Genomic DNA, 121,896 nt, shown 5'->3' with positions numbered 1-121,896 from the left:
CTCTGCGCAGCCATCCAGAGTGAAAAACAGCCTTCTTCCCTGAGGGCTGTTGTGCAACTGAACAATATCACCACGCCCCTTGTATGAACATTGATTTCTCCAACTTCCAGTAATTACCTCCCCCTCCCTTCCCCTATCCCTATTTCACTCTGCCCCCCCCCAGCTGCCTACTACCTCCCTCATGGTTCCGCCTCCTTCTACTACACTATTCCTTCTTCACCTTTCCTACCTATCCCCTCCCTGCTTTCCCTCCCCCCCCGCCTTTGTCTTTTCCCTTACTGGTTTTTCACCTGGAACCTACCAGCCTTCTCCTTCCCACCTTCCCCCCACCTTCTTTATAGGGCCTCTGCCCCTTCCCTCTACGGTCCTGACGAAGGGTTCTGGCCCAAAATGTTGACTGATCATTTCCACGGATTCTGCTCAACCTGCTGAGTTCCTCCAGCGTATTGTGAGTGATGTCACCACGCCCACCCATAGTCCATAGGCACTATGGGTAATCTACGTGCAATACATGGTATGTGCAATATTTGGGTTTAAATGAGGCAGCTGCCTTCCTTTGATTTCAGAGCTTTTTTTTAAAACCTCAGCTTTAATTCTCAATGCTATTTTATATTTAATCATTGTATTTTATAACAGGCAAATGCAGCACTTGAAGGGACAGCCACTGTTTCTTTTAATTTTAATTGTTTTTAATTCATTTGTAATTTAGTTGTCATTCTAAATAATCCAAAACATTATTTTAAATGTAGTTATTTTGTTTTTAGTCATTGAATTGCAACTATGATGCTTTGTACTGAATGGAGTAATTTGTCAGCGACGACAATAAAGTTCTCTCTCTCTCTCTCTTTCCCTCTCTCTCTATTTATTTTTTTCTTCTCAGAAAACCTCTGAAAGGTTCACTCAGATTTTGAGGTAGTATTTCTCTGTTCAAAAACTATGCTGACTATGTAATCAGTCCATGCCTCTCCTATGATCATAAATCCTATCCCTCAGATTTTTTTCCAGTAGTTTTCCTACTACTGATTACAGCTTACTGGCCTGTAATTTCTTGGCTTATTACCACAGCCCTTTTAGAATGTGGGAATATTAGCTACCGTACAGTCTTGCAGCTGATTGTTATTGTGCCGCCAACATTTACTCAGTAACAACGAAGCAAAAATTAGGACATATAAAGGCATACAACAAAGTAAAAATTAATGGGAGATAGAGGATTAATAAGTTTTTAAAAACCTACAGAGAGCAACTATAAAAATCATTAGAAAGGAAAAGATGAAACATGAAAGCAAGCTAGCAAACAATATCAAAGAGGATAGTAAAAGTTTTTACAAGTATGTTAAAAATAAAAGAGAAATGAGTGGATACAGGACCACTAGGAAATGAGGCAGGACAAATAATAACGGGGGACAAGGAGATGACTGATGAACTAAATGAGTATTTTGTATCACTGTGGAAGACACAAGCAGTATGCCAGATGTGGTAGTGTGTGAAGGAAGAGAAGTGGGTGCAGTTACTATTACAAGAGAGAAGGTGCTCAAAAAGCTGAAAGACCTAAAGGTACACAAGTCACCTGGTCCAGATGAGCTGCACCCTAGGGTTCTGAAAGAGGTAGTGTTCGAGACTGTGGTGGCATTAGAAATGATCTTTCAAAAATCATTGGATTCTGGCATGTTGCCAGAGGACTGGAAAATTGCAAATGTCACTCCACTCTTTAAGAAAGGAGGAAGGCAGCAGAAAAGAAATTATAGACCAGTTAACCTGACTTCAGTGGTTGGGAAGATGTTAGAGTCAATTGTTAAGGATGAGGTGATGGAGTACTTGGTGACACAGGACGAGATAGTACAAAGTCAGCATGGTTTCCTTCAGAGAAAATCCTGCCTCATGGACCCGTTGGAATTTTTTGAGGAGGTTTCAAGTAGGATAGATAAAGGGGAGTCAGTGGGTTTTGTATATTTTTTACTTTCCGAAGGCCTTTGACAAGGTGCCACACATGAGGCTGCTTACCAAGTTAAGAGCCCATGGTATTACAGGAAAGTTACTAACATGGTTAGAGCATTAGCTGATTGGTAGGAGGCAGTGAGTGGGAATAAAAGGATCCTTTTCTGGTTGGCTGTCAGTGACTAGTGGTGTTCCGCAGGGGTCAGTGTTGGGACCACTTCTTTACGCTGTATATAAGTGATTTAGAAGATGGAATAGATGGCTTTGTTGCCAAGTTTTCAGGTGATACAAAGATTGGTGGAGGGGCAGGTAGTGTTGAGGAAACAGGCAGGATACAGAAGGACTTAGATCAAGAGAATGTGCAAGGAAGTGGCAAATGAAATACAATGTTGGAAAATGCATGGTCATGCACTTTGGTAGTAGAAATAAGTGTGCGGACTATTTTCTAAATGGGGAGAAAATCCAAAAACCTGAGGTTCAAAGGGACTTGGGAGTCCTCGTGCAGAGATTGATAGGTTCTTGATTTGACATGGCATCAAAGGTTACCGGGAAAAGGCCGGGAACTGGGGTTGAGGAGGAGAAGAAAAAAAGATCCGCCGTGATTGAATGGCGGAGCAGATTAGATGGGCCAGATGACCTAATTCTGCTCCTACGTCTTATGGAAACAAATGAATCCTTGCAAACTCATTTCACGCTGACTGAAGTTATTACATTTTAAAATGCTCCACTAAAGGCATTTGGAAAAAACTGTTCAATAATCAGTGCCTTCTTTGACGACTCTGCAGAATAAAAGCCCCCAGAATTGCATTTTAGCGTATGGAGAAACAAGCAGAAGCAAGGAAAGTCAGCAACAATCAAAAGGTAGCTCGCTGCTGCAGCCACAACCTTGTAGCGATTTGTCCTGGGAGCGAGGGCGTCCGGATCCGGTTTACTGAGACACCACAGTGCGGAGCGATCATTTCCTGAATGTCAGGCGGTCTTAATGAGTGAGATTCGGCGAGTGGACCGGGGGGTGGTCCCGGGAAAAGCCCTGGCCAGGGACTGAGTCTCCGGTCGTCAGTCGGAAGGTAGTTGTTGGTGATCTGTGATACGAACTGCTTCACTGCGGGCGAGATCGTGCGCGGAAGAAGGTAAATGACATTGCCTGGGCCTAGCAGTTGCTTGTTTCATGGCATTTGATCCTCTCGCAGTTCGACAACGGTGGTTGCGATTGATTTTGTAGCTAGCAGTTTAGCAGTTGGACTCAGAGCTACAAAATGAAACTTCCTCGGCAAGCTGCTGTAAGTTCAGAGACATCAAGGGCACCTTAACCTTTCAGTAACATGACCCCTCACCCCCCCACCCCCCGAGAGAGTTTATACAGAGTTTCGCAGCACCTCAGAATGCATTAGGGTGGTTCAGATCCACAGTGTTTTTTGAAATACGATGGTTGTTCTTCAGAAAGGAACATTGAAAAGTTAGGAAGTCCCTAAATAGTGCCTCACGCGCACAGTAAACAGCAATAATAGAGGTGGCAGTCCGAGGAAATTTAATTGTCTTCCAAATGTTCTTCAGTGCAAATGCAAAGCAGGAAACTGCCGTATGAGATATTAGAACTCACGGGATGGAAGATATTGGAGGCTTCCAAGGAAAATGGTAAAACGGGACCCTCACCCACCCAGAACATGCCCTCTTATTATTGCTATCGGGGAGGAGATACAGGAACCCGAAGACGCACACTCAACGTTTTAGGGACAGTTTCTTCTCCTCGGCCATTATATTTCTGAACGGTTCATGAACCAACCAAAATATTTTGCTTTTTTTTCGCTTTTTGTATATTTTTCTTTGTAAATGATAGTAAATTTCTATGTATTGCTCTCTACTGCTGCCCCAAAACAACGAATTTCTCGACATATATCAGTGATGATGAATCAGATTCTGAATGCATTCAGGATCAGAAAGTTCAGGAGAGCGAATATGAGCGAATTCACTATTTCTGATATTCAGAAGCGGTTAAACTGCTAACCTGCTTATTCAAAATTCCTGATGGCTTGGCATCTGACTCACTGGGTTCTCTTCCCATGCTCCCCGGGAACTCATCTGATTCACTTTTATATGTATTATACTAGCATTTTACTAATTATTAACTAACATCAAAACAAAATAGCAAATTAAATGTGTAGCTGTATTAATAGGAGCAATATCGAATACTGCAGAAAATCTGTGTGGCACCACCAGCATGTCAGATAATTGAAGTTTTACTGTACTTCCAAGGAGCTAACCCAGCTCTAAAATAAAATGTTGGACCCATTCCAGGTGTTTGACATTTCCAATTCAAGTAATGGTAATAGATGTGTCAGGATATAAAATAGCCTCAAGTTCGTAACATTAAAAGTTCAGACCAGAGGTACCATTAAAGATATCAGGGAGGAAGATGAGGTACTGTCATTGACGCTTGAGTAGTGCCTGTTTAGAAATATTTTCAAAGGTCAAAGGTGCAACTGCTAGAGGGTGAGAGATTGTTGAATTGACAAGGCAGTGAAACTTGCAGGTGTGAACTGCTGAGATATTCACTAAAACAGTCTCTTAATCTTATTCAACCAACACACACACAAAATGCTGGTGGAATGCAGCAGGCCAGGCAGCATCTATAGGAAGAGGTACAGTCGACGTTTCGGGCTGGGACCCTTCATCAGGCCTAACTGATCTTAACCTTATTGTATAGTTACAGGTTATCATCAGGTACACAGGTCAACAGGTTATCGGTAATCTACAAAGAAGATTATAGTGCAAATTCAAAGCAGCTAGTCCAAGATTTGTTTCAGTAAAGTAAGTTTGTCCATCCTAAATTGTCTTCTATTCTTGTGAGTAATCAGTACAGGAAGCATTTAATGCACACTGTTTTCTGAATATGAGGTAAGTGGGCAGTTGATGGTCAGTCCTAAAGCAGGCCTGAACCCGAAATGTTGACAATCCTTTTTGCTTCCCCATATGTTGCTGGACCTGCTGAGTTCCTCCAGTTACGGCATGGACAGTCTTTAGCATCTTCAATTGACAGTCTAGGAACATCATGAAGAGGTTAATTCTGCCTCTGCTCTGTACTCAACTAACATTTTCCTGAAGAAATCACTGAACAATAATTATCTGCAAATCAGAATATTGTTCCTGTACCTCTTGCTGATTCCAAAGACATTTGAAGCTGATAGTTGTGTCTTTACTGTCTAAAACAGGGGTTCCCAACCTTTTTTATGCTGTGGACCATTAAGCAAGGGGTTCATGGACCCAGGTTGGGAACCCCTGGTTGAAAAGATGTGAAATCGCCTTGGGATATCTGATAGCATACGTAATAGAATAGCAGGTAAAGGATTTGGAGATGATCTGAAGAGGCCTGTGATGTTGCTGGATTTCTTTTTGTTAGAGTTGAGGTACAAGCACATCCTTTCTCAAGATTTTATACGTATTTGAGGACTTATACAAAAAGCAACACACAACCGCTCGTTGAGATCTTTTTATGGATTGTTTTTTATGGATTCTATTTGTAAAGATTGTATCTGTATGTCTCCAAAATTGATCATTATTTTTGAAAACTACTGGTGCACATTGATAAGAAGAATGGGAGACATTGTTTCTAGAATGCTGCTGTGGTATCCCTAGTACTTCAAAAGAAATATCTTCAGTATTAGGCTGCCCTTACATTAGTAGTATGGTGCTGGTTATACACTTTTGTTAATATGCCTCCAGCACCCAACAATATACTGTTTCTGAGCCCCAGGAAGGTTATATCAGATCCTTTACAGTTTCAGCTGTGAAATCTTTCAGCAGCTGTCACCTCCCATTTATTGTCTTACTTTATCATGTTTGTACACAATAGGAGGAAATCGAGATTTCATTTGCTTTGAAATTTCCTCCTGGGAATCTTGATAATCTTTCAAGTATTTCTTCATGGTGTTCTTGTTTTTATCTGTCAGCAGAAATGAAGACTGGATTCTGGTTTCAGGTTGCTAGGAGGCACCTGTTGAACTGGCAAAACTACAATTATCAACAAAGCATATCACCACTCCCAGAGATGAAGCATCAGAGATTAACAAGTAGTCTGTGCTGTTTAGGTAGAGATTCAGAAGTCTGGCAGACCTGGATTAAACCTAATGTGGTGTTACTACCTTGCACAAGACATCACTCAGTCTTCAGAAATTTTGTACACAATGTAGGACTTCCATCTAAAAGGCCATCAGCCATCATCCCAAGCCAACCCTCCTTCAGAGACTTTTCTCACTGCACCAGATGGAGGCCTGCTTATATCTTTTCAACAAAACTTTTTATTGCTAAAGAAACCACTGACCTACATAATGACTTCCACACTACTTCTCGGGTCTTAGCCTTGCCGATCCCTTTGTTTTTGATTCTGCTGAAGCCCCTCAAGAAAGTTGCAGCCATGTTTCTTGGCAGGTAAGTTGGTGGATGTGTAAGCATCTGAGGGGATAGAGTTCATGCTGAACCCAAGCATAATATGGTATTTTAAACACAGAAGTACATGGCAGGAGAAAGTGTTTCTCTTGACAATATCGCTTTATGGAAAGGTCAGATTGGAGTTAAAAGATGAATGCTAGTCTATTTTTTTTCATAGTGCATTTTGTTACAATGACGTGGTTCGAGATTCTAAATACGGCTCAAAGCACAGACTACTGGGGATTATCTATCAGTACAACGAGTTAATTGCAGAATGTGAAACTGGGAACACTGAGCTTACCTGCAGTTGTGAAGAAAGCTAGAATTGCAGGGGAGAGTATGCATTGTTACATACCCCGTAACTGGGTTGCCAAACCAGCAGAAATGGATCACTCAGTTGGAGTCTGGAGTACTAGAACTAAGAAAGTTTTATTAAAGAAACAAGCAACACAGTAATCGAAAGGATAATAAATGCAACAGTTCAGCAATGATAAACACACAGGTGCACAGAATTAAGATAACAGCATCAATCAAGCTCTATCGTTGTCTAGGGGTAAATGACCAATTTCAAAGTGACACAAAAGTCCAGTTCGATTTAGTTCAGTTTGCAGTAATCATTGCCATGGCGATGGACAACGTGGGGGGAGGGAGAGAGAGAATGAGAACAACTGATCATTCAGAACGGCTTCACTCACAGACCGGCGATATTGCTCACAAGCAGCTTTCGGGCGGGTCCTTTGTGATGTCACCTGAGGTCACCGACTGTGACCCCTCCTCCAGATGCGGTCGATCCTCTGCAGTGAACCCGGCACCCAAGCGAGGGTGGACACACACCGGGTTCCCGCTGATCGTACCTTTCCACCCTGTGCGTTTAAGGTCCGGTACTTCCCACCGACTCGTGAGAGGCGCACCGCTTCCAGGGTCTCGTTACCTCGGGTGTCGTGTGTGTCCTGCCTTAGCGAACCTGTCCCTTTTTATCCCCCTGCTGGGGTATCGCCTGTCCATCACTTCAAACAGTTCAGCGTTCAAAGGGGGAGCCGCTCCAGACAGCTCTCTCTCCCATCCCTTCATTACACATCTCCAGATGCTGCTTCATTGTTCCTTATCTCTCCTTCCCCTGAGGACAGGTGGCAGACCAACTGCTGAGGCCACTGATGCTAGCCCAGGCCAGCAAACATCTTAATTTATATGTATTCTCGTCACAGTATAAACGTGGGAGTTTTGTTAAATTGGATATGTCCTTTCATGTTAGGTGAAGTCAAGATAGCTTTGGATAGTACAGGGGAAAGTAAGTAAAATGTAAGGAGAGTAGACATACTGTCTTGGGAAAAGAGATTTTAATTTGACTTCCTAGATGTTTTCGTATGGGGTGATTGATTTCAAATTGATTTGGGATATCACATTCAAACCACAATAGAAATGTGAGTGGACAGTTTGGAAATGGTGGATAATAAACTTCAGAAATCTTTCCAAAATATGTACATGAAGAAACAGTTGGTTGTATTTTAAGATGTAGAATATTTGTAGAAGGAATAAAAGCATAGACTATTTTCTAAACAGGGAGAGAATGCAAAAATCAAGTGCAACAGGACTTCAGACACCTCATGCAGAGTTCCCTAAAGGTTAACTTGTAGGCTAAGAATCAAGATTCAAGACTCACTTATGATCAGAAATTGTATGAATTATACAACCTTGAGACTTGCTTGCTGCTCTGGCACTCTGGTTCCCATCCCCCGCATCTCTAGTTTAACCTCCACTGTGCGGTATAACAAACCTCCCCACTAGGATATTAGATCTCCTCCAATGATCCAAAAACCTTATGCCCTGTTTTGATATGCCTTCCCTTCCACACCAACTCCTTAGCCATGCAATAAACTTTATAATCTTCCTAGTTCTAGCCTCACTAGCACATGGCATGCGTAGTAATCCTGAGATCACAACCCTGGAGGTCCTGCCCTTTACCTTAGCACCTAACTCCCTGAACTCCCTATGCAGAACCTCGTCACTCACCCTACCCATGTCACTGGTACCTACATGGACCATGAATTCTGGCTGTACGCCCTCCCACTTAAGAATAATGAAGACTTGAGTCGAGGTATCCTGGACCCTGGTACCCAGGAGGCAACATACCATTCGGGAATCTCGTTCTCGCCCACAGAACTTTCTGCCTGTTCCCCTAACTAAGGAATCCCCGACCACCACAGCATGCTTCTCCTCCCTTCCCTTCTGAGTCATAGAGCCAGACTCAGTGCCAGAGACTGCGACTGCCCTCCATTAGGTCATCCTCCCTAATGGTATCCAAAGTGACATACCTGTTGTTGAGGGGGATGGCCACGGGGGTGCTCTGTACTGGCTCCTTCAACCCTTTCCCCTTCCTGACTTTCACCTAAGTTGTCTGCGTCGTGCACCCTGAGTGAAGCTACCTCTCTATATGTCCTATCTATCACCCCCTCAGCCTTCCGAATGATCTGGAGTTCATCAAGTTCCAGCTCCAAATCCATAATGCAGTAGTCATGGGGGATTTCAATATGCAAGTAGATAAGAAAAATCAGGTTGGTGCTGGCTTCCAAGGGGGTAAGTTCTAGAGTGCGTATGAGATGGCATTTTAGAGCAGCTCGTGGTTGAGCCCACGAGAAAATCAGCTATTCTGGATTGAATGTTGTAATGAACCGTAATTGATTATAGAGCTTAAGGTAAAATAACCCTTAGGGGAAATATGATTGAGTTCCCCCTGAAATTTGAGGAGAAGCTAAAGTCAGATGTATCCATATAACAGTAGAGTAAAGGGAATGACAGAGGCATGAGAGAGGAATTGGCTAGAGTTGATTGGAAAAGTACACTGGCAGGGTTAACAGCAGAGCAGCAATGGCTAGAATTTCTGGAAGCAATTCAGAAGGCACAGTATAAATACATCTAAAGAAGAAGTGGAAAGAAAAGGAAATTGCCTTTTAAACTCATGAGAGAGCATAGGCCATCAACTTTTTTTGCTGTTGATGTTTCTGTAGTAGGCAATTTCTTTTTTATGAGGTCGAGTTGCTAGCTCGATGCTCAACCCAGCATGGATGGAAAGCGTGCCTGGGTTTGAACTTGGGAGCCTTCACACCGAAGTCCGGCGCTGATGCCACTACACCACCAGCCAGCCTAAAGAAGTATTCTCAAGGAAAGATGACACAACCATGGCTAACAGGAGAAGTCAAAGTCGACATAAAAGCAAAGACAGAGCATATAATGAAGCAAAAATTAGTGGGAAGTTAGAGGATTGGGAAGTTTCTTAAAAACCAACAGAAAGCAACTAAAAAAGTCATTCAGAAAGTAAAGGTGGAATAAGCTAGCCAACAATATTAAAGAGGATACCAGAAGTTTCTTCAGATACATGAAGTGTAAAAGAGAGGCGAGAATGGATATTGGACCACGGGAAAACAATGCTGGAGAGGTAGTAATGGGGGACAAGGAAATGGCAGTTGAATTGAATAAATATTTGGCATCAGTCTTCACTGTGGAAGACACTAGCAGTATAGTGCAAGTTCTAGGTGTCGGGAGTCACAAAGTGTGTGAACTTACCTTTACTAGAGAGAAGGTTCTTTGGAAACTGAAAGGTCTGAAGGTAGTTAAGTCACCTGGACTGGATGGTATATACACAGAGTTCTGAAGGAGGTGGCTAAAGAGATTGTGGAGGCATTAATATTGAATCTTCAAGAATCACTAGATTCTGGAATAGTTCTGGTAACTGAAAAATTGCAAATGTTACTCCATTCTTCAAGAAGGGAGAGAGACAGAAGAAAAGAAACTATGGGCCAGTTAGTCATTGATACTCATTGTTGGGAAGATGTTGGAATTGATTATTATGGATGAGGTCTAAGGGTATATGGAGGCACATGATAAAATAGGCCATAGACAGTGAGGGAAAATCTTGCCTGACAAATCTGCTAAAACTTTTTGAAGACATATTAAGCAGGATAGATAAAGGAGAATCAGCTGATGTTGTGTACTTGGATTTTCAGAAGGTGCTACACATGAGACTACTTAACAAATTACGAGCCCATGATATTATAGGACAGATATTAGCATGTGGCTGATTGGCAGGAGGAAAAAAGTGGGAATAAAGGGAGCCATTTCTGTTTGGCTGCCATTGACTAGTGGCGTTTCACATTTGTCTGTGGTGGGACCAGTTCTTTTTGTGTTACATGTCAATAATTTGGATAATGGAATTGACAGCTTTATTGCAAAGTTTGCAAATGATATGAAGATAGGTAGAGGTGCAGGCAGTTTTGAGGAAGTAGAGAGGTTACAGAGGAACTTAGATTAGGAGAACAGGCAAAGAAGTGGCAGATGGAATACAGTGTCGGGAATTATTTGACAATACACTTTGACAGAAGAAATGAAAGGGTATACTATTTTTTAAGTGGAGAGAAAATACAAAAAACTGAGGTGCAAAGGGACTTAGGAGTCCTTGTGTAGGATTTCCCAAGTTAATTTGCAGGTTGATCCTGTGGTGAGGAACGCAAATGCAATGTTAGCATTCATTTCAAGAGGATTAGAATGTAAAACCAAGTACGTAATGCTGAGACTTTCTAAAGCACTTGTGAGGCCTCACATGGAGTATTGTGAGCAGTTTTGGGTCCCTTATCTTAGAAAGGATATGCTGAAACTGGAGAGGGTTCAAAGAAGGTTCACAAAAATTATTCCAGGATTAGATGGCTTGTCGTATGAAGAGCGTCTGATGACTCTGGGGCTGTATTCACTGGAATTCAGAAGAATGAGGGATGACCTCATTGAAACCTATTGAACTGTGAAAGGCCTTGATAGGGTTGATGTGGAGAGGATGTTTCGTATGGTGTGAGAGTCTAAGACCAGAGGACACAGCGTCAGAATAGAGGGGCATCTATTTAGAACCGAGATGAGGAATTTCTTTAGTCAGAGAGTGGTAAATCTGTGGAATTCTTTGCTACAGGCTGCTGTGGAGGGTAAGTCTTTATGTATATTTAAGGCAGAGGTTGATAGATTCTTGATTGGTCAGGGCACGAAGGGATACGGGGAGAAGGCAGGAGATTAAGGCTAAGAGGAAAGTTGGAGTACCCATGATAAAATGGTGGAGCAGACTTGCTGGGCCAAATGGCCTAACTCTGCTCCTTTGTCTTATGGTCTATGGTCTTAATTTTAGAAAAGGAATGACTGAGGAAGCAGGTGAGAAAGTGGACAATGAAATTGAACTTAGGAAAAAAGCTCTGCTGGCTAGGACTTCATTATTCTTAAAATCCCACACTTACTAGATAGCACCTGAAATCATGTGGTTTTCAATACATTATATGTAGTTTTAATTATAAAGAATTTATTAAGTGAATATGTGGAGTTGTTGGAAACACAAATAATCAATTATGAGAAAATTGCATGAGTTGCTCAAGTTTTCCTATTTCACTGGTAATTCATAACATACTCAAAGTTTCAATGAGTAGCAACATTGCACTTGTAACAAATAATTGTACTGTCCTAATTAATAAATAACTGCAGCAAATAGTCAAAAAGTCAGACATCATCTGTAGAAAGAGAAACAGTTAATGTTTCATTTTCAATTCTGACAGGTGTCTGCAACTTGAAAAGTTAACTTAGTATCTCTTTCCACAGATACCTCCTGACTTGCTGAATATTTCCAGCAATTTCTATTTTTATTACAGATTGACAGAATCTGCACCTATTTTTGTTTCTCCCATTTTTCAGGTAACTGAATTTCATCAAGATGCAAAAGGAAGCATATGTGCTGAGGAGGAACTAATCAAACAGGACCCTTGTTTGCTTTTTGATTCTGTACAGCGAGAGCTCAGGGAAATCGGCATCAAATTCCCTGTATGTGTCCACATACTTGGCGATAATAAAGGATTCTGATTCTGATTAAGGAATATAAAGAAGCCAGGCAAGACCTCAAGAAGGGAATTGGGAGAGCCAGAAGAAGCCCTTGGCAAGCAGAATTAAAGGGATTCCCAAGGCATTGAATGCAATCATGAAGAGCAAGAGGATAATTAGGGAGCGGGTAGGACCATGCAACGATAAGGATGGAAATGTGCTTGGGAGCAGAGGATGTGGGCGATGTACTAAATGAGTACTTTGCATCAGTAGTTACCAAAAAGAAGGACATAGAGTATAGTGATAATCAATGTGGAGCATATCAATATGCTTTAGCGTTTTGCAATAAAGAAAGATGATGTATTGGATCTAAGAACATTAGGTGGGTAAGCCCCCAGGGCTGGATGGGGGTATACACTAGATTACAGAGAGAGGCAATAGATGAGATTGCCAGCCTCGACCAATATCTTTGCAATCTCTCTAGCTCCAGGCTAGTCCAGAAGGACTGGTGAGTAACTAATGTCGTTCTTTTGTTCAAAAGTGGAAATAGGGATTAGACCAGTGAGCCTCACGTCAGTAGTAGGAAAGCTGTTGGAGAGGATTTTTATGGATAGGATTTATGAGCATTTGTAAATGCACAGCTTTGCATGAGGCAGGTCATGCCTTTCTAATTTGATTGAGTTTTTTTGAGGAGGTGACAGTGGTGATAGATGAGGATAGAGCAGTAATTTTTGTAAGGCTTTTGACAATGTCCCTTATAGTAGGCTCATCCAGAAGATTAAGGTGCATGGGATCTACAGTGACTTGGCCATTTGTAATCAGAATTGGTTGTCCATAGAGGATAGAGGGTAGTGGTTAATAGGACATTCTAGCTGGGGGTCTGTGACTAGCATCAGACTGGTACTGGGACCTCTGCTGTTTGTGGAATGTATAAATTATATAAATGCAAACATAGATGCGTGGGTTAGCAAGTTTGCAGATGATACAAAAATTGGTGGCATTGTGGATTATGTAGCAGATTACCAAAGGATACATTGAGTTATGGATCAGTTGCAGATGTAGTCAGAGAAATGGCAGATGGAGTTTAGTCCGAGCAGTTGTGGGGTGTTGCGGTTTGGGAGTGAAGGGTAGGTGCACAGTGATTGCAGGACCCTTCACAGCATTAATGTACAGAGGGATCTTGGTTCACATCTATAGCTCCCTGAAAGTCATTACACGTTGAAAGAAGGTGCATGGCATACTTCCCTTTATTAGGCAAGGCATTGTTCTAGAATCAAGAAGTTACAGCTTTATAATTGTCTGATTAGGCTGTGTTTGGAATGTTGCATTCAGCTCTGCTGCCTCATTATGGGAAGGAGATAGAGGCTATGGAGAGGATTCAGAAGAAGTCTACGAGGATGCTTCCTGGATTAGTGGAAAGTGTGGATAAACCAGTATTGTTGCCTCTGGAGATGCAAAAGCTTAGAGACCTGATAGAAGTTTATTAAATTATGAGAGACATAGATAAAGCCAACAGGTGTACTATGTGTTGAAAACCCCTGAGCTACATGACATCCTGCTCATGTTTTCTCTCTAGTTTCATAGGAATGATAAAATTAGAAATAAAATATTTCAATGGTTGTGTCTGATAACTTCAGCGTGAATAAGGTGATTTTCAGTATGCATCATCATCTAGCAGAAACAGTGTCTTGTCAAACAACAGGAAGCCTCTCAACCCCAAGCCTATTCCTTCTCGCTATCCATAACAATCAGATTTTCTGTGAAGGCAGATGCAAGGCATTCATTTACAATTTTACTTATTTTTCACCTCTCCATGCTATGTAAATTTAGTCTACATTCGGCCATTTGTCCTTTTGTGATCTTTATTTCTTTTATTTATTCAGAAATCATCCTGGAGTTTGCTATGATTCTGTTTGCAAATTTTTAAAATGCAATTAAAACTGAAAATGCTGAAAATACTTGGAAGGTCAGAAAGCGTCTTTCTCACAGGAAACAGTTAACATGTCGATTGATAGTCACAAGATCCCTACAGTACGTGAAGGTGATGAATGTGGAGAGAGTTGAGTAGAAGCTGAAGAGTAGTGATACATTACTGGTACATCTATCCTCACCACCAGTGGTGTCTGCATGTGGGGCTGCCAGAAGAAAGCAATATCTATTTTCTAAGGTGCCCACAATCCAGACCATGGCATCTTCTTGCAGTGATGCTACAACAAGCAAGTTTTCATTGCACTTGTACACACACGTACATGAGCATGTGGCAACGAGCTCCACAACTGACAACAAAAAACAGTGCTAAACTACAAAGTATGAAACACAATAGTTGCTGTCACCTGAAAAAAAATACTGCATATATCTAGCAGGTTTTGGCAGCAACTATTGAGAGAAGGAAACAGTTAAGATTACAGTTTGATAACCTTTCATGAGAATTATTTATGTATATCTTCCTTTGCCTTGGTGAATGTTTTATTTCACTCCTGTATTTTCTGGAGATATTCCTAGAGTTTGAGCTTCCCTGAGATGATAGGACTCTCCTGATGGAGGCATGAGACAAACCTGAATATTGAAAAGAATCTGCTTTGTTGTATAATTTTGGTCTCATGTCAGTGATTCAGATGGAATTTTGTGATATAAGCATGCAAAAAGAAACTTTTTTATTTCTTTGAGGTGTTTTGCTTTATTGCTGGTATATATTTGAATTAATGACTCTTGATTTGCTTTAGTTTTCATCACTATTTTGCTCTAAAGTTACCCTTAGATTTTACTTTTTTTATTGTTAAATCATGAGATAATTGCCAGATCATTCACTTCAGATGGGTAGTTTAAACTGCCAGCTTCCAATTTTTATTAAATTTTACACTCGAGTAGGGCTGTGATAAGTCTTTATGTGAGAAAGTTTGAGTCCAAAAGTAAAACTGCCAACATGAAACTAAAGCACATGGAAGTCTGTCAGCTGGACTGCAATTGGGAACGACTATAGAAGTCTAGGTAAGGAATTTCAAAACTCAATGCAATGAATCCCCTCTGATCCACAGTCATAATAAAATTGTTTTGTATTTTTCTCAGGAGTATTCGGAAATGGTGGAATGAACTTCCAAGTGAACAACAGGAGCTGCTCAAGGATAGGGTGAAAAAGAATAAGTGGAGAATTTTGTTTGGCCTGTGTGGCATGTCAGGGGTGATTGGATTGTATTTCTTGACCCACCTGGACAAGAGTCCAATTACAGGACGCCGTCGCCTACTGGTGTTCAGCAAACGACAATACCTGAAGCTGGCTGAATTTGAGTATCAGTCGGTAAGCTTGCCTCCTATGTTTAACCAAAGCCCTGTGGCTTCTTGCTGACCCATTTTGGGAATATTGTCAGATCAAAGAATGTATTTTGTCATTTTGTTCAATTTTTAATGTCAGTTTTTATGATCCAAGAATATAGCTTTCAAAAAGTATATTGAAATTGGTACTGAGCTGTGCATTCCATTGAAATGTTCTGTGTGTTTGCTGGTGACTGTGACTCACATTTGTATCACTTCCTTGTGCTTTCAGTAGACGGAGCTCTTTCTGAATTCCTGTCATGCATCTGGTTGTGACTGGAAATTCAAGTTTCCTGCCACTAATGGCATGCCATGCCACCTGACCTCTCCTCCACTGTGATGTCAGTTTTATCTTGTGTACAGAGTGTTTTCAAATTTCTGACTCCCACTTTTAATTGTTTCTGTTTCATTCATACTCCTGGCATCCAGAGACAGAAATCGGGAGGTCCCCACCTCCACTCTTGTGGCTCCCACTGTAATTTCTCCTTTTATATTATGCTCCAACATAGTTATTCCCCCATGGTTGCTTGGGGCCAATTTATGTAAGTGCCCCTGAATTTCAAACTCATCTGTTCAATCTCCTTTTTGCATTTTTAGTAATAACAGCAAAAGAAAATTCTTGCCTCTTTTAAAAGTTGACATCTTTGATGCCTGTGATCATCTCAGTAAGTGTTTCTGTCTCTGGACAATGAACCAGCTCAGACACTGAACCCCACTGTCCACCAGTAAATCAGTGAATTGGACTTGCAGTGTTCCACATTAACAATGTCCAGCAGGGTTTTGCGATCACACAAAAACAAACTAGATGCTGTTAGACTGCACACCGCCTTCGTGCACCGACTTCTCTGATTCCTCTCTGGTGCAGGCGGCAGTACGATCCGCACTGAATCCAGCTCCTTCAGTTTCACTGCCAATGAACAACTCTGTGATGGGGTAACCTGCAGTACTTCAACTTCTTAATGTCCAGCAAGGTCTTGTGATCATAAAAATACATTAGAAAATGACAATAATAACTTTGGTTGACCCCATAAATCGAACGCACTGCTATCTAACTAGAATCTGATCTTGTGCCAAGTCCAGAACCTATATACTGATTCCAAGATCATCAAATGACTTTTATTCTATTCCAACTTCAAACAACTTTGTAGTACATGACTTGCTTTAAGAGTCCACAGTGCATTTCTTTAATTAACCTGTATTTTTTATGGTGAGCATTAATTTTATACTGTTTTATAGTCTTGAGAAGATTACTTTCTGCAATACAAGCATAATCCAAGGTAGGAACTCTTTTGCACAGCTTCAAAAAATAAGACTGTTGTTGGAAAAGGGCTTAACCATGGACAGCAGCATTGAGCTCATTTCTGTGCCTGTCAGGAAATTTGTTTCTTTTCTCAGTGGGATTTTTTTGTTGCATACAAATCCCAAGTACCTTTCTCAGCAGTGTAATAATGTGCATTATTGGTGACCTGTGTGATTTTCAACTACATTTAGCTAACCAGCATTCACTTGAATATGAGCTTTCAAAGTGCTATCACTAAATCTGCGTCCTTTGTCCCTGCTGAGACCTGTAACCAACCTTTGGCATTAAATATAACTTAATACATGTATCTTGACTGCTCTGACCATGGAGATGAACGTCACAGGCATTTTTCTGCTTTGTTGCTTCAAGATAATTCCCTGGCAGCTGATGCTGATTTATTCCACATCTCAGAAGGAGCTCACTGTCACATTAGGGAGATTACCCCAACTTCACACTCGAGGAGCGGAGATTTCATCCACTTTTCTCGAGGTCACAGAAATAGGCAGATTTCCCCGATGCTTAGTCTTTGGAGATGGAACTGATCCTTGGGAACTGATAGACTCCTGCAAACAATCTGCCTATAGTCCTGGAGGGATTCTCGTCTCCCTTGAACACAAAGAATCTGCCTTTTATGTTTTTGTTTGTCTCTAGGTCCCTCTGATCCCTGGAAGCACTTTCCCACTCCCATCTTTGCAGAATCCATAGTTAGAGAGCAGCATTCCACTGCAGTCGAATATTATGCCTATTTGAAAACTGGCCGTAGAGATTGCACATGTGAGGCTAAATGCGAGGACTGCAAGAGCTTGCAATGGATCCACTGAAACAGACGATGTTCAATCTGATTTCCCTCACTGTTCAAAATGCCTGCCTCATCCACCCCCTTTGAACTTCACCAGATGTTTAGTATACTGTCTACACTTTACATAATTGATCCATCAACTATTTCAGTACTTTGTCATTCTTTTTATGCTGGACCTATGTGAAGACTGTCATTCATTTCGAGTTGCGTATATTTCAATGCAAGGGGGATTGTAGGAGCTTATGGCATGGACCTGCACGTAGAATTATGACATTGTAGTCGTTAGTGTGACTTGATTGCCGGAGGGGTAGGACTGGCAGCTCAGTGTTCCAGGGCTTCATTGTTTTAGACATGATAGAGAGGGAGGGATCAAAGGGGTAGGGGTGGCAATACTAGTTAGAGAAAACGTCACAGAGGTGCTCTGACAGGACAGATTAGAGAGCTCATTTTTTGAGGCTTTATGTGTGGATTTGAGGAATAAGAAATGAATTGCCACTTTAGTTGGATTATAGTATAGACAACCCAAAAGTCTGGGATTTAGAGGAGCAAATTTGTAGAGAGATCACAGGCTATTGCATGAATATAATGTTATCATATTTGGTGATTTTAACTTTCCTCATGTTGACTGGGATTCCCATACTGTAGAAGGGCTGGATGGGGTAGGGATTGTCAAACGTGCTGAGGAAAGTATCTTTAATAGAGGTCCCAGCCAGGGGGAGCGCAATACCAGGTCTGCTGTGACAGAATGAGACAGGGTAAGTGACAGAAGATTGTGTAGAGGAACACTTGCATCTAGAGTTCATAGTTTCTGTATGTAATGGATTCACTGGCCTTCGATTAATTATCCATTTGGGCTGATGGATGCTGATTCAAAAGCAGTGATATTTGATCATTTTGCCTTTTTGACTTAAAAAAATTTTAATCTAGGCAAGATGCCACGGGCAGATTTGACGCTAGCCCGAAAAATTACCTGGCGTTTGTGCTGGTTTTGTTCATTTACAGGCAATGGACTAAAACAGCACAATGTATACTGGAAGAATTCTGCCGTCGATAGCTATGAACTAATACACAGTTTTACGAACTAATGCACACCTTTTTAACCATCTCCATGAAACTTTGGCTAATTAGGGCAGCTGCTTAATTGGGCCAAAATGTGCTGGTCCTGATGTGTCCCAATTAACCAGAATCCATTGTGATCATGGAGAAGGATAGGTCTGGTCCTTGCGTTGAAATTCTAAATTAGAGAAAAGACAGTTTTGATGGTATCCAAAGGGATCTGTCGAATGTGGATTGGAACAGGTTTTTTTCTGGCAAAGGTGTACTTGGTAAGTGGGAGTCCTTCATAAGTGAAATTTTGAGAGTACAGAGTTTGTACGTTCCTGTCAGAGTAGAAGGTAAAGATAACAGGTTTAAGAAACTGGTTTTTGTTGGATATTGAGGCTTGGTTAAGAAGAAGAAGGCACATAGCAGGTGTAAGATTATAAGAAATGAAAGAGAACACTTAGGAAGAAAATCAAGAGGGCTAAAAGAAGGTGTGAGGTTGCTCTAGCAGACAAGATGAAGGAGAATCCCAAGAGCTTCTACAGATATTAAGAGCAAAAGGGCAAAATTGGTCCTCTTGAAGATCAAAGTGGCCATCTATACATGGAGCAAAAAGAGATGGGGAGATGCATTTTTTGCATCTGTATTTACCCAAGAGATGGACACAGTCTATAGATGTGAGGCCAAGCAGTAGTGAGATCATGGACTGTATACAGATTTCAGAGGAGGTGGTGTTTGCTGTCTTGAGGCAAATGAGGGGGGATAAATTCCTAGAGCCTGACTTGTGTTCCCTTGGACCTTTTGGGAGGCTAGTGGAAAAATTTCAGGGACCCTAGCAGAGATATTTAAAATACCCTGAGCAACAGGTGAAGTGCCAGAGGATTGGATGATCGTTAATTTTGTTCGATTGTTTAAGAAAGTCTCTAAAAATACGCTCTAAACGATAGTGAGCCTGTCATCAGCTGTGGGCAAGTAATTGGAAAATGTTCTAAGGGGCCAGATATATAAATATTTGGATCGACAGGGGCTGATTAAGGGTAGTCAACATGGTAGGTCATATATAACCAAACTTGTATATCTTTTCAAGGAAGTTAACAGGAAAATTTATGAAGGCAAGGCGGTAGATGATGTCTATATGGATGTCATCAAGGCCTTTGACAAGGTCTTGCATGGGGCGTTATTCAAGAGGGTTCAGCCACTTGCCACTCAGGATGGGGTAGTAAATTGGATTAGACCTTGACTTCATGGGAGAGTGCTCATAACAAATGATCTCACCTGGTCCCTCAAAGCCCACCTCTTTTGTCAAGACAGTGCAGCTGCAGCTCTACTTCTTGAGGAGAGTGAGGCTTCTCCCTTCCTCGTTCTAACCAATTTTTACAGGAGCACCATTGAGAGTGTCCTGACCAGCTGCATCACCATCTGGTATAGGAATTGCAAAGCATTGGACTGCAAGTCCCCGCAAAGGATTGCGAGAACTGCTGAGAGGATTATTGGGGTTTCTCTTGCACCCATCAGAGATACTTGTTTGGAGCACTGCGCGCGCATAGCCCTTAGCATTGTCAATGATCCCTGCCATCTGTCCAGCAATCTCTTTGACTCCCTACCATCAGGCAGGAGGTACCACAGTGTTAGGACAAGAACTGTTAGGATGGGAAGCAGCTTCTTCCCCCGGGATGTAAGGCTACTGAACTTACTGCCACCACTTGGGTCTCATCACGTATGAAGCGCCTGTATTGTTATACTGTTTAGTTTTAAATTTGTGTCATAAATGTACATTATTATTTGTTGATTTGTTTGGGGTAATATTACTTTATGAGTTGCACGTGTGAGTTATATGTACTGTGTTGTGCACCTTGATTCCGGGGAATGTTGTTTCGTTTGGAGGTACAAATGTATATGGTTGAATGACAATACACTGAACTTGAACTTGAAATACAAGAAACAAGAATAGGGTTTAACCTCTGAGAAAGGATTTATCGGTGTTCTTAAATTGGAGAATTACTTAAAGTCCGTATCAATTCAGGGTGCAGCAGCTATTTTCATAATTGAAAGTTTAAGGCAACAAAAAATACCTGCAATATTTGAAAATGGCAATGATTAATCCTTGCATTGGAAAAATGTGTATACATTTTAAGTGCATTTTAAATGCATCTTCCATTCACTGACTGAGAAGCCATAAATTTCCCTTTTGTTTTTGCTGTAGGCTATTGTTTAAATAAGAAAAAGTCTTTCCCATGTTCTAAAGGTGAAATCACTCCACAAAGCACTTACGATTATATATTATTTACCAGAAATGACTTGCTGCGTAATGGAGTGATGACCCCAAACTCAAAAATAACAGCTTGTCTGTCAAGTTGTGAGTGCAATATGAATGCATTAAGCTTTGTACGAAGCACCAGTAAAGTTTCACACAATTTTCTTTCAAGTTACATTATATAAAAAGTGAAAGGAAATTTACCAAAAAATGGTGCGATAACAACAAAACTTTAGTAGCTGTGGAATTTCTTTAAACCATCCAAAGTTTTGAAAGTTTTCTTCACTAAACCAAAAGCACAAGTACCCAGGATATTTCAACATTTGTGCCTGATCGCCTTGTGCCTGGTCTACAATTCAGAAAGGGCATGGCTGATCCTGACCACATTTCCCTGCAGTAATATGCTTTCCTTCATTTCAAAACTCTTTCAATCGATGTCTCAAAATATACTTAGCGACTGAGCCTCTGTAGTCCATTTGAATAAAGAATTCCTGATTTTACTGTCAGTGAAGAAATTTATGCATGCCTCTGCCGAGTGGCTTTACCCTTATTTTCAGGCTGTAACCCATGGTTTCAGATTTCCCAGCCTGGGGAAACATCATCCTGGCATTTAAACAGTTAAACCCTATGAGAAATTTGTATGTTTCTGTGAGATCACCTCCCCTTGTTCTGAACGCAAGAGACCAAAGGCCATGTCTGCTTAATGTTTCTTCATATGACAGATCTGCCATCACTTACATTGGAATACTTCTCCCGTGTGTATTCTTCTTTGGGTAGAGAGACTAGGATTGTACACAGTATTGCAGATGTGCTCTCACCTGGGTTGTATATAATTGCAGTCAGACTTCTGTATTTTGTATTGAAGTCCTCTTGTAATAAATATCTGCATACCACTGTCCTCCTAATTGCTTGCTGATTCTGCACACTAACTTTCAAAGATTTGTCTACAAGGACATTCAGGATCCTCTACACACCAACACCTTTCAAACTCTTGAATTTTAAAAAATGCTGTGTTGCAATTGAAGTAGGAAAGATTGCAAAGGCATGAAACAGTAAGTGGTTGTTTTTAAAATGAGAGGAATTAAATAGTAATAATCAAAGTAAGTGATGACTGTGTTCTTTGCAGATGATTCTTTTGAAAATTATCTTCACAAATTATACTTGCCTTCTGTAATTGATACATTGAGGAAAATATGCATTGATCCTGAATCATTTGCTTTGCATATTTGCGTAAGTGTATAAATTGAACCCAGTGTCATCTGCAGTATTAACTCAATATTTCATTCAAAAATATTAAATAATGCAGTGGGCATTATTACAATTACCTCTTTTTGTTACATGGATTAGTGATGCTGCTAAGTCCAGACAGACTGAACAGATGTAAGGGAAGTCTAGTATTGCACACTGACGTGCTATCACAGACTGCTATTTATACGATAAGAAGTGTTACTTTGCAATTCTGTAATTAGGAGATTGAAGAAGAGAAGATAAGCATTTAGTGTACAGATAGATAATGAGGTTTTGAAAGCAGAGAGGGTGTTTTAGTGAAGGATGGAGAGCCTGTGGACAAATGCTCAATGATCCAAAGAGTGTATGGACTGACTGCATGGATGACATGGTCAAGTTTAGACAACAAGGAAATCCACAAAATTGGGTTCCAATGGTGCGAGTGAGAGAGCTGAGATCTGGGATTGTATTTCTGAATATAACTGTGCTGTTGGTGAAAGCTGTCAAAGGGAGAGTCCCTTCAAGCCTGTTTCACATCTTCAGGTATCCGGCTTATGGTGGCAGCGTTACAGCTCAGGGCTGGGTGATCAAACAGGCTTGAGGATGGCAAAACAAGACACTCAGCAAATCCTTTTGATTATCTCTTGATCTTCTTTGAAGTGAATTGTTAAATGTACTTTATCATGCATGAGGATACTGGAATGCTATTTATGATTAGTGCCTCTTTTTCCACAGGTGCTGGAAAAGTATAAGGATAAATTTTTGCCTAATGATGATCCAATCTATAAGGCCATTCAGTTTGTTTTCAACCAGTTAATTGAGAGAAACAAAGATATACCAGGTGTTTCTGAGACCAAGTGGATTATTAACGTTGTGGAAGATCCAGAGATAAATGCCTTTGTCTTGCCTGTAAGAAACAATTCCTGATAAATTTCAAACTTAATATATAGAATTGTTAATGTAGTATATATATCTATTCTAAAGACCATATAATCAAAATTATGGCAACTAATTTTCTTATAAATTCAGCTTTACAGGTGTAAAATAATTTCTCCGCTATACCCTTTTGTAACCTTCATGTTAGTTTTATCCTACAGTTAATATATAATTGTATTTAATAGTGAAAAGTTTTCATTTCACATTTAATTTGATTCAGAATCACCACAATTCTATATTTGATGCTGTATTCTGCACAAACAATGAAATACCATGTAGCATTTATAAAAGCTTTACCTAAATGTCAGGATGAATTTAAAAATTTACAGCTGAGTTGTGGATAAGGCGGACAAAATAGTGGATAAATAATATTTAATTTTTATTATTTATAGTGATTTGCACAAGTTATTCAAGAATTATTTTCATATTATATAAACTTGGAAAGCGTGCATTTTTGTTCCCTCCTCCTCATCAGTAATGTAAATAATTGAGGTTGAGACTTGATTCCCGGGCTACTTCACATTGCATCTGTCTAGCCTGAAATGATCCATTTGTTACAATTCTCTCTTTTCTTTGTGACAGCCAGTTTTCAGACATCCCACCCTGCAAAAACTCATTTCAGGGAGGTAGCACCATCAATTTGCGGGAGGCTCCGGGAGAGGTGGGATGTCTGCAATAGAGTAGCTCCTTAGCAGCTAGCCAGCTGGTTTAAATAACCTTAGCTATTGCTAATGAACGAATAACACCTGTTAAACTCACCTCAACATGTCTTTTACAGTCCTAACCCACCATGGGCGATAGAAAAGTCACTGTTGCAAACAGTGCAACGAGCAACACTGTCATTATTTTTGACCCCTATTAGGCAGGGGTACACTTTAGTGTAGTCTGGGGTGACGTACATTTTATATTTTTTTTGGAACACTCTCCCATGGCGCGCTCTCTCTCTCACTCTCGTCTCGCTCTCTCTCACTCTCGTCTCTCGCGCTCGCTCTCTCTCACTCTCATGGTCTCTCTCGCTCTCGTGGTCTCTCTCACGCTTGCTCGCTCTCAGAAAAATTGACTTCTGGGACATTGTATACAATTTGCGGCCATTGGGGAGCCACTATTAATATGCGGGAGACTCCCGGAACTTCCAGGAGAGGTGGAATGTCTGAGTTTTCAATCCATGTTAATACACTCTTCCAAGAACTTGGGCTTTTAATTTTTGTTTCAAGTTCTTGTGTGGCACCTTGTCAAATGTCTTTTGGAAACATAAGTATATTACATCTCCAGGCTCCTCTCCACCAACTCTCCATGTCTTATTCACCAAGAATTCGAGCAAATCTTTCAAATATAATGGAGACACAAGGAACTGCAGATGCTAGAAATCTGGAGCAACGCGCAAAGCATCTGGAGGACCTCAGCAGGTTAGGCAGCACCTATGGAGGGAAATAGACAGCTGAGGTTTCAGAAACATCGACTGTCCATTTTCCTTCATAGATGCTGCTTGACCTGCTGAATTCCTCCAGTTTCTTTCTGTGTTTGTCAAACCTAATTTGCCTTTCATAAAATCCTGTGTATTACAACTGATTGCTTTTAGCTTCCCTAAATGATTAACCATTTTCTCTTGGTTATTGATCCAGAATCTTGTCTACAGTAGATCTTAAACAAACTGCCTGTCCCCCATGTGGGAGTTGTTGATGAACAGCAAGCTCCCTCGAAACAATTGCATAAATTTCAACATTTAAATATAACCAGTTAATTTTATTTCTAACTGTACAAAAATAGCAAACTGTCTATAGTTTGTAATGTAACACTATGTAATGTGTTGTTGGAGTCCTGACAGAGTAATTCATTTACTTTATGCTGTCAAATAAAATGCTGAGAGACTAGTTCAACATTAGGTTGATTCGTGAGCATTTGGTGCTTGCTTATTCTGATTTAGCATCTCAGCAGATGATATAGGCTATCCTAATGTCTGTTTCTCCTGGCACAGAATGGGCAGGTGTTTGTTTTAACTGGGTTGCTGAAAGCTGTGGCAGACACTGATCAACTGGCATGTATTCTTGGTCATGAGATGGCTCATTGCCTTCTGGCACATGGGGTGAGTGTAGCTTCTATATATTTGGTGGCTTGGATAGAGAAAGTCCTTGGATTTAAAGTAATAAACCATTTACAAAGTAATTCACATTTTAGAGACAATGCAGTAACTGTTTTGGTGTTAGAATGGGACAACTTGGTTCAAAGTTCAAAGTAAATTCATTATCAAAACTGGTTTCACATCACTAGGATGTACAAGAGGACTGGATTTAGGTTTTGTTTATTGGTCAAACCTGTTACCATCTGGGAAAGCAATGAACAATTATTGCCGTTAGAGGCTTCAAAATTAGATTTAAATCAATATTGAGTGATGTTTTTACACCCAAAGCAGAAAATGTTAGAATTGCTCAGCAGGTCAGGCAGCATTCGAGGGGGAAGAAGAGGGAGTTGATTTTTCAAGCTGAGGACCATTTGACAGCACTCAAAAAGTAAGTCACAAGGGTGAAGTAAACCAAGGGAATGCTTGTGATAGGTGAAGATCAAGTTGTCCAGGTAATTGTTTTAAAAATAGACAATTCGAGTCAAAGAGGAAGAAGAATGCAGCAAATTAAAATGAAAATGTGCAACTGTATCCATAGAGAGGAACAACAGGTTGTTTACCAAAAATTGTTAAATTCATCATTGAGCCATGAAGAATGAAACATACCCAGATCAAAAGCGAAGTGCTTTTCCAAAGAAACTAAAAACAGGGAGGTGGGGATGGGGTGAAGAATTCAAGTGGTTAGTGATTGGAAATTTACAATTGTCCCTGAGGATGGAATGGAGGTGGTTGGATTAGTGGTCACCTAATTTCTGTCTGCCTTCTACATACACATTGTGAGCACTGACTGCCATATACAAAATTGGAAGTCCAAGTGAATTGCTACTTCACGTACAAGGACTCTTCAGGTCCCTGGGTGGAAGGAAAGAGGCAGAAGTCAGGTGTTGTCTGCTGTGGTTGAATGGGAAAGTGGGGAGCATAGGTGGGATTGTAAGAATGAGCCAGGGAATTGAAGGAACAGCCACTTCAAAATGCTGAAAGGCGAGAAGAGAGGAAAATATGTTTAGTGGTGGAATATTCTTCAAAGTGGTGGAAAATACAGAGAATGATTCATTGTGGGTGGAAATTGAGGACTAAGGAAGCTCTATCTGTGTTCCTATTGGGGTGGGTGAAAATTAGAACAGAAGTGTGGGAAATAGATATGGTTAGGAGCACTAACAACTATGGTGAAAGGGAAGTCACAGCTGACAGGAAAGAAGACATATCAAAGCAGTAGTATGGAAAGTCTCATCAGAGTAGATTGAACTGAGATGAGAGACTGGGGTTCTTACAGAAAGTACTGAGAGGAATCATTGTTAATTTAGCAGTGGGAGTTTGTTGGTTTTGATAGATATTATTTTTGGGCTACCCTGTGAGATGAAGAAGACAAGGAGGAAGGAAGAGTTAAATGCTGACCATGTCAAAGTAAGAGCAGGATGAAAATTGGCAGCAGAAGTAATGAACGTTTTCAGTTCTGTGCATGTTTAAGAAACAGCATCAACAATATACACAATATAATGGAAGAAGATTTGAGGAAAGGGGTCTGAATAGGATCAATTAAAAAAAAAGTTATGGATATCCTGCAGAGACAACTCTGCTCAAGTCTTGAATGATTATAGTTTCCCATGGCAACAACTTTGATTTGGGTGAAGTGAGTGGAGTTGAAGTAAATATTAATGCAAAAGTGAGCTCAGTCAGGTGAAGGAGGGTGGTGGAGGGGATTAAGGTAAAAGAGGGGGTGGTGGAGAGGAGGCAGTGGAAGAGATTCAGGTGAAGAAGGAGGGTGGAGGGGATTCAGGTGAAGGAGGGTGGAGGGAATTCGGGTGAAGGAAGGGGTGGAGGGGATTTGGGTGGAGGAGGGTAGTGGTGGAGGGGATTCAGGTGAAGGAGGGTGGAGGGGATTCAGGTGAGGGTGGAGGGTGGTGGTGCGTATTCAGGTGAATGAGGAGGGTGGTGGTGGTGGAGAGGATTGGTAGGGTCTTTGTTCAAGGAGATTATGAAAGGTTCTCAGATCATCCTAGTTTGGGATTGAGGTTTTGAGGGATTGTTTGCCCATTGTGAAAATGAACTGTCTGGGACTATAAGTCATCAACAGGCAGAGAACATCAGAGGTGCCACAGATGTAAATGATTAAGGAACTGGAATGGGGAGATAAATGGATCAAAATGGGAAGAAATAAGCTCTATTGGGCCACATCAGGTTAAAACATTGGATCTGCCAACATCTACTTGTGCATTTTATTAGGTTGTGTCATATTGGTAGCTCTTTACATTAGAAGATGTATGTTGGTTTTAGAAGAATTTGCTAGATTAATTTTATGGTTGAAGAACTTCATTTGCATAGATAGACTGTTGTTGGTGTCCCTATCCCAGACCCTTCCACACCTTCGGACCCATCAAGCTCTGAAGACGACCCTCTCCGCCATGAGGAGGTATTTGGTGTCCCTATCGCAGACCCTCCCACACCTTCGGGACACTTTCTTCGCCGTCTGTAATGGTCCTACCCGTTATTTCATCTTCCGTCGGATCCATGCCTGCGATCGCCATTTTTTTGACTTTGTCATGTTAGGCAAGGATTGCAAGATCTTCCATCTGCAGACCCCAGAGCCTGCTGGCCCGGTTGCTAGCAGGCATGAACTTCAGATTGCAGCCTCTGCCATTGATCTCGCTGGCTGCAACACCTCAGGGCATATTCAAAACCCGGACTCCAGCAACGACCTTGGACACCTTCAAAGCGATTGCGCAACCACCAACTGCGACTCTAGCCTTGAACTCCAGACCGGGTCTTTATGTGCTGCTGTTGTGACTCCTGTCTCCCCTTCCCCCACCACTACTCCGCAACCCCGTCTCCTTCAGATCCCATCGTCAGCTCCTGGGTACTCAGAGGCTCCATCTTCCTCTCACCCCAACCCTCCCCTCTCCATTGACACCCCCAGCCTCCCGCCTCTGATCCCAGCTCTCAAGATTCGAACCTTGAACTCCAGGCCGGGTCTTTATGTGCTGCTGTTGTGACTCCCGTCTCCCCTTCCCCCACCACCACTCTGCAACCCCGTCTTCCTCAGATCCCACCGTCAGCTCCTAGGCCCTCAGAGGCTCCATCTTCCTCTCACCCCAACCCTCCCCTCTCCACTGACACCCCCAGCTTCCCCCCTCTGATCCCAGCTCTCATCCGTGCCGGGTCTTTACCATCCCCTCCGACCTTCAGCTGTCTGAGGCAGGACACTCTGTCCTCAGTAAGGGCCTCACCTTTGTCCCCCTTTGCCCACACCTCAGCGAGTTCCGCATTCGCCATGACGCGGAACTGTTCTTCCGCCGTCTCCGAGCCTACTTCTTCGGCAAGGACTCTTCCACCCCCACTGATGACCCCTTCTCCTGTCTTCAACCCTCCTCCTCTTCATGAACACCCCGCACTGGTCTTCTGCCTGCCCTGGATCTCTTTATTGAGAACTGCCGACGGGACATCGACCGTCTTGACTTCACCGCACCTTGTTCCCATTCCAACCTCACTCCTTCTGAACGCTCTGCTCTCCACTCCCTCTGCACTAATCCTAACCTTACTATAAAACCGGCCGATAGGGGGGGTGCTGTTGTAGTCTGGCGCACTGATCTCTACCTTGCCGAGGCACAGCAACAGCTCGCGGATACCTCCTCTTATTTACCCCTCAATCGTGACCCCACTAAGGAGCACCAGGCCATTGTCTCCCACACCATTACCAACTTTATCCGCTCAGGGGATCTCCCATCCACTGCTATCAACCTTATAGTTCCCACACCTCGCACTTCCCATTTCTACCTTCTACCCAAGATCCACAAACCAGCCTGTCCTGGCTGACCTATTGTCTCAGCTTGCTCCTGCCCCACCGAACTCGTTTCTGCATACCTCGACACTGTTTTATCCCCCCTTGTTCAATCCCTTCCTACCTATGTAAACTTTTCGATGATTTTAAGTTCCCTTGCCCCACCACTTTATTTTCACCATGGATGTCCAGTCCCTATATACTTCCATTGCCCATCAGGAAGGTCTCAAAGCTCTCCGCTTCTTTTTGGATTCCAGACCTAATCAGTTCCCCTCTACCACCACTCTGCTCCGTCTAGCGGAATTAGTCCTTACTCTTAATTATTTCTCCTTTGGCTCCTCCCACTTCCTCCAAACTAAAGGTGTAGCCATGGGCACCCGTATGGGTCCTAGCTATGCCTGCCTTTTTGTTGGCTTTGTGGAACAATAACAATCTATGTTCTGAACCCATTCTGGTATCTGTCCCCCACTTTTCCTTCACTGCATCGACGACTGCATTGGCGCTGCTTCCTGCTGAGCTCATTGACTTTATTAACTTTGCCTCCAACTTTCACCCTGCCCTCAAGTTTACCTGGTCCATTTCTGATACCCCCCTCCCCTTTCTAGATCTTTCTGTCTCTGTCTCTGGAGACAGCTTATCTACTGATGTCTACTATAAGGCTACAGACTCTCGCAGCTATCTGGACTATTCCTCTTCTCACCCTGTCTCTTGCAAAAATGCCATCCCCTTCTCGCAATTCCTCCATCTCCGCCGCATCTGCTCTCAGGATGAGGCTTTTCATTCCAGGACGAGGGAGATGTCCTCCTTTTTTTTAAAGAAAGGGGCTTCCCTTCCTCCACCATCAACTCTGCTCTCAAATGCATCTCCCCCATTTCATGCACATCTGCTCTCACTCCATCCTCCCACCACCCCGCTAGGAATAGGGTTCCCCTGGTCCTCACCTACCACCCCACCAGCCTCCGGGTCGAACATATTATTCTCCGTAACTTCCGCCACCTCCAACGGGATCCCACCACTAAGCACATCTTTCCCTTCCCCCCCTCCCCGGCTTTCAGCAGGGATCGCTCCCTACGCGACTCCCTTGTCCATTCGTCTCCCCCATCCCTCCCCACTGATCTCCCTCCTGGCACTTATCTTTGTAAGCAGAACAAGTGCTACACATGCCCTTACACTCCTCCCTTACCACCATTCAGGGCCCCAGACAGTCCTTCCAGGTGAGGCGACACTTCACCTGTGAGTTGGCTGGGGTGATATACTGCGTCCGGTGCTCCCGATGTGGCCTTCTATATATTAGCAAGACCCGACGCAGACTGGGAGATCGTTTTGCTGAACACCTATGCTCTGGTCGCCAGAGAAAGCAGGATCTCCCAGTGGCCACATATTTTAATTCCACATCCCATTCCCATTCTGACATGTCTATCCACGGCCTCCTCTACTGTAAAGATGAAGCCACATTCAGGTTGGAGGAACAACACCTTGTATTCCGTCTGGGTAGCCTCCAACCTGATGGCATGAACATTGACTTCTCTAACTTCCGCTAATGCCCCACCTCCCCCTCGTACCCCATCTGTTATTTATATACACACATTCTTTCTCTCACTCTCCTTTTTCTCCCTCTGTCCCTCTGACTATACCCCTTGCCCATCCTCTGGATTTTTCCCCCCCCTCCCTCTTTTCCTTCTCCCTGGGCCTCCTGTCCCATGATACTCCCATATCCCTTTTGCCAATCATCTGTCCAGCTCTTGGCTCCATTCCTCCCCCTCCTGTTTTCTCCTATCATTTTGGATCTCCCCCTCCCCCTCCCACTTTCAAATCTCTTACTAGCTCTTCTTTCAGTTAGTCCTGATGAAGGGTCTCGGCCTGAAACGTCGACTGTACCTCTTCCTAGAGATGCTGCCTGGCCTGCTGCGTTCACCAGTAACTTTGATGTGTGTTGACTGTTGAAGGGGTGGTTTCCTTGGACATAATCAGCTGAGTGGGGACCTGATGGGTATTTAAAATCATGAAGGCTTCGTCAAGAGGAATGTTAATAATTGTCACACATACATGATGAACGTTATTTTGCATGCCAAACATACAGGTCTATCTCATCAGTGCATTGAAGTCATACAACGAGAAGAATAAAGTGATGCACTTACTCACTGTTATTCTACTGATAAAGTGATACTTCCTCTGTAAATCGATCACAGAGAGAGTGAAGACCATAAGATATAGGAGCAGAATTAGGCCATTAGGCCCATCGAGTATGCTCCACCATTTCATCATGGCTGATCCATTTTACCTCTCAGCCCCAATCTCCTGTCTTCTCCCCATATCCCTTCATGCCCTATATGGTGCAACGCCATAAGAAAGTAGATGATGTGTTCGATGGTCCATTTTATCATATTAGAGAGCTGTTTAGTAGTGTTATAACAATGGGATGGAAGCCATCCTTGAGCTTGGTGTTTTCTGCTATTTGTATCTTCTGCCCAATGGGAGGAGGAGAGAAGAGAGAAAGAGATCGTGTTTGGTTTATTGATGCAGGGTGAGGTGTAGACAGAGTCCTTGGAAGGGAGGGTGGTTTCTGTGATGTGCTGAGCTGTGTTCACAACTCTAGCAGATCAGTTGTCACACCGTGCTGCCTCTGTCCATGTAGTTGGACCAGGACAGACTATTGCTGAGATTCACTGTTGGGAATTTGAGGTGCTCAGCCTCTAGACCTCAGCGCCATTGATGTTAACGGGAGGCTGTGCACCAACCCCTTCCTGTAGTAAATGACCAAACCTTTCTGTTACAGATATTCAAGAAATGGGCTGATGTGTGACAAGTCCTTAGTTGTTCAGTAGTTTATTTTAATTCTGCTTGTTAACCAGACATTTTATAGCCATCTGAGATTTAATTTTTGATTATGAAACAACATTACTTGATGCAGTAATACATTGGAATAAAGACAAATGCAGTACAAATAAATGTAATTTAATTTTTTTAATGGCTTATTAGATTAATTTATATCAGAAAGGAAATGGGTTGGTGTCAGTAGACCGTGGATAATTGGAGTATAACTGAGGGGGATTTCATTACACAGGTGGGAGTGTGGGAGGATTATTTCGATGTTTCTAAGCATTTCTGTAGTGAATGAGCACTAACTCGCCTATTGTTGCAGGCAGAACATGCAAGTATTATTCAACTCCTTGACTTCGTGTCCCTCGTATTTCTGACGCTTACTTGGGCTGTGTTCCCACGGGATAGCCTTGCTCTTCTGGGGCAGTGGATCCAAGGCAAGCTAATTCAGGTGAGACTACTTCCAAAACTTTTGCATATTAGTTCTGAACTAACCTTAGGACGTGGAGCAGGTTACTCAGCCCTTCTAGTCTGCTTCATCATTCAGGAAGATCAAAGCTGATCCAGTACATTTTCAATAACCTTCCATCCCCTTCCTTATAAAGAACCTTACTACTCGTTGAAAGCCGCTGTTTAAGGAAGACAGCTCCAAAGGCTCAAGATGTTCTGAAGGAAACAAAATTCATTTCATTTCTGTCTTTATGTTAAGCAGCGACTCCTTCCATGAGAGGAAACAATCTCTGCGTCAGTCTTTATTTATTGTGATTTATTGTTGGACATCGGTAGTGTAGAACACTGCAAGCCAGGTTCGCTGGTTCATTGACAAGACTGATGGTGGGGGAGCTGCGTTGCCTCGATTGTGGCAAGAACTAGCCCTAGGCTGTGGGGTCGCTTGTTGTAGTCGCCCAGGAGAGGAGACTCCGAGGTGGAGTGGGGTTGAGTCCTCCTGGAATCCGTTCTGAGTTGGGTGCCGCTCTCCAGTGCTTGCTCCATGCTCTTGGTGAAAGAACAAGCTGGACATTCAGGGACTTGGCCTATATTTTATTTTCTTTGTGACTCTGTTTTTCTGAAATTGTAACTATATGTGCTATGTGCAGTATACTGTATGCTGTTTTGCACCTTGGCCCTGTAGGATCGCTTTTCATTTGGCTACATTCATGTACGGTTGAATAATTGAAATTGAACTTGACTTTGATCTAGTCAAGATCACTTAGATGTTTCAAGTTCTTTCTCGCTGTCCTGAACCAGCAGGCGTAAGCCTTGTCTAATCTTTCCTCATTAGATACTCTTCCCTTTGGAGGAATCAGTCTAGCAAGCCTTCTCAGAATTGGCTATCAACTCATTAATATACTTGAGTGAATGGACTGATATTATACACAGATATGGCATGTCATGTTCTATATAACTGAAGTACAACTTCCCAACTTTTATGTTTACTTCTCTTAACAATAATACTATTAGCTTTCCAAATTACTTTTAGCACCAACATAACTGCCTTTTATGAATCGTGTACCAGGACACCCGGAACTCCTGATTCTAAGAGTTCTGCAGTTGTTGTTCATTCAGATAATTTGCTTTTTTATGGTTTCTGCCATAATAGACAATTTTACAATTCCTTCACCATCAACGCTGCCCTCAACTGCATCTCTTGCATTTCATGCACGTCTGCTCTTACCCCCATCCACCCTCCACCCTACCAGGGATAGGGTTCCTCTTGTCCTTACCTACCACCACACCAGCTTCCGCATCCAGCACATAATTCTCCAAAACTTCTGCCACCCCCAATTGGATCCGCCCACCAAACACATCTTTCCCTCCCCACCACTTTCCACTTTACACAGGGATTGCTCCCTACAGGACTCCCTTGTCCATTCATCCCTCCCCACTGATCTCCCTCGTGGCGCCTATCCTTGCAAGAGGAACAAGTGCTACAGCTCCTCCCTCACTACCATTCAGGGCCCCAAACAGTCCTTCCAGGTGAGGCAACACTTCAGCTGTGCATCATATACTGTGTTCAGAGCTCCTGGGTGTGACCTGCTGTATATCGGTGAGACGCAGGCGTAGATTGAGAGACTGCTTCACCAAGCATCTATGCTCCATCTGCCGGAACAGGCAGGGTCTCCCAGTGACCACCTATTTTAATTCCACTTCCCATTCCCATTCCGATATGTCCATTCATGGCCTCCTCCACTGTCCTGATAAGGACACACTTAGATTGGAGGAACAACACACTCTATTCTGATTGGATGAACATTGATTTCTCAAACTTCCAGTAATGTGTCCCTACTCCACCATTTCCCATCCCCTTTTCCCTCTCTCATATTATCTCCTTGCGTGCCCACTTTTTTTCTTTCTTCCATGGCCTTTTGTCTCTTTCACCAATCAACTTCCTAGCTCTTTGCTTCATCCCTCCCGCTCCAAGTTTCTCCCATCGCCTGGCATTTCTCTCTCCCCTGCCCCCACCTTTCAAATCTACTTCTCAGCTTTTTTTCTCCAGTCCTGCCGAAGGGTGTTGGCCTGAAATGTGGACTGTACTTTTCTACAGATGCTGCCTGGCCTGCTGAGTTGCTCCAGCATTTTGTGTGTGTTGCTCGGGTTTCCAGCATCTACAGATTTTCTCATTTGTAATTTTACAGTTATCACAGTATACTACTTTTGCCAGATTGCTGCCCAGTCATTTAATCTTCCTTCCTTCCTTCCTTGCGCCCTTAACTCCTGGTGGAGTCGTCGGGGCGCCGTCATGACAAGCTTTGCACCAGTCTGTTCCATCTGTCGCGGTTGTGTGCCAGAGCCTGGGTCACCGCAAATGTTTTCCCTGTCCATTCTTTAATGTTGTCCATCCATCTTTTCCTCTGTCTACCTCTCCTTATTTTCCCCTCCACAGTTCCTTGTAGAACGGTCTTTGAAAGGCCACTGGATCTTGTTACGTGGCCATACCATCTCAGCTTTCTTTTCTTCACTGTTGTGAGAAGGTCTTCATGGGAGCCAATGTGGTGCTGGATGGTCTTGTAACCTGCTGGTTTGTGATGTGGTCCAAGGATGAGATGCCCAAGATGTTGTGATAGCATCTCATATCCAATGCCTGTATCTTCCTCTGTAGCTCTGCTGTGAGGGTCCATGTCTCACATGCGTACAGGAAGATGGAGAATACCAACGCACGCAGGAGTCTGGTCTTGTACTTCATGGTGATGTTGCTGTCCCTCCATATTGTCCTGAGTTTGGATAGTGCAGTCATTGTCTGTGCGGTTCTTGCCAGCACTTCTGGTCTTGATCCTTCATCAGTGATGATTGCCCCCAGGTATTTGAACTGCTGCACTGTCTCAAGTTTCTGACCATGGACTGAGATGTCTGTTGTTATGGCACTGTTGGCATTTGCCATGAGCTTGGTTTTCTTGGCACTTATTTCCATTATACCAAGCTCATTTAATCTATATCCCTGTAAACCTTATTGTGTCCTGTCAGAACTTGCGTAACTGTCTTTGTGTCACCAACAAACTCAGCAATCATACCCCTGGTGCCTTCCTCCAGGTTGTTAATATAAATGGTAAAAAGCTGAGGTCCCAGTACTTGTCACACTTACCAATTAAAGAAAGATCAACTTATCCCTACTTTCAATTTGTTTTAGCATCCAACCTTTTGTGCATACCCATCTGAGTTTTGTTGCAGCATCTTATCAAATGCCTTCTGGAATTCTGAGTTCTCCTTCATCCACCTAAAGATACTTCTTAAAAGGATTCCATCTAATTAATCCCTCTTTTGTCTTTGCCTCATTATTAATTCTTCTAAGTGCCTTGCAATAATGTCTTTAAAGCAATGCCTAACATTGTGTCCACAACATATGATAAGCCAACTTATGCAATTTTCTTCCAAGCCTGCTCTGAGATCAGAAAATGGTAGAGAGCAGGAGTAATGATACAGAACAGTAATGACACTGGACTGATGAAAATCAATTTGATCAAATGTGGCTTACCTTTTTATATCGTTCCTATCTCACTCCAAGGAATTAACTCATGTTGGACTCCGATTCCCGGAGTTCCCTAGCCACTCATTTATCTTCTGTAGAAAGTGAGTTGAATGAAATCACCTTTTTCTGTTTCCCTTCCTCTTCGGAACAGTTGTGTTATTGCCATTGTAACAACCCTTCTTCTCTTCATATTGATATAAGCTAACCTAGTACAGATCTGAAATCAATATGACTAGTTCATTAGTGGGGTGATACATTTCATCACTGCCATGTTGGGAGTATTGTGTTATCTTAAAGTGTTACAGAATAGTTATGTATTTTAATAAAAACTGGTGAGATGTTTTAGTAGTCATGCGGAAACCAATTTAATATTTTCCAGAATAGAATAGTCCAGCTGTGAACCATGTTTTCAATGGAACACAGTTAAAGAGCAGGATGTGATATATTTTTCTAACATTTTAATAATGGTTTAAAGTGTACTTTTAGTTTTTCCTACCAGATGTCCAGTTCTACCCCCTTCTAATTTCACTGTCACACACTGTTGTTATTGGGACTGATTCCGATGTTTGCCCTGCATCTTGAATCAGAATCAGAATCAGGTTTATTATCACCAGCATGTGACGTGAAATTTGTTAACTTAGCAGCAGCAGTTCAATGCAATACATAATATAGAAGAAGAAAGAGAAAAAATAATAATAAATAAATTACCATATATGTGTATTGAATAGATTAAAAATCATGCAAAATCAGAAATAATATTTATTTAAAAAAGGTGAGGTAGTGTTCATGGATTCAATGTCCATTTAGGAATCGGATGGCAGAGGGGAAGAAGCTGTTCCTGAATCGCTGAGTGTGTGTCTTCAGGCTTCTGTAGCTCCTACCTGATGGTAACAGTGAGAAAAGGGCATGCCCTGGGTGCTGGAGGTCCTCAGTATGGACACTGCCTTTCTGAGACACCACTCCCTGAAGATGTTCTAGATACTTTGTAGGCTAGTACCCAAGATGAAGCTGACTAAATTTATAACCCTCTGCAGCTTCTTTGGGTCCTGTGCAATGCCCTCACCCCCCATACCAGACAGTGATGCAGCTTGTCAGAATGGTCTCCACGGTACATCTGTAGAAGTTTTTGCAACACACACAAAATGCTGGAGGAACTCAGGAGGCCAGGCAGCATCTATGGAAGAAAGTACAGCTGACCCTTCGGTAGGACTGGAGAAAAGGCTGAGGAGTAGATTTGAAAGGTGGGGAGATGGGAGAGAGTACTACCAGATCATAGATGAAACTTGGAGGGGAAGGGATGAAACTAAGAGCTAGAAAGTTGATTGGTGAACGAGACAGAAGGCCAAGCAAGAAAGAAAAAAAGGGAGGGGGAAAGAGCACTACAGGGAGGCGATAAGCGGGCATGAGACAGGGAAAAGGGGATTGGAAATGGTGAAGGGGGGAGGGGCAGGTATTACCGGATGTTTGAGAAATCAATCTTCTTGCCATCAGGTTGGAGGCTACCCAAATGAAATATAAGATGTTGTTCCTCCAACCTAAGTGTGGTTTTACCTCGTCAGTGGAGGAGGCCATGGATGGATATATCAGAATGGGAATAGGAAATGGAACTAAAATGGGTGGCCACTGGGAGATCCCACTTGTTCTGGCGGACGGAGCTTAGATGCTTGGCAAAACAGTCTCTCAATCCACATTTGGTCTCACTGACATACAAGAGCCCACACTGGGAGCACTGACCCCAACAGATTCACAGGTGAAGTGTCACCTCACCTGGACGGACTGTTTGGGGCCTTGAATGGTCATGAGGGAGGAGGTGTAGGGGCAGGTGTAGCACTTGTTCCACTTGCAAGGATAAGTGCCAGGAGGGAGATCAGTTGGAAGGGATGAATGGGCAAGGCAATCACATAGGGACTGATCCCTGCAGAAGGGGTGGGGGGGAGGGAAAGAAGTGTTTGGTGGTGGGATCCATTTGGAGGTGGTGGAAGTTTCAGAGGATTATGTGCTGGATGCAGAGGCTGGTGGAGTGGTAGGTGAGGATATGACGAACCCTATCCCTGGTAGTGTGGTGGGAGGATGGGGTAAGAGCAGATGTGCATGAAATAGAAGAGATGCGGTTGAGGGCAGCGTTGATGGTGGAGGAAGGGAAGCCCCTTTCTTTGAAAAAGGAGGACATCTTCTTCATTCTAGAATAAAAAACCTCATTCTGAGAGCAGATGCGGCAGAGACGGAGGAATTGAGAGAAGGGAATGGAGTTTTTACTAGTGGCAGGGTGGGATGAGGTATAGTCAAGGAAGCTGTGAAAGTCTGTTGTTTTATAATAGACATTGGTGGATAAGCTGTCTCCGGAGATAGAGACAGACCGAGGAAGTGAAGGGAAGTGTCGGAAAAGGACCAGGTGAATTTGAAGGCAGGGTGGAAGTTGGAGGCAAAGTAGATGAAATTGATGAGTTCAGCACGGGTGCAGGAAGCTTTTTGAGTTGTTTTTGTTGACATACCGAATCTCTTCAAGCTCATAATGAAATATAGTCGTTGTCTTACCTTCTTTATAGCTGCATTGCTACATTGGGACCAGGTTAGGTCCTCAGAGATCTTGACATTTAGGAACTTGAAACTACTCACTCTCTCCACTTCTGATCCCTCTGTGAGGATTGGTATGTGTTCCTTCATCTTACCCTTCCTGAAGTCCACAATCAGCTCTTCCGTCTTACTGACATTAAGTGCCAGGTTGTTGCTGTGACACCAGTCCAGTAGTTGGCATATCTCACTCCTGTACGCCCTCTCGTCTCCATCTGAGATTCTACCAACAATGGTAGTATCATCACCAAATTTATAGATGGTATTTGAGCTATGCCTAGCCACACAGTCATGGGTATAGAGAGAGTAGAGCAGTGGGCTAAGCACACACCCCTGAGGTGCACCAGTGTTTATCGTCAGCATGGAGGAGATGTTATCACCAATCCACACAGATTGTGGACTTCTGGTTTGGAAGTCAAGGATCCAGTTACAGAGGGAGGTACAGAGGTCCAGGTTATGTAACTTATCAATCAGGATTGTGGGAATGATGGTGTTAAATGCGGAGCTATAGTCGATGAACAGCATCCTAACATAGGTGTTTGTGTTGTCCAGGTGGTCTAAAGCCATGTGGAGAGCCATTGAAATTGTGTCTGCTGTTGACCAATTGTGGCAATAGGCAGATTGCAATGGGTCCAGGTCCTTGCTGAGGCAGGAGTTCAGTCTAGTCATGACCAACCTCTCAAAGCATTTCATCACTGTCGATGTGAGTGCTACTGGACGATAGTCATTAAGGCAGCTCACGTTATTTTTCATAAGCACTGGTAAATTTATTGCCTTTTTTGAAGCAAGTGGGAACTTGCGCCCATAACAGTGAGAGGTTAAAAGTGTCCTTGAATACTCCCGCCAGTTGATTGGCACAAATTTTCAGAGCCTTACCAGGTACTCTGTCAGGGCCTTCTGCCTCACAAGAGTTCACTGTCTTTAAAGACAGCCTAACATCGTCCTCTGAGATCACGGGGTCACCAGGTGCAGCAGGGATCTTCACAACTGTAGTTATATTCTCCCTTTCAAAGTGGGCATAGAAGCTGTACTCAGTATACCGTTTGAAAATGTTTCTGTACAAAGCTTTTGTTATTGAAACTGTTGGTAAGTTTGAGATAAAACTTTTAATAACCTCTTCACTTTTAACCTTAAAGCTTTGAAATCATACTTTTAAATGAGTTCTGCATTCCAACATGATACTCACCACTTTTACATATCAGGTTATTTTTGAGTTGTCATTATCAGTGGAGGGCTTGGAGACTTTGGAAGATGCTGAGGGCTGTGTGGATGCCAGATGGGTATAAGACAGCGGGTGAGGAGAGTTCAGGCAATGCCAGCTACTACACAGACTGAATAACGAGGAAGATGAGACAGGGGAAGTACGAGGATCTGAGTCAAAGTGCCCTCATCTCATTTGTGGCTTTGGTTTGGACTGTTTCGCCGTCTGAGGCAGACAGGGCTAACTAGAAGAATTTAACACTGGTGAGATAGCTGGAGCTCCAGCCAATCCAGAACCACTGGTGGCAGTCACTTGTAAATAAATAAAACATGGCACTGTGACTGGGGTTAGATAGACGAACAGCTCTGTAATAGCGACATAAGACACTTTTTTAGCTTCATTGTAGATTGAAACATACAAACCCCTTCTGCTAGACTGTTCACCATTTCCCAGCTGATAGGGTCCCAAAAAAACACAAAAATCTAAAAAAAAATGCAAGCCAAGTGAACAAGACAGATCCGGGAGGAAAAGAACAACAGACATGGGTATGACAACACTGGATTAAAAAAAAGTTAATGAACTATGTAGATAGTTCAAGTCTGTGGAACTTAAATAGTGGAACTCTTGAGATAAGTACAGCTTCTGTGTGAAGGTTCTTCTGAACCCTCCCATAATGTTATGTTCTACTCAGACCATGGAAACTAATGCCAGTTACATGTTCAAAAGATGCTTAATTTGGTGGGCCTAGTAAATTGCACCCTCAAGTTAGTGTGTAGTAATTTAATTGATACATTTGCTCTAAGGGTTAGTTAGCTCTTTGTGATGTGTAGAAAATGCACCTGCAGTAGCTATTACTATTTATGGTTTTTACATAACATTTCCTACTGGAGTCCAATTCTGCAATGTGATGTTTCATTTCCTGCTTTTACCTGAATTTGAATGATAAATCAGAGTGGCAGCAGTTTAAATGGAGGATCTGCTTTAATTAAATTGAAGCCTAATGAGAAAAAATAGTATCATTACTCCATACCCTGATGTAATATTTATCTTATATACCTAATTATTGTGAAAAAGCAAAGCACTCTTTATAATAGAAATCTGGAACATTAGCTGCTTAGTGTTACTTTGCACTAGGATGTTTGAGAGTTTAGATCTCATTGTGATGAGATACTGACTCTAATTTATGGAATTTCAATGTTAATATACCAGAAAATATTTTCTGAAAGCATACTTAGAGCTAAAGGGAGTTGGAAATTATCATGTAGTATTGCTCTACCTGTTTTATTAATATGGATCAGACTTGAAGCATAATATTATCAGTTCTTTTTATTAATAATATATTTATTACTTGCAGTACATGTTTGATAGACCCTACAGTCGAAAACTGGAGATTGAAGCTGATGAGATTGGACTACAACTTGCTGCTAGGGTAAAGTGTCTTCCACAAAATTTTGTACCTTGGTTTGTAAATGTTTATTGAATTATACAAAAAAATTATTTTATGACCAATTACGGGTAATATTTCAGAATCAGGTTTATTGTCACCGGCATGTGTTATGAAATTTGTTAACTTTGCAGCAGCATTTCAATGCAATACATAATATAGAAGTAGAAGAAGAAAAAAATAATAATAGTAAACAAATAATTAAATCAATTACAATATACGTATATTGAATAGATTAAAAGTCATACAAAAAACAAATAATATATTTAAAAACTGTGCGCGAGTTCAATGTCCATTTAGAAATCAGATGGCAGAGGGGAAGAAGCTGTTCCTGAATCGCTGAGTGTGTGTCTTCAGGCTTCTGTACCTTCTACCTGATGGCAACAGTGAGAAAAGGCTATGCTTTGGGTGCTATAGGTCCTTAATGGATGCTGCCTTTCTGAGACACCGCTCCTTGAAGATGTCCTGGGTACTTTGTAGGCTAGTACCCAAGAAGGAGCTGACTATATTTACAACCCTCTGCAGCTTCTTTCGGTCCTGTGCAGTAGACCCCACATACAACACAATGATGCAGCCTGTCAGAATGCTGTCCACGGTACATCTGTAGAAGTTTTTGAGTGTACTTGTTGACATACCAAATCTCTTCAAACTCCTAATGAAGTATAGTCCCTGTCTTGCCTTCTTTATAACCGCATCAATATGTTGGGACCAGGTTAGGTTCTCAGAGATCTTGACACCCAGGAACTTGAAACTGCTCACTCTCTACACTTCTGATCCCTCTATGAAGATTGGTATGTGTTCCTTGGTCTTACCCTAATATAACCAAGAATTTCTCTAATCATATATTTTACAGAAAAATTGGTACATAATATGCTTTAAATAGATACTAAGAAGTAATTGCTGATCACAGAGCTTTCTGCATTGGAGAATTTTGACTGCTGGAAGTAGAACAATGCTAAGGCTGGGTGTGTATAACATGCAGTCTCCCTTCAGTCTCCTGAGACTAATATACATCTTTTATTGAACAAGCACTGTAAATTTGTAGAGGTGAAAAAACAATCTGAGATAAAACTGCAAATATTTGAACTACAGAAAGTCAGTCAATACTTGAAAGAGAAAGGTAGTTCAACATTTCAGACGGGACACTGCTCAGCTGTATCCAAGAAGGCCACTGAATGAATTTTTTCTAATTTTAAATTTAGAACTTGAGAACTGCTGAGGGAATTTGTGTCAGCTGGTATTGTACCCAATTCCCCCATCTTTCATGTGTGACCTCTCTTGAATCTAGGCCTGCATAGATGTGAGAGCCAGCAGTGTATATTGGCAGCAGCTGGAATTGATGAAGATTGTTTCTGGTACATTTCAAATTCCTGAATGGTTTTCTACGCATCCATCAAATGAACGTCGAGTTCAACACCTGGACAACCTGATTCCAAAGGTAAATAGGAACTCGCGTTACTCAGAAAAACGGAAAACCCACATGTTAATTAGTTCCGTGAGGATAACTTTGATGAATAGCCATACTGTGTAATTGTTCTGTCTAATAATTAACTTGGAGAGGCCCGAATGAGTGACCAAAGAGACTCAGTTTTCCAAGATAAGCTCTATCTCTCTCCATACATTACATAACTCCTGGAAGTGGAGCTTTTTTACCTGACTGAGCTAGGATGAAACTCAGATGTTCCTTCAACTTTCAAACATACATCTTCTGTTAAAGATTTCTTTAAAAAGCAACAAACAAAACAGCTTTTTGCCTGTTTTATCCCTTTAAAACATGAATATTGGAAAATAAGTAATTTGATTATTCCTAGATAATACTTGAGAATTGATAATGACCTTGTTTGAAGGGTTTATGCCTTGGTGAGGATTCTTCTTTGTGGTTAGTTGGAGGAGCTACGGCAGAGTCGGGGTCAGCGTGACGCTGTTACAGCTCGGAGTGTTCCAGAGTTCAGAGTTCAATTCTGGCATCCTCTGTTGGGAGTCTCTGTACGTCCTCCCCATGGAATGCATGTGTTTTCTCTGGGTGCTCCAGTTCCCTCCCACAGTCCAAAGGTGTAACGGGCAGGTTAATTGGTCATTGTAAACTGTCCCATGGTTAGGTTAGGGTAAAATCGGGGTTGTGGGGTTGCTGGCGTGGTGCGGCTCAAAGGGGCTGAAGGGCCGACTCTGTGCTGTATCACTGATGCTTGCTGCTGCTTGTGTTGCGGTCTTTGCCTAGAATTGTGATACGGGATCAGGTGAATGCTGGTAGCTGGTAGCATGGGACCGTGATGAGCGAGCACTGTTTCATTATCTCATTTAGGAAGCAGTATTCCAGATCAGGTTGGATCAGGCCATTGTCACTCATTATCCAATTTAACTTCATACATTCCATCCTTGCATTTAGAAAGTGTTTTTGCTTTATTTCATTTGTAGTTGAAAAGCTGAATGTGCAGTTTTTTAGGAACAGTCTCCCGTAACACAAAAGATTCTGCAGGTGTCAGATTTCTTGAGCTGCACAGACAAAATGCAAGAGAGAACTCGGCAAGTGATGCTGTCTGACCTGTTGACTTTCTTCACTGTTTTGTAAGGTGTGCAGTACCTGCTGAGGAGTTGTGACAGGGAGAAATGAGCTAGTGGCAGGAGCATGAGCGCTCAGTCTGAACAGTCATTGCCCAACCCCTCTGTGACACAAGAGTCCATACATCTTTGTTGTCTGGTTCCTGCTGCAAGCTGATAGGTCTGCTTCATTTTCTGACAAGTTATCGAGAGAATTATTCATTTAGTTGTTTGCTTTATTCATTTATTTACTTGCTATTTATTTAGAGATACAGCGCAGAATCGGCCCTTCTGTCCCTTCAAGCCCTGTCACCCAGCAACTCCCAACTTAACCCTGGCCTAATCATGGGACAATTAACCTACTAACCAGTATGTCTTTAGACTGAGGGAGGAAACTGGAGCACCCCGAAAAAACCCACATATTCCACGTGGACGACATACAGATTCCTTACCAGTTACTTCAGAATTGAACTACAAACTCTGATGCCCCCAAGCTGTAGTAGTGCTGTGCTAAGCACTTCAGTACTGTGGCGTCCATAATCCTCAATTTTGGAAGGAAGGTCATTGAGGAAGTAACAGAATTGGTTGGGCCAAGGGCATCCCAAGACTTGTATTATTAACCTTCACCAATGGCAGCATTCTTCCTTTATGACTGCAACATTTGTGGTGCTTCTCCTTAATGCCTGTTGATTTTTATATTCCCTGTCAAATACTGAGCAACACACACAAAATGTTGGAGGGATTCAGCAGGTCAGGCAGCATCCATAGAGAGGAGTAAACAGTCTTTGTTTTGGGCAGAGACCTTTCTTCAGGACGGAGAGAGAAATAAAAGGTGGGGAGAAGAGAAGGAGGCTAGCTGGAAGGTGATTGGTGAAGTCAGGTGGGTGGGAAAGGTCTAGGGCTGGAGATGAAAGAATCTGATAGGAGAGGAAAATGGACCACAGGAGAAAGAGAAGGAGTTGGGGTTCCTCAAATGCTGCTTTGACGTTAAGGGCAGTCGCTCCCACCATGCCTGAGGAATTTAGCTCTTTGGTTATGTTTGCACCAGAGCAGTGATGAGGTGTGGAGCTGAGTGGTCCTGGCAGAACTCATAACCCGGATTGGTGATCAGATTATTGGTGAATTGGTGCCACACGACACACGTTGGTGATATTTGCCATCATTGATGATTGACAGTAAACCAGTCGGACACACATTATTTGGGCTGGAATTATTCTGCTGTTTATGCCAAGGCAGATGCCAGTCTTGTAACTGTACTTGAAAAGTTCTGACGAGGGGCACAGATAAATCTGGAGCCAGAGCTTCAGTACCACAGCTGTTGTTTAGTCTGGTAGATTTTACTGCATTGTCAGTGTTGTCAGCCACTTCCTGATGTAATACAGAGTGAATTATATTGAATGAAGACTTGTTTCTGTGACGGTGAAGATTTCAGGAGGAAGCTGAGATAGATCCCCTACTGACTGAACAGAGTTGTGATTGCTTCAGTTTTGTCACAGGCACTCACACACTGGACCTCATGTAGTTCAAAAATTTGAGCCAATTGATTTCAGATCTCTGCTGCCTAGGGTTGTATCTGAGGGAGCTTCTAAATATAACATGAAAGGTGTAACAATATATGCCAGCTGCCCAGGATACCGATTTGTGCCGGTGATAAAAATGACTTAAAATAGTTAAAATTTTATGAGTTCATAGAACAATCGCAGTACCATTCTGAAAGCATCAAGGCGCCTGAAGTACTGGTAGTGTGATTTGCAACAGAAAATGTGAACTAATTCAGCTGAACAGCTGAAGGTTTTAGTTGACAGGTCATGGGCTCACAGATAAAAGGGGAATTTAATTTGGAGATATTGCCACACAAATGGGAATTAAGGATAATGGCGCACACTGAACGCGGGGAAACAAGAGTTAGCATGAGGCCAGCATGAAGGTGAAACTGTCAGAGTAAGGATGGGGTTAGAAATGATAGTTCATCTACTGGCAGAGTAGTGTGCCTGGAAGCCGGCGCCTGTTATTTCCACGTATTAATGAGGCAGATGATTCTGACTGTTCTACATAGATTTTTTTTTACTTTGACAGCACCATATGGTGAGAAAGTACTTCTGAAAATGTTCATAATCGGCCTGTAAACACGATCTACCTGGAATGCACAGGCAACGTGATAAGCTAGGGAAGTTTTGTTCATTAGTGACAGGAAGATGATTAACCGCTTAAGAAGTATGGTGCAGGTGGAACAGATTACAGAGTATCTGGCATTTACTGTTAAGGGCTGAATTTCTAACTTTAAAAATCAGGTGACTTAATCAATAATTTAAAACCCTCCAGGAGAGTTGCTGAATATTTCATACCCATTGAGCTGTCTCAGGGATGGGAGGATGCTCCCTTGGAATCCTAGGAGATAAATAAGGATGCTGGGACATGAATAGTACAAGCTTGTAAAGTTGGCATGTCAGTATTACAGTGCGATAAAGGTGAAAGATTTGTGAGACAGCTATTTTTAAATACCGGTTAAGAGACCTTCAGCAATGTAGATGAAAAATTCTGGGATTCTGCACAAATCACAAAAGTACTCACGGAAAGCTTCTGGATGAAATATTTCATCTGTGCCTGGATGATGATAGTGGGCCTTTCTTTCGTGTTTCAGGAGGAAACATTAGTCATTGAGCAGTACAGCATAGGCAAACCCTTCAACACACTGAGATCATACTGACCATCAACCACCCATTTCTTTCATCCTCTTCTCATTCTCTCCGGATTCTACCACTCACTCTCACACTCATAACACTTTACAGTAGTCAATTAACCTCATAACCTCCCTTCTTTGGGATGTGGAAGTAAACAGGCTCATACAGAGGAAACCTATGTTGTCACAGAAGAACATGCAAACTCCACACAGACAGTACCCGAGGTCAGGATTGAAACTGTGTTTTTGGTGCTTTGAGGCAGAGGCTTTACTGTGCTACTGAAGTTCAGCATCAGGTTTATTATCACTGTCTTATATGACATAGGATTTATTATTTTGATGCAGCAGTACAATACAAAGATATAAAATTACTATAAATTGCAAAGCAAATAAATAGTTCAAAGATAAAGGAATAATGAGATGGTGTTTACGGACCATTCAGAAATCTGAAGGCAGAGAGGAAGAAACCACTTCTAAATCGTTGACTGTGGCTCTTCAGGTTCTGTAGCACCTCCCCAGTGGTAGTAACAAGAAGAGCACATGTCCTCGATGGTGAGGGTCCTTAGTGATGGATGATGTCTTCTTGAGGCTCTGCCTCTTGAAGTGTCCTCAGTGATGGGAAGATTTGTGCCTCAGTGATGTAACTGGCTGAGTCCACATCCCTTCGTAGCCTCTTACAATCCTGTGTATAGGAACCTCCATGCCTGGCTGTGAGGCTAAAAGTGAGAATGCTCTTCACATTACATCTATAGAAATTTGCAAGAAGTCTTTGGTGACATACCACATCTCCTCAAACTACACTGGCATGCCTTCTTCATGATTGCATCAGTGTGTTGGCTTCAGGAACTTGAAACTGCTCACCCTGTTAATCGGCCATGATCAAATGGTAGAGCAGACTCGATAAGCCGAATGGCCTAATTCTGCCAGGTCTTATGGTTTAAAATCAAACCAGAAGTTTGCTTGATTCCACTATTGTCTCATCTTCTGACTTCCCAAAGTCTGGCAAAGTACACTCAGGAATACAATGATTTCTCACTTCCTCACTGTATCCACCGCTGACCATTCAATGAGAACTGATGTCTGTTCTCCTGACTTTTCCTTCTAAAATCCACCATCAATTCTTTGGCCTTTCTGACACTGAATGTGAGAGAGACATAGAGTTGTAGATACTTTAAACTTTTTTTTTTGTTATTTTCATGAAATTTGGACTTTGCTGGCAAGATCGTTACTTAATAAATGTAACTTATAGCCCTTGAGAAAGGTAGATGAAATTCTTCAACAAAACACAAGTCCTTATAGTGTTTTCTCTGCAAACAAGTTTCAGGATTTTGAGCTAGATATAACGAAGAAGCAGTTACATCTTTCCATTATTTAGGTGTCATTTCCACTCATTTTCTTTCTGGATGCAACAGATTTGGGAGGCATGAGCAAAGATTGTGGCAAAGAGAGATGAAGTGCATCTTTTTTCTATGTTACATGCTCCAGGCATGTGCACGCTCATGTAGGTAATGAACGTGTAAAGTGGTAAACAGGGTCCAGTGATATAAATTGCTTTGCTCTATGTAGCAGAACTCTACTTATTCTGAAAATTGAAGACATTGTATCCCTGAGTGTACTTTGCAGACTTTGGCAAGTCAGTAGATGAGTCGTTAATGCAAGTAGCCCAACTTCTGGTTTGATTGGAGACCATAAAACATAACAGAATTAGACTCATTCAGCTCATTGCATCTGCTCCACCATGGCTGATTAATATTCCCCCTCAACATCAGTCTCTGGCCTTCTCCCTGTAAACCTCTGACACACTTACTAATCAAGAACCTACTAACCTCTGAGTCAAATACACCCAAAATGGCTTCACAGCCACCTGTAGCAACAAATTATATAGGTGCACCACCCTCTAGCTAAAGAAATTCCTTCTCATCTCTGTTCTGGAGACATTCTTTTATTCTGAGTCTGTGCCCTCTGGTCCTAGACTTTACAACAATTGGAAGTGTCTTCTGGAAGTCCATTCTATCTCTGCATTTTAGTGATCAGCAGGTTTCATTGAGATCCCCCTTATTCTTCTAAATTCTAGTGACTACAGGCCCAGAGTCATCAAACATTCCTCATATGTTAACCCTTTCATTCCCAGGATCATTCTCATTATGTCTCCAATGCCAGGCAGCACACCCTTGTGTGTGTGCGGCTGGCCCACTTATATTGTGTGTGGGGAGAAGTGGGTGTGGATGATGGAGATTGTATATCATGTGTATATCTGGACAGTTCAGCACCTGGACTGACTTACTGTGTCAGCCCATGGCATCGTCGAAGTTTCTGACCCAAGGTCCAAAAAGGACGGAACTCAGGAGGTCACTAATGAGTTTGGTGGAGGGCCAGCTCAGGTCCAAATGATGAAGAATGAAGACTAGCATCCTACAGAATAATTTTGTGTGGTTACAGATCCAAGCTGGCCCGAGTCAGAAAGTGGGAGACGCAGCTCCTGAACTATAATAAAACCTAGAAAGAGAGTGGAGGGTGAATTCAGCCTTCATTCCAGTAGACTAGCTCTTGTCCAATGCAGTTAAAAGTGCCTCACACTCTCAGGGCAGAGTGCTGTGTGATGATCTGACGCAGCACAGGACCAGCACAAAGCACTGAATGAAGTGATGGTGGCAGCAGCACATCGGTGCCTCAGTTTGAAATGGGTGCGGTGTGGCCTGCCATTCAGCTGACAGCAGCTTGATTTGTGGAGCAGGTTGGTACTACTCTGGTTCAGAAATGCCATACCCCCTGGCCAGCGTACAAAGCTAATGGTGGACTTGAGAAGGATTGAGAACATCAGACCCGGAGAAGGCCTCATAGTGAATACCCAGGCTTTGTGAATGAACCGCGAGCCTTTCCTTTGTTCAGTGTGATATGTTACATTGCACTGTAACAAAATAGAATTAGTTGAGCTCCACTTAGATGTTTTAAACTAAATTCATTTTTGAAAATTCACGTTCCAAGTTTCTCTTGCTGTTGTTATCAGATACTTTAACGTTAATGAGTTTGGTGCTCCAGATGTGCTGTACAACTGCTGAACATTGTATGTAATTTGTTACCTTGTTTCGTACCTTTTAAGCACCTACATTTATTATCCTTGGGATGACCTTACTCCTTTAAGCTCAGCAGGTAGTGTCAGCTGTGTCCTTGCTCACACGAGTATTTTCTGGGGGGTGGGGAGAGAAGTCAGAATTCCATTGACGAGCCCATGAATGATTTATTTAACAGGCAAGCAGCCCTACTGTGAGCTCCTGTTCCCATTCTTTGAAAATATGACACAAAAGAGATTAAAAAATGCTCATTTATGGTCATTTCTGCCATAAAGGACTAGTTGCTCCTTCAAGGTGAAAGTCAGGCTTGGATTAGTTTATTGGCCAGATTATCAAGGGGGAAAATACTGAATGCCAAAGAAACATTGTGGTATATTATTTCATCATGAGTTAGGTCACGTTACCTGATGACCTTAAAGGAGTGAAATCATCACAAGTTTATTGAACACAGGAATTAGTTCAATGATAATATGATTTGATTAGAGATGTAGTTTTATTTTATGGTCTAAAATAGTATAGCTTAATGGTTTGTAGCTGGGTACAGCTCTCTAGCTGGGGCATTAAACTAGAGGGTAGAAAAAGCAACCGAGGGCAGATTAGGTGTCAATTTCAGCTTAAAAGGGGGTTATTTACAATGTGAGTAATGATATGATTTGATATTGTTAATGTACTCCCAGTACTGGACATAAAACTTGCTTATGGGAGTGGTAACTGACCATATAGAGAAGACAAAAGTTTGGTAAAATGTGGTTTATAATATGGAGAATGTGGAAATGATTGTGAAAATTAGGATATACTGAGGTAAATTGAAATGGATTGCTCTTAACTCTTGATATGGGCATTAAAAATGGGATAAAGTGGAGAATGGCTATAAATAGCTCACTAAAGTGGAACATTACACATTCTCTATGAAATGGAAATGTGTTTATTCTGCCTTCCCATATAGGTAAGTGAGTGCTCTTACTTTAGTGTGTGAACAGAAAAGAAGTGGCACACAAACCCATCAATTCTAAAAGCTACGTATCTGATAAATGAAGTAATGTGCTTTGTTGCAGAAAGTGGAAGTGAAATTTGACCTCTGGCCAGAACAGGCAGCAGAATGATGGCACTACCCTGTGCACATCAGAGCATGCCAACCACAACTGGAGCCAAATACGATTCATTGTCATGAAGCAGGTGGCCAAACGGGTGACACTTTGTAGCTCACTTAGTTCGAGTCTGTGGCCCTTGAATTTAAGGAGGTTTTCGTGTATTTCAAAGATGTGCATACCATCTTTATTTTCAGAAACATTAAATATTATGTGAGGGAGATAATTCTGGTAGCTTTGCAAACACTGTCTTGAGCAAAAGCAGATTACCCAGTCATTAAAAGGCAACAAAAAAATTCTAAACATGTGAAATAAAAACAAAACTATCGGAAAATTTCAGCAGGTTAGGTAAAATGTGAATAGAGAAAAAGCTGTTTTTCCAGGTTAATAACTTTTCATCAGTACACAAAGTTCAACCATGTCAACTGTTTCCAGCATTCTCAACTTCCAGCTGCTGATTACCTTATCACTGTCTATACGTCTTTGCTACATGTCACTTTATTGAATTTTGTATCTATATTGAATAAACTCCCTTTGTGATAGGTTTTATATGGCTGGAAGATTCATTGTGCAGGGATTTAAGGGATGCAATTTCCAACAAGAATGTGGCAAATAGATTTTATAAAATAATAGAATAGGTATAAGAGGGGTTATAGGGAAAAGGTGAGTGTAGGAGCCAGTCGAATCATTGAGAATTTAAGATGGCGTTGCTGAAGCACGGTGAAGACTTGCTGGCAGCAAACAAACCTATTAACTACTTTATTAATCACAGTTTTTCTCGACAATGATCACTACAACCAATAGCCTGTAATTTCCCTTTCTGGAGTTGAGCTTTCGAACTGCTTGTATGACCTGGCAGTTTTGCAGTATGAACTGAGCAAATCCAGGGCAAAAATCAAAAAGGGCCACTTTTCAACATAATTGTATAAGGGCTAAAAGTGTTGTAAAAGCAAGCCTGAAGGCTTTGTGTGTCAATGCTAGGAGCATTCGTAACAAGGTGGATGAATTAAAAGTGCAGATTGTTATTAATGAATATGATATAGTTGGGATCACAGAGACATGACTCCAGGGTGACCAAGGATGGGAGCTCAACATTCAGGGACATTCAATATTCAGGAGGGATAGACATGAAAGAAAAGGAGGTGGGGTAGTGTTGCTGGTTAGAGAGGAGATTAATGCAATAGAAAGGAAGGACATTAGCCAGGAGGATGTAGAATCGATATGGGTAGAGCTGCATAACACTAAGGGGCAGAAAACGCTGGTGGGAGTTGTGTACAGGCCACCTAACAGTTGTTGTGAGTTTGGGGATGGCATTAAACAGGAAATTAGAAATGCGTGCAATAAAGGAACAGCAGTTATAATGGGTGACTTCAATCTACATATAGATTGGGTGAACCAAATTGGTAAGGGTGCTGAGGAAGAGAATTTCTTGGAATGTATGCGGGATAGTTTTCTGAACCAACATGTCGAGGAACCAACTAGAGAGCAGGCCATTCTAGACTGGGTATGGAGCAATGAGGAAGGGTTAGTTAGCAATCTTGTCGTGCGAGGCCCCTTTGGTAAGAGTGACCATAATATGGTGGAATTCTTCATTAAGATGGAGAGTGACATAGTTAATTCAGAAACAAAGGCTCTGAACTTAAAGAGGGGTAACTTTGAAGGTATGAGACATGAATTAGCTAAGATAGACTGGCAAATGATACTTAAAGGATTGATGGTGGATATGCAATGGCAAGCATTTAAAGATCGCATGGATGAACTACAATTGTTCATCCCAGTTTGGCAAAAGAATAAACCAGGGAAGGTAGTGCACCCGTGGCTGACAAGGGAAATTAGGGATAGTATCAATTCCAAAGAAGAAGCATACAAATTAGCCAGAAAAAGCGGCACACCTGAGGACTGGGAGAAATTCAGAGTCCAGCAGAGGAGGACAAAGAGTTTAATTAGGAAAGGGAAAACAGATTATGAGAGAAAGCTAGCAGGGAACATAAAAACTGACTGTAAAAGCTTTTATAGATATGTGTAAAAAAAAAATTGGTTAAGACAAATGTAGGTCCCTTACAGTCAGAAACAGGTGAATTGATCATGGGGAACAAGGACACGACAAACCAATTGAATAACTACTTTGGTTTTGTCTTCACTAAGGAGGACATAAATAATCTTCCGGAAATAGTAGGGGACAGAGGGTCCAGTGAGATGGAGGAACTGAGGGAAATACATGTTAGTAGGGAAGTGGTGGTAGGTAAATTGAAGGGATTAAAGACAGATAAATCCCCAGGGCCAGATGGCCTGCATCCCAGAGTGCTTAAGGAAGTAGCTCAAGAAATAGTGGATGCATTAGTGATAATTTTTCAAAACTCTTTAGATTATGGATTAGTTCCTGAGGATTGGAGGGTGGCTAATGTAACCCCACTTTTTAAAAAAGGAGGGAGAGAGAAACCGGGGAATTATAGACCGGTTAGCCTAACGTCGGTGGTGGGGAAACTGCTGGAGTCAGTTATCAAAGATGTGATAACAGCACATTTGGAAAGCGGTGAAATCATCGGACAAAGTCAGCATGGATTTGTGAAAGGAAAATCATGTCTGACGAATCTCATAGAATTTTTTGAGGATGTAACTAGTAGAGTGGATAGGGGAGAACCAGCGGATGTGGTATATTTGGATTTTCAAAAGGCTTTTGACAAGGTCCCACACAGGAGAATAGTGTGCAGACTTAAAGCACACGGTATTGGGGGTATGGTATTGATGTGGATAGAGAATTGGTTGGCAGACAGGAAGCAAAGAGTGGGAATAAACAGGACCTTTTCAGAATGGCAGGCAGTGACTAGTGGGGTACTGCAAGGCTCAGTGCTTGGACCCCAGTTATTTACAATATATATTAATGACTTAGATGAGGGAATTAAATGCAGCATCTCCAAGTTTGCAGATGACATGAAGCTGGGCAGCAGTGTTAGCTGTGAGGAGGATGCAGGGTGACTTGGATAGGTTAGGTGAGTGGGCAAATTCATGGCAGATGCAAATTAATGTGGATAAATGTGAGGTTATCCACTTTGGTGGCAAGAACAGGAAAATAGATTATTATCTGAATGGTGGCCAATTAGGAAAATGGGAGGTGCAACGAGACCTGGGTGTCATTGTACACCAGTCATTGAAAATGGGCATGCAGGTACAGCAGGCAGTGAAAAAGGCGAATGGTATGCTGGCATTCATAGCAAGAGGATTGGAGTACAGGAGCAGGGAGGTACTACTGCAGTTGTACAAGGGCTTGGTGAGACCACACCTGGAGTATTGTGTGCAGTTTTGGTCCCCTAATCTGAGGAAAGACATTCTTGCCATAGAGAGAGTACAAAGAAGGTTCACCAGATTGATTCCTGGGATGGCAGGACTTTCATATGATGAAAGACTGGATCGACTAGGCTGATACTCTCTGGAATTTAGAAGATTGAGGGGGGATCTGATTGAAACGTATAAAATTCTAAAGGGATTGGACAGGCTAGATGCAGGAATATTGTTCCCAATGTTGGGGAAGTCCAGAACGAGGGGTCACAGTTTGAGGATAAATGGGAAGCCTTTTAGGACTGAGATGAAGAAAAACTTCTTCACGCAGAGAGTGGTGAATCTGTGGAATTCTCGGCCACAGGAAACAGTTGAGGCCAGTTCATTGGCTATATTTAAGAGGGAGTTTGATCTGGCCCTTGTGGCTAAAGGGATCAGGTGGTATGGAGAGAAGGCAGGTACAGGGTTCTGAGTTGGATGATCAGCCATGATCATACTGAATGGCGGTGCAGGCTCAAAGGGCCGAATGGCCTACTTCTGCACCTATTTTCTATGTTTCTAAGTCTTGAAGCTGCAGGATGGTTGCAGCATGGCACGTACAGGGTGCCCAGGCCCGAGAGTGAGGAATGAGCCAATGTTTGGCCATTCCTGGAGTGGACTTGAAACTGGTTCAAACCGGTAGATCTGCTGTGTGGCGAGCTGAGGCAGGGCCCCTGCTAAGAGGAAGGAATGAGCCAATGTTTAACTGATCTAAGTGCCGGGCCAGATTGGAAAGGTCAAGTAAAGGCCGAATCGAGGTGGCCAAGAGGGTATTGAAGTGTCAGGGTCCGGGTCTAAGAATGAGCAACGAGCTAAGGTTTAGTTGATAGAATGCTGGGCCATATTGGAAAAGTCAGGGTGTTGGGGCTGGAGGTGAGGGACAGGCAGGTGTTCAGCTTGCTGCTCCGTGAGGTTTACGCGACTCTGCTCTGAACTGAGACTGTGCTCTACAACTAACGGGCTCCTGGATCTGCTGTGACTTGCTTCATGGCCAGGACTGGTTTTGTAGCTGTGAACTCACTTTTGTGAACTTTAATTCTGGATGTTATTTGCTTACTTTTTATTGCTTGCATGATTTTGTTCTTATTTTACACATTGGGTGTTTGATGGTCTTTTTTAATGGGTTCTATTGGGTTTCTTTGTTTTGTGGCTATCTATAAGGAAACAAATTTCAAAGTTATATACAGTGTACATATTTTGAAAATAAATGTATTTTGAACTTTGAGAGTTTTGTGCACATTAGTATAGCCTGCTGTTATCTGTAGAATCATAAAAACTAGAGGACAAACTTGTTGTTGAATTGTTAACAAAGCACATAATTTAAATGAACAATGGAAGCACAAGGAACCAAAAGTTGTTAAGGACCTTTATGAGTACATCCAACTTTAAGTTCACTGAATTTAAACTTACCTTTGACTAATTTTTTATTGCAATCAATCTTTTAACACATTGCTGAATGACTCAAGGCACTAAATGCTTCCAACATTCTCCAAGTTTTAATACTGATTCTTGCAGTATCTGCGAAAATATTTGTATTATTAAAGTATTTAATTTTTCTTATTTTTCCAGGTTTAATATAATAGTGCACTAATTTCAATCAAGCATGCGTGCATACACACACACACACACTCACTCTCTCTCTATCTCCCTATCTCTCTCTCTCTCTATCTCTCCCTAGATCCTGGTTAATTGGGACACATTGGAACCAGTATATTTTGCCCCAATTTGACAAAGTTTCAATTTCAAGTTCAAGTACAAGTTTAACTGTTATTCAGCCATACATGAATACCCTTGAATAAAGTCAATCAAAACAGTATTACTCCAGGGCCAAATTGCGAAACACAGTACAGTACTAACAGTCACACACAACACAAGGCACATATAACACATATAAGATATCAGTAAAGTACAGTCACACAAAAAAGTATAGTCCAAGACCCTGAGTGCATGAAATAGTTAAAAGGAAACAAAAATATAAACTACCATTTAACTGAATAAAACAATTATGTATTTAAATGAAATTCAGAGCAAGTTAGAATATTAGCAATACCTCTATGGTACTATTAAACAGTATTAGTTTCTAACAGTTATTGATGGAGGTATTCATCTGCTGTGTTCTTTTGATTGAGTGTAATTGAATAAAATCAGAGGATACATCTAATGCAGATAATGGACTGCCTTCATACAATATTTGAGATGATTTCATCCTCCAAATATTCATTTTCATTGTAACATTCAAGGTGACTACCGATAGCTTCATTATTCTTAACTTTCCGTTTCTGGCATCTCCAAGCCTGAATGCTTGAAACTGCGGTGAGCAAGCAGTTTTGAATTGTCTTAATGATTATTTCTCACCAATAATCAGTGACAAAAATCACTGCTTTTTGAACATAAACACGTGCAACTGATGCTATTTAAAAACTGATCACTGTAAACACGGAGTAGTGTCTACTGCCCATGCAAATGCACACAACTGATGCTAGTTAGAAACTGTTTGGCAACAGTCTCCTGTCACAACTAAATGGCGTGGGATCCCAGCTATTTTCTCAATTTAGTTTTTGTTCTTTATGAGTTGTCCCAAATAAACAGACATTAAGGTTGAAACTGATTCTCATAACTAACAAAAAAAAAATCCTTTTTCACAGACAAACTTTTACTATCTACAAAGCAAAATCTGACTTCCCATATCAAAAATAAGGAGAATCAAGATGAACTGCTGATGCTTCTTTTTTGTAACCATTTGAGTAAGCTTTATAAATAGTATGAAATATCTCCATTACCATCTTATCTCTGCAACTAATAGTGTATTTATTTATTGAGATACTGCGTGGAATCGGCCCTGCTGGCCCCTTCAAACCACGCCGCCCAGCAATCCCTGATTTAACCCTAGCCTAATCATGGGACATTTACAATGACAATTAACCTATTAACCAGTGCATCTTTGGACTGTGGGAGGAAACCAGAACACCCGGAGGAAACCCACGTGGTCACGGGGAGGATGTACAAATTCCTTGCAGGCTGCGGCGGGAATTGAACCGGGGTCGCTGGTGTTGTAGAGCGTTTTGCTGACCACTGTGCTACTGTGCCACCCTATAATAAACACTACAATGAGCAAATTAGGCTGAAAACTATCCATCAGCTTGTTTAAAATAATAAAAAATACATTAAAATAAAGATATATTTTAGTAAGATTGTAGTGATTAATTTGATTCTATAAAAACTCCTGAACCTTTATGCAGTTCTTCCACCTACTTAAGCAAGTTGGGCTATGCGTAGTGAAAATGTTGTGGATTTAGAAGGACTTCGGATTATTTAATTCCTCTCGCCAACGATAACCTACCATATAATTCCCTGTAATATGTTTGTCAATATTTGGAAGTTTGTAATCTTCTATACCTCTAATTTAAATATTGATTGCAAAGAAAATAAAATTGTGAAATTAGTCATAAATCATTTGACATTTTCTATTTTCATGCTACACTTAATACTAATTCAAAAGCATACTGTGCTCTTTATACAATCCAATTTACTTACACAATTCTCCTTCGGTCCAGGTCGAAAATATTAAGATTTCCTTTTGGCAAGTGTTATCTTCGAAATGAATTCTGCAACTTTAGCTTCTGCCAGGTAGTGCCAGAACGAGAGTGCTAGTTGTCTTTTTTTTTTGTATCACTACAATAAAGTAATGCTCCAACAGTGTATGACTGACTGCCCTCCCCTATCATAAAAAACAGCCGAGACTGATATTAGTTTGTCTGTGAAACTTGTTAAGCAATCCATATAAATAGAGTTCATACATCACACACCTTGTTGATAAGGGTATTTAAATAATAGGGTTCCATTCGTCTCTGACAAATGTTTTAGAAGAATAGCATGAGACCTGTTAAAATTTGTTGTCTGAGATTGAGAATTTCTGGTATCAGTGAATGTACAACTCTGTCAGGAAAGTGATGAGGCTGGGTGAGGTGTTCTGATGGCTATTGATCTACAGAATAATGTGGGAGTGTGGCGTAAGTGAAACAGCAGCATGTGCGTTGGTGAGTTTTAAAACCCTGTTGCAGCATCCTGCCATCTTAAACAGCATCATTATCAATGTATGAAAAATAGCATTTGACAACACAACATTTCAGTTTTGACATTTGCCTTTCTCTGCTGAACTGAGCAAGAGAAAGACTCTTGGAAGTTCGAAATGTGCTGACAGTATGATTTAACCACATTGCTTTAATCACGTTCCAGACACCGTAAATCACTGTCAGCATAATTAGGACACAATTATTTCTACTGATTTCCATAATAATATGGTATCTTGTTGATTGATTGGCACCCATAGAACAGATTTTTTTCAGTGCAGATCTAATTTGCATTTGTTTAGTTGGTTCATAGCCAACACATTTAGTCTGATTTCACTAAAAAATCTATTTGATGCTTGAGGTGTTCATGGGAAGAGGCAGACGCTGGAGAACAGCTAGGGGAAAGGTGGTGAGGGAAGGTAGTTATGTTATGTTGAAGCCTTCTTCCTCAAAAGCAGAACCTCCCAAAATTATGCATAATTAACTTATTTTGATGGATGACCAGGGAAGTTCTTTCCATTGGCTTGGAAATCAATGATAAACAGTTAACTAATTAAAATTCACACCGAGACCACAAAAATGAAAGGTTATGCCAAATGTTGTCTTCTGCCAAAAGATTGGAATATAGAATGCTTTTCAGCTCAAAAAAACAAGTCAACAAAAGGGAGGGAGAGGGCAAGGCACAGCGGTTTGTGGCTACCTTAATAGAGTGCTGATACTATGGGTTTAAGTGCCCCCTTATGCTTTAGAGTAGATTTCATATGTATCGTATTTACTTATAACATGGGAGGCCATTAGGCCCATCAACTCTATACCAGTTCTGAGAAATTCCATCAAACATTTCTCTTTTGTGGCAGACTGTGTACAGACTGCACCTGAGGCCAGAGGTGAATCTGGGCTACTTAAGCTAAGAGGCAGAAGTGCCACTGTGCTACAGATGTGACATTATATGTTGTGGTAGTTACCTACAGAAGCCTTGGCTGCAATTGACCTTTGATGTATCGGTGTCCTGGCACAGTCATGGCAGGAATGTGTACATTGCTGGCTAAGTTCATGTCCATTTCAAGATTCTCCTGACCTTAGAGTTTTCCTGGCTCAATAATTGTGCTTCAATGTGGTGTTACTGACAGGATCTATAAAATTGTAGGCACCTTCTTACTTTCATTTCTTTTAAAGCCACTTGTATGAAAACTTGGAAGGAATCAGTAATGGCTCAACCCAGTGCATGATTGTGGGGTGGACTGGACATCTAAAACATCAAAGTGGTTGGTGGAATATCAACATTAGAACAGCTTGTATGATATCATCTTCAATCTGTTAAACAAATGATCAGTGCTACGAGAATTGGGGCAACAGCTGCTGAAGGTGTTATTTTTATGCCAAGTCTGATGGGACAGCGGGAAACAAGCAGCAAACACCACTGTTAGGAACTTGGATTTCATTCTTCTTTTTTTTTTAAATTTTATTTTTATTTGGATAAGGAATTCACAATTATCATGTACTTTTTTCACACATATAACCTTTTCCATTTTTTTATATGTATAAAACTACAATTATTTATACGTTCTTAAGTACACATTGAGATGATATAAAAGCAAAATAAACATTTAAATAGATAATTATGTACTGTGGTAAATCTAACCTATTAGGCTAAGTAATGAAATTAGTTGTTAAGAAAAATGGTAATAACAGTTTCCATACAACCCTTCTGCACCATTTCCACTGGTCCAAAATGTTGCATACAAGCCTATATACCAACCATTGTAGGTGTTTATATCCCAATTTGTTCGTGCTTGTTCCTGCCCCCAGACATAATTATCCAATCCCTATGTACTTATTTCCTTAATTTTTTCATTTTTTTTTTATCCCTTTCCCAAATCTTTCCCTTTACTTGTGTTAATTCTCTATTTTCCAAAAAAAAACAACAAACATTTAGACTAGGGGTGCTTACGTTAGCAATATTACTGTGTTGATGAGAAGAGCAATACAAATCATTAGGAGAGTCATCTAAAGTCTGCTCGCATTGGGGTTATATATTCAATCCATTTATTCCAGATTTGATAAAATGTTTCTTTTTGAGTTCTCAGGGAGTAAGTCAACTTTTCCATTTTAAATATTTCCAAGATAATTTCATACCAATCTTCTAATGTAGGTGGTATTGGATTTAGCCATTTTCTAGTGATTAATTTCTTACTTGCCGCTAAGAGGGCCTGCAGCAACTTTATATCTTCCTTCTGTTCAAGGAACAATACATGCCCCAAGTAGAGCGTCTCAAAGTTCAGAGGTATCTGGGACCTAAGTACCTTAACTAATGTTCTATGAATACCTTCCCAAAATAGACTTAATTTAGGGCAATCCCAGAAAATATGAAAATGATTTGCCTCCTTGGAGCCGCACCTTCTCCAACACATCACATTTGTATCTTTATATTTTTCCTGATATGGGGTTTTGAAGTATCTTATAATGTTTTTCCAACAATGTTCTCTCCAAGTCAAAGAATTAGTTGAGGACCATTGAAAGCTGCAGCTTTTCCCCCAAGCCTCCTCTGAAAGTACCAACCCCGCTTCTTTCTCCCACTTCTCTTTAATATACAGTGTATTTACATTTTTAGCATGGGAGAGTGCATTATATAGGCGAGAAACTGATTTACTAGGTATTGAACTGCAAGCCGAATTCAGAATCTTGAAAAATTCTAATTCTACTGTTGATAGGTCTGTATATCTACAACTCTGGTTAACATAGTTTCGTATTTGAAGGTACCTAAAAAAGTCATTATGTTCTAGGCCATGTTTGTCCTGCAGGATTTGGAAACTTTGTAATACTCTTTTATCTATAAATGAGAGGTAGGTTGTAAGACCTTTCTTTATCCATAGCTCAAATCTTTTATCTCCTCTGTTGGGAAGGAATTCGGTATCATATGCACACCATCTAAAGAGTTTTAGCATGTTATTAATTCCACATGCATTAACCACCTTCTGCCATACTTTTAATGTAAGATTTATCCAAGCATTATTAAATTTTTCCAACTGGGCCATCAATCCTTTGTCAGCTATTGAGGCCTGAAGAGGAAAACTGTCAACTAATCCAAATTCTATTTCCTTCCATCTAGCCTTATATTCCCTATTACACCAATATAACAGAGGGGTTATCTGTGAGGCATAAAAATAATTTCTCAGGCAAGGAAGAACCATACCTCCTCTTTCCTTCCCTAACTGTAAGGTGTTATATCGAATTCTAGGTTTCCTTCCTTGCCAAATGAAGCAGGAAATCCATTTGTCCCATTCCCTGAATTGATTATCATCCACCTCCACTGGTAAAGTACGGAAAAGATATAATAACCGAGGAAGAATATTCATTTTTATAGTACTTATCCTTGAATTTAAACTTAAAAAGGGGATAAGATTCCATCTATGCATATCTGCTTTTATCTCTGAGATTAATGGCCCATAATTTACCTGTGACAGTGTTGAAAGATCCTTCGGCAGGGTTATTCCTAAATATTTTAATGATTTAGCTTCCCACTTAAGATCGTATGTATCCTGCAATTTTTTGGATGGTGTATAATTTAGGGACATAACCTGCGTTTTCTTTACATTTATTTTATAACCTGATATTTTCCCAAAGTCATCCAACAGTGTAAACAATCCTATAAATGATTTTTCTGGTTCACTCAGATAGACCAAAACATCATCTGCGAATAACGCCACTTTCTGTTCAATCCCTGCCACCTTGATACCTTTTACGATTTCGCTCTGTCTTATTAGTTGGGCAAGTGGTTCAATATATAGCGCAAAAAGGAGAGGAGAAATTGGGCATCCCTGTCTAGTGCCTCTCTCTAAAATGAAGGAGTCAGAGAGGTCCCCATTTATCTTAATTCGGGCTGTAGGGCTGTCATATGGAGTCTGAATTACTTTAATAAACCTTTCTTGAAAGCCGAATCTTCCTAACCCTCTGTATAGGAATGCCCAACTAACCGAATCAAAAGCTTTCTCAGTGTCCAATCCTACTACCATTGTCTCTGTCTCGTTCTTATTAACCTGTTCTAATATGTGCAGAGTTCTCCTTATGTTGTCCTGTGTTTGTCTTTGTTGAATAAATCCAGTCTGGTCTAAATGGATTAGGCCAGGTAAAAGCTTTTCTAATCTGCGCGCTAATATAGATGTAAATAGTTTGTAATCTAAATTAAGAACACTAATTGGCCGATAATTGCCACATTCTAGTTTATCTTTACCCTCTTTAGGAATAACTGAAATAATCGCTTCTCTCCAGGAAGGTGGAGTTTCTCCTCTCTGCAAGATCCAATTAAAGGTGTTAAGTAGTAATGGGGCTAACTGTGTCTTCAGGGACTTGTACCACTCTGAGGTAAACCCATCAGAACCCGGGGACTTTCCAGCCTTTAACCTAGAGATGGCCACGTTCAGTTCTTTGACAGTTACTGGTTCTAATAAACTTTCATTTTGTAAATCTGTAAGTTTAGGTAGATCTAAAAAATTCAATACACTGTCTATATAGGGCTCATTGGGGGCCCGGGGGTTGGTTGGGAGTACAGCTCTCGATAATATGTTTCAAAACTCTCTTGAATTTTCCCTATTGTACTCTCCACAAGCTTTGTCTTTGGATTCTTTATTTTATGAATTGTATTGTCTGCTTGTTGTTTTCGTAATTTATATGCTAATAATCTAGCTGATTTACCTCCTACTTCATAATTCTTTTGTCTCAGGTAAAGAAAATTTCTTTGAGTTTCCAACGTATAAATATCATCAATTTCAGTTTGCAATTTCCTAATTTCCTGTTTTCGATTTGAATTACTTTTGTTGCTATCTACAACTTGAAGTTGTTTTAATTTTCCTTGAAGGTCTGCTAATTTTTGTGCATTGATTTTTTTCATGTGAGTAGTAATGGAAATAATTTTCCCTCTCAGTACAGCTTTCAATGTATCCCATAAAATCACTGGTGATGTTTCTCCCGTGTCATTAGGGTCTAGATATTCTTTGATTTCTCCCCTTAATCTCTCCATTACTTTTGGGTTATTAAGTATATGTGAGTTTAGCCTCCATAGTGTTTTCCTCATTTTCCTTTCCAGGATTAGAGACATAGAGACTGGTCTATGATCCGACAGAGCAATTGTTGCAATATTACAGTTTTTTATCCTGAGTCTATCTGTATTAAAGATAAAGAAATAGTCTATCCTTGAATAGGCTGAATGAGGGAAAGAGTAATATGTATAATCTTTACTAGTAGGGTGTAATTCCCTCCAGACATCTATAATTCCCAACTCCTCCATCAATGAATTCACTTTCCGAGTCAGAGGTTTATTCTGAGTAACTATTCTTGAAGAATCTAATATAGGATTTAATCTAATATTAAAATCCCCTCCACAAATTACTACCTCTCGAGAACTGACCATTAGGTCAAAAATGTGTCTATAAAATGACCATTCACTACCTGGAGGAGCATAAACATTCAGCAATGTTATTTCTGTACCTTCTATTCTTCCTGTGATTTTTACAAACCGTCCTTCTTTGTCTCTAGTCTCTGAAATATGTTCATAATTAAGAGTACTTGATATTAAAGTAGCTACCCCTCTTTTGTGACTCAATTTATATGATGAATAAAATACATGCTTAAAGCCCATTCTTTTTAATTTTCCATGTTCAGATTGGCTCATATGTGTTTGCTGGAGGAAAGCTATTTGTGCCCTCTCTTTTTTCAATTTAGACATAATCTTATTTCTTTTAATTGGATTCAAAACCCCATTAACATTATAGGAAATTATTTTTACCAATTCAGTTTGCATTTTTCTCTAGTAGAAAAAAAGCACTCTCCTTTTCTAACCAAACAGTAAGCAATCCCTTCTCAACAGTAAACCAAGACATATAACCACACCCTAGACATTTCTGAACGTATAACATTTGAAAATTTTTCCCGACTTCCCACAGTGAGGCCTGAGCACTGACCCGCCTCAGTTCAGAGGGATAACCTCTATCTTCACCCTGTGTTAGAGGGCCCTCAGCAGTTTGAATAATCATAGAGAATTTTCTCCTATTTATGTCTCGACTATATTGCTATCATTCAAGTTATTCCGCCTAGTTTATTTTCAGTTACCAGTTTTCATTTTACTTTTAAGTCCGATTTACTCTTTTCAGTCATTTCTCTTAATTAATCTGTATTCTCTGTACATTCGCGTCTGAATATTTGTAGCTTTTCCTTGTAGTTTGACACTCTGGTTCGAGTGGAGCGTCCTCGCCCCACTAACTGCCACGACTTCTGCCGAATCCTCTCCAGTAGCGACTCTGGTTGGGTGATAACTTTAATAGGTAGTCCCCGGTCCGCCAGGTCCGACGTTGCCTCCTCCACCGTAGCGTAAGTTTTTGTCCCTTCGTCGTAAAAGACTCTCAGCCGAGCTGGATACAGGGTCTGGAATCTGATGTTGTTTTCCTTCAGGACTCTCCGTGTTTCCGTATATTCCTTCCGTCTGGCAAGAATCCCCGGTGCGTAGTCGTGGTCTAAACTGATTTTGCAGTTGTTCCACATGAAACCTTTCTTTTGCCATGCTCTTTTAAGCACCTCTTCCTTCGTTCTGTAACTAAGAAATCTGATCAGAATCGATCTGGGCTGGACGCCTGCCGGAGGCTGTGGTGCCAACGCGCGGTGACCCCTTTCTATCTGTAGGTCTTTTGCGGCCGGCATATCAAGGTTTTATCTAAGCAGCTTCTCCACGAAGGGAATCATCAATCCGGGTTTACCTTCGGTTCCTTCGGGAACTCCGTAGATCCTCACATTTTCCCTTCTCGAGCGGCCTTCTTGATCTGTTAGTTTCCACTGGAGTTGGTCTTGTAGCTTCAGCATTTCTGCTATCACTTCCTCGGCGTTTTGTAGCTTCTCTTCAATTCCAACAATCCTCGCTTCGGCTTCATCTATCCGCGAGTTAGTTTTTGCTATTTCTCCTTTAATATCTTCCAGCTGTTTGCTGTTATCTTGTCGGAACTCGCGAATCTCTCCGAGAATCAAAGACAGAGTCACCGATTCCCCCTCATTATCTCCGTCCTTGCTTGCCGTGGGGGAGCTAGGCCCGTCGCCTTGCTGCATCTCTTTATGCTTATCAGCCTTCGAAGCGGACTTTTTATTCTTGTTCTTAGACATCATCCTTGCCCCTTTTATTAATATAGTTATGCAATATTAAGTATTTGTCTAAATTCGATTTTGGGGCAGTTTACCTTCTTTTTTGTCGAGAGACCTTTTCCTTACGCCGCCATTCCCTTGATGACCCGGAAGTCCCTCCCGGATTTCATTCTTATTTCCAGGAACCGATCTACTGCTCAGTCAGGGAGCCCGCAAAGGATTGCCCACTGAGTCCAAGCAAACTGTCAATATGATAGTAATATTTGTAAGAGTTCTCAGAGTAACACCTGCATGTCGGGAGGGAAAATGGTCACATGTTCAGTAAAGCCCACAGTAAACATTTACAATATAGGAAGTTGGTCCATGAAAAACTGCATTAAAAATGGAGTCGAAACATTGGCTCGCATTAACCACTGACAGCACGTCTTTGAATAGAAAGGATTTCCCACTTCCCTTTTTTGTAGCTTGGTTTCCCTACAGCACTCCAAAGCAATAGACAGATTAAAAAGGCAAAAAAATAATTAGGTGGAAATAAATGGGGATGTGAAGAGAAAATATGATTAGTATGTGTTTTGTAAAATGGATGAATGAAGGAATGCCAGGACCCAGTGGGGAATCTTTTGGGGCGCCCTAATTGGGCAGTAAAGCTAAATGGAATGCTGATATCATTTGATGCCTGTTTGGTGCTTATTGAAACACAAAGAATTGCCTAACTCTGAAAGAAAAGGTAGAAGTTTAATTAGAGTAGAAATTAGGATATAAACTGAAAGAACTGTCTTGTGGTCAAGTTGGTGATTGTCTTAGACCAACCATTTAACACCTCTGGATCGAACTTGTCATGGATGGAGAATCAGATGTAGACAGAGGATGCTGCATCTTTTCATAAGGTGATACCTAAATACTGCTTTTTCGTTGTTGCAGGCTATCAAACTACGGGACGAGTGTGGGTGCACTTCATTGCCGAGCATAGACCCACGATTAGTTTTCAAGCTTAGTATGGAGGAAGTGATGAAGCGCTTGAAGAAATGGGAAGAACCGACGTGCACAGATTCTGGAATTGAACCGATGTGCACAGTTTCTGGAGCTGAACATCCACCTCAGCAGCAAGAGATCGGCCCAGTTGTAATGCAGAGGATACCTGCAGTAATTACACTACAAGCACTCCAAAGCACAGCAGACTCTCAGAAATAAACATATTGAACTGTATTTGGTACCGTGCAAATTAGCAATTTGTGTTTTTAATTTAACTGGACAGTGGGAAACAGAAATAGTATGAGATGCAGTTGTCTCTAAAGAGATATTTCTGTATTTTCCTAAATTTTGGCGGCGCTTCCAGTTGTTCAGTGATTATTTCTTTAATTAGGTATGGTTTCATTTTGTTCCAAACAAATAAGTTGGGAAGTCTGTTACAAGGAACAATCCAGTTTGCAACAGTCCCCAGTGGAATGTTAATTTGTAATTATGTTCCTTGGAGTCCCTGTTGCACAAAAATTTACCTTGGCAGCAGCAGCTCTCTAGTTGGTGAATCCTGTTTGAGGTAGCATAAGTAGTAGGAGCAGGAGTAGGTCATCTGGCCCGTCGAGCCTGCTCCGCCATTCAATAAGATCATGGCTGATCTGGCCATGGACTCGTCTCCACCTACCTGTCTTTTCCCCATAATCCTTAATTTGCCTACTATGCAAAAATCTATCCAACATTGTCTTAAATATATTTACTGAGGTAGCCTCCACCGCTTCATTAGGCAGAGAATTCCACAGATTCAGCACCGTCTGGGAAAAGCAGTTCCTCTTCATCTCTGTCCTAAATCTACTTCCCTGAATCTTGAGGCTATATTTCCTAGTTCTAGTCTCACCTATCAGTGGAAACAACTTTACTGCCTCCATCTTATCTACCTCTTTTCATAATTTTATATGTTTCTTTAAGAATTCTCATTCTTCTGAATTCCAGTGAGTACAGGTCCAGGTGAATCAATCTCTCCTCATAGTCTAACCCCATCATCTCTAGAATCAACCTGGTGAACCTCCTCTGCACTGCCTCCAAAGTCAATATATCCTTCCTCAAGTAAGAAGACCAGAACTACAGGCAGTACTCCAGGTGCAGCCTCACCAGTACCCTGTACAGTTACAGCATAACCTCCCTGATCTTAAATTCAATCCCTCTAGCAATGAAGGCCAACATCCCATTTGCCTTCTTGATAGCCTGCTGCACCTGCAAACCAACCTTTTGTGATTCATGGCTAATTGAATACAGTGAGATATGAGTGATTTGTTAAGCAAAGTATGTGAATTGAAAGGTAAAATAATCTATTTAGGAAAAGCAAGTGATTGGGGCGAAGGGGAGGATAACAAGTGAAGGGGATGGCGCGGAACACGGCAATTTAGCCTTGAGCAGAAAAGCTGCAAGAGAATTAATATCACCAGGAACATGTGAGACTGGTATTGACAGCCATTGTTGTAATCAAATGTAGGTAGAAACTGCTAACATGTACTTGAAATTTGCAGTGATTTTGTTTTTTAACTCTGGTATTGTATTACTTTTAGAATTTAATTTCTCTTATCCCATCCTGATACTTAGGTGGAAGGTTTCTCTGTTAATGGGGAAACAGCTTTTGATTTTCTTCAGCATTGTAATCCATGAGAATCTCTCAGTCCCATTCTAAGTGCAGGGCTAATAATTCCTTCACTCGGTAGGGAACTAGATAATGTGTATAAAATAGGTTTTATTAATTACAGTGCATTTGATGAAATTTGTATGCATAAAATTATTTTTATGAATAATCAGTCTCTTCCATTTTTATACACATCATACAGGCCTTGTACATTCAAAGAAACACAAGTTGTTTAAGTAATATATTTAGAGCATGTGCCAACCCTGCATTGAAAAAGATTTCAGCAATGTGAAATTGCATATTTCATGCTGCAAAATCACCAATACGTTGGTTATTTTCCAGTTCATACCTGATCAGTCTACCTTTAGATTTGATTGATAACTCACTGATGTAGTTGTTTCAGTATTTTCATTGAAAATAAATCCTGATGTACCAAGAAAGTGTTTTTTTTTTGTTTGTGTGGCATTGTGGCACTGCTGGCAGATCTGTTGCAGCAACCCATATATGATCCAGAACTCTGGTGCTGTCTGCGTGGAGTTTGCATGTACTCGCTGTGTCTGCATGGGTTTCTCCTGGTGCTCCAGTTTCCTTTTGCATCACAGAGGCATGCTGTTGACAGGTTATCTGGCCACTGTAGAGCGCCCATATTGTATAGACGAATGATAGAATCTGAAGAGAATTGATGAGCAAGTGTGGAGAATAAGTTACACCGAAAATGGGTCAATGGCATTGCTCTGTAAACTGGCATAGACTTGATGGGCTGAAAGATGTCCTTCTATATCTTAAGGAAATGTGGAAATGGTAAACTTGTTAAGTAGTATTATTAGTTACCAGTTCTATTTTCAGACACAAGTGTACAGGATTTGTGGGGTAGGATTACTTAGGATTGGAGTCTAAAGTTATGAACCTAAACAATTAAATCCAATGTAGTGTGAATATTTTTCAAGAGTGCCTCTGTCCAATTATTGTGTAGTGGGAGTGTGAGGTAGAAACACGCATCAGAAATTGTTCTTAGCCCATATTTTATGGCATGTCCAGAGATTCCATTTATGAATTTGTGTTAATTTTCATTCTACCTGATTTATGTTTTACTCCCATTGCTGTTTCATAGTTGCCATGAGGTCCCACAGATAGTACTAACTCTTGGAACATTTAAAGTAGCTACTGCAGCAGCATTTAAACACCAAGTTATTGATTTATATTTTACCCTGGCTGTCTTCGACCTACGTGTGTTCCTTGGCTTCTTCTAAGCATCTGAGCTATAGCTTCTAGGATTTAGCAGACCTTTTCTATCATGTTCTTATTGGCTATTGATAATAACTACCAGTTATAATGCAAATGCTCCACAGCAATAATAATATAAGTATTGCCATTATTATTATGTGTATACATAACAATGATATAAAATGCAGCTACAATTAACAATCATATTAAAGATGGTCCAAAGAAACTATAACAAAGGATTCATGCAGTTTCTTTCTCCCAATTACATCCGAGCCTCCTAGCCTCTTCCAGATTTTGCACACAGTCACCAAAATCCAGACAAGAGGTGAGGTAGAACTGCCAATGCGATTAGGGCAGATTTCAGCTGAGAAACTGTAATAAAACAAGTAGGACAGGGAAATAAATGACTAGCAACATAACTGGCCCAAGGAGGGTATACTCTTATCAGATGCAAACCGGTTTGATATACCATTTAATTGTTTTGAAATTGTTTTTTGTGGATGTCCACTGTAAAAATATGGGTGCTGTTGATGAAATAACTGAATACTAAAGATATTTTTAATTGTTTCAGAATTTTCTTTCAATTGAATTTCATCAATTTTCACATTGTCCTCTGCATCACACTTTGCTCAAAAATAAGGCCGTCAGAATTTCAAGCAACACACACAAAAAATGCTGGTGAACGCAGCAGGCCAGGCAGCATCTATAGGAAGACGTACAGTTGACATTTCGGGCCGAGACCCTTCGTCAGGACGAATTTCCAGCATCTGCAAATTTCCTCGTGTCTCAGGATTTCAGATCTGATTGTAGATTTTGCATATCATTGCAAGTTTATGGAACCTGCAACTCCATCTGGCTAAAACTTACAACATTTATCTACTGTGACCATGTAGCTTTGTCACTCCCCTCAACTCTTACACCACTTTCTTCCAGTAATTTCCTTGAACTGTTGAAACTTCAGCTGGACCAAGTTTAGCTGCAAATGCACTGAAGGTAATGCAGAGAACTGAAAGGAGCTTCATTTTAAAATTAATTTCTGCTGGAGGATAATTTTCTAAAAAGCTTGGGACCAAATTACCATTGACAATATTTTAGAACCCACACAATCAAAACATAAATGCCAATTGTACTCACTAGAACCAATAGTGAGGCAGGATGTCTTTTTTTGGCTTTTTGAAAACTAAAAGCAGTAGATACTGGAAATGCAAAACAATTTTGTATACCATGGGAGACTGGATTCCAGTCACCAGGGTTGGGAGCAGGGTGGGTTTCTTTACCTTAGAAAACGGTTAAAAGTATGCCCGCAATTAGAGTCAGAGCAGGAAAAATTATTTTAAAAAGGAAAAGGCAAGGGATTATGTATGCAATATTCATAACAGGATGAATTAATGGGTCAAATAGAACTGTATCTGCATTTAATAGCCACTACAGAGGCATGGTTGCTACACTATCATATGTTCCTGAGAGCTTAGCAAAATTGAAAAAGAAGAAAGGATGCTGTAACAGGAAAGAAAGTGATGAAAGCAATAGAAAAGAAGGATATATAGTAATAATATACAATGTAGTGAATTATAGAGTGGCACTGAGCTGTGATGCTCATTGAGATCTTGCCAAAGACAGTTGGTTTTTTTGGTTACAAGGATTGTTTTGAGGACAGCCAGGGGAGTTAGAGGATCAGGTTAGGGTTTAGGAGGAGTTGGAGGTCAGGGACAGTAGCCAGTGGTCAGAGTCTAGGTCTCAGTAGTGGAAGGGCTGAAATTGCCGGGGGGTAGAGTTGGCTGCTGCTGAGGATGAAGATCAGCGATTCTTGTGGTCAAGGACCATTGTTGGCAGGCTCCAAGGATGAGGACTGGTGAACTCCAGGTTGGTCATTCCCAGGCTTGGAGGTCCGTGCACGTCCAGAGTTTGAGGCTCCGAAGTCAAAGTCCTGTGATTGCCAAGTTCTGGGTCAATATCGGAGGTTGAAGACCAAAGTTTGAAAGTCCAAACATTGAAGCCCTGTGTCAAAAAAATCGGAAGCACGATATCTGCAAGCCTGCAAATCTGGCCAGGGACTGGAGATTGAAGGCCCAATGTCTGACAGTCTGGATTGTTGTCATTTTGTTGCTTGTGCTGTTCTGTTGAACATTGTGGGCCTGCTATGTTGGCATCAGGATGTGTGATGACACTTGCAGGCTACCCCAGCACATCCTTGGGTTGTGTTGGCTGCCAACGTAAACAGTGCATTTTACTGTAGGTTTTTTTACTGAAGGGCCGAATGGCCTACTCCTGCACCTATTTTCTATGTTTCTATGTTTTGATGTACATATGATGAATAGATGGATCTAAATCTGAAATGTTTCCCCCCAGTCTTAAGACTTACAACCTTTTTGTGAATGCACGAAAGTCTCATGGCTCCTGCATATCAAACTCTAAAGATTACCACTTTAATCTTGTGATATAAATATTAAATCTAAACATAAGCACTCACCTAATCTATGATCAAATGTTATAGAAGGCCTGATGGGAAATATGTATATTTTGTAAGCGTATTATTCATATTACACAATTGTAAAATGGCCCACCCATGACTTAAAACTCCTGTGCAATTCTAAATATTAGAGGCATGTGTATAATTTAGTTAACACAATAACTGCTACTTAGAATGATAGTAACCCTTAGATAATTAATTTGTCTTTATTTTCATTAATATTAGATATCAAATTATTTCATAATCATGTAAAGTCTGAAGACAGGCTTCATTCAGTGGATTAGATATGTACAGTGATATTTAACCCTCTGATTGGCATTGTGCTATCATTGAAATGAAATTAGACTTAAAAACTACCACCAAGTTGAAAATGAGAACAGATGGAGAAGTCTCAGCTCCCCTCCATGTTTACAAAATGTTTACGAAATCATATATGAAAAAAGAACACTTGTGTCTGCCTTTTGCAGAAGGTTGAATTTAACTTCCTCCGAGTGAGGCAATGCGGTTACCAACATGGGACAAAAATTGTGGCTCACTTGCCCACCAATTACGTGAAAGAAAAGCGCATGGCGAGTTCCAGCTGTTGACACCTCTGCAGGGGATGATGTGACAGATCTAATAGAGATCAGTGACAAAACCTGCAAGCCTGAAATGAGACCTTTGAATGCAACATATGAAAGCTTTGATGCTGAAGGGAACACTTGGATTTTAAGAGAATTAAAAATCAGCCTAATCTGCCTTCAGCACAGGCACTTCAAGTACATTTTCATGATCTTCCTTTAACTGAGAAGCTATGAGCTGAAGCTAATCTGCTCAGAGGCACAGTGACAAAGATTGCTGAGTTAGGGCTGTGGCATATTGGTCTACTGTTTTTTTAATGTTCTGGGATGGAAATGGCTGTGCTGTATAAAAGTTGCTGAAGTGATAAAATGATAAAAATGAATCAGGGTAAAGTAGCCCATTGGGAGAAGACCTTTGTTTGAGTTCTGGCTTCAAAGCTACTGCAATGGTTATTGCATGATTGTATTAAGCCTTATATTAATGTACTTCAGATAAATTTCAGGAGAAATATAAATGTGGTTTAGATTGCAAAATTTGTTTCATATAGCAGCAATGTTGCCACTAAAATTGAATTCATCTGTTGTAATTGGGAGTTCGTTCAGAAACGTAAAGCAGAAGAATGCCATCTGATGCCATGAAAAAGGGTGAGAGCATCAGGTCATCAAAATTAGAGTCACAGAGCACAGAAGCAGCCCCCTCAACCCACCGTGTCTGTGCTGGCAATCCTACGCCTATCTGTACTCATCCCAGTTTCCAGCACTTGACCCAGAAACTTTTCTGCTTCGGCATTTCAAACATTTATTTAAATACCTTTTATTTTAATGTTATGAAATTGCTTGTCTCCATTGCCACAGGCAGTTCATTCCAGATTTCAATCATCCTTGGGGTGTAAGATTTCTTTTCCCTTGCCTCAAACCTTTACCTTTGTTTATACCCTATCTGAATACCTCATAATACACACATGTCCATCCAGTCACCCATAGAACTTCAAACAGTGCAGCACAGGAACAACCCTTTGAGCCCACATTGACTGTGTCAACCATGATGTCAACTGAAACTAATCTCACCTACCTATACGTGATCCACATCCCCAATGCCCCCCCCACCCACCCCACACACACCCTATGAACTGTATGTGTTTGCCTGAATTCTTCATAAATGCCACTATCATGTCTATTCCTACCACCATCCTGGTAGTACTTTCCACGCACTTGCTACTGTGTAAAAAAAAACACTTCACCCCACACATCCTCTTGAACTTTTCCCCCCTCACCTTAAAGCAACGCCTTCAGTATTTGACATTTCTACCCTGGGACCAAGATTATCTATCCTGTCTATGACTCTGATAATTTTATAAACTTCTATCCTCTGACACTCCAAAGAAAAAAATCCACTCTCTTTATAGCTAATAATCTCTAATCCAGGCAACATCCTGGTGAACCTTCTCTGATCATTCCCAAAGCAGCCATATCCTTCCTGTAATGTAAACAGAACTAAACACAATACAAAACGTAACTTTCTGACTTTCATACTCAACACCATTACCAATGAAGGCAAGTATTCCATTCACCTTTTTACCAACCAATCAAACCAATACTCTTTTTCCACCAGCTCCGTCTTTGAGCCTACTTCTTCGGCAAGGACTCTCCCACCCCCACCAAGGACCCCTTCTCCCATCTTCAACCCTCCTCCTCTTCATGGACACCCTGCTCTGGTCTTATGCCTGCTCTGGATCTCTTTATTGCGAACTGCCGACGGGACATCAACCGGCTCGACTTCACCGCACCTTGTTCCCATTCCAACCTCACTCCTTCCAAACGCTGTGCTCTCCACTCCCTCCGCACTAATCCTAACCTTACTATAAAACCCAACAATAAGGGGGGTGCTGTTGTAGTCTGGTGTACTGACCTCTACCTTGCCGAGGCACAGCGTCAACTCACGGATACCTCCTCTTAGTGACCCCTCGATCATGACCCCGCTAAGGAGCACCAGGTCCTTGTCTCCCATACTATCACCAACTTTATCCGCTCAGGGGATCTCACAGCCACTGCTACCAACTTTATAGTTCCCACACCTCGCACTTCCCGTTTCTACCTCCTACCCAAGATCCACAAACCCGCCTGTCCAGGTAGACCCATTGTCTCAGCTTGCTCCTGCCCCACCGAATTCGTTTCTGTATACCTCAACACTGTTTTATCCCCCCTTGTTCAATCCCTTCCTACCTATGTTTATGACACTTCTCACGCTTTGAAATTTTTCGATGATTTTAAGTTCCCTGGCCCCCATTGCTTTATTTTCACCATGGATGTCCAGTCACTATATACTTCCATCCCTCATCAGGAAGATCTCAAAGCTCTCCACTTCTTTTTGGATTCTAAACCTAACCAGTTCCCCTCTACCACCACTCTGCTCCGTCTAGCGGAATTAGTCCTTACTCTTAATAATTTCTCCTTTGGCTCCTCCCACTTCCTCCAAACTAAGGTGTAGCCATAGGCACCCGTATGGGTTCCAGCTATGCCTGCCTTTTTGTTGACTTTGTGGAACAATTTATGTTCCAAAACTATACTGGTAACTGTCCCCCACTTTTCCTTCACTACATCGACAACTGCATTGGTGCTGCTTCCTGCACTCATGCTGAGCTCATTGACTTCATTAACTTTGCCTCCAACTTTCACCCTGCCCTCAAGTTTACCTGGTCCATTTCCAACACCTCCGTCCCCTTTCTAGATCTTTCTGTCTCCATCTCTGGAGACAGCTTATCTACTGATGTCTACTATAAGCCTACGGACCCTCACAGCTATCTGGACTATTCCTCTTCTCACCCTGTCTCTTGCAAAAATGCCATCCCCTTCTCGCAATTCCTCCATCTCCACCGCATTTGCTCTCAGGATGAGGTTTTTCATTCCAGGACGAAGGAGATGTCCTCCTTTTTTATAGAAAGGGGCTTCCCTTCCTCCACCATCAACTCTGCTCTCAAACGCATCTCTCCTATTTCACGCAGATCTGCTCTCACCCCATCCTCCTGGCACCCCACTAGGAATAGGGTTCCCCTTGTCCTCACCTACTACTCCATCAGCCTCCGGGTTCAACATATAATTCTCCGTAACTTCCGCCACCTCCAATGGGATCCCACCACCAAGCACATCTTTCCCTCCCACCCCCTCTGCTTTCCGCAGGGATCATTCCCTACGCGACTCCCTTGTCCATTCCTCCCCCCATCCCTCCCCACTGATCTCCCTCCAGGCACTTATCCTTGTAAGCGGAACAAGTGCTCCACATGCCCTTACACTTCCTCCCTTACCACCATTCAGGGCCCCAGACAGTCCTTCCAGGTGAGGCGACACTTCACCTGTGAGTCGGCTGGGGTGATATACTGTGTCCGGTGCTCCCGATGTGGCCTTCTATATATTGGCGAGACCCGACGCAGACTGGGAGACCATTTCACTGAACACCTATGCTCTGTCCACCAGAAAAAGCAGGATCTCCCAGTGGCCACACATTTTAATTCCACATCCCATTCCCATTCTGAGATGTCTATCCACGGCCTCCTCTACTGTCAAGATGAAGCCGCACTCAGGTTGGAGGAACAACACCTTATATTCTGTCTGGGTAGCCTCCAACCTGATGGCATGAACATTGACTTCCCTAACTTCCGTTAGTGCCCCACCTACCCCTCGTACCCCATCCGTTATTTATTTATTTATTATATATATATATTCTTTTTCTCTCCTTTTTCTCCCTCTGTCCCTCTCACTATACTCCTTGCCCATCCTCTGGTCTTCTCCCCTCCCCCTTTCCTTCTCCCTGGGCCTCCTGTCCCATGATCCTCTCATATCCCTTTTGCCAATCAACTGTCCAGCTCTTGGCTCCATCCCTCCCCCTCCTGTCTTCTCCTATCATTTTGGATCTCCCCCTCCCCCTCCCACTTTCAAATCTCTTACTAGCTCTCCCTTCAGTTAGTCCTGACGAAGGGTCTCGGCCCGAAACGTCGACTGTACCTCCTCCTATAGATGCTGCCTGGCCTGCTGTGTTTACCAGCAACTTTTATGTGTGTTGCTTGAAACCAATACTACTCTTGCCACTTTTCGAAAGTAATGGACTTGGACCCCAAGATGTACATTATAATTCTTAATGGTCCTGCTATTTACTATGGACCTTCCCCTATATTTGCCATTGCAAAGTGCAGCATCTCACCTGTGCCAGGTTAAAGACTATCTGCCATTTTTCCATCTCACCTGTGCCAGGTTAAAGACTATCTGCCATTGTTCCATCCGCAACAGATCGATATCCTGTTTATCCTTCTCCATTTCAAATAACAATGACAGACTATTCCATACCATTCCATCCCAGGCAAAATCCCAATGAGCCTCTTCTGCAACCTCTCCAGTGCAATCACATCCTTCCTATTGTCTGATGACCAAAGCAGCACACAATACTCCAGCTGTAGTCTAACTTATATTTTAAATTGTTGTACCAGAACCCCCTTGCTCTTGTATTCCATGTCCTGGCTAGTAAAAGCAAACGTCGTGTATGCCTCCCTAAATATCTTACCTGCCTGTGTTCTGCATTCAGGATTTCATGGCCACAAACACAAAGGTTGCCTGCTACCTCAGTGTTCCCAAGGTCCATATCATTTAGTGTGTTTATTCTATCCTTATAAATCCTTCCAAAATGCAACATTTGCATTTTTGAAGATGAAGTTTCATGTGCTACTTTTTCACTCCTCTTACCAACTTACCAATATTCCTCCGTAGCCAGTGGCTCCTTTTCTCACCATCAGCGACACTGCTAATCTGTGACTCAGTGCCATCTGTGAACTTACTGACCACAACTCCCATTAAATCCAGTATACAGTAGACTAACATATAGTAAGGGTGCCACCTCTGTTCCCCTGGTGCACCAAAGATCACTGGCTTTGCCTCCTGCCGCCAATCCCTCTGATGTTGAAGTTGCAACGTGGTAGCTGTTCCATCTTGAGGTCTCTAGGGTCTGCTGTCTCCCCATGCCCTTTACAACTACAATGAGCCAATTAATACTGATGCAGAAGTCTTGACATGCATATTACAACATAGGAGGAAGCCATTTGGCCCTTCTGGTCTACAGCAGGTCACAGGAGAACAACCCATTGAATCCCATTCCCTCACTACTTATTTCTCTGCAGTCTTGCAACTTTACACTCCCTCGCCTGCCCACGTCCCTCTTGTTTCCTTTGCCACTTCTCTACACAATGGAGTCATTTACAATAGTCAATTATTCTGACAACATGATGTCTGAGTTTGGGAGGAAAGCAGAACAGCCACAGGAATATAGAACATAGAACAGTACAACACAGAGTGGGCCCTTTGGCCTACAAGATTATGCTGACCTACTCCAATCTAGCCTCACGCCCCTACAGTCCCATAACCCTTCATTTCCTTTCACCTATGTGTCTATCTAAGAGTCTCATCCATTACCCTTGGCAATGCGTTCCAATCACTGTGTTTAAAAAAACCTATCTCCCTATACTTTCTTCCACTCACTTTAAAAGGATGTCCTCTGGTATTGGCCATTGCCGCACTGGGGAAAAGGCTCTGGTTGTCCACTCTGTTATTCCTCTTATAATTTTGTACACTTTTCGCAAGTTGCCTATTCACTTCAAAGAGAAAAGGCCTAGTTATCGCAACTTTTCTTCATAAGGATGCTTGAAATTCTCTGATGTGCAGGCTATCACAGGGAGAACATACAAAACTCAGCACTGACAGCACCTGCATCAGGATTGATCCCTACCACTGCAGCTGTGGCCATGTGCCATCTCGGCCGCCCTTCATTCAACAATCCCTACTTTTAAAGTAAAACCCCGCTCTCACCCGAATAGCTTTCTCTTCGACCCAACACCTTCTACTCCTGGCTCAACAAACATGCCAATATGTTGAAGTAATAACTTGGAGAGATCCATTTCAGATCTTGTTTTGTGCAATGTGGAATGATTAATTGATGACTTGTTGTAAAAGGACTTCAAGGATAGAGTGACCACAATATTATAGAATTCTTACATGAAATTCTAAAGTGAAATTGCAATCTGAAGCAAGGATCTTAAACCTAAACAAAGGAATCTAAAGCCCCAAGGTGAGTGCTGGTTAGAGAAAATACAAGGTCTAACAGATCAGTAGTGGCTACACATAAACAACGGCTGTCAACGGAAATAAAAGATATTAAAAAGGAGCAAGACCCTTAACAGTGTTGATGAGCAGAGGGACCATAGCTCCCTGAAAGTGGCTACGCACTTTGATAGAGTGGTTAAGAAGCATGTGGTATGCTTGCCTTTATTAATTGAGGCGTTGAGTTCAAAAGTCAGGGAGTTACGTTGCAACTTTATAAGACTCGAGTTTGGCCTCAACTGGAGTATTGGATACAGTTCTGGTCACCCCATTGTAGGAAGGTTTTCAAGGCTTTGGAGAGGATGCAGAAGAGATTTACCAGGATACTGTATGGATTAGAGGGCATGTGCTATAGCAAGAGGTTGGAGAGTCTTGGGGTGTTTTTTCTGGAGCAGTGGAAGCTGAGGGAAGATCTGATAGAGGTTTATAAGATTGTAAGATGCATAGATAGAGTATATGGACAGTACCTTTTCCCAGGGTTGAAATGTGCCAATAAGAGAGGGCATGGCTTTCAGGTGAGAGGGGGTAAGTTTAAAGGAGATGTGAGGGGCAAGTTTTTTTTATACTGGAGAGTGATGTTTGCTTGGCATGTGAAGCCCAAGGTGGTGGCATAGGCAGGTACGATAGGACCTTTTAAAAGAGTTTTAGATAGGCACGTGAATAAGAGAAAAAATGGAAGGATATGGACACTCAAAAATAGGAAGGGCACACTCACCCTGATGGGATTGTACTACAGACCACAAAATAGCCAGCAGGACATTGAGGAACAGATATGCAGGCAGATTAAGGAAAGGTGTAAAAACACCTTTGAGTTGATGTGATGGGGGGCAGCAACTTCCCGAATATAAACTGAAATCTTCTGAGTACAAGAGGTTTAGATGGGGCAGTATTCGTTAGGTGCATCCATTTTTTAAAAATCAACAACAGGAGGAGCTGTACTGGACCTGGTGTTAGGTAATGAACCTCGCCATGTGACCAAACATTGTGGGTGAATATTTAGGAGACAGTGAGCACAACTCCTCAGGTCTTAAGGTACCTACAGAAAGGGTAGGTATGGATATTGCGGAAGAGTATTAATTTGGAGCAGAGCAAATTACAAAAGCGTTAGGCGAGAACTCGAGAAAGTTAATTAGGAACAGCTGTTTTTCAGCAAGTCCACATCCAGCATGTGAAGGGTGTTGAAAGACCAACTGCACAAAATACAGGACAGGTATGTTCCAGTCAGGAGGAAGGGCAAGGATGGCAAAGTTGGAGAACTTCGGATGTTGAGGTGATGAATTTAGTTCAGAAGAAAAAGGTAGTTAGGAAGCTAGAATCAAACATTCTAGGGAGCATGAGGTGAAAAGCTGAGAGGTGATAAATGGAAAAGGCAAAGGGCTGGAGAAGAAGGAATCTGATAGGAGAGGAGATTGGATAATGGGAGAAAGGTAAGGAGGAGGTGATAGGCAGGTAAGGAGAAGAGGTAAGAGGCCAGAGTGAGAAAATGAAAGAGAGGGAGGGGGGAGCAGAAAAATTACCAGAAGCAGGAGAAATTGATGTTCATGCCATCAAGTTGGAGGCTATCCAGATGAAATATGAGGTGTTGCTCCTCCAACCTGAAAGTGGCCTCATCGTGGAAGAAGAGGAGGCCTTGGACCGATGTGTTGGAAAGGGAATGAGGATAGGAACTCAAGTGGTTGGTCACTTGGAAATTCCGTTTCTTGTGCATGGAGCTGGGATGTTCGACCAGTAGTACTTCAATCTACATCACGCCTCACCAGTGTAAAAGCGGCCACACTGGGAGCACTGTATATTGTAGATCTCAGCAGATTTGCAAATGAGTTATTGCCTCACCTGGAAGGACTGTTTTGTGCCCTCAATGGAGACGAGGGAGGAGGGTGAATGGTCGGGTGTAGAACTTCAATGTCTTGCAAAGATAATTGCCAGGAGGGAGATTAGTGAGGAGGGACGAATGGACAAGGGAACCATGGAGGGACTGATCCTTCTGCAAGGTGCAGAGTGGGGTAGAAGTAACGATGAATTTGGTGGTAGGGTCCAGCTGAAGATGGCAGAAGTTGTGGAGAATGATGTGTTGGATATGGAGGGTTGGCTTTGTTTTTCCACAGGGATTCCTGACTGATGATTGTTTTCACTCCTCTTTCATATGGTCTATACACTAGTCTAATGTTGTTAATGTTAGTACATTCAGTCCCTCTTCCCACAGGGACTGCTGCTGGATATAAGGCAACTGAGAATTTTGCTGGTCCTGAACCTGCAAGTCATCACCAAGAGTGGACCTGCACTGTCAGTGTCAAACAAAGGGACTGTGGCATGATTTTCCTATAGCAATTGACTGAACTCATGTCATCACAGGTGCTTCTACTATGAAGCCTATATTTTTTTTCCAATAGGAAAGAACAGAGATTAGAAGCTGGAGCAGGAAAAAGGCCCCTCTCAGAATCCAATGAGATCAAGGCTAATTGTTTCAGTCGTATCCATCCTCAGCAGATCCCTATATAATTTACTTCTCTTTGTACCCTGCGACTATAAGACTTGCATCAGGGTTTCTTCAGCTCTTTAGCATTTTCATCATCGTTGACTTTAAAACCTTACTATCTTTAGAAATCTAAGGGAGACAATTTCAAATCATTCTGTGTGCCACAGTAGCATTGCGGTTAGTGTGACGGTATTACAGCTTGAGGCATTCCAGAGCTTGGAGTTCAACTCTAGTGCCATTCTTTAAGGAGTCTCTGTAGAACCTCTCTATGGAATGTGTAAGCTTTCCCCGATTCCTCCCATTCACAATAAGCCTATTTTTATCCACCCCAGATTTCCATCAACTTCTGTCCCAGAAAGGACCTGGACCCACCGCAATTTGCCTATCGCCATAATAGGTCTACAGCAGATGTGATCTCAACTGCTGTCCATGTGGCCTTGTATCACCTAGACAATGCAAGTACCTATGTCAGGATGTTGTTTATTGATGATACCTCAGCATTTAAAACCATGGTTCCTACAAACTTGATCAAAAAGCTACAGAACCTGGGCCTCTGTACCTCCCTCTGCAACTGGATCCTCGACTTCCTAACCAGAAGACCACAATCTGTGCAGATTGAAAATAACATCTCTACTTCACTGACAATCAACACTGGCACGTCTCAGGGATGTGTACATAGCCCACTGCTCTACTCTCTCCACTCACATGATTGTGTGGCTAGGCACAGCTCAAATGCCATCTATAAATTTGCTGATGATACAACCATTGTTGGCAGAATTTCAGATAGTGACGAGAGGGCATACAGGAGCGAGATATACCAGATAATTGAGTGGTGTTGCAGCAAGAACCTTGTACTCAACGTCAGCAAGACCACAGAGCTGATTGTAGACTTCAAGAAGGGTAAGACAAGGGAATTCAAACCAATCCTCATAGAGGGATCGGAAGTGGAGAGAGTAATCAATTTCAAGTTCTTGGGTGTCAAGTTCTTTGAACACAACATATTGACGCAGCTATAAAGATGGAAACCAGCGGCTATATTTCATTAAGAGTTTGAGTAGATTTGGTTTGTCAAGTAAAACACTCAAAAACTTCTACAAATGTACCGTGGCGAGAATTCTGACAGGCTGCGTCACTGTCTGGTATGGGGGAGGGCGGCAGCACAGGACCAAAAGAAGCTACAGAAAGTCGTAAAATTAGTCAGCTCCATCATGGGTACTAGCCTCCGTGGTATCCAAGACATCTTCAGGGAGCAGTGCCTTAGGAAGGTGGCATCCGTCATTAAGGATCCCCACCACCCAGGACATGCCCTCTTCTCATTATTACTGTCGGGACGAAGGTACAGAAGCCTGAAGGCACACACTCAGAAATTCACGAATATCTTCTTCCTGTTACCAGCATTCAGCAGATTGTTTAAACCTCTCAATAATCATTTATACCTTTCATAATATTCCTACTTATTTGGTTTGCCCCGTCTGTATGCAGATTAAAACCCCAATAATTATTGTACTGCTTCTTTGGTTTCCTGATTTATATCATTATTGTTTGAGGGCAGACAGAAAAAGTGAAGTGTTTCTGTCATGTTTTCTTTCTCAGTCTCACCCAAACTGACTGTGCAAATGATATTCTGACCTCAGGATCTTAGTCCTTACTGCAGTATCCATTCTTTAAAATCATGACTACTTCATCCCCTTTATTATTTCACTTACCTCTCCTGGGGTATGTTTGGCAGGGTACTTACATAGAGAACAGTTTATGCACCCCCTCGCCCCCCCCCCCAAGATTCTGGCATTGAATCAAAGCCCCCAAGATATCCTGTCATCAATGGAATTGGCTGCAAAATCAAAAATACATGCATTTGAGATTATAAACCTGACAGCTAAAGAAGAATAATTATCATTCCTGGCATAACAATGGCAACGCTGAATTAATTTTAAGTGATCTAAGCTTATTATATTTAGTATAATTTCCTTGTAAATTGTATGGGGGACAGTGATTAAGGTTAAGTATGCTGTGTTGGCACAACATGAAGATTATTAAAAGATCACTCTTTCTTACACATTTTCTGATCATTTTTATTGGAATAGAATTCATGACTGCTATATTTTGGATGACTTGGGATATCAGTTAGCCTGACAAGCTATATGAAAGGAAGGATGAAGCTATATTATACTTAATTGGGGTCTGCCTATGTTACTCAGCTCATTACATGCAGTTGGAGAGTCAAAGGGGCATTAGTTTGACCTTTCTAAGTGATAAGTAGCTACATTTTAAATGGCATGAATCACAGCAAAGTTAAACAGCTCATAAAAATCTGGAAAAAGTTTCTATTTTGAATGAAGGAGGATGAAAAGTGACTTGATAAAAGTGTACTAGATGATAAGAGGCATAGATAGAGTGGATAACCAGAGACATTTTCTGAGGGTGAAAATGGCTAATACAAGGGGGCATGATTTTAAGATGATTAAAGTATGGAGGGGGGAATGTCAGTGGCAAGTTATTTACACAGAGAATTGTGAGTGTGTGAATGCCTTGCCAGGGGTTGTGGTAGAAGCAGATACATTAGGGGCATTTAAGAATCACTTACTGGATGACTGTCAGAAAATGGAGGGCCACGCAGGAGGAAAAGGTTTGATTGATCTTGGCGTAGGTTAAAAACATCCTGGGTCATGACGTAGGCACAACTGTATCTATTTTTTCCTACTAGCATAAGTAATTTTCACCAGATCTATTCACCATGCACGTTTTGGCATCTACCACACTGATTTCTACATTCTACATTGCTAATTCAGTTTACAGCTAGTATTTTTGTTTCTAATGCAGATGTTCAAAATAAAAACACAATTTAAGATGGATATCAGCTATAAATCAGAATGATCCTAATGTGTAAACAATATTTGCCTTTATCATAATGGCATCAGTTTAACTTGGGTATTAGCTAGTATCTTTTAAGAACTTTTCGAAACATTGTCAGTTAGTTTCTTCCTATTATCTCCTGACCTTACTTTTCCTGAAATATCATTCCTTCAAAATCTGTGAGGGAAAATGCAATGATTCGATCTTACGTGCAAGTGTATGGTCACCATTTTGACTGCCAGCCATACTGATTCAGGTCACACTACATTTGTTATTAAATTGCATCTACTCAGATGTGTGACTATAATATCCTATATACAGAAAGATATAGTTAAATAAACTATTTTTGCTGCTTGTTCAAATGGATATTCTGTATTTCATTAAATATGCATAAAATAATCCCCGATGCTCTACACAGGGAAGAATTTTATCCCAAGCTATATAGAAAAGCCTAGGAGTCAATAAATGAGTACTGTTAACATGCAAACATTAGAGCAACAATGTATCAATATCCCTACAGTAGCTGAGTATGAAAGAAACACCTTATTACCTAGATACTTAATTCTTAAATAACCTACTCTCTCAATAGTTACCACTTTACTCTAATATATCATAGAATCTTTCAGGTTTCTTTGTCTTATCTGCCAAAGTTAACTCATCGCCTCTTTTTCTATTCTCCTAGTTTCCTTCGTAAAGGATACTTCTACATCCCTTATACTCATCAAAGGATCACTTGATCCTAGCTGCTTATAAATGACAAGTGTCCTCTTCTCCACCCCACCGCCACCCAGAGCCTCAATATCTCTTATCAATCAATGTTCCCTGTTCTGCCAGTCTTACCCTTCACTCTAACAGGAACATGCTGGCCCTGAACTCTCTACCCGCTTCTAAAACTACCCCTCCCCCTCCCACAAACCTCTGACTTGCCAGATGTCCCTTTACCTACAATTGGCTTCGCCTAATCAATTCTTGAGAGTTCCTTTCTGATTCTATTGGAATTTGCCTTTCTCCAATTTCAGACTAAATTGAGGACCAAGCCTTTCTTTTCTCACGCCCGTCTCAAAACTCATGGAATTATGTCCACTGGATCCAAAGTGCTTTTGTTCATTTACTTACTTGTTTACTTATTTCCCAGAGGATCAAGGTTTGATAAAAGAAGGATTCTGTTAACACCAAGGGAGTAAAGGAGAAAGGAACATTGTTCAGCATTGAGAGCACTGGCATTCGCAGACAAGACACAGAGAGCACTGTTTTCTTGTAACATGCACTGAAGTAATTCCCAACAGCTGAGGCATACATTTTCAGCATTTCTACAACTTGCCCAAGAGCTCTTCACTATTCTTCAATTCAATAAATATTAAATAAATCATGAAGAACTGCAGCCCTTCTCCAAAACTATCTCTAAAAGTCTGTTAAACCATTAGAACCAAACAAAATTTGTCCTTTAAATGATGTCAGACACCAGATATCTGATAACTTTTGTTTCCTAGGAAGGTGAGAGACTATTTTCTGTACTTGTACTGAGGCTCAGCTATTGTGGTGTTGAATATGGTGACTTTGGTGGGCAGTTTTGTTTTTGTGCTTATATCAATGTCTGACCAGATAATGTGATGTTTTATGGAGAAAAATGCAAGAATTGTTAATATAATGAAATAAGTATTTTTAACTGAGGAAAAACAATTTTTACCCATAATATCGATAAGGTTGACAAAACCAAAATATGTATTTGTGAAAACTACTTGACTTGAGTACGTAGCTGAGATTCTACATTGCGACTATAATGTTCTCCTGGAGACAGCACTCGCTAATTTCATGCTTCACGAAGTACATAGCTACAGCTGAATGACTACTTACCTGGTGGTAAACTGTAACTGCCGTGATAATGGACCACTTTTAATAGATTGCAATGACAACAGAGGCTGAAATCTACCTTTAACAAGCCTGAATCAAAATAGCCGAGTATGATTCTGATGGAAAATATAGCAACTGTGCTTACCTCCTTGAAAACTAGATAGGCGGGAAATAAAATAAAATCTAACTTTATATTCAAAATGTTGCATTATTTAAGCTCGTCAGCATCATTATCAGTAGCCCCTCATGCCCAGTGCTCTGAAACAATAATTAACCTTTGCTGTATCTTTAGGAAATATAAAGAAGGCTTAAATGACTTATCAATTACACTTCCTTACAATCCATATTAAACAGAACTTTCAAGGGAGCAATAAAGTGCTCAGTCTGGTAAGAACCAGCTTACTTTTTCAATCAACCGGTAACTCAGTTTCTACCTCACTTAGCAGCAAAATTCTACACCAGTGACAACAGACTCCACTCTTAATTTTGTGGTATTCCAACTAAGTGCTGGCCACTATACATAAAGATATGGTTCACAACTGTGCAATTAACACAGTAATCTTCTTCCAGCAGATTCCCACCTGAAATAACAGCAGTTGTAGAGGTGTCTCACAACTACAACTTGGCCATTTACCATGACCAAATGAACATTAGGAATTAAAATACTTGCACTGATAGTTATGGCCTAACTGACACTTCATACTGATTTTTAAGTGATCAGCAGTGACTTAATTGTGGCCTGTCCCAGAACCTTGTCTTCTCTGACTCCAGGAGTGAGTTGGGCTTTGCAGCTGACATGCCGAGCAGTTCAGCCACAGGAGAGTGTAAACCATCTGGTCTGCCATCACTGTAAACGGCTCACTTATGATGCAATCTGATAAAATGATTACTATATGTATCTAGCAACTTGAATGTTTTACTGGTACAAGCAGCCCATGCATCAAAGACCATTACTGCTTTCTCCCAAATCCAGCATCCCTAAACACTACTGATTGTACTCACATGGATTGCTTTCTGAATGCTGGCCTTTAAACTTCAACATTTACTAAAGTGTGACAGGCGTCACCAGAAACCTAACAAGTAGGTCACACTACATCTTCCTTTACGAATCCATGGCATTTCAAATGGGGACATAAAGAGTTCTACTCCTCCTCCTTCCCCCCCCCCATGTCCTGTACAGCCTCACAACAGGGGCTTTGGGGTTAGAGTTACACATTGATTGTTTTGTGGAGCCAGTATCAAGGCTTGAAGCCAAATTCTTTCAACATTTGAAGAGGTAGAGCATTATAGTTTCATCAATATTTGACAGAGAAAATTAGCCAGAGTTTCTACAACTTGTGACTCCCCGGTAACTCCACTAGCAGGTGATGTCTGTATGGACACTTAGCAAGGACAGGATCATTTGGAAAATTTTAACCAAATATTTGAGATCTGAATACATACAACTACACTGGGCAGATTTAGACAGTGGCGGTTAAAACTGCTTTCGACTGACCACTATTTATTTGCATATTTCATTCTCCACTGTGAAACAGTTGACACATCTGACAAATAGAGAAGAATTGTTTAGTATTTTGTAAATTTAGAATCATAGAGCCATAAAACACCACCGCACAGAACCAGGCCCTTCAGTCCATCTACTCCATGCTGAACTATTAATCATGCTAGTCCTATCGACTTGCACCTAGACTGTACCCCTCTATACCCCTACCATCCATGTCCCTAACCAAATTTTTCTTAAATGTTGAAATCAAACCCAAATCTACCACTTCTGCTAACAGCTCATTTCACACTCTCACCACCCTCTGAGTGAAGATGTTCCCCCTCATGTTCCCCTTAAACATTTCACCTTTCACCCTTAACACTGACCTCTATTTCTAGTCTCACACAGCCTCTGTGCAAAATACCTGTACTCATCTATCCTATCTATACTCCCTCATAATTTTGTATACCTCTATCACATATTCCCTCATTCTCCCATGCTCTAGACCTAACCTATTCAATCTTTCCTAATAACTCAGGTCCTCAAGTCTTAGCAAAATCCTTGTAAATTTTCTCTGCATTCTTTCAATCTTGTTGATATCTTTCCTATAGATAGGTGACCAGAACTGCACACAATTCTGCACTGAAACAATGACCTTTGCACCTGGGTACAATGCTCCTTCGGTCAACATCTTCTGGATAGATCATGAAACCATATATTTCACTTCTTTTATGTCTTTTATATTTAGTTTTCGTCTTGGATGTGTTTCTGGAACTGTTGAAGCCTTTGATTTGCCGTTTGGAGATTGTTTGGGTGTTTCAGTGCTCTGCCGTCTCTGAGAGGATTTCAGGGGGCAGAGGTAGCGAGTGTGGGCAGGCGGCAGGACAGAACGTGAGCCGATGTCTGACTGCATTTCGCCAATTAACGCTTCCATTGTTCACTGATTAAAGTGATGCGGGAGATTGAAACACTGAGGCGAATGCAAAAGCCTGGGGATTGTTTGGTGCCTCACCATTCTGCGGTCTCCGAGAGGATTCTGGGAGACAGAGGCACCATGCGAGAACCTCGCAGTGGGCAGGCTGCGGGATGGGGTGCAAGTCAATCCCTGATTCCATTTCGCCAATTAGAGCGACAACAGAGATTGAAGCATTGAGGCGAATGTGGAGGGTGAGTGCCAGCTGCCTGTCTTTGATCACTCTGCTGCAGAGAGGGAAAGGCCTGCCAGAGAGTGTTGCCCAAGTTTTCTGCGTTTTGGATGTGGACTTGGACTATAGATTTTTTTCAGTCTTATAGTTTTTAATATTCTGATGTTGTTCGTCCAATCTTTGTTTTTTTTTGTGCAGGGAGGGTGATTTGGGGGGGTCAATATGCCTGTTCTGTTTTGCTCATTTTTTTGTGTAGGAGGAGGGATTTAGTGATTGATGTGCCTGTTCTGTTTTTGTCCATTTTTTTGTGTGGGGAGAGGGGTTTGAGGGTTGATGTGCCTGTTCTGTTTCATTCATTTGTTTGTGTGGGATGAGGGATTTGCAGGTTGATGTGACTGTTGCATTTTGTTTGTATTTTTGTGCAGTGAGGGGGGGAATTGGGAGTTGATTGTGCTACCTTTCTTTTCTTTCTTGGTTTCATGGCTACCCAGAGAAGAATTTTAAGATGTATAATTTGATAATAAATGAACCTTTGAAGAAAGATACTACAACTGAGGCTTCAAATTCATTACGTTTAAATCTTATTACTCCAAATTAGGCCTCACCAATACAACTTTGTCATACCATCCTGACTCCTGTACTCAGTTCTTTGATTAATAAAAGTAAATGTGCCAAAAGCTCTCTCTACAACCCTTCCTACCTGAGACGTCACTTTAAAAAAATATGGACCTGTATTCCCAGATCCCTCTACCGTTCATTGTGTAAGTGCTACCCTAGTCTGTCCTCCCAAAGTGCAAACCTCACACTTTTCTGTACTACATTTTATCTGCCATTTCTCGGCCTATTTCTCCAGCTGGTCCAAATCTTGCTGTATGCTTTGATAGCCTTCTTCACTGTCCACTATACTCAGAGTCAACGAATGTTTTTTCTCTATGTAAATAACTTTATTTTGTAATATTTCTGAATAAAGTATTTTTGGAGGAAAAAAATAATAATCAAAGGCAAGCTCTCACACCAGTATATATGCTGGTGAGATAGATCCTATGAGGCATTGCAACAGCTCAGGGATATTTGAACTGGACTTCAACAGTGACCAACTTTTTAGATGTCAGGAATGTCACTAAAATGTACTAAGGCATAAACAAAAAGGTTAAAAGAGTAAAGAGTTTCTCCACAGCTATACTGGAAGCAAGTTAGATCATCAAAAAGACTAAAGATAACATAGTTGTCAAATCTGCTGATGAGGTCTGTGTTATGTTTACTAAAACCAAATAAAACTCAGTCAGCATCATAGATCCAATCTCTTTAGCTCTATCATATTTGATCTAATGGCAATATCCTGTCTGTAGTGCCTCTGAGATACCCATCCTTAACCATGTCTTCCCTCCTACGATAGCTTTAAACCACAGCTCTTCCGTTTACTGTACTTCTGTTCTTACCCCATTTCCAGCTGGATAGAGGAGAAAAAGGATTTTCCTTATCCTCATCTTCCTCCCAAGAGTCCTTCACATTCAATGCTTTTTTCTATTTGACTTCTTCCATTTTCAACATGATCCATACATTTCTTCATCTCCCTTCCTACTCCAGCATCCTTAAAGGATTGATTCCTCTGCATCTTCCTTGTTCACTCTTCCATCTCACCGTTGCCTATCTGTGGACCTAAGCACTCCTTCAAGATAAAATAGTTATTCACTTATTGTAATTTGGTGTATTGTGTCTGATAGTCCTCTACATCGGAGAAAAAAAATAGTCATTGGGTGACCACTCTGAAGAACACCCAGATAACCCTGAGCTTCCATGCCATTCCCACCCTGATCTTTATTTTTGGTCTTTTGCACCATTCCAAAGAAGCTTACTGTAAACTTGGAGAACAGGAATAACCTGACAATATAAGATAAAATAAACTCATCCTAAACAACCTTCAAGAGTACCCTGCTTCTCCCTCCCTCTCTCTCTGTACTCTGCTGAATATTTCCAGGATTGTGTTTCTGCCCCACCCCACCCTTACCCCAAGTCTGGATCATACTTAGAACCCTCCGCATTGAACTACCCACTGCTCTTGGAAAGGATATAGCGGTTTACCAGAATAATATTGGGTAAATTATGAGGGTTAATTAGATAAACTGGATATGTCTTACAAATAAAATAAGTGGGTTGATTGAGGTTTGATCAAAGGAAAATTTTCCTTTTGGTAGAAAATGTAGAGCAAGAGGGTGTAAACTAAAAATCAGGACTACAAAAGTGACATCAATGTCAAGTCAACTCCATCTCAGTTACTCTCATTGGCTTGGGGGAATTCCATTTTAATATATATTAATAGGTTTAAGCAGTAACGTACTTTTTCCATCAGATCTGCTCCATAGAGCATGTCCTAGAGTTGGATTTAATGAACAAGTCTTTAGTGAAGACACAGGAACATCAACAGTACAGGGTGGGCCAGTTAGTTATCTTAATCATTCAAGAATATAGTTGCCCTGAGTAATGTGTACCCCAATGGCTTTGTTATACTTTGAATGCTACAACCTGAATTGTAAGTTACTCATGGGTTAGGCAGTTACAGTCACTGCACTTCATCTGTACACGTCCTCACTGGATAGATTCCAGTTTTCCTGGAGCTCCAGAGTTTTAAACTACTTAGATAATCGAACAAGAGAAATAATATTGAAACTGGCTGCCAGCCTGACATGCTGAGGCTGCACTATGTGAAACACACATTTGAGAATGGAATTTTGATTCTTCCTCATACTTCAGCCTTAGATAAATTATACAATCAGTGTATTTACACTAGAATAATTTTAAAAGCCCTTGGTTTGAGGTGGAGAACATACTGTTAAAGTTGCCCTTGGGAAATGCTGTCCATATACATTTATCATTTGACATTGTTCTAGGTATCTCGTTAAACAATACACTTGTCAAAGGTTAACTGCATCCACATGCATAAGCCATCAGATTGTAAATAATGAGTGTATTTTTTTATTGTATGAACACAATAGTCAAATAATTGACAAACTTTTTAGTAAAAATCAGCTTCCTGAATTATAATGGAAAATATTAACTGTTTGTTTTACTTCAGGGATGAAACTGTGGCTCCAAGATGGAACTTTGCTTATGTTGATGGTATAGACCAGGGGTCCCCAACCTTTTTTGCACCACGGACCGGTTTAATATTGACAATATTCTTGAGGACCGGGGGGCGGGGGGGGGGTGTTAATCACGACTGAAATATAGGTGAAACTATAAGTTACTTATAAGTGGCAATAATACACTCAATTTCGTTTCTAAAAGGGTTTATCTAATAACTTTGATGTTAAACACATAGCGCATATTTTCCTCGCATGAATATAGTGATAAGTCAATTATAAGTCACTTATAAGTCAATAGCATCATAACATTTTAAGTAACGTTTGGATATTAAACACAACACATATTTTCCCCGTATGGACATATAAAATAATTGCAACATACCAATATCGCTGAATCAGTGGGAGCCCTGGGCTTGTTTTCCTGCAACAAGACGGTGCCATCGAGGGGTGATGGGAGACAGCGATACTCGAAGGGGGGTCCTTATGTCCAGTCTATTCCGCAATTTAGTTTTCATTGCATTCATTGCAGAAAACTCCGCTTCTCAGAGATACGATGTTGGAAATGGAAGCAACGTTTTCAGTGCTTTCGTGGCTATCTCAGGATACTCAGCCTTGACTTTGATGCAGAAGGCCGGCAGAGATGTTATGTCAAACATAAAAACTTTTCAGCCGGCCGTCATTTGCAAGCTCGAGGAGCTGATCTCCTTCCCGCGCTGACATGGATGATTCTCCAGGGACATTCACAAGTGGATCACGGACCCATTCCTTTGTACGTCTTGGGTCATTTGTGGTTGGGAAGTAACGCTCGAATTCTGTCGACAGCGAGTATAGGTAATCGCGCCCCAGCTGTGAGAGGGATGGTGCAGCCTCAGTCTCTCCCAAAATCCCAGCTAATGTTGGGAACAAGTCAAAATACCCCTGCCCTCTCGCCGTCCTTGCAGTTCCAGTTTGGCTTTGAAAGTAGACACTTTATCTGCCAACTTGAAGACAGTTGTCATTCTCCCCTGAAGTGAGAAACTGAGTTCATTGAGCAGGCTGAAGATGTCACACAGATGTCACTCAGTACGACGCTCTCAGAGCAGCAGCATTTGTGGAGGTGGTGACTCTCAGCACTTGCTTCTGTCCCGCTTGCTCACATTTTTTTCCGCTCAAAAAACTCAATGGGTTTGTCTTTAAGTGCAGGGTGCTTGGACTCAAGGAGCCGAAGCAGTTTTGAGGGCTTCATTGCCTCATTAGACAGCTTGTCTCCACATATCACACACGGGGCTCGGAGCGTGCGAGTCGCCGGTCGCAATAAAGCCATATTTTATGTACAACTCGCCGTATTTTCTGTTGAAGGAAGCTTTCTTTTTTTTTGCAGTCTCTGCCTCAGCTGTCTCTGCATTATCATCATCGTTAGGCCTTTTATGTCCCCTACCATCTCTTCCAAAGAAACCCTCAAGCGACGTTTGTTTTTTTACTCCTACGGACTGATGACCTTGTGTGGGTAATGACGTCGCGTCCGTTCAAGTTCAACAGTGGACGTGACAGGGAATGAGGAAAGGTGCAGCTGATTCGTATCGCTTCGTACCACCAAATCATATCGTTTCCTCGCGGCCCGTGTGTTTGGGGACCACTGTATAGACCTTAATAATGGTTTGCATGCGAGGTGAGTCGACACAAGGTGTACATAACATGTGAAATGGTGACACAATTAAGTGCAACAGGACTGGTTGGCCTGAGCTGCAAGCTCTCAATGAAATAGGACACAGCGTGTGAGAGGAGAGCATGTGGATGAGAGAAGGCAGAGGTAAGTGGAAGAGCCATGAGGGGACCAATGGTATTCCCTGGCATTGTAATAAAACTGGGAGACATTACAGCACTACATTCAAATAACTGTGTGTTTTCATTTTAAATGAACAATGAAATGTCATGTCATGTCCACAGAAGATCTAAGTATAAGATCTGAGCATGCAAGGCTGCTGGGTGGGAGACGAGGTTAGAATGGGCTTATAATGGATCTTTGCTGAAAATCTATGATTAAAAATTATCTTTACTTGTCACATGTAAATCGAAGCATACAGTGGAATACGTCATTTGCATGAAGTTAAATCAGCGAGGAGTATGCTGGGCTGCCTGCAAGAGTTGCCATGCTTCCAGGGTCAATGTATCATGCTCACAGCTTACTATGCCTAACTGTACGTCTTTGGAACGTGGGAGGAAACCGAAGAATCCAGAGGGAATGCATGACCTGCACCTTGGTCGTCCCGGAGGCTGAAGTACGCAGGTGTTTTCAACGAGTGGACAGTCGCAAGGCCGCAAGACCGGACGGCATCCCAGGGCAATTACTCAGACTGTGTGTAGCACAACTGGCAGGTGTGTTTACAGACATTTTTAATCTCTCCTTCTCCCAGTGTGAAGTGCCCTCCTGCTTCAAAACATCCACCATCATTCCTGTACCTAAAAAGACCAAGGTAACACATCTGAACGACCGGTGTCCCATCGCACTCATCTCAATAACAAGCAAATGCTTAGAGAGGTTGGTTGGTCAAGGACTACATCTGCAGCATACTGCCACCCACACTAGACCCCCTACAATTCACCTACTGTCACAACCGATTGACAGACACAGCTCTACACACCATCCTTACTCATCTGGAGAAAGGGATGCTTATGTGAGAATGCTGTTCTTGGACTACAGTTCAGCATTCAATACCATAATTGCCTCCAGGCTCGACAAGAGGCTCAGAGACCTCGGTCTTCCCCCTGCCTTGTGTAGCTGGATCCTGGACTTCCTGTCAGATCGCCGGCAGGTGGTAAGACTGGGCTCCCTCACCTCTGCCCCTCTGACCCTCAACACAGGTGCCCCTCAGGGCTGCGTCCTAAGCCCCCTTCTTTACTCTCTGTAGACCATGACTGTGTTGCCACCCACAGTTCCAATCTGCTAATTAAATTTGCTGATGATACTACACTGATTGGCCTAATCTCAAATAATAATGAGGCAGTCTTCAGAGAAGAAGACATCACCCTGACACAGTGCTGTCAAGAAAACAACCTCTCCCTCAATGTCACAAAAACAAAGGAGCTGGTTGTGGACTACAGGAGGAATGGAGACGGGCTAACCCCTATTGACATCAATGGATCTGGGGTTGAAAGGGTGAACAGCTTTCAGTTCCTCAGCATACACATCACTGAGAATCTCATGGTCTATATATGCCGGCTGTGTAGTGAAAAAGGCACAATAATGCCTCTTTCACTTAAGACGGTTGAAGAAGTTTGGTATGGGCCCCCACATCCTCAGAACTTCCTACAGGGCACAATTGAGAGTATCCTGACTGGCTGCATCACTGCCTGGTATGGGAACTGTACTTCCCTCAATCGCAGGACTCTGCAGAGAGTAGTGCGGCCAGCCCAGCGCATCTGTAATTGTGAACTTCCACTATTTAGGACATTTACAAAGACAGGTGTGTAAAAAGGACCGGAAGGATCTTTAGAGACCTGAGTTACCCCAACCACAAACTGTTCTAGCTGCTAACATCTGGGAAACGGAAGCGCAGCATAAAAGCCAGGACCAACAGGCTCTGGGACAGCTTCTTCCACCAGGACATCAGACTGATTAACTCATGCTGCTACAACTGTATTCCTATGTTATATTGACTGTCCTGTTGAACATAATATTTACTATAAATTACTATAATTGCATATTTTGACAAAGATGTAATGTAAAGATTTTTACTCCTCGTGTATATGAAGGATGTAAGTCATGAAGTCAATTCAATTCATGGGAAGAGCTCCTTACTGAGAGCCACGGGAATCAAATCCCAATCTCTTTCAGCGGTCACGGCGAAGTGCAGCACCATCCGTTACACTACCGTGGCCACATCAGCAAGACTTTGCAAAGGCAAATGAATCCTTCGGTTGCTTTGCAAGTAAATTCAAACCGGAAATACCATTCCTTTTCTGTGTGAAGCCTTGATCAAACCTCCTTCAGAATACTGGGCCTAGTATTAGTTGTCTCAAATGATGTAAAACATCGCCTGAGAGCTTTAAATGAAGAAATAAAGAAGAGGTGGCTCAGTAGATGAACCTCCAGTTTAAGTGCCGTGATCAACCTGAAGACAGAGATAATTATATGCTATAAAACACAGACAAAAAGATTCAGTAAATTTCTGAAATAAAAAAGGTTCAATTTGATCTACAGTACACCAGAATGGCGAACCTTTTTCAGAGCATGTGCCCAAATTAGCGAAAGTAAGACCATTGTCAAAAAAATTCTGTCACATGCCGTAGTAATTTTGAACAGAGATTAACACTGATTAATGAAAAAGAGTGCCCTATTGTTTATTTACATGTACTCATTGTTTTACTATTAATAAAATTATAACAGATTGAAATAAATGAAGCATTTTACAAAACCTGTTCAAATAATATTAATTTTAATCTTTTAAAAAGGCTATTAGAAAATTATTTGTAAATAGTACTGTTTTTGTAACTATTTACTATCCAAATACTGATGTGTATGCCAGGTGTGCGAGTATTTCAAAATGTATCTTCATCTGTTCTCTCAACCATCTAGTTGGAGCCAAGTCAGTATGAGACATTTCCTGAAGATATCTCACTGCTCTCAGATGTAAAAAATCTTTCACTGTTTCATTCGATGGTAAAGGTAATCACTATGTATCTTTTTATTACGGGTGGGGTTTAAAGAATCGAGGGGCAGCACTGCATGCCATGTGTCAACTGCTGTCTTGGGCATGGGTGCATTAGCTTTGCCACCATTCTAGGTAGATACTTTTAATAGATCAGAATCAGGTTTATTATCACCAGCATGTGACGTGAAATTTGTTAACTTAGCAGCACCAGTTCAATGCAATACATAATCTAGAAAAAAATTAAATGAAATAAAAATAATAATAATAATAATAAATAAGTAAATCAATTACAGTATACGTACATATTGAATAGATTAAAAAACATGCAAAAAACAGAAATACTGTATATTAAATAAAAAGTGAGGTAGTGTCCAAGGGTTCAATGTCCATTTAGGAATTGGATGGCAGAGGGGAAGAAGCTGTTCCTGAATTGCTGAGTGTGTGCCTTCAAGCTTCTGTACCTCCTGCCTGATGGTAACAGTGAGAAAAGGGCACGCCCTGGGTGCTGGAGGTCCTTAATAATGGATGCTGCCTTACTGAGACACCGCTCCCTGAAGATGTCCTGGGTACTTTGTAGGCTAGTACCCAAGATGGAGCTGACTAAATTTACGACCCTCTGCACCTTCTTTTGGTCCTGTGCAGTAGGCAACCCCTCCCACTTCATACCAGACAGTGATGCAGCCTGTCAGAATGCTCACCACAGTACATCTATGGAAGTTTTTGAGTGTATTTGTTAACATGCCAATTCTCTTCAAACTCCTAATGAAGTATGGATGCTATCTTGCCTTCTTTGTAACTACATTGGTATGCTGGGACCAGGTTAGATCCTCAGAGATCCTGACACCCAGGAACTTGAAACTGCTCACTTTCTCCACTTCTGATCCCTCTATGAGGATTGGTATGTGTTCCTTCGTCTTACCCTTCCTGAAGTCCACAATCAGCTCTTTCGTCTTACTGACGTTGAGTGCCAGGTTGTTGCTGTGGCACCACTCCACTAGCTGGCATATCTCACTCCTGTAGGCCCTCTCATCACCACCTGAAATTCTACCAACAATGGTTGTATGGCCAGCAAATTTATAGTTGGTATTTGAGCTATGCCTAGCCACACAGTCATGTGTATGCAGAGAGTAGAGCAGTGGGCTAAGCACACACCCCTGAGGTGTGCCAGTGTTGATCGTCAGCGAGGAGAATATGTTATCACCAATCCGCACAGACTGTGGTCTTCCGGTTAGGAAGTCAAAGATCTAATTGCAGAGGGAGGTACAGAGGCCCAGGTTCTGCAACTTCTCAATCAGAATTGTGGGAATGATAGTATTAAATGCTGAGCTATAGTCGATGAACAGCATCTGACATAGGTGTTTGTGTTGTCCAGGTGGTCTAAAGCTGTGCGGACAGCCATTGGGATTGCGTCTGCTGTTGACCTATTGTGGAAATGGATGCTTTTTCATGCTACTTAGCTTGGAGAGAACAAGGAGATATATGTACATGAAACTCTTCATTGAAAAAAAACTTTGCCTTTGTTGTTAAATCTCTTCCCATTTTCACCCCACCCTGTCCCTGTAGTTCCTTTCCCCATGCAGTCTTCCAGAATACATACAGTATCTAATTTGAGCCGTTTGATCACTCTAAAATGTAATTGTTCCACCGTTGTTAACTGCATCTTCACCTGAAAGGATCATCTTTCACAAATTCCTTTTTGAAATATTAATACTACCTGGCCATTCTTTCCACCTCTGAGGTTATCCTTAAAAAGGATAAGAAATAGAAGCAGCAGGAACTCATTCAGTCCCTTCCTCTGCCACTTAGAAGGATTATGGCTGATCTCTTACCTCAGCATCACCATCCCTCACTCATCTCATTCTTCTTCTCCTTTAGTATTTAAAACTCTTACCAGTTTTTGCCCTGACTAACTCAGAGACAGAGGTTTCTCAATCCCCTTGGGTAAGGGATTGCAAAGCTTAACTGGTGCAGACAGAAGGCATGTGAAATGCCCCATTTCCACGTCTCGGAGGATGCCTGGAGCTGCTCAGCAGCAGGCAATTGAATCCGCATCCATCCTGCTGGTTTCCCAATCACTCAGTCATGTGGTTGGGACATTCATAAGTCAGGTGTTGGTCACCTGGGGAAGACCTGTAAACAGCCTCCCATGCCAGGACCCAAAATGATGAATCTTCACTGACCTCCCTCTGTTGTAGTGAGGCCATATCTATAAATGATATTTCAGATGGAATAAAATTGAAGAATATTTTCTCTACTCTGCTGCTTTGGAGGTACCTAATAAAGAGGCCACTGAGTGTATTTTTGGTTTTCTAATTACCTACTTTACCTGTTTTTGAAGAAACTGACACTTTACAGATTCAATGAGTAACTGCAGCAAAACAATGGCATGAAAAGGTAGAAATGTTTTGGTGGCAGGGGGAGACGGCAGTGTGATGGTGGGGTACTGAAAGTGAAATGTATGGACTTGCTTTTCAGAGTTGTTATAGGCCTATGACAAGTATATGTGCTTGATATTAGTCATTTGCAAGGGATATTCTACTTCAAAATAGGAGAGCTCTGATAGGACAACTAATTTTTAGGTATTCTTTATATCTTATATGTTGCACTGTTTTAATGTTGATATGAATTTCAACATCCATATGAGATTATACTTATTCTTTGATTATTGTTTTGCTTTCAATGTACAATATGGTACAGTATTAAGGCAAATTCAAAAGCAGACTTGATATCTGATTTAAAAGGAGGCAATAGAAAAATCTGAATTCATGCCATATTGTTACATGTCAGTTATTCATTCTTGAAGGACAAGACGTTTACATACTGGATTCAGTGAATGACATAGTCCTGAATGAGGCTAGTTGGCCCATCCGACATATGCTAACTTTTTGAGTGAGTTCTCCACTTACCCTTCCCTCCTTGACGTTCCTCGTGCTCTTGTTAATTTTCTTTCCTTCATGTATCCATTCAGTTCTCATTTTCATATTCCTGTTGAATCTCCACGGACTCAAGTTCTCACAGAACATTCAGCATGGTATGGAGAACCTTGAAGCCATGCATCCAGAGGCACAGAGGCCTTGCACAGAGTAATGGAAGGAGTGAACCACTTCCCAAATTACCCACCTCCTGCCCTGTAATGGACATCCTGCCCTGACTGTGGAGGAATCTGCAGTTCCCATATCACCTCATTAGCCATCACAGAAGCCACAAAATCAGTATGGAAGCAATTCATCGTTGATCCTGAGGGAGTGTGCAAGAAGAGCTAATGAATTAGATTAGCTTCCCTTTCACCATAGTTCAGTTCTTTAAAAAACCTTCCTCTTGTCACCACCAGTTCTTTTGCCAATTAACTTGAACTCTCTTTACTGACCATTCTACCAGGTAGATATCCCTTAGCAAAACCCTACGTGATTTTACACACCTCAATTACTGTACGTCTACCCTTTTTAGTGAAAGTAATGCCATTTCATTCAATCTGTCCGCAAACTGAAGTCATTGATTTCCTTCTGTCAAATCTCTTCTAGAGCCTCTCCGGACCTTGACATCTTCGCCAAATGAAAAGCCCAAATGGCATCACAATATTTCAGCTGTGGCCTAACCAATGTTTTATAAAGATTTAGCATTAATTGTTTGTATACTGACACTCAAAACTACCTGTAACTGCATCTCCATTAAATTTGCCGCATGCGGCTCAGATGACAGCATTTTCTCTTAAGTTTTAGATCAAAAAACCTAGGAGCAGAACTAGCCCATTTAGCCCATTGAGTCTGTTCTGCTATTCCATCAAGGCTGATTTATTATCCCTCTCAACCTCATTCTCCTACCCTCTCTCTGTAACCTTTAATAATCAAGAACCTATCAACTTCTGTTTTAAATATACCCAGTGACTTGCCTTCCACAGCCATCTGTGGCAATAAATTCCATAGATTCACTACCTGTTGTCTAAAGAAATTCCTCCTCAAATAGTTTTTACACCAGTTTCCCTTTTTATTTCTGATGCTCTCCATTGAACTCACAAGCTCTCCATGATTTTGCCCCTTAGCTGGGGTTTGAACCTTTGAGGTGGTGCACTTGGACTGGAAAACAAGGATCATTATCTCCCTGCACCTCAGTCAAACATGAGCACTGAAATAATCTTCTGGCTGGCAGAGATCTACACAATCCATTAAGTTTGTTATTAACTTTGAGTTGTGAGTTTATTATCTTATATGAGCGAAGGCAATATTATAAGAAACAATCTTAACACAAGTAAGTGCAGTGTGCTGTGATGTATGTTTTTTGTATTTAAGTTTCCTATGCCATTATTAAATTCTGTTAGACATGATAAGTACTGAAATCCATCAAAATGAAGGGGAATGAACTTCTGCAGGAAACATTTTATAGATTGTTTATACAGAAAGGGGAGTAAATTAGAAACCAATCACAGTTTGTTATTGATTCAGCTCTGAGAAAATAACATTACTAACTGTCTCAAAATCCATCTCTTTAGTCAACCCTTTCTGCTGGAAGAAATAGTACATAGTGCACGTTCCAACGGCTTTAATGTCAAAGAACTTCACAGAATAAATACATCTGGCCCAGTAAATATGCATGGGCTTTTTCAGACTATATTGTTTCCACTAGGTTTTCCTTTACATGTATTTGTATCCTTTTGAAAACTACTATTTATCTATCACTTATCAATAATATTGCCTTTGCTAATATAAGATAATAAATTCACAACTCAAAGTTAATCCTAATCATTTGCACATTGAAGGTTTTGCTTTCTCATGATACCTCTGGTTCTTTGGCCTTTAATCTGTACCTTCATACTATTGCTCTAACAGGCAATGGAAAGGACAGCTTTATTTATTCTCTCTAAACTCATTATGACTTTAAACACCTCCAGCTTTCTCTGTCCTGCAGGAAACTGTCTAACCATGTAACTGGAATCCCTCTTGTCCATAAACAATTTTGAGAAATCTCTTCTGTTCCCACTTCAAAGCTTCTGCTTTTTTCTCAAAATGAGGTGCCTGGAATTGAACATAATACTCCTACCGGGGGTAGAAGTAATGCTTATATACATTAGGTATAATTGTTTGCCTTTGTATTCAACAGCCAACATTCATGGTGTGAGGGCTGACTCTCCATGTACTCAAATATCCCAGCTATTGAATGGCCAACTATACCTGTGACCATGTTTGATGTGCTAAGTGGCAAAATCAGTCTGGTCTGCATTCAGTCCCAGGTAGGCTTCTGTTGGTCAGTGTAATCCATGGATGTTGCGTCCTAGGTGTTCACTTTATCAATATGCAAGCCAGGGCAGTATGATATGGAGAGCAAGGCTCTTCCTCTCCATGCAGCTGATGAATCCCAAGGAATAGCAGAAATAGATAACACTGGACAACAAATTTTTTCAAATTGTTGCTTCCTCAGAATTTTTTTTTGTTTCTGATAGACTGCTTGAGGATGAACACAAATATAATTTCAGACTACTTGTATCACGTAGGAATTTGGAGAAACAACAAATTAACTTTTATTGAATATAATGTGTTTAACTGCATAATGGTGCTGATGCTTTGCAATAGTTCAACTAAGTTAAAAATATTTTGTTAATGATTTAGATTAGATTATGAGAACACTCAGTCCTCATTTATTGTCATTTAGAAATGCATACATGCCTTAAGAAATGATACAATGTTCCTCCAGAGTGATATCACAGAAAACAGGACAAACCAAAGACTAACACTGACAGAACAACATAATTATAACATATAGTTACAGCAGTGCAAAACAATACCATAATTTGATAAAGAACAGACCATGGGCACGGTTAAAAGAAGTCTCAAGTCCCAATCGACTCCCAAGTCCCCGATAGCAGGCGGCAAAAGGGAGAAACTCCCTGTCATAAACCTTCAAGGCACCGACAACTGCTGGTGCCTTGGAAGCAGCTGACCACAGCCGACACCGAGTCCGTCCATCCAAAAGCTTTGAGCCTCCGACCAGCCCCTCTGATACAGCCTCCTGAGCGCCATCCTCTACCGAGCGCCTTCGACCTAGCCCCGGTTGCCAAAACAAGCGAAGCCAAGGATTCGGGGCCTTCTGCTCTGGAGATTACGGTTACCACACAGTAGCAGCGGAAACTGCTATTCAGAAGTTTCTCCAGATGTTCCTCCATACTCTCACATCTGTCTCCATCAAATCAGAATTGTGCACATGATTTTCATTTGTACTCAGTGTCTGAGGCTTCTCACTTAAGTGTCCAACAATAATTCGCCAGCATTGATGGATTCCAGTTGCCCTGGTATCTTTTCTCCATGACCGCAATGGTGAAACCTTTCACCATGCTCGTCACTAACGGCACCAAGATTTGCAGGGAAGAAGTCTAAATGGGAATGCAGAAAATGAATCTTTAGTGACATGTTGTATTTCATGGTTTTATATGCTTGAAGCATGCTTTCAACCAGCTGCATGTAGTTTGGTGCTCTGTAGATGCCGAGAAAAAATTCAACAACTTCCTTGAATGCCTTCCATGTGATTTTCTCCGGTCCCACTAGAAATTCTTCAAATTGCCTGTCATTGATGACCTGTTTGATTGTGGACCAACAAAAATGCTTTCCTTAATCTTGGCATCGGTTATTCTGGGAAGCATCTGAATCAAATATCAAAATCCTTCATATAAATTTTTGTGCCTGGTGATAGCAAATTCCATCCTTACAGTCCTGAACCCAATAATTATTACTAAAACCTGTCCTGCCACGCAGCAGCCACGCCACCTAAGCATGCCCAAGCATGCCCGGACAAGATAGGAAACTTTCCAGCTTACATTGTAGGCAACATTTTAATTGACTTGAACTATGAATTGAAATAATAAACATAAGTTTATTAAAAATGGCATGTGATAAGGAAATTTCATTGTGATTTTCATGATCAGTAACCCAAAGTTCATAAGATACACCTAAAGGTGTTCGGGAAGCAAAATCTTTGTTGTCCAGTGTAATTTGACACTTGTGGCATCACAGGAGCTGGCAGTCAATGTAGGACTGCCTTAGGGACTCCAGCTCCAGATTTTCCTCATGGTTTACTCTTGAAGCCTTTCCCATGAATGTGTATAGCCGCAAGGCAACAGGGATTTGAGATCAGAGTTTTCCTTCTTCTGGCTGAGCTGCCAACCACGGCTAATGAGCCATATCTGCCTGAAGCAACTGCAAAACAGTTCAACGTGTACTGGTAGATAGAAAGTAATATTCATTCTAAACAAGTACCAGACAATGACTAACTGTACCCAATCACCTCCCCTTGGCATTCAACATTTTCTTCAGCAAATCTTCCAGAAACATCACTTGGCATCACTTTAGGAAACGTCTTAATTAAACCAACACCTAAGTATTGTTGCTACAAGAACAAATCAGAAGCATGCTCTGACAAGGGACTCATCTCCCACTTCTCTCAGAACTATTCATCATTTACAAGTCTCAAGTCAGGAAATACAACTCCCCCTGTCCCCAACAACACTTGGGAAGCTCAGTAAATTTAGGACAAAGCAAACAATCTACTGCTATGAAAATCATCTCCTTCCTCTAACAGCTACCATGACAGCAGTCCAGCAACTTGTGAAGGCTGCTTTACAGGAACTATTAAATCTATAACCTCTCCGAGAGAAACAACACCACCATCTCCAAGTTGCACACACAAGCTTCATTTGGAAATCCCTTATTTTCTCTGGGTGAGTTTTCTGGTATTCCTTACCTGACAGTTTTGTGAGACCACCTTCTCCAGAAGGAGTGCAGTAGTTCAAGAAAGTGGTTCACCATCTTCTCCACAAATACCATTAAACACTGGTCTTGCCAGCAATACCTTCATCCATCGGTAAAGATTTCCTATGTTAACCACAAATGTCTTTTTTCCGTCCTTTAGAAGATTCTGTAGCCTTGTAGGTACTGGCCCTTTCTTGCTGTCTTGCTGACAAGCATATTATGTGGTTCTTAATCTAACCCATATCAAGAATGTACTCATGTCCTCTGCACGCTGCCCATTACCTCCCTTGCTCCATTGTTATAACAGGTTATTTGTTAGAGCAGTGAGCTTCAAAGTAGTAGCACTGGCATTAAATTATTGTCAGATATTGATTAATATTAAACCTGTAGGTTCTTCAAACTTTTAGCTAGTACTAATTGAACATCCACTGATGCCACCTGCAATACCAGCATAATCTGCACAAAGAATATGAATTGGATGCAATATTCAAATCAATTCAGTACTAATGCATTTAAAAATGTGCTTTAACGTCAAGTATCTAATCATTTCTTTATTTCATTTTGTTATTCATTATGCTCCTCAAGACAATGTGTCCGATCATATCAAGATTACAGATATAGTACATCACAGGTATTATCAGGTTACTCATGATGGAAATTGGTATGTATTATAATGTGGGTAGCTTACAAAGCACATGTTAAAGCTGTCCCTCTCTGCCAGTGTTATATAGCACTGTACTTTCCCATTAAAACATCCAATAATTAATGGGATATTTATTTTGTAATGACTAGTCTGAAATTCCTGTCCTCAATGGTGCCTGTTCATATATTCATAGAGTCATAGAGCCATAGAACACCTCCAGCACAGAAATAGGCCCTTTGGCCCATCTAGTCAGTGCCTAGTCCCATCAACTGGCACCTATACCATAGCCCTCCCTACCCCTCCCATCCATGTACCTATCCACATTTCCCCTGCATGTTCTCTTGAAATCAATCCCGCATCAACCACTGGCACTGGCAGCTTGTTTCACGCTCTTACCACCCTCTGAGTAGAGAAGTTCCTCTTCACCGTGTCCTTAAACATTTCACCTTTCACCCTTAACTCATGACCTCTAGTTGGGGTCTCACCCAACCTCAATTGGAAATGGCTGCTTGCATTTATCCTATCTATACCCCTAATAATTTTGTATGCCTCTATCAATCTCCTCTCAATCTTCTACGTTCTAAAGAATACAGTCCTCACCAAACAACCTTCCCCTATAACTCAGGTCCTTAAGTCCCGGGACCATACTTGTAAATTTTCTCTGCACTCTATCAATCTTATTTACATCTTTACCGTAAAGTTCAAGGTTCAAAGTTAATTTCTTATCCAAATATAGACAGTATATCATCATATACAACCCTGAGATTCATTGTCTTGCAATCATACTCAATAAATCCATGGAATAGTAACCAGAGTGCAAAAGACAATGGCCTGTGCAAATACAAAAAGAAGAAATAATAATAATAATAATAAATACTACTACTACTACTACTATTACTACTACTGCTGCTGCTACTATTACTAGGTCGACTCAGGCCTAGGGGGCTGGCATCGGGTCGGGTCAGGTCAGGGCCTTGCCTTGCTATTGGCACCACGTAGCCCAGTACTACCTGTCTCGGGTCGGGTTGGTGGCAACTCAGCCGGCACACCCCCCGGTGCACTTCGGTTAACCGAGGAGGAGGGTGTGTAGGCACCCAGCAGGTCTAAAAGCAAAACCTGTCAAGGGGCGGATGAACTCTTTGAGTCCACGGCCACCTACTGTCTGTGTGAGGAGTGGCGCGCCACACAGTCTTTTGTTTTGCGCTTGTAAGACGTGAAGGCAAGACATAATAAATAAATAAGAAATAAAAGTTGAGGACATGAGATGAAAAGACCTTGACAGTAAAGTCCTTAGTTTGTGGGAACATTTTAATGTTGGGGCAAGTGAAGTCAAGTGAAGTTATCCCCTTTGGTTCGAGAGCCTGATAGTTGAGGGGTAATAACTGATCCTGAACTTGGTGGTGTGGGTCCTGAGGCTCCTGTATCTTTTTCCTGATGGCAGCAGTGAGAAGAGAGCATGACCCAGGTGGTGGGGGTTCCTTATGGTGGATGCTGTTTTCAAATGACAACCTTTGGTGTATCAATGGTAGGGAGCGCTTTACTTGTGAAGGGCTAAGCTGTACCCATTACTTTTGTAGGATTTTACGTTCAAGGGCATTGGTGTTTCCATACCAGGCTGTGGTGCAGCCAGTCAAAATACTCTCCACTGCACATCCATAGAGGTTTGACAAAGTCTTAGATGTCATGCTGAATCGCAAACTCCTAAGGAAGTAGAGACCCTACCGTGCTTTCTTCGTAATTGCACTTATGTGCTGGGCCCAGGACAGGTCCTCTGAAATAATAACACTGAGGAATTTAAAGTTACTGACCTTCTCCACCTCTGATCCTCCGATGAGGACTGGCTCATGACAAACACGAGGAATTCTGCAGATGTTGGAATTTCAAGCAACACACATAAAAGTTGCTGGTGAACGCAGCAGGCCAGGCAGCATCTCTAGGAAGAGTTAGAGTCGATGTTTCGGGCTGAAGGGTCTCGGCCTGAAACATTGACTGTACCTCTTCCTAGAGATGCTGCCTGGCCTGCTGCGTTCACCAGCAACTTTTATGTGTGTTGCTCATGGACATCTGGTTTCTTTCTCCTGAAATCAATAATCAGCCAGTTGATCTTGGCTGACATTGAGTAAAAGGTTGTTGTTATAGAACCACTCAGCCAGATTCTCAATCTCCCTCCTGTATGCTGATTCATCACCACCCTTGATTCAGCCTATAGCAGTGGTGTCGTCAGCAAACTTGAATATGACATTGGAGCTGTGTTTAGTCACAGTCATAAGTGTAAAATGAGTAGAGCAGGGGCTACGCAAACAGCCTTGTGGAGATCATGGAGGAGATATTGTTGCTATTCCGAATTGATTGGAGTTTGCAATTGAGGAAATCAACCATCCAGTGCAAGGGAAGTAGTGAGGCCAAGGTCTTGGATTAATTCTGAGGTGACGAACACTGGACACAATACTCCAAATTATGAACGCCAAGTGTAATCCTTGGGTTCAGCCAGTACATGTTCATCTATGGGAAAACAGCCTCTGGCCCTGCCAAACTGACAAATCACGTTTGTGTGGATGCTGTGTGATGTGTTGCCCAGATACAAACCTGCACCGCGAAATCGCAAACAGTACACAATATGCGATTAAACAATTGAGCTTTATAATTTTTAATTTGACTATATGGTTAGTAAAGAAACAAAAAAAAGAAAAGGGCCCATTCTCATAAAACAGTCTATTGTGCAATGTTGGAGCTCACTGTTTGTTCATTTGTTCCCATCAACCTCTGAGCGTAGCCAGCCCTGGACGCTCGCTCCTCAGTCCACTTCATCCGGTGTTCTACCAACTCTTTCCATCGCTCCCCGACGAAAGACCCCAAAATCCCAGCTCCCAGATACACAAGAAAGAACAAGATCCCCTCATTGGCTAACATGCCCCATTATCTCTAGTCATAACACAAACATTGCTGCGACAGAGAAACCATTACCTTAGCAGTGGAACAGTACATAGAAGCCATTACATTAGCCTTAGCAGTGAAACCTTACAGCGTGTTACACAAACAATTGAACCTTCTTGACCAACATCCCATGAGGGACCTTGTCAAGGGCCTTGACAATATCCATTACCTTGCCTTCATCATCTTTCCTGGTAACTTCCTTGAAAAATAAGATTGGTTACATGTGACATATCATGCACAAAGCCATGTTGAGTAACTCTAATCAGCCCATCTTTCCAAATAGTTATATTTTGTATCCTGGGGAAAAATACACATGCAGGACAACAAGTACTTTTTCGGGTCTTAAATTCATTTATCTGTTTTAGAGGTTTTATTGCAGAAAGAGAGTATCAAAATAAAAACGACAAAATAAATTAAAACAACAGTTCCCGCTATTACAATCTCAGTTTAATTTCAGACCACACCCTTGCTATGTATACAGTATGAAAATAACTAAAACAAAATATACAAAACCAATATGGTAGTGACAGTTCTAAAAAAAAACACAAACAACGTTAGAATCCCACAACATGTAAAATATGAATAAATACATCTCATCTTAACTAAGAGATATACTCACATTTGGCACACACATGCTTAACTTCCAAACACATATAGTCTAGACTTTGAAATGAGTTCACCTCGCGTGCACTACGTGAACAGAGATGAACACATTCACATTTGGTCATGAAACAATAAAGAAAGACAAATAAACTTTTACAATATATTGCTTTGCATTTGAATGACTAAAAAGACCAACCTAGTAGACCTATTAAGGAACTTTGCAATCACACTGTCCAGGGCTGATCAATTTACTCACGAAAATCTAAAGCATCCACATGTAAAACACATCAAATTACTGATATGCTAGATTTTCAAACAAGTATTAACGAATTTACATGGATATTATCAAGTATTGTTCACCTTTCCTCACCAAACCTGGGAAAAGCATTCGAACATTGTCCTTTCTAGAACATGGCAACTCTTCATTCTACTCCATGCAAAATGACATCAGCGTTTTCTCTTAAAGGCACAGGCAGCTATTTTAGTGTTACCAAGGTGAATGCCTAAGTGCTCTTTAACAATAAAAAATGATCCAGTCCCTTAGAAAACCTCTAATAACTTTCCCACGACTGATGTCAGAGTCACCAGCCTATAATGTCCTGTCTTATTTTTGGAAGCTTTCTTAAATAACGGAACAACATTATCTATCCTCCAATTCTCCAGCACCTCATCTGTGGCTAAGGGTGTTTTAAATATCTCTGCTGAGGCCCCTGCAATTTCTGTACTAGCCTCCTACAGGGTCAGAGGAACTATCTTGCCAGGCCCTGGGGATTTATCCACCCTAATTTGCCTCAATGTAGCAAACACCTCCTCCTCTGTAATCTGTATAAGGTCCATAACTTTTTTCCTGCATTGCCTCACATCCGTAGACTCTGTTTTTGTCTCCCAAGTAAATAAAAATGCTTAAAATCCATCTGCGATCCCTTTCGGCTCTATGCATTGATTACCACTCTGATCTTCCAGGGAACCAAATTTGTCCTTTGCTATCCTTTTGCTCTTCATTGATTTGTAGAAACCTTTGGTATTTTTCTTCATCTTCTCTACTAGAGCAACCTCATGCTTTCTTTTAGCCCTCCTGATTTCCTTCTTAACTGTGCTCTTGCATTCCTTATACTTCTCAAGTCCCTTATTTTCCCTTCCTGCCTGTACCTGCAATGCAACTCCCTCTTCTTCCTAACCAGAGCCTCAATATCTTCCAAAAAGTAAATTCTCAAAATCTGTTATCCTTGTCTTTTATTTTGACAGGAACATATAAATTCTGTACTCTCAAAATTTCACATTTGAATGCCTCCCACTTACCAAGTACAACTTTGTCTGAAAACAACCAGTCTCAATCAACACTTGCCAGATCCTTTCTCATACCATCAAAATTGGTCTTTCTCCAATTTAGAATCTCAGCCCAAGGACCAGACCTATCCTTTCCCATAATCACCTTGAAACTAATAGTATTGTGATCACTAGATGCAAAGTGTTTCCCGATACAATCTTCTGTCACCTGCCCTGTCTCATTCCCTAACTGGAGATCTAGTACTGCATTCTCTCTCTAGCTGGGACTTCAATGTACTGATGAAGGAAATTTTCCTGAACACATTTGACAAACTCTAGACCTTTTACAGTATGGGAGTCCCAGTCAATATGTGGAAAGTTAAAATCATCTAATATCACAACCTTATGTTTCTTGCAACAGTCTGCAATCTCTCTGCAAATTTGCTCCTCGAAATCATCCAGATTATTGGGTTGTTGATAATATAATCCTATTCACATAGTCATACCTTTCCTAGTCCTCAGTTCTATCCATAAAGCCTAACTAACGGAACTCTTCAGTCTCTTCTGACTGAGCACTGCTGTGACATTCTTCTTGATTAATAATGCCACTCTTCCCCTTTAATCTCTCCTGTTCTAACATGTCTAAATCAACAGAATGCTGTAACATTGAGCTGCCAGTTAAGCTGCCCCTCCTGCAACCAACCCCTTCTGTCTTCACTAAGGAGGACATAAATAATCTTCCAGAAATAGTAGGGGACAGAGGGTCCAGTGAGATGGAGGAAGTGAGCGAAATACATGTTAGTAGGGAAGTGGTGTTAGGTAAATTGAAGGGATTGAAGGCAGATAAATCCCCAGGGCCAGATGGTCTGCATCCTAGAGTGCTTAAGGAAGTAGCCCAAGAAATAGTGGATGCATTAGTGATAATTTTTCAAAACTCGTTAGATTCTGGACTAGTTCCTGAGGATTGGAGGGTGGCTAATGTAACTCCACTTTTTAAAAAAGGAGGGCGAGAGAAACCGGGGAATTATAGACCGGTTAGCCTAACGTCGGTGGTGGGGAAACTGCTGGAGTCAGTTATCAAGGATGTGATAACAGCACATTTGGAAAGCGGTGAAATGATCAGACAAAGTCAGCATGGATTTGTGAAAGGAAAATCATGTCTGACGAATCTCACAGAATTTTTTGAGGATGTAACTAGTAGAGTGGATAGGGGAGAACCAGTGGATGTGGTATATTTGGATTTTCAAAAGGCTTTTGACAAGGACCCACACAGGAGATTAGTGTGCAAACTTAAAGCACATGGTATTGGGGGTAAGGTATTGATGTGGATGGAGAATTGGTTAGCAGACAGGAAGCAAAGAGTGGGAATAAATGGGACCTTTTCAGAATGGCAGGCAGTGACTAGTGGGGTACCGCAAGGCTCAGTGCTGGGACCCCAGTTGTTTACAATATATATTAATGACTTGGATGAGGGAATTAAATGCAGCATCTCCAAGTTTGCGGATGACACGAAGCTGGGTGGCAGTGTTAGCTGTGAGGAGGATGCTAAGAGGATGCAGGGTGACTTGGATAGGTTGGGTGAGTGGGCAAATTCATGGCAGATGCAATTTAATGTGGATAAATGTGAAGTTATCCACTTTGTTGGCAAAGATAGGAAAACAGATTATTATCTGAATGGTGGCCGATTAGGGAAAGGGGAGGTGCAACGAGACCTGGGTGTCATTATACACCAGTCATTGAAAGTGGGCATGCAGGTACAGCAGGCGGTGAAAAAGGCGAATGGTATGCTGGCATTTATAGCGAGAGGATTCGAGTACAGGAGCAGGGAGGTACTACTGCAGTTGTACAAGGCCTTGGTGAGACCACACCTGGAGTATTGTGTGCAGTTTTGGTCCCCTAATCTGAGGAAAGACATGCTTGCCATAGAGGGAGTACAAAGAAGGTTCACCAGATTGATTCCTGGGATGGCAGGACTTTCATATGAAGAAAGACTGGATGAACTGGGCTTGTACTCGTTGGAATTTAGAAGATTGAGGGGGGATCTGATTGAAACGTATAAAATCCTAAAGGGATTGGACAGGCTAGATGCAGGAAGATTGTTCCCGATGTTGGGGAGGTCCAGAACAAGGGGTCACAGTTTGAGGATAAAGGGGAAGCCTTTTAGGACCGAGATTAGGAAAAACTTCTTCACACAGAGAGTGGTGAATCTGTGGAATTCTCTGCCACAGGAAACAGTTGAGGCCAGTTCATTGGCTATATTTAAGAGGGAGTTAGATATGGCCCTTGTGGCTACGGGGGTCAGGGGGTATGGAGGGAAGGCTGGGGCGGGGTTCTGAGTTGGATGATCAGCCATGATCATAATAAATGGCGGTGCAGGCTCAAAGGGCCGAATGGCCTACTCCTGCACCTATTTTCTATGTTTCTATGTCATTTCCCGCTGCTGCTGCAAGGAGTGTGTACATTCTCACTGTAAACACATGGGTTTCCTCCGGGTGCTCCATTTTTCTCCCAAAGTCCAAAGAAGTACCAGTTGGTAGGTTAATTAGTGATTGTAAATTGTACTGTGATTAGGCTAGGATTAAATCAGGGGATTGTTGGATGTTGTGGCTCAAAAACCCTATTTATTACACACTGAATTTCAAAAAATAAATATATAAATGCTTGACTTTTCGATTTCTGATTTTGTATGCAGGCTTAGCAACTTCATTCTCCACAAGCCCTCCACTGTCTGTTTTGGTGTACTGGTTCCCATCCCCCTACTGGTTCCTAGTTTAAATCCCCCTCCTCCCTCGTGCAGCACTAGCAAACCTTCCCAATAGGATATTTGTTCCCCTCCAGTTCATGAAACAACCATCCCTTCTGTGCAGGTCCCACCTTCCTTGGAGGAGAGCTCAATGATTCAAATATCTGAAACCCTTCCTCTTGCACCAATTCCTTAGCTACATGTTGAACAGTATAGAAACATAGAGCAACATAGAAAACCTACAGCACAATACAGGCCCTTCGGCCCACAATGCTGTGCTGAACATGTACTTACTTTAGAAATTACCTCGGGTTACCCATAGCCCTCTATTTTTCTAAGCTCCATGTACCTATCCAGGAGTTTCTTATAAGACTCTATTGTATCTGCCTCCACCACTGTCACCAGCAGCCCATTCCACGCACTCACCACTCTCTGCGTAAAAAATTATCTTCCTATTTCTGGCCTCACTAGCATGTGGCATGGTTAGCAATCCCAAGGTTGCAACCCTGGAGGTCCTGTCCTTTAATTTAGCACCTAACTCTCTGAACTCATTTTGCAGGACCTTGTCAGCCCTCATACCAATGTCACTGGTATCGACGTGGACCATGACCTCTGGACGCTCACCCTCCTACTTAAGAATGCTGTGGACTCGATCTGAGATGACCCTGACCTTGGTATGTAGGGGAGCAGGCAACGAGCCATCTGGGAATTTCATTCTCGTCCACAGAACCTCCTTTCTATTCCCCTAACCAACAAATCTCCTGTCGCTATAACTTGCCTCTTTCTCCCCATTCTCTTCTGAGGCACAGAGCCCGACTCAATGCCAGAGACCTGACTGCTGTGACTTTCCTCTGCTAGGTCATTCCCCCAACAATATCCAAAGCGGTATGTCTGCTGTTAAGGAGAATGGTCACAGATGTGCCCTGTATTGTCTGCCTATCCCTTTTCCCTCCTCTTGATAGTCACCCATTTACCCATGTCCTGCACTTTGGGTGTAACTGCAGTGTCTTCCAGTCTGCCCTGTATAACAGTTTCTCTGCCTTCCGAACGAGTAGTACTTGATCTAGTTCCAGCTCCAGCTCCTTAGCACTGTCTGTTGGAAGCTGCAACTGGATGCACTTCTTGTAGGTGTAGTCACCAGAGTCACTGGAGATCTCCCTACTTTTCCATATCCCGCAAGAAGAGTATTCCAGAATCTTGTATGGCATTCCCACTGCTTTAAATGTGCAATAAGAAATAAAGGAGAATAATTAACAAAATAAAATATACCTGTAGTCTACCCCTCTTCTTGCTGAAGCCTCAATGAGCGAAAGCCTCAACTTCCCACTCCAACACCAGCCCACTCACACAATGACCACTCTGCTTAAAACTAACTTATTTTTATTCAACCTTTCCAAGTGCCTAATTAAGCACAATCTACTAGCTCTTTGAAAATGTTGTGTGCAAAATGTGTATACTGCCCCTGCTCACTTCTTTTAAACTCTCACTCCTTCTAAGCAATCCTATGTGTCCTTGGGACTATGGCATGAAAGATGTTCACTATCTATTTTTAAGCAATGTTTGATTTTACTTTAGATCTCCATAAAAAAATGACTCTGCCACCTACTTTCCAGCATGTATGATGTCTATTTCTATCTTTGAATTATATTGGGTTAAATTATTTTAAAAGCGCATGAAAATGTAAAGCGAAGTATATTTTTCCATGTTAAGAGAATATTTTCTTCTTTTTAATGACTCATAATTATGCATGTAGCTGTTGATAAAATATATGAAATCTACATTTCATACCATACAGAGTAAGGCAAAATAAAATAGCTTGATCTATATGAAATGAATTTCTCATCTTAACATACTGTAGCTTTTATCATTTGAATTTTACAGACTGGATCTGCAAATTTCAGAAATATAATTGTATCTTCAGGCTGAAGTATCAGCTATTGTACTTAGCCATGACACTGTGAAATTAATATCAGAGTTTAAACATATCTTTACAGTGTCTTCATGTATTCCAGAAGAAAATAGATGTCTGCTCTGGTCTTTCCTTTGACACATTTTTACATACATCAGCATTTTTAGTGCACCTCATTATGTGGAGCTTTTGAAAGTTTCCATGAATTGCTCGTTATTTCAAAAATAGCCCTGCATTCAAGTTATCTTTGCAGAGAAACACATTTTCTACAATAAAGCAAGGCTACCTGCAGTTGAATTCATTTTCTACAAACTCCTTGTCAATTTAATTCATTAAAAATTGCCCCATAAATTCTCTGGGGTAAAACAATCAAGCAAGACTGTTATTTAAGGAAATGCAAATTTTGCTTAAGAATAGACTTTGTAATTACAGAAATTCAAAAGGCATGTGATCTTAATATAAGACTGCCATAAGGCCCTGAAAATGGATAGTTCAGTTTTAAACTTATCATTTTCCCAAAGAGCAACAATTTACTCACTGCTCTTGGAAGCAGCAAGTAAAGGAATTAGATGTGAGTTGTAGAAAAGAGGGCAGCTTGTGAATGGAGATCAATAACAGAGACACTGGAACAGAAGGAGAATTACTTCTTTTTGTCGGGATCAATAAGGTCATTAAGGTAAGTCGAGAACTAGGTACTGAGATGAGATTTTGAAGAAAAACAGTCTCTTGAGGTGGTTCCTGATGTTGTTAGATGCTGCCATGTAATCATTTATCGAGACTAAAGCAGCTAGGGTATGTGCTGCTGAAACCGATTGTGATGGGTGCTAAATCCCACACCAATTGAAATGCAAGTACTCCTGCAATGTGGCTTAACGTATAAATTTTGCCCTCGTTTCCATTTGGATGGACTGTACATTCCAGAAACACACCAACATAATGTGAAAAACTATATCTAGTGTTATTTCATTGTCAGTAGGTTATGGGTTCAAGTTCCATTCTGAATATTTGCAGTAAAATCTAGGCCGACACTCCATCACAATACTGAGAGTGTTGCGTAGCTGGAGATTCTGATTTTACAAGGATATATTAAACCAATTGGTTATTTAGGTCAATGCAAAGGGTGCAATTTTGAAGAAGAGTAGAGGAGTTATCTCCAAAGGTCCTGGGCATGCTATGTTGGCATTGGAATGTGTGGCGACACTTATGGGCAGCCCCCAGCATGTCCTTAGGGTGTGTTGGTTGCTAACGCAAATGACCTATTTCACTGTATGTTTCTATGTACAGTGATAAATAAATCTGTACCTGAAAAAAAAACCCTTGTCAATGTGTATCCCTGAGCCACCATTAAAACCCCTCATCAATGCTAAAGGATAAACAGAAAATACCGGAAAAACTCTCACTACATCAGGCAGCGCCCATGGAAAGACAAACAGAGTTAATGTTTTACGTCAAAGCCCCTTTATCGGAATTAAAAGAAAAATAAGGTTAATTTTCAGCTGCAATCAGCTGAACAATGAAAGGACAAAAGGACGGTCTCTGTTAGGGTAAGGCCTGGATTGCCCTGGAAATGCATGATGGTCGATGGCTTAATGGCATCAGTGAGACAATAATCACGCAGATAAAATGTTGGGAACTGTAGGCTGTTGATCATGCCTAGGTAGCCTGTGTTAATGAAGGGGAGAAATATTGAACTAGTATCACCAGTGGATGAATTGCAACAGAAAGGCCAGTTCTCATGCAGAGAGAGCAATTTATCTAATGCTGGAGAACTTGATAATGGCTCTGAAGCATGCAACTGGATGGAAAATGAGCTGTTGTTACTCAAGCTTATGTTAGTCATTATTGTAACAATGCAGGAGGCCACAAACAGATAGGTCAGACTGGGAAAGGGAATTAATATGACAGGCAACAGGAAGTTCGCAGTTACCCCTGTGCAGATTGAATATAAGTGCTCCACAAATCAGTCACCTGATCTGGTTGTCAATACTACTTTTGGGGAGCTTTCTCTTCTACTTTGGAATACAGGTCGACCTTCACTAATCCGACTACCTGTAATCCGGTTCCTTCGATAATCCGGCACTGATTATGCTTAATGTGATCCTTCTGTAATTCGGCATTTTCACTAATCTGGCACTCCTCAGGTCTCAATGGTGCCGGATTAGTGAAGGTCGACTTGTATTTTAAGGATTGAGAATAACACATTTCTACTCCAGTTTGGAGGCTCTGAGGTGGCTGATGAGGACTACAAACCTCATCAGTAGGTAGTTGGTGTGAGGGTAGATTAGGAGGTGGCTAGCTTCTAAACTTTGCAGGGTTTCTATGAGTTTCCAGCAAATGGAATTCAGGTCCTTAATACTATCCTCTGGTTCCTTCCCCATTTTGAATAACCAAAGATCAGGAATTATAAAGAATGAAGCTTTAAGATCATTTTAATCTTTTTCTCTATCTGTTAATCTCTTAGCATAGGTTTGTAGATAGAGAAAAGGGTTAAGATGATCTTAAATTACATACAGACAGCTCTAATAGACAGGCCATATCATTTATATTCCTGACAGCAGGTTCCTGAAAAGGCACTCGATTTAGAGCTGACTGAATGTATTTGGAGCTTCAGTGATGAGTACCTTGGCCAGGGAGAGGACTCTGATGTCCATTTGTTTACTCTGTCAGTGGGTTTGCAAATTTTTGAAAGGAGGGCATTGGGGGTAACTCTCAGTGCTCTGAAGTACCTAAGTTAAGTATCCAGGTGTTACAAACATGCAGAAGGGATCATGACTGCATGATAGACCATAAGTTTTGTGCTAGTTTGAATTCTTAGGTTTCAATTACATTTTTCTCAGATAGTCAAAAGTTTCCAGATTCAATATCACATTCTCCAACTTCAAGTAACTTACTTGAGATTTCTAGTTTGATTTTCTTATATTACTGACTTCCAGATAAGTCACTATACCAGTTGGTATCTGAACAACCATTTTAGCTGTTTACATACCAACATCCCTCTCTGATATTGATCAGTTTTTCTCCATTCTGGTTGCTGGGCATGTTTTGCACAACATTTTTATTCTCCTTTGTTTGTATGCTCATTCTCAAACTGCACTCATTAAGTCATCAACCAGATAACTTCTACAATTCATCCCCAAAGCAATTCTTTCAGAGATATTCTCTTTGTCCTATCAGTCCTCAAACCAGCTTCTCCACAACTTAAAATGAAGTTGATAAGTGCATATAGCTGTGACATCAATGTCAGATATTAATGGTCATACTTGGACTCCTATTGCTTAGGATCCTTGCTGCCAGATTAAAACTGCACTCAGTCAAGCCTCTGTAATAACTGGTTATTAACTGTCCAATCATCTAGTCAAAATTATGTACAGGTAACTTTCATTCCACAAAACAAAGTTAAGGACATGATCAGGATCACCATGGACATCTCCAGCAATGATCAACAGCAATATCAAGACTACTGATCTCCCTGCCATCACCCAGGTCTCATCACGTATGAAGGGCCAGTAGCCTTATACTGTTTACATTTTAACTTGTATTCACCTTATTATTTGTTAATGTATTTATGGTAATATTACATTATGTGCTGCGTGTGAGTTATATGTACTGTGTTTTGCATCTTGGTCTGGAGGTACGTTGTTTGGTGATATACATGTGTACGATTGAATGACAATAAACTGAATGAATGTGAACAATATATTTTATTAAGTATATTTCTTTACAATGTTGAAGGAAGCAATTTGGCCCATCAACTAAATGCCAATTGAAAATTGTCTAGGAACACAGCTATTTTGATTGGCATTGATATCCAAATTTGCTGTGGTTGTAACACCTCAAGCACCCAGCAGGTGTCATCGACACCTCCAACAGCAATAATGTCATCTGTCTGGGTGGAGACCTTCTCCTTAATCACTGGGAGGAATCTCAACTGGATTTACAGGACACACCTGAGACGGATTGAGATGTGTTTAAGGCTGGTGGCTGCGTCTTCCAGTTGCTCAGTATCAACTGTTAGAGTTATTCATTCTCTGTGGATTTACTTACCTGCACCTGTACTGTGAAAAGACTTGCCTGGGATCTAGCCTGTGGAAACATTCCCTGTGTCTTGTAGATAAACTTGTCTGATTTTCTCCTGAAGTATTGGTTCTTGTGGGACAGTTTATCTGAAGTCTTTTTGTTGTATTTGCTGGGAACTCCCAAGTTGCTTGTGTATTCTGGTTGGATTCTGAACAAGTGAATGTGGCAAGACAGCTGTGCTAAGTATCTCTGACTGCTGAAGTAAAGTTTGAAGACATTTGCTGTCACTGCCTCTGTCTGCAGTTGTGCTCAGACCCACCTGCACCCCTTACAATTAACAGATCGGCTACAGCAACTTGAAAATGATAAACCAAATAAAACAGTGACTATACCTTGAATGCACCTCAGTAGAACAGTGCGAACAAGGGCAACATCCTCCAGATGGTTCATGAAACAACCACTATTACTTCTTTTACATCTTTTTCTTTCCAATGTGGTTTTGCCTCTGTGATTTACATTTTCGTGGTGTGTTTTCGGGCTGATTGATCTGCTGTCTGTGAGGCTTTGTGCAAAGGGTGTCCCTCGAGGCCAAGAAGCCTGAAGACGGGGTGTGAGCCCATGATTAACCCCATTTCTCGGCAATCTCACCAATTAAAGCACAGAGGAAGACTGAAGTCATCGAGGTGAGTGGATGTTCAACCTCTGACTTGCTGCTGCTGGAGACAGGTGTCTGCATGTGACCATCTCCCTTTCCCTTGATGCTGGGAGGATAGTGCCGGAGTTCAGGTCTTGGACAGGGTAATCAACATGGTTTGTGAATTTGACTCTGTAGTTCACGTTATGATATGTTTCTGGTTTCTGTTTGCTCTTTTTTTGTTGCTATTTTGGATATTTTGAATTGGGCAGCCTACAGATAACAAACTCCGAGCTGAACTGACTATGCCTGGACTCCTTCAATTTTGTGTTTTGTATTCTATGATCTTTGCTCTTCTTTTTTGGTTGCCATTTGCATGATTTTTCTTAAGCGTGAGGGATTGATGATTTTCTTTGATTGGGTTCCATGATTTTTCTGTGTTTCATGACTGTCTGTGGGTAAGACGAATCTCAGGGTTATACAGTGCTACCTACTTTGAGAATAAATGTACTTCGAATCTTTGAACTCATTTGACACTTGTGTGCTAATGATGTTATATGGGGGAAGGGTTGTGACTGGTTGGAAAATTTTAACAGCAATCATACTGAGTTTTTGATATTATTAGTGAAAGAAAGCATCTTTAGGAGATTGAAACTAAGATAATTATAATAGGATTAAATGGAGTTTCCCTTGTGATCTGTATTAAGAATCTTGGCTGCTCATTATATTTATTAGTAGTCCCCAGGAAGACATTAAAAGCACTGTTATTAAGTTCATAGATTATAGAAAACGTACACAAAGACTGACAACAGGGGGTGAAATTAGCAGGCTACAAGCTGATTTTGATGTTTGGTAAATAATTTCAGAATTAGGAAATATCAATTCCTGTGGCGTGTGCAGAGCTATGCTCGGTAACCTGTGGCATGACTGCATGTGTGGATGTGTCCAATATATTTCGCATTAAGAAGATCCTGTCATCACATTCCACGTCAGTTCCTGAGCACATCCTAACTAATTTTAATAAAATAAGCTTTACTCATAGTAAAAAAAGTATTTACAAGTTCAATGCTTTTTCGTTCTTTACATTCGTAGTCAAAGCGTTCCATACTGTTCTATTACACTCAACAACACTGACAACACAGCTGCCACTTGTGTGGCTCCTGGGGTGGTATACCACTACAATAATTGAGGGGTATTATTGACCTGGTACCTCCCCCACCCCATCTCCAGTAGCCGAAGAACCCTACACTATGGTCCTTCCCCACTGAGCCTGTGTGGTGGCTGCAGCAAGCTTCCCACTGTTTCCCTCGGCACGTGCTCCTGTAGCCTGGAATGGGTCAGTCGGCAGCATTCCTGCATGCATATCTCAACCTGCTGGCAGACCTACAACTTTCAGGCAGACCAAAGAGCATCTTTCATCGATGATCTCCTAGCAGCACTTGATGTTTGTGGCCCTGCGAACAGTCTGTAGGTCAGAGAGTCCTCAACAAACAGCTGCTTTGGATAAACCATGGCCCAGGCCCTCGCATCTTTCTCCATACCCTCTTCGCAAACCCGCCATTCTTAGAGGGCAATATTGGGTATGTTTTGCCTCCTTTATCCAGGGGATTGGCACAGACCCGCTCCATGTTGGATCCCCAGTTGAACCTGAGGACCGCTGGGATGATTCCCAAGCTGGAAGAATGGGGAATGGGCCACACCATGAGAGCAGCTCACTCATGATGGCCCGGTTATTCCCAGTTATCGATCGGGAGTGCCCTCCTCACAGTATCACTTTCTGTTTTACCGTCCCAATCCACCCCAGCTAATTCTTGTTGTACACCTCAGCCTCCCTGAACCAGGTCCCCAGCACCCTCACGTAATCAGACCTGATGGTGAAGGGGGCACTGGATCAGTCGGGCCAGTTGCCAAAGAGCGTGACCTCGCTCTTTGTGGGGTTAACTCTGGCCCCTGGTGCCAAATCATACTGGTCAGAGATGCTGATCAATCTGCAAACTCACCTCTGATCTGAGCGGAAGAGAGTGACGTTGTCCAGGTACTGGGAGTTTTTCACTTGGGTCCCTCCACTGCCTGGAGGTGTCTCACACCTTATGCTCTTATCCTTCCTGATGGCTTCAGCAAAGGGCTCTATACAGCACACAAACAAGGTAAGGGAGAGTGGGGAACCAGGCCTGACTCCAGATTTACTGGGAAAGCTGTCTGTTTCTCATCCAATGATTTGGACTGCACTCTAGGTGTCTGTGTAGAGCAGCTAGATCCAATTCCTGATTTCCTCCCCAGAGAATACATCCATCATGTACGTGTGTGATACCCTGTCAAGGTCTTTTTCCTGGTCCAAGCTGACTAAGGGATGTGTAGTATTTGTTGTAGAGAAAAACAGTACGGCTAATTAATGCACAGAGTGGACCCACTTACAGCAGAGGAAGGCACGTTACACTGCAGGTACTGTGACTGGCTCACAGTTTTAGTGACTGAAGTTTACTCTTGACATCCAGTGCTAACTGTGTGAAGTTCAATGTTTCGCTTGTGACTACATGGGTTCTTCCTGGGTACTTGTGTCACACTCCCACATCCCAAATCCCAAATATGTGTTGTCTGATCAGGAAATAGCGTACTGTAAATTGCTGAAGATAGTTGAATGGTTGGAGAATTTTGTGTGTGTGTGTGTGTACGGGGTTTGTGGAGATGAGGAGATGGACTTGATGCCGTGAGAGAAAGGACAGCTTACATGGATGAGAGGGATGAGATGCTGAGCAGGCTGGCATACGTTTGATGGGACAAAGGGCTTCATAATATCATAAAAATATAAAAATATGACTAACCAAAGAATCTGCGCTGGTAATGCAAGGGGAAGGAGGAATGTTGTCCGGGACACCAGCAGATCTCTGTGATGTTAGGTTCATAGAATCACAGAAATAGAAGTTCATACTTCCATTCTGTCCATGGAAAGCATGGGGAACTACTTCACTTATTACATTTCACTTTCCACATCTTAGTAGAGTTAAAGGTTGGGGCAATTACTGATCCAGGGTGTGACTTTTAAATGGGAGAAGGTTTCATTTGGAGAATTTGAGATCCTCACCATCCTCTAGGTGAATGTTTTCTCCTCCCTTAGTCAAAGTTTATATTTTAGACATCTCTGCTGGCATTCATTTATTAGATTGACTGATCTGAAGTTACAGGTCATCATCCTGCCCATTCATTAACTGACGGTGAATCATTTGCAGTTATTCATCCCTCAGGCTCCAAAGAGGATTGAAAGATTGCTTTCAGAGCTTCTGCATTTTCCACTTTTTCTTCTACAGTAACCTAGGTTCATCCAAAAAATGCCCAGAAGGATGAATATGAAGGCATAATACAGAGTTAATGGCAGGATTCTGAATAGTGTGGAGGAACAGGAAGGTCTAGGGCTCCAAGTCCATTGATCCCTCAGAGTTGCTTCACAAGTTGATAGGGTCATTAGAAAGACAAATGGTTTGTCGGCCTTCATTAGTTGGGATAATGAGTTCAAGAACTGTGAGGTAGTGTTACAACTCTATAAAACCTTTGTTCTACCACACTTGGGATGTTGTGTTCAGTTCAGGTAGCTTCACAATGGGAAGGAAGTGAAAGCTTTGGAGAGGATGCTGCCTGAATGAGAGAGCGTGTCTTATGAGGACAGGTTGAGCGAGCTAGGACTTTTCTCTTTGGACTGAAGGAGGATGAGAGGTGACTGATGGAGGTATACAAGGTGATAAGAGGAATAGAATGAGTGGGCAGCCAGAGACCTTTGCCCAGGGCAGAAATGGTTCATAAGAGGGACATAATTTTAAGGTGATTGGAGGAAAGAATAGGGGGAATGTCAGAGGTAAGTTTTTCTTTTGCATGTAGTACTGGGTGATGGAATGCCCACTGGGGATGATAGTAGAGGCAGGTACATTAGGGGCATTTAAGAAACGCTGAGACAAGCATGTGCATGTTAGAAAAATGGAGGGCCACGTAGGAGAGAAAGGTTAAAAGATCGGCACAACATAATAGGCTGAAGGGCCTTTACTGTGCTATTACGTTCAT

The 121,896-nt window shown here is 41.5% G+C and overlaps 1 protein-coding gene across 6 annotated transcripts; it reads left to right on the top strand.

The window, feature by feature from the left end:
• Window positions 1-474: 474 nt before the first annotated feature.
• Window positions 475-69,182, top strand: oma1 (OMA1 zinc metallopeptidase). 6 transcript variants are annotated; one of them, XM_063064250.1, is made up of 9 exons: window positions 475-514; window positions 5,886-6,360; window positions 15,265-15,493; window positions 22,864-23,037; window positions 25,040-25,147; window positions 32,101-32,229; window positions 40,869-40,943; window positions 42,247-42,396; window positions 65,764-69,180. In XM_063064250.1, exons 1-9 carry the CDS (start codon window positions 490-492, stop codon window positions 66,031-66,033), a joined length of 1,635 nt encoding a protein of 544 aa, XP_062920320.1. In that variant the 5' UTR covers window positions 475-489; the 3' UTR covers window positions 66,034-69,180. The 6 variants fall into 6 exon arrangements, with proteins under 6 accessions (XP_062920320.1, XP_062920324.1, XP_062920325.1 ...); XM_063064253.1 differs by lacking the exon at window positions 475-514 and adding an exon at window positions 2,518-3,002; XM_063064252.1 differs by lacking the exon at window positions 475-514 and adding an exon at window positions 2,518-3,065 and having other exon boundaries at window positions 5,883-6,360.
• The last annotated feature ends 52,714 nt before the right edge of the window (window positions 69,183-121,896 follow it).

The sequence above is a fragment of the Mobula hypostoma genome, chromosome 12, assembly GCF_963921235.1.
Source record: "Mobula hypostoma chromosome 12, sMobHyp1.1, whole genome shotgun sequence".
NCBI lineage: Eukaryota > Metazoa > Chordata > Chondrichthyes > Myliobatiformes > Myliobatidae > Mobula > Mobula hypostoma.
Note: the sequence above shows the minus strand (reverse complement) of the source record. Positions and strands in the feature narration are given on the sequence as shown.

Coding starts and splice junctions, on each gene's coding strand:
- oma1 (XM_063064250.1), top strand. CDS start 490: ATGGGTAATCTACGTGCAATACATG. Junction 15,494..22,863: donor CTGAATTTGAGTATCAGTCG/GTAAGCTTGCCT, acceptor CTTTTTCCACAG/GTGCTGGAAAAGTATAAGGA. Junction 32,230..40,868: donor TCCAAGGCAAGCTAATTCAG/GTGAGACTACTT, acceptor TATTACTTGCAG/TACATGTTTGATAGACCCTA.